Here is a 144179-nt window from a genome sequence, read left to right as displayed (position 1 = left end):
TGTGAAGATCAGCAGATCTTCAGGTTTCTGCAAATCACTACAGCTTGAAACAATCGCTGTCTCCAAATGATTCTCTTCTCTCTGTTCATCTCCAGGTGACAAGTCTTAGCTCCTGCACCTCTGTAATTTTCACTCTCTCCATTACTACTGTCATTGCCTCAATAACTCTTTCTCCAGAGTAATTCTATGCCATACTAAAATAGCAAATAATGTAGCCTCCTAACAAATCTTCCCACAACACCTGCAATCTATTTTACACATCACACTCATACTAATTCTTATGTAGAACAATTCCAATGAAGATATTTTTGGTCTCTAATAAAAAATGGCAACCAAATAAATGGCCTGAGGATGAATTTTGTATAGTCTTGGTATTTTTACCATGCCACTCTGCCAGCTTTTTATGCTGTGCCTCAGTTATGTATGCATGGATTTTAATTGCCTGAGTAGTCTCCAAGCAACACAAGGTGAGGATATATTTCTAATTGGCCTTTCTAGCCACCACATTTGTTGAACACTGAGTGCTTTATTTTTGTCCTAATCCAGGTTAATTCACATGCTTTCCAGCCACAGTTCATTTGCTTCAAATTTTTATTATATTTAAATATTTGACGTCGGGGATAACTTGAGGTATAACGATGGAAAAATCAAGAATTTCCCTTCTTTTCACATTTGTGACATGGCACAAATTTCAGGTACTAGGATTTAGTTAAGTAACTTCAATCTACCAACAACACTGTTTAAATTTCAGTTACCACCGTGTATTACCTGTGTATAATTTCGTAAGGTACAAACCTCACTGCTTGCTCCCAGTCCACAAATCGCTATGTAAATAGCAGAAGCACATCATGATCAGGGACCAATCATGTCACTCCTTTCAACGTCTGCCAGTGATTGGTCACTGCACATATATCACTCAGCTCACCCACAGATAGCCTCCCAGTGACAAACTCATGTGACATTTTACAAAAATGGATAATCAGAAGAAAGAATTGACTAACAAAGATCAAAGTGCAGCAAATAAATGAAAAGTGATGAGGCTGGAAGTGAAATCTATAAATAGAGTTATAAAAAAAATAGCTGAATGTGGAAATGTTTACATGGCTACTGTTGGATAGACTCTAGATCTGCAGCCAGGAGAACTTAGTGAAGGTGAATTCACTGATATATATGAAGAGCTTGGTTGTGACAAACAGAATGACATCTGGCCGGGTGCGGTGGCTCATGCCTTTAATCCCAGCACTTTGGGAGGCCGAGGCGGGCAGATCACGAGGTCAGGAGATGGAGACCATCCTGGCTAACACGGTGAAACCTTGTCTCTACTAAAAATATAAAAAATTAGCTGGGCGTGGTGGTGGGTGCCTGTAGTCCCTGCTACTCGGGAGGCTAAGGCAGGAGAATCGCTTGAACCCAGGAGGCCGTGCTTGAACCCAGGAGGCAGGAGCCGAGATCGCGCCACTGCACTCCAGCCTGAGCTATGGTGAGACTCATCTAAAAAAAAGAAAAAAGAAAAAAGGAATGACGTACTAGAGGAAGTGAGGCCAACAAAATTCTTCACATTAAAGGAATTCTGAGATTTCACAATATTGAAAGCACTTACAAAAAATGTCAAGCATATATCCAAAGTTAGAAGCATAATTCTCTAGGAAAGATAGTAGCTCTCTATCCTGTTTTACAAAAATAAAGCAAGCAATGTTCAAACAACCTTTGATAAGTTTTTCAGAAAGAAATGAAACATTTTATCTTGATGTTTCTAATGGTTTAAATCACAACGTATCAGGTAAATACCAGTTTTACAGGGTTTTTCATGTTTTATATATTTAAAACTGACACTAAGAGGGTTTTTAATGTTTTGACAAAAATTTCTTATAGATCACAGAATAATTGTATTTTTTCCCATTGATTACAAAGATCCTTTTGCAGCTTCAGTTTGTATGATTATTTTCACAGTCCCACACTACTATGCAAAGTGAGAACTGCCTGTGTGTATACATATACATATATCCACACACATATACATACACATATATATGTAAATGTGTATGTGTGTGGTGGTGATATATGTGTGCATTTGGTATTATTACTCTTGGGAAATAAAAATAAGAAATCTTTTAAACTGAAATTTAGATATATAGTTTTAGCAGTCATTCTTAAAATAGCTAAGCCCACAGGAATTTTACAAATTATGAATTACTAAAAAAAGAACTGTCATAAAACCATTATTTTTTAGCATAAAGATTATATTACACAAACTTAATTGGAGCTACCCAGAGATTATCTTTTTAGTCAAAAGATAAAGAGTTTGAAAGTTTGCTTTTCAAGAGACTTTTAAAGTGATTATGCAGCCGAGTACTGAGCTCATACAGTCTAGTGTAGTTCAACCTCCCTGGCAAGTACACACAGCATGGCAATACAGCAGAGAATACTCTCTGGTGTCTCCCACCAAAAAGAATACTAACTGGTTTCTACAGACAATGTAATTCAGCTACTCATTGGAAGCCTTAAACACAATCATTAGCTTCCTAGAAATAGGCTCCTTAGCACATTTCACCTGCTGTAATTTTTCGTCCTTTTTGTCCTTTTTTGTTTTGTTTTGTTTTGTTTTTGTTTTTTTGGTTTTTATTTTATTTATTTATTTTTTTTAAGATGGAGTCTTGCTCTGTTGCCCAGGCTGGAGTGCAGTGGCACGATCTCGGCTCGCTGCAAGCTCTGCCTCCCGAGTTCATGCCATTCTTCTGCCTCAGCCTCCCGAAAAGCTGGGACTACAGGCACCAGCCACCACGCCAGGCCAATTTTTTTTTTTTTTTTTTTTTTTGTATTTTTAGTAGAGACGGGGTTTCACTGTGTCAGCCAGGATGGTCTCGATCTCCTGACCTCGTAATCCGCCTGCCTGTTTCTTATAGATATAAACAAACCAAATTCAATAATAGAGTGCGTATTGCAATCCACTGTGCAAATAAACATACATTTTTCCTTAATATTGAGTCTTCGCAGAACAATAAGTTGCCAACATTTATTTCAAGGTTAAGGTTTCCAACAGTTATTCACCTATGCGTGTATATGCCATTTTAACAAACCAAAACAAAACAAACAAAAAATCTTTTATGTTACTAGACATTTTGCCCACATAAACAGTGAATGTTCTTTAATAAATAGATTGGGGAATGGAATTTTCAAATTATTTCAATACTCTTAGTGACACAGTTACTATACATGTACCTTCAAAGATTAGCAAATTTCACAGAAATGGGAACCAATAACATTGCTTTCAGTATAATTCTTAATGAAGTCAAAGGTATTTTAAGTGATTCTTCATGAAGAATGGTAATTGTACACCTAAGGAAATACAATACTAGTTAATGAGGATATCTGGCTGGAATGAAAAGATTGCCAGATTTCAGTACGTACTGTTTATGAAAAATGTTATTTAATTTTCAGCAACTGCTATTTGAGAAGATTTATGTGGTTTAGGAGATTTTGTCCAACAGCTATTAAAAAAGGCAAAAATTGCCCAACTGTTTTAGGCTTACACTGAGACTGCTTGGGGTTCTAGTGTGCTCTGAGGAGTTTTAAATTGTCCTCCCTAATATAAACCTTTAAAAATTACATATGTACCACCCAACCCATCACCTACCTATTCACGCATAATCTATTATGCCTATCAATTCTTGCATCAATGCCTGACTTCAAGAAGACCCATAAGTAGCTCCTAACTTTGTAAACTGCATTTCAATCATTTCTAAATAATTTGTCTCTTAAGCATGTAAGGGATAGGCCCTTGTTTTTATATTCCAAAACTTGCTAAAAGAACCATCTGCTCTTTCCAAACTCTTACAAGCACCAGTAAAATTCTATTTGATACCTAACTTAAAAATAGGTGATTTATTAAACTTAGGATTTGGCTTCTGGAACTTATCTCCATGTACTTTAAATGAATAACTCTACCAGACCTAGGAAATGTGAATTTGTTGTGAAGTAGTCAAGAAGTTGACATAAAAGAACTGGAGCCAGTAATTCTGTGTCCATTGCTTAAAAGCTGGGTGATGTTTGTAAAGTTACATAAAGTCTATGCTTCTTGGTTTCTTTATCTGTAAAATGGGCATAATAATTTATACTTCATTTTGCTGTCAAGAGGATTAAATTAGATGACACATCTTTATGCTTACAGACACATAATAAACACTAAAATATTGTCAAATGAACACTAAAATATTATAATAGGGCAACCATGTAATTATGATCAAATTCTGTCCAGAAGTTTGCTTAGGACAGATGCTAAACTATAGAGGATATAGGGCTTAAAATAAAATTTTCCCAGGAAAACCATGATGTGTGATGACCCGAGTTATTATTATATTGTTGTTTTAATTATTTTTACCTAGGCAACTGCAACTAATCTTTCTGTCGACTCACCCCATCTTACATCTTTATCACAACCTATCTAAGATGATAGCATTAGCAAGTGAAGTGGGGTAGCTAAAACGTATCCAAAGACTCCATGGATCCCTGAGAATGCAAGTGATTGCTGGAGGGGGTCAGTTCAAGCAGTACTATAGACATGATGATGGCTGTAACTCAATTCATAGTGACCACCACAAAAGTGGGTGACCCACTTTCTAGACCTGAGCTCTTTATTAGAAACCTTTTTATCTTTTTCAAAGGCTTCATTACCATTTGTTTTATTTACACAAATCTAGGGTTATGAAAGTTCAGTTATAACTCAAATCATTATGTGAATTCCAACTAATAATTATGTGCTTTCAGCCAAACTCTATGGTTCTTGTGAAAGCAATTCGTCGGGTGAAATAATTATTATCCGTGAAGCTCATTTTGCTCTTCAGATTAAACATTTTCTCATATTTTATAGCTACAAACTCTAGAAATACGATGGCATTTTTCTTCCTGGAGCTAGAAAAATGTAATAAGATATCAAGCATGCTTATGCAACAATGGTGCTGGCAGCTGGATTATGTCAAAATTCCTTCATTTATTACTTCAGATTTACCACAATTATGGACATTTTTTAAAACTAGCTTGCAGAATTTGAACGTATTTTACTTCTATAACCAGAGCACACTCCAAACAGATGGATTGAGACAATAAGACTATTCACTTGTGAATGACAGTTGGGGCAATTTGGGGGCAGTATGGGAAGTATTAGGGCTGCTGGAAATTTCCTCCTTATATATTAAGCTTTGGAGCTGAAGAACATTAAAATCTTTTTTTATTTTTCTGACTAGTGATGGTAATCTTTTTCACTACTCTAGTAGGCTAATGTCAGGTTAGGACAAAGAAGCCTAGTCATCAGCTAGTATTCACTTAACCTCTCTGGAGTTCAGTGTCCTCTCCAAAATAGAAGTCGTAGTAAATGCTCTTTGAGGTCTGCACTGTATCTGTGATTCTGTGCTTCTAGGGACTTCATGCCAATTTTGAAGAAACCAGTCATACTTCTGAAATAATAAATTTTGCAATTGTATGCTGCTATGTGAGCTGCCATCAGAGAAAACTGAAGGAAGGGACATGAGGTTACTTAGAGTCAAAACCAAAAACCTCTGTAATCATGTAGCAGCCCCTTCATGTTGTACATGTTCTGAAAAATGTTTGTGATAGGAATTCTGGGCATCTTTATTTAAGATCAAGCTCAATAGTGTCCACACTGTTGACATTTGTAACATTTGTCCTGAGTTACTCTTAGCACTAATCAGTTCATGTGCTGCATAGGTTCATGTGTGCATGGAAATTCTTCAAATCTCAGATCCTTAGCATTCCTTAGAGACACTCCATACCTATGTCTGTTTCTCAGGTTTATCCATTACACAGTTATGTGAGGAAATGGACTTGTCATATAGACAGTCTCATTCACTGCATTAAGTCCAGTCTAGCTTTAATGGAAGAGTTGATGAAGTTGGTTTCAATCAATAAGGTGGTCTTAGCTGGGTGTTATATTGGAAGATTAGGCAGAAAAGAGGCTTCTCTTTCCTTTGCAGATTTTAATGTATCTTTTTCTTTAAGCCTCTGATCTCTGAGACTGAGCCTTCATTTTACTGTTACATGTTTTTCTTTTCTTTCTCATGTAAATGCCATCATCCTGATCTTTCTTTCAGGATCACTAGTAATATGGCATTTATCTGGAACATATTTTCGAATTGTATTTTAATGGCATAATAATACAATTTCCTATCACTGTAGATAAGCTTTTGCCAAATGTTACCTTCAGATTACTGAAGAATTTATACATACAATCATATCAATTAGTAGAGTCATAACCTCATCCCCAGACACCTATCAAAGGTGAAGAAAAACAGGACCAAGTCGTACTAACATCCAGGTCCAAGGGAATCTAGAAGTTACTTAGTGTCTGCTAAGACTGCAGAGCTTCATTACATATCCAACTAGGAACACTTCAAACTGAAAGAAATTTTAATATGATTGTAGCTATAGAACAAACATTTTATAACTCCAAGAATAATATGCTTTTTTGGTGAGCTGACATATCCTGGCCTGCTTTTCTGCATGAGAAAGCTCCAGTTTCAGTACATTAAATTTACGATGCCACTGGGCCTGCCTAAGGAATTTAGGAAAAAGACACATGATGCCCTAAGCTGAAATCTCATCTTAAAAACCAAGCCCATTTTGTGTAAAACTCAGCTATGTCCTTTGGTTTAAAACAACAACAACAGCAATAACTACTCAGCATTGACCCCTTTTTCAGATCAGGGAGCTGAGATCCATTTCACAATTTGCTGAGAATATATCATTTTATCCCTTGTGACTTGGGCTTCAAATTTTATAACCAATTAGAGGTTTCATTAAGTGTCATGTCCCATGAATTTGATTCCATGTCCATTTCTTACTTTTTTGCCAACTACAGCAACCTTTAAATATTTCCCTACCATAAAATTATGCCTTGTATAATAACTCCCAAAGAAATCCAAATTTAAATTTGGTCAGTTATTTTCACCTTTTTTTTTAATACAAATAATATTCTTACCTTACTAAAAATGATGAATTTAATTTGAGACACACGTACCAATATGAGACTCCAAGACAGGAAAATATTTCCTGATGTTTCTCCAGCAAATGCTGCCAGACTTCCTGGGCTCCCTTGTCATGCACTGTGGAATGTATCTTGTTTCTCACTGTGCAGCCTCAGAAGCCCTAGGGTATACATTTTTATATACTGGAAAAGTTTAAAACACAGAAAGTGTTGCTAAAGTAGAAGGCACTAGGCCTGGAAGAAAGAATGGTAATTTGGGGAAAAAAAGGAAATAAACAGTCTTCCTTTTGGGGAGTATCTGGAAGGATTAGGAAAGAAATACCAATACCATAGAAAAAGGTATATGCATCAATGCGTGACGTGGCAGATTAAAGAGAACTCTGAGTATTTCTTTCAGGTATTTTGTCAAAAGTCTGAATTGTGAATTGGAAGTCTTTTCTGGAAAACAAAAACAAAAATAAAAACCTTACTCTTAAGCTTTGAAACCAAATAATTTTACTGTTGTTTGTTGCTAGGTAAGGGCTTGGCACCATGCTTGACACAATAGTAAGTGCTCTTAAAAACACTTGTGGAATATATGAATGAATACAGTCAGTAGAAAAAATGTAGTTAGAAACTGTCAAAATAAGTATTATCAAGATTTCATTTATTCCTTTTTTTTTTAAGATGGTATCAGCTTTTTCCATTCATTGTAAAGTTCACATCAACATTTCACCTAATGATCTTCATAATAATGACCATTGTCTGAAACATTATTGAAACATTTTTTGGGGGGGATTTGAAAATAATTTTTTAATTCCATAATTTCTTTTGTATGTATTAGCTAAAATTATTTTGTATGGTATTTTTTTCTATTGTTCTATTATTTTTTTCCCATTCCTTCAGCAGTATCACTATGACTTAGCAATATGTCTTCATGTCTGGTAGAGACACGTTCTCCTTTGCTCTCTTTATAGAAATGATTGTATCAATTTAAGAATGTTATTCTTCCACACTTAAGAATTAGTTTCACAAGTTCCTCCAAAGGTTTGGCTAGATATTTCTTTGTTATTACATTTAATGCACAGATTAATTTGTAGGGAAATTTGTAGTGTTACATTATAATGCTAAGTTGTCTCATCCATTAACTTATCACTTGATTTTCTTCAGGTCTTCTTTAATTAACTTCTAACAGAATTTTAAATTTTGGCCCTAAAGGCTATGTGCATTCTCAGTGAGACTAATTTCTAGATAATTTATAGATTTTTGTTTTATGTAAATGGTATTGAATTTTCTACTATGTTTTATTTATTGATTAAAGATTGTGTAAAGTAGTGATTCTCAGTCTACTTGAAAATAAGTTATTCGGGCAGCTTTTAAAAGATAAGGATGCTTCGATCATCTTCCTGATCAATTCAATCAGAATTGAGTCTACATTAGTAAGTGGTTATTATATGTCTTTGATATATTATACCTTTTAATTATTTGTATTATTCTTATGGTCCCTTATGATGTTTTTTACTTTAAAGTCTACTTTATTTAACATTAAGATTGTCACATTAACTTTTAAAATTGCTGCTTCTGATATATGTTTTTATTCTTTGACTTTTATACTTTCTGTTTCCTGATGTTTTAAATATTTTTCTTGCAAATGGTGTACTGTGGCTTTTTAAACAAATCTGAAAACTTCTATCTTTTGATTCTTTCATTTATATTAAATTTATTCTTACCCATTTGTTAACTGTATTTTTATGTTGGCCATCTTATTTTGTATTTTCTTTTGTGCGTGTGTGTGTGTGTGTGTGTTTGTGTGTGTCTGTGTAACTCTGAGCATTCTGAGTCCCATGGCCAGATAGCAAATCCCAGCTGAAGTTTATGAAGTTTGTGACATCTTTCTGAGGCCACCCTGATGGTAGCTCTTGAATTGGTCCTCGTCAGAGCAATTCTACACAATTCTAGAAAGCATTCTACACGAGCAGAATGCTCTTCAACTTAGTGCACTACTAATTTGGAAACAGTTTGCTATTTCCTTTCTATCTGTGGTCTTATTCCCTTTTTTATCTTTCTTAGATAGCTTTCCTGTTTTTCTATAAATGCCTTAGGACCAATGATTCTCTAATCTCACTGTATGTTGTTATTATTGAGAGAATATTTTAAAAATGTCAATGCCGGTGTGCCACTTTAAGGCATTCTAATTTAATTGGTGTTCTAGGAATTGGTATTTTTTAAAAAGTCCCCCCACCCCTGGGAATTGTTATGTGTAGCCAGAGTTGAGAACCACTGTATTACAAATGTCAGCTTCCCTGGTTCACAATGCTTACCTAACATGAGGAACAAAAGCCTGGGCCTGGGCTCTGCTCTTCCTGGGAAGTTTTGGGAGCTTCCTACACATGGAGAGCTATTTGTGGGCTATGAAGAGCCTCAGTTCTGGACCTACCTGACAAGCTCCAGGCAACTTTTGCAAATGTAGTGGAGAGGGTGCTGCCCTGCTCAGACACCCAACTAGAAACTTTTGGGTTAACTTCCACCAAGGCAACACAGAGAAAGGGGGTTATAATAAGGCAGAAGGAAAACTTTGTATTGGGCTCATACCCTATATGGTCTCTCCCTGGCTCTCTCTCACACTAGGCTTCTGTTTTTGCCCTACCCAAGGATTTAGTCTCCTTCTTCCATGGGTCTCTCAAGATTTCTTTTTAAGTGCCAGTGTGGCTTGAGGTTCTGTCAAACTCTCCTGTGTGCTCTCTTCAATGCTGAATGCTTGGTTTGGGACTGTCATTTTCCCTCACTTCTTTCTTCCGTCCTACACTGCCTTCGTCCATCTGCTACTGTTTATAGGCTTATATGTCTTTCAGGCTAGTCTGTAATCTGCTTGAGGGCCAGAGTCTCCATCTCTGTAATTATCCTTTTCTCTCTGTCTAAAAAGAGGCTTTCCTCAGTGTTTAAAATTACCTTTTTTCCCTCCTGCTATTTTCAAATATTGAGGTTCTCTAACTTAAACAGCATTGATTTTACAAGTTTCAATTTAAAGAATTAAGTAAATATTGAACAATAGCATATATATTAATTTAAAATATAATAGTTTTTTTAGTCATTTAATAGGAAGTGTGGCTATAATTAGGAAGTGTGTCTGTAATTTTGTATGGCTTCTCGGTACTTTCAATGAGCTTGTAAATATCAACTTCTTCTTAGCTTGTCATGTTTATTACTATTGACACAACTCAATATAATATGTTTATTTAAAAGTCATATTTTTATAAAGAATATAGACCTCCAAGTTCGTTTCCTGGCTTATTACTTTATACTGCTGTTATAATACCTCAAGTGTTTTATTACACTCCACAATCTAGAAAGAGAAAAACAAACCCAAGCTTTGGAGGGAATAAACCAAGTGCAGGGCATAAGCAGGAGCTTCATGAAAAAGGATTTGATGCCTTCAATTAGTCACAGAGGATGAAGAAAGAAGGATATAGTGCATGGTTAAAACAAACAAACAAACAAAAATCCTATCTTGCAATAGGTTTTAGAGCAGGCCTGGAGTCAATTACATGCCTAAAGACACCAAGGTTGTCCTTGTGGAAAAATCAGCCTGAGATAAGAGTTTATCTCTGCTAGGAGAAAAAAAGAAAGTTCTAGTTGAATCTATGAGCAATTTGGTGAACAAGGAAACCAAAGAATGGTGGGGAAGAGATTGAGAAAGAGAGATTGAGAGAGAGAGGCATTGAGAAAGACAGGGAGAGAAATCAGAAGCACTTTCTGTAACTATATGATCTTGTTGGGAGAATTTTATGTTTTTCCGTTTGAAGAAATGTCACAATTTAAATAGAATTTGATCAATTTCTAAAGCTTCACTTTCCTTTGATTATGCCCACCACATTTATCCAATGTGGTTGGTTCAATAATTTTTTCTTTATATTTGTCATTTTTATACTAAAAAATCAGAGAATAGCTATAAATAAAAATAATTTTGTTTTGTAACATCAGGATGAGATATTAATTTATCTTTGGAAAGAATAAAAAGGCAAATTTCACATACCTATAATAGCATATGCATCATTATGTTTTATTAGTTTGAAGCATTAAATATCTTTTTTTTTTTTTTTTTTTGAGATGGAGTCTCGCTCTGTCGCCCAGGCTGGAGTGCAGTGGTGTGATCTCGGTTCACTGCAACCTCTGCCTCTCAGATTCACGCCATTCTTCTGCCTCAGCCTCCCAAGTAGCTGGGACTACAGGTGCCCGCCACCATGCCTTGCTAATTTTTTGTATTTTTAGTAGAGATGGGGTTTCACCGTGTTAGTCAGGATGGTCTCGATCTCCTGACCTTGTGATCTGCCTGCCTTAGCCTCCCAAAGTGCTGGGATTACAGGCATGGCCACCGCACCAGCCAGCATTAAATATCTTTTTAAATTCAAAGGAAACAAGTTTAAAAAGAATAAATTAATTCTAAGCAAATTTTTTATTTGTTGAATTTCTGATAGCTAATGGGACATTTAGATTTAAAGTTTATTCTTGTTCTAAAATTTGAAATAATTTAGGCTTTATACATGATTTTAAGACATTCAGAAATAGAAAAACAGTGTGTATTTAATTGATTGGTGAACTGAGCCAAAAGATTATAGGCAAAGACTGTACAAGTCAATTTTAAAAGAAATGCAGAAATATTAATCACCACAGCCTATGTCCTGCTTCTAATTAACAAATGAAAATTCCTGAAAAAAATCGACAGACTCATATTAATATAGAATGCTCTGGAATAGTAATTGTTGTATAGCTTATTTTGAAAAAGAAAATATTGTCTTTTCATTCATGTATAATTTGAACATTTTAAACAAAGTAGAATACTGTCCATTGCAGCTGTTTTCCCCAGACTAAGGTGTCTATTGTTTTACAAACTAGATCTATCAGGAGCTATGTACCTGGCTGAAAAGAACCAGATAGTCAATGAATGCCTCATCTCTTAACCAGCAAGTCAGTTTATGGATGATTCAGTAGTCCCTCAATTCCTTGGATTGAAAACCTGGGCATTTTTTTCTCAGTTGATATATGTGTCTGCTTTCAGAATCAGAATTTGCCTAAAGCTCTTAAGCAGAAAGATAAGTACAGATACTTTATCAGTCAGACAAGCATGTTGGAAACTTTCAGACCATTGGTTCTATGATGATTAGCAACTTTCTTAAGTTTTCTGTTTTAGATTAGTCTTCTAAAAAATAACGAGAGAGAATTTGTATAAATTACATGACAGCATTCATTTATCTTTAAAATTCTACTGTATGACTAAAGGATCTCATTCCAGAAAAAAACAGTCACGGGAATTATTCATGTTGATCAGAAATTGGCCAGAGATATATTGCTCTCAAATTGGGACGCTTCATGAATAGACTCAGCACTAAAATTGAGATTAAACTAGAAGGTATGTGCTTCCCCTTTTTTGGTTAAAATCAGCAGTAAAATCAAAAGTTGTCTGAAAAGAAGTGTTCCAAAATCCAAAGACATCTATGACTTGTAGTTGTTACACTTGGTGAATAAAAACAAATGACAGTTTTATTATAAACCTTAAGCTAAATCCAAAACTTGATGAATACAACCACTGCTGTGTTTTGTTGACATTATTACCATATGTTAATTACTGAAGAATAACTCCATAGGTTGCAATAATTGATTGCTTTCTTCATTTATATGAATGCCATTGTTCCAGATGTTTTCAGGATTCACAGCAAGAGTATCCTGGACTTAAAAAGCTGCCAGCACAGGCATGATACGTGCTCTGTGAGCTCAAACTTCACAGTTGGGCTGTAGCATGCTTACTAACTTATACCCAATGATTTAGACTCATAAAATGCAACAAAACTTTTATTTAGATTTGAATGAAAGTTTAGCTTACCTTTTGGTATAAAGATTTCAAAAATAAACTATTTTCATTCCTTTTTTGACTTACCATATTTTTCAGTTTTTAGTAGAATCAAACTAAAACAATCTGCATAAATAGCAGGTTAACCCAAAATAAAGCAATTATCCAGGGCCATAAATCTCATAACAAGAATTTTGCAAGCAAAGTTTTGTCTTACTGATATATGAAGATCTTAGGCTGTGTATTTGGGTAGGGCTGGCATTCATCAAACATTAGAAAAAAATAAAAGAATAATTAAAACACTGCAAATTCGCATCGCAAAAATGATAGAAACTATGAGGCGTTTCTAATCTTTAAAATAATTTCTCGGCTGGGCGCAGTGGCTCATGCCTGTAATCCCAGGACTTTGGGAGGCTGAGGCGTGTGGATCACGAGGTCGGGAGATCGAGACCATCCTGGTTAACACGGTGAAACCCTGTCTCTACTAAAAATACAAAAAATTAGCCGGGTGTGGTGGTGGGTGCCTGTAGTCCCAGCTATTCGGGAGGCTGAGGCAGGAGAATGACATGAACCCAGGAGGCTGAGCTTGCAGTGAGCCGAGATCATGCCACTGCACTCCAGCCTGGGCGACAGAGCAAGACTCCATCTCAAAAAAAAAAAAAAAATTATCTCTTTTTTGGGGGTACGTTATGAAAACAGTTAATTAATTAAACATCTCTTTTCTCATCACATTCGTCCAAGCACAGCTCCATTCTTTTCCCAGAAAATTTATTTCACTGTGTGTCTTTATGTTATCTTTCAATGCTATTTTGACATAAATCCCATAATATTGTTCAAGTTATACCTTAAGAATTTTCTAGGGTCCTCTGATGCAAGAAAACAATATTTAATATGGAGAATTTTTTTACTGTATTAAAGATCAATAACCTACCTACAGAGAACATCAAAATACCTTCAAACTTTTAAGATGGAAAGTGGTGTATTCATATATACATTACAAAAATAAACAAAGCAAAAGTATGTCTCATAAAAAATAAAAAGGGGCAATCTCAGAAAAACTATAAATACATGTCATCAAAAAGAAGTGAATATAGTAATTGACTACTGTGAAATATAACTATATTTCTATATATAGTATAAAACTCTAAACACCTAAGTATTGTATATGTATTTTATAAATTTTTATATTTTATTTTTATGAAGGAATCTATACAAATGAATTACAAGCAGTGAGTCCCTTATCCTTTTCCTACTCTAGACCTATTCCACACAAATAAGCACTTTCATCTTTTTAGGTCTTTCTTTTGGAAAATATCTGTCTAGTTCTCCACCCACCATTTTAGTCACTGACTGTCTTTTACCACAACAGATGAGAAGTTATTTCCTTTTTGCTAGACCTCCAGCTCCCCTCCTCTCATATGTGGGCTATATCTTTTTCTTACGTTTTAGTTTATTTTTGAAAATGTTGTTTTGTATCTGTAGGTAATACATTAACTTCATATTTTATGTTTCTTCAAGTACAGATGGTCTCTTTCATGCTCCACACTATGAAATATGAGCACCACCTCCTCTTGACCATTCTTTTCATAATTGTGGACAAATATTTTTTATTAAAGACCCAGGAGTGACTATGATTTCATCCCTTCTTCTGCCATATTCTTGTCCCTCAAAGTTTCTCATTATTCCTTTAAATATACTATTTATAATAAATACATCCTCTTTTTTTTTTTAAATCAACCTATTCATTTAATCAAGTATTTTATTTTTTCTGAGACCTTCATCTAAGGCTCTATATCCTACTTTGACCCAAATCAGTAATTCTATACACTACATTTTCTTTCCTGTTTCCTGGATTCTATGTCATTTCCATTCTTTTACCTTCCTTTCCTTTGTCCTTTTTTGCTTTGTAAACTCTGTTTTGCTGCAAGGCATTGAGACGGTTTGAAGAGGGGCCAGAGATTCTGCATTTCTGGGTGATGCAGATCTTATTTTGCAGAGAAACACTTTGAGTATCAATTTCCTAGACCAGTGCTGTCTGGTAGAAATAGAATGCAAGCCAAATATATCATTTTTGAAGTTGCTGGTAGCTACATTTTAAAAAGTAAAAAGAAACAGGTGAAATTAATTTTAATAATACATTTTATCTAACCCAATATATCCAAACCAATAGCATTTCAACATGTAATCAATATTTTTAAATGATTCAAAAAATATTTTAATTTTTTTTTTGTACTAAATCTTCAAAATCTGGCACACAGTTGCACTTCACAGCGTGTCTCAGTTTGGCCTCACCACATTTCAAATGCTCAATAGCCACATGTGGCAAGGCACCACTGTACTGTAGTGGACAGTACAAGCCTAAAGAATCTCTTACATGTGTGCACTAGGATCTATAGATGAGAATATTCACAGTAATATTCTTCAAAATAGCAAAACAATGGAAAAACCTAAATACCTATTGATGAGAGACTAAATGAACAAATTATGATAGGTAAACTATGCAGAAATGAAACTGCAACTTCCCATAACAGAGATACACTTAGAAACATAGAGTAAAAAAATAAGTTGCATATAACTATGTTTATTGTGATGCCATTTTTTAAAATTCAAAGACATTCAGAAGCTAAACAATATATTATTTGCAATATATACATACGTGATAAAACTTAAAAGCATTAAAGTAAGGGAGTGATAAAACTAAAGCTTCTGACTGTGGTTCCCTGGCTGGGTTGGGAGAGAGAGTAAGGACTGTGGAAGACAGAGGACTGGGATGGGAGGAGCACACAGATAGCCTCAAGTTCTTGGTAGTATATTAGCTCCTGGTTGGGTGGTGTAGTTGGGATGTTGCGTTTCATATAAATACATTTCAAACCCTTAACTTACTGCTTTAGCCGAGGTTCCCCAGGAAAATAGAGCCTGAGATAAGGGCTGGCATGCACGTAGTTTGCCTTGAGAAATGATTTCAGAAAAGAGGATTGGGGTTTTGGAGAGAGAAAAACAGGGAAAGGGGAAGGCCAATAGTTATTGAAGACAGCTGGTGCTCAAATCTGCCAGGACCTCCTGTGGAATCAAATAGAATATGCTTCGGAATTTTAGCTGATGGGGACGAGAGATGCATTCATCATTAGTTTTTGTCTCCCTTGGTCAAGGCTGCCCCATGGGTTATTCACTCTTCCCACTTCCAGGCTGGGCAGGAATGAATGCCAGGTCGCTTCCCACATCCCTCCCAGGTAGTAACTTCAGAGAAGCCCGAGTCCCAAGGTGAGAAGCTAAGTCAAGATGGTTGTGGAAGGAATAACTGGAGGAAAATGAAACTCAGCGACTATGAGACTGGAGACCAGAGCTGTTTAATATGCTTACCTGCATGCTACATATGTTCTTGTGTGTGCATCAAACCCATTTAAATAGTTAACCTATTTTAATATTATTATTAAAAAATAAGAGGAAACAGTTGCATATACCTTCCTTTCTTCCCAGATAGAATATTAATACATAACAGATAGTGTAGTGTCTGTAACACGGCCTCAAGAACTTCCATTATCTGGCCCTTGTGACTTTTCAGACCTCATTTTCTAACATTCTTCATTCTTTGTAGGAACCTAGAAATTGTCTACTGATGTTCTCAGAATTCCCCCAATCCTGGAACTTACTTTAGGGCTGTCACTCTTCCTCTTCCCAGGGCACTCTTCCCAGTGGCTCACCCCGCTCCACTGTGGTCTGCGTTCATCTGTCAGTTTAGCTGAGCAGTCTTTCCTTACCACCCTACCCACGCATGAACACTGCCACCCTGCCCGCTCATTCTCTAGACTCTTGTGCTGCTTCTCCTTCCATGGTATTTATCAGTACCTGGCATTATATTATTTAAGGTTTTTTTGCTATCTCTGCCACTGGAGTAAAATCTCCACGAGGGCAGGAATACCTTTTATTTTGTTCCTTGACCCCAAGGGCCTAAAATAAAACCTAACATCTACTGTGTGCTCAATGAATATTTTTTAATGCCCTCTTCTTCCTCATTATTAAAAAATAAACCATACCCCAAGCTAGCTGTCTGTATTAATTTCAAATTCATACAGATTGAGAGATCAGTTGTTTAATTTTATAAAATTTTTAATTTTCTATCTAAATCACATTTGATAGGATCGATCAAAGGCTCGCAAAATATCACTTGCACTCTTTCAAGAACTCAAATCCAGAACAAGTGTTTGCAATATATGGCCTCTTTGTAAATAGCTGTGACTTTTATAGAACCTAAGTTGACCTTTAAGTTTTAATGAAACCTGAAATTGGATAAATTCACATGGCTTCAAGCCTGAGTGCTTTGCATGGTAACTGCAAGTATCACATAAAGTGGTCACCAGCACTCGCAGGCAACACCTGACTTCCCTGGGAAGGACATTTAGGTGTGAAGAGTTACAGCTGAGTGGTTATGGGATTACTGAGGTGACATCGTCTATGTCTTTGTGAATTAAAGCTGTGTGAAGGAGAAATATGTTTTATCATTTAAAAAATTAAATATCAGACTAATATTTTTATATATTACTTCATTTAGCCCTAGGTTGTCGTGATATTTTAGTTTCCATTCAGCAGTTTGGGTACTGCTTAGAGTTGGTTTCCCCCTAACAAACAGTACATTTAAAACCAATGTAAATGTTTTCCATATAGATCAATGCTTTATATAAGCATATTTCCAGTATATAATCCACATGGTCTTGCTCACAGGGCATATTGGAATTAGACCTGCTCAGTGGCGATGGCCAACATAAATAACAATGATGATATTTACACCAGAAAATTGCAACTCTAGGGAGTGGAAGAGTAAAGGAACTTTAGCGTTGGTACCCAGGGCACCTACCCAGGTCTCCTTAGGGCTGAGTTAATGTCTATGGAGTTTTATTTTTGACCTGGGCTACAAATCATGGGTCTCTAAGAAGAAAGGACATGTACATGCAAGGTTGGCGAAGCTCTGCCTCAAAGGCAGCAATTACATTCATTCATGAATAGGGCCCTACATATTAGAACCTAGTAAAAATCTGTTGATTGAACTAATTAAATACACAGTAGCAATGATCAGTTCAATACTAAAAGAAAATCAAGAGCATAAATTTAGGTTTTACAGCATTAAAAAACTTGTTCGAGGCCGGGCGGGGTGGTTCACGCCTGTAATCCCAGCATTTTGGGAGGCCAAGGCAGGTGGATCACTTGAGGTTGGGAGTTCAAGATCAGCCTGGCCAACATGATGAAACACTGTCTCTACTAAAAATACAGAAATTAGCCAGGCGTGGTAGCTTGTGCCTGTAATCCCAGCTACTCGGGAGGCTGAGGTAAGAGAATTGCTTGAACCCAGGAGGCGGAGGTTTCAGTGAGCAGAGATCATGCCGCTGCACTCCAGCCTGGGTGACAGAGAGAGACTGCGTTTCAAAAACAAAACAAACAAACAAAAATTATTTTAAAATATATTTTCTTTAAAAAAGAATACTAAAGTTTGTAAGGGTTTTTTATTCACACTCTTAGACAAACGCCATTACCACTTAGCCTCAAACTAAAGGATGAGAACAAAAACAAAGTAAAACGAAATATCAAAACATTTTTATTGGTACAAAACAAACTCCTTTCTCATTTGAGGTACTACATATATGCGTGCATGTGTGTGCACTTTTGTGTGTATATACAATAAAATAATCTCTTAGTAAATTTAGAAAAATAATATAAAAACATAGCCTGAATCCTGAAAAGTAATTAAAAGTAATTTGATGTTAAAAATTTCCTTACAATTGTTTTGCCACCATATTATTTTCCAATGAATTGTTTTGCTTTTGTAATTTTATTTCAAATCTGAGAATTCAATGAATCCATACACGTAACTTACGCCAAAGGGTGCCTATTTAAAATAATAGTTTCTTTCTTAACAGGATTTGCCAATAATTGGCATGTCTGTATCTGTACAGATAAAAGAGAAAAAAATACTATAGTCTTTCTAAGTTAAGGCAATATTTAATCAAAGAGTATAGGATAGAACTGAAGAGTACTAGTAAAATTTTAGATTTTAAGTCTTTTTAGCTTGTGTGGCAGTATAGAGTTGAGTTCTGTAGATACACAACTCTCATTTCCTTTGCTATTTCATGCCAAGTATTTTGGCTGCACCATCCTCAAATATCAATTTAGAAAAACATGTCTGTCAGCAGCTCATTATCTCATCAATTTAAGCTACTATATCATAAATTTGTTATAAACTGCAGATGGCCTCAAAGATTGTGTTGACTGTATAGAAAATATGTTGCATGCTTTCTAAATGTATAGCAAAATAAGAAGCTTTTCCTAAGTCAAGACTGTATTTCAATGAAAGCCAGGAAAATATTTGGATTATAATTCAAATGCTCTCACCGGTCTTCTAGGAAACAGTATGTTTTTCAATAAAAAAGTAGTTCAAGAAAAGATCTCCATAAAATCACAAAATGCTTTTAGGATACCATGAAACTCTGAGAGCTATCTCCCAACTACATGACCCAAAATAAAGTCAACATACATAGACAAGAGTAATGTGAAACCCTTATTTCCATGGTAACGGCAATGTTTTAAGAAATACTTTATTGGCTCATTTACCTAGTGCAGAAAAGAAATTTCAGGCAACAAGAGGGAAATACTCACTTGAATAGGTATCAAAAAGGTTCCAATGTAATTATACAATAGGCCACGGTAACAAGTAGTGCAGCATCTATTAATGAATCACATTTTATCAGCTTTCAGAATATTTACTATGATGCATTACATGTCTTCGCACAATTAAATTTTTAAAATTATATTTTATTGCCTTTAAATACTTGTTTGATAGACGATATAATCTTCAGCATTGTGCATGATAATAAATGGTACAATAAATCATATGAATAGTATGGAGAATTATATTTAAATATTAAGACTTTTAGTGAAATTCTTAAGAAGGTTAATTTTGAAAATGTTAGCAAAGACAATTCTACATTGAGTTCTAAATGTTTCATGTGATTGAAAAGATGAGAAAATGGCCTTGTACATAATAAAATACATTGAAGCTTACAACAAACGAGTCCTACGGAATCAAAAGTGAATTTATGGTTTAGACAAGAGGCCTCAGGACTAGAAGAAACCAATCCGTTGGCTTCTATTCTCACTGGCCGCAATATTTTGAACAAGTCTTTAAACATCTCCAATCTTCAGATTCCTGGTCTGTGAACTGAGGATCTGTGACAAAATTGTATCTTAAAGACCTCTTAGCAATAACATTCTATGATTCTCCTCTGAAGAGAGGCAGAGCATTGCTTATTTTTCTCCTATTGAACCCAAATTTCTGGTTCCTACTCAAATTCAACATTCTTAGAAGAATTATTATGTGTATTGATTTATTATGTTCTTATAATTTCTTAGACAATTTTACATTTAAAAACTTAGCAAATATTAGTTCCTTTTGCTTGGGGTGTGTATGTACGTATATGTGTGTTTGCACCAGAAATGTAGCTTGCATAACTGCAACCATTGTGTACCTCGTAGATTCTATCCTCTGCTTTTTACTTTTAACATTATTTCATAAGCCTACTTCCAGGTATGAGGATGAAAATAGATTGCATACTTGAAAATAGCTTGAAACCCTAATATGTATTTCAGAGTTTAGGTCCTTTTCTCCATTTGGATATGAGTGCTTCAAATTCTCAGCTGTGATTTATCATATCACTTCTATATCTAGCAGGGAGCTGCCTGCTGACACTGAGTAAAAATGAATAACTAATTAAACTAAACTTTCTTTACCTCTTTTATCAGATGTTGAACAAAGTGCTTTGTATATGTCATTTCATTTATTAATCAAAACTAACTTTTCAAAAAAATACTATCATCATCTAATTTCTCAAATGAGAAAAATGGGGCTCAGAGAACTTAAGCTGACTTTCCCAGTTTACCCAGCTTGTAAGAGGTGGCACTGGTTTTGTCATCCAAACAGTAAACTTAGCAACTTCACTATACTTCAGTCCACTTTAAGAAACATCTATATATTAAGTGACATTCTATCTTATTGAAATTTCATATTTTTTTTTGCTATTGCCTTGTGGATGGACAGCATTAGGCATAATCCTGAAACTAAACATACAATAACCCTTTGTGTGTGCATGTATTAATTATTTCTCACACTTGAATACTTCAAAATAATGAATAAATACAATGTGTTATAGATATAGATGGAATATTATTCAGCCTTAAAAACTAATAAGGACATTATGACACATACTACAACATTCAGGAAACTTGAGGGCATTGTCCTAAGTGAAATAAACCAGTCACAAAAGAACGAATACTGTATTATTCCACCTAAATGAGATACACAGAGTATTCAAATTTATAGAAACAAAAGGTAGAATGGTAGCTGTCAGGGACTGGAGGGAGGAAGGAATGAGAAGTTAGTGTTTAATAGGCACAGAGTTTCATTTGGAGAAGATAAAAGCCTCATTTGGAGAAGATGATACCCTGACAATATGAGCGATGCCACTAAACTGCACACTTAAAAATCATAAATTTTATGTTATGTGTTTTTACCATAATAAAAAAGAACCCCAAACTAAGAAAAAAAGTCTAAATGTTATTGACTGCTGCTTAATATTTCCAGATCTTTTCTTTTGTTGTTATTGTTTTTAAGGCACCTGGAACAGGTTTTCAAAACTTACCCAGCTGTTTCAAAATAACACGTATTGATGTGTTGCAGACCTGAGGAAGTACAACTTATGAATACCTGTTCTTATAAACTGGCCAGATTGACCTTGAAGCATGATGAACCTAGTGACATGTGCAATAGTGTTATGGGGGTATGGTGGGTGGCATAAGGCAGGACAGAAGTGAGTTTTGGGGCATCGATCTTTCCGTAGGGCTGGTCTCAGTCAGCAATCATAAACCATGCAGTATCCACAGAGACTCAGTGAATTAAGTTTAGCTTTACAGCAGGATCAATGTGCAAAGAGAACCAACCTAGTGGGTAGGGTTTGACCTTAGTTGGAAAATAATAACTAACTAAAGTCAGACAGAGCAGCACCTTATGTTCTATTCAGACATATCCAGCAAGTGGCAGCAAGAATTAGGAGCCAATTTCCAGGGGAGGAGTAGGAATTGATGAGCTCTAAAGTCCTCAAACTTGTCAGGAAATCAAAGTGTACTTACACCTCTCTTGGGTGCTGGATTGCAAGAAACAATTATTTGATGAGTATTGCAAGGCTATTTGGTACCCAGGGCAGATAATTAACAAAACGAACTCCAAACAGGAAGACTACTTCCAAATTTGTTAAACTAGTAATATGCACCTATCACCTTTTAAGTTGGGCCACGGTTTTCTCAATGGCTTTGAAGATATTATTTTCTTAAGCTAAGAGTAGGGAGAAAATCTGTCTTCCAATTAAGCAAATTATTTTCTTTCTAGGCCTTTTTACTACAAGTTAACTAGGACAGTTAACTTGTAGTGAATATTCAGCAGAAAAGGCAACATTGAGTAGTTGGAAGAGCTTGGCTATAAGGCAACATACACAGATTTTCTGACAGTAACTACAGCATACATGCTTTGGATGAATTAATCCTTAAAATACTCTGCAGTTCTACATTTCTATGATTATGACAAAAATTTGTGATTTGGAGTTGCAAATAGAAAAGAGTTAACTGACTTCTTATTACGCTGTTAAGTGCAGTAATTTTTTTCCAAGTATATTCAATTGAAATGAAAATATTACATATAAACCAGAAGAGATAAAAATTAGGTACAATACATTTAAATCATGTTTAAGAAGAAACTAAATATTCATACTTTAAAAAATAATTTGAATATAATATATTAAAAGAGCTTGATTTTTAAATTTCTGCCTTTAGATATCAAGCACAGAAATGAATTATATTATTTTTCAGGTAAAATGAAAACCTTGGGTAAAACGTTAATGTGGCTTCACATTGTTAATTCCCTTTAATAGAAAACATCAAGGGCATGATATGTGCTGGACACTGTGCTAAGTGTTAATAATCTGAAGATAACACAAGGTACCATATTTTCCCTCTAAGAGGTGATATGCTAGGGGAGAAAAGGGTACTTCCATGGGAACACCTAAGAAGACACTGACCCCAGCCTGTGGGAAGTGACCCATGAGAATGGAGCCCTTTGTCTGATAGAAAAGGTGGGGAAAGCCGGTCCAGACAGGGGGAACAACATTTAAAAAACTACAGAGGCTTGAAAACATACTCCTCCCTTACGGAAATACAAATATTCATGAAACGTAAGATTTAAAGTAGGTAATAGTGGAAAATGAGCCAGAATAGGTAAGTAGGAGGTAAAGAAGCTTTGTTTACAGAGAACTTGGACTTTTATTTTATTGAAAATACTAAAAGGAATATAATGATAATAATATGAAATAGTTTTGCATCGCCTTTGGTGTGGCCATGAAAAGAACGTAGATGTTGAGACAATTCCTGACCAGCTATCTGGGGATTTACTGGAAAATTCCTTCACTTTCATGAACATCAGTTTTGTCTCCTTTTACTGATTTATTTTTTATCTGTTTGACTAGATGATCTTTAGGAATGCTTCCCATCCAAAAAATTTATGAATTCAGTCCTGTCAGGGCTTTACATAAAGTCAAAATCTCATACATTTATGACTTTAAAATTTTGCTTGAGGCCGACATGGAAAAGAATTTGTCTTTCTGATGTCAATGGCTATGAAAGATAATTGCATCAGAAAAAAAGTGGAGTGGTAGGAAAAATACAAGTTCTATCTCTTTTTCATATTTTATAATTGGCACAGTAATTATAAATATATATGTGATACAAGTGATGTTTCAGTACATATGATGTATAATAATCAGATCAAGGAAATTAGCAGATCCATCACCTGAAACATTTATCATTTCTTTAGACTGAGAATATTCAATATCTTCCATCTAGTTATTTGAAACTGTATAAGACATTATTTCTAATTATAGTCATCCTACAGTAATACCGAATATCTTGTGGTTCAGAATCAATGTGACACCTTTTGTCATTTTATAGACCTAGTTACTGTTTACATTGTCATTTAACTTGAGACAAGATTTTAAAGCACTTCCGGAAAGTTAAGGTTTACTAACATAGTAACAATATGAAAACCTACTGATCAAACAATACAGAACTCAACAGATGTTCAAAAGTTTTTGATACACCTAATGCTAGATGACGAGTTAGTGGGTGCAGCGCAGCGCACCAGCGTGGCACATGTATACATATGTAACTAACCTGCATATTGTGCACATGTACCCTAAAACTTAAAGTATAATAATAAAAAAAAACTAGTACTTAACACTTAATCAAATTCATAGTTGATGGTAAATATCAACAATCCAAACAAAGACTAACAAAAATTAAGTTAGGAGTTGTGCTTTTGAGAGAGGACTGCATGCCATTTAACCACTTAAATCAGTCGATAAAATTAAAACTAGCTTACAACTTTCCTTATTGTATTTTAAATTTGTAGTATTCAATATAAGCTTTCTAACCTTATTTTCTAATATAGTTGTCATCCTTTAAGAAGTCACAATTTAAAATGTTTAACGGATAATTTTTTTTCTAAATTACTAGAAGTTTAACTTCTATGAAACCTAGGGAAAAAGGGGTCCTTCTATCGGGACTATGAAATTTGTCAGTTTTGGAGTTAAAATAAAATTTTCAACATTCATGCATATATATTTCACAAATTTGAAATGGAAAAGTACATGCAAATTTTACTTTCCATCTAAATATTAGATTAAATACTATTTGGCTGGCATTTGGTCAGCATTTATAATATTGTTGATATTGGCTAATATCCCTTTTAGGTATTTTGTTGCTAATGTCAACAATTGTTAAATGAACATTGATTGTTGAATTGTTTTGCCTTAGATCTCAGACATTACAAGATTGAAACAATGACTCAAAATTGTTTTTTGAAGCATAAAATGGGAGAGAAAATAGTAATAGATGTTACAAATGATGACGTTGTCGTAATTATAAAGAGGGTAAGAAAAGATTCCCTTACTCAGCTTTTATTTATTGAGTTACCCTTTAAGAATCAGCTTTTTCAGTAACCTTACCTGAATCTATGTTCTAGGCTGAGAGCCTCTCATCTGTGCTATGTTAACATTCTGCACAAACATCAGTTGTTGCACTTATTTTCTCTGTGTGTGTGTGTGTATAACATGTTTACTGAGTTTCTTTTTTTTTTGAGACGGAGTCTCGCTCTGTTGCCCAGGCTGGAGTGCAGTGGGGAGATCTTGGCTCACTGCAAGCTCCGCCTCCCGAGTTCACGCCGTTCTCCTGCCTCAGCCTCTCGAGTAGCTGGGACTACAGGCGCTCACCACCAAGCCCGGCTAATTGTTTGTATTTTTGGTAGAGACGGGGTTTCACTGTGTTAGCCAGAATGGTTTCGATCTCCTGACCTCGTGATCTGCCCATCTCAGCCTCCCACAGTGCTGAGATTACAGGCGTGAGCCACGGCACCCGGCTGTCTACTGAGTTTCTTTAAGCAGGGATTATGCCCACTTATGTTAGCTGCCTAAGCACTGTCTAGAACAGTGGTCAGTTAAACTAAATTGTAGGAGGAATAAGATGTAAACTGGATCTTAGGATATCATAAAATGCATAATGCATTGCCTTCATAAAATTGTGGAAGTTGAAACCTGTGTCACAGAGAGGCAATGTCAAACAGGAAATTAGTATTTGGGGCATTCACAATAGACCACTATCTGGTATCCAAATTTTCAAGTACTCAAATTCCATTTTATTAGTGAACACCACATTAGTGAGTTTTCAGAAAATGTGTTTCTACTAACTAAGCTCTCATAAGGCTTATCAGAAATCCAAATGTATCACTTCACTCATCTTCAATGAAGGATATATATTTCTAATAACTAGCAATCAATCAGATGTGGTGTTTCTCTCCCTCAGACATCATGACATTCAATTTACATACCAGTGCAACTAGTCACCAAGAAATGCTATTACAAATTCCTCCTCATCCTTCAGGACCTTCAGGACCCTTTGGCTCTTAAATTCCTCTCCTTTAAGGTGTCTTCCCTGGTACCTAGTTAGAGTTACATCCCCTGGTTACATGCTTCTATAACACTCTCTATACTTCTCCTACTGAACTTATAACAACAATGACAAGCAGGTAATATTTTTCCCTAATGGGTAAAGCCTATGACTGCCTTGCCCACTTCCATAGCCCAAATCCTATGTCAGTCACATAAGTGAATAGAGAATTTATCGACCTGGAAACATTTGACTTTTTGCATTCTATTTTACTACTCTTTCAACTCAGTGTCATATCTAAACAGCCAATGGCCACCTGATAATAATATTTTGTTGTTATTTTAATCAACACATATTAAATGCCTTCTACATGTGGCATAATTCTGGGACCAGGAAAGTTTCTCTCTTCATGAAACTTACATTTCTGGAAAATGGACAGAGAAAACAAACGGAAAATGGACAGAGAAAACAAACAGAAAATATCAGATAGTAGTATGCTGTGAAGAGATTTAAAACAGGGTAATAATGTACTAGACAATTCCTAGCTGCTCAGTGAAGGCCTCTCTCAGGGTGGCATAAATAGTGGCTCACGCCTGTAATCCCAGCACTTTGGGAGGCCGAGGCGGGCAGATCATGAGACCAGGAGATCGAGACCATCCTGGCTAACACGATGAAACTCCGTCTCCACTAAAATACAAAAAATTAGCCAGGCGTGGGGGCAGGCGCCTGTAATCCCAGCTAATCGGGAGGCTGATGCAGAAGAATGGCGTGAGCCCAGGCGGTGGAGGTTGCAGTTAGCAGAGATTGCGCCACTGCACTCCAGCCTGGGTGACAGAGCGAAACTCTGTCTCAAAAAAAAAAAAAAAAAAAAAAAAAAAAGGAGACGTGAGTGATATGGAATAACCACCTCTGCAAGGATCCAAGGGAAAGTTTTCTAGGTCAAGGAATAGTCGGTTCAAAAGCCCTGAAATGGGATTCAACTTGTACAATATTTAAAGAACAATCACAATATAAAAAGTCAGTGACACTGGGAGGAAATTGACAAGAAGAAAGTAGTGCAAGATGACACTAGAGTATTAGGTAGAGACTAAATGCTAGAGGGTTGGGTTGTGCGGGCCAAAGCAAAATTATGGGTTTAATTTTAATTGAGATAGAAATACCTGAAGGGTTTTAGATAGGGAGGAAACAAGATCTGATTTATGTCTTAAATCAAATTCCTCTTCTCTTTGGAGAATAGAATATAGAAGATCAAGAATGGAAAGAAAAATCAGGAGATTATTGCAGGAGTCTAGATTGAAGATGTTAGGATTAAGCTAGTGAGAGGGAAAAAGGAGAAGTGGAAGACATATTCAAGGTGTGGTTTTTAAGTAGAAGTAGATTAGGTGTAGTACTGAAGAGACCAAGAATAATCATGGGGAACACTTGAATTTTTAGTGTCCAAGAAATGCTATTACAGATTCCTACTCATCCTTCAGGACCTTCGGGACCCTTTGGCTCTTAAATTCCTCTTCTCTAAGATGTCTTCCCTGATACCTTGTTAGAGTTACATCTCCTCGTTACATGCTTCTATAACACCCTCTATATTTCTCCTATTGAACTTATAACAACAATGATGGTTTACCAAAATGGAGAAGACTTGAGGAGGAGCAGGTTGGGGGTAAAATGCAAGAGTTACCCTTATGGAGTTTGAAAAGTATATATATATACGTACATATCAAGAAAGATTTTGTATACAAAAGTAAGAACTTTCTCAGAAAAAGCAGAGCTGGAGATGTAGATTTGGGAGTTATTAACATGTGGATGCTATTAAAGACATAAGCCTGAATTTAGGTCATTTAGGGGCTACAGATGGAGAAGAATGGGTTATACAGGACCTAGACCTTACCAGCATCTAAATTAGTCCAGCCACTGTAAAAGCAGTCCAGAGATTTCTCAAAGAACTTCAAATAGAGCTATAGCTTGACCCAGTAATCCCTTTACTGGGTATATACCCAAAATAAAATAAATCATTCTACCAAAAGACACATGCACTCACATGTTCATCATTGTATTATTCAAAATAGCAAACACATGGAATCAACCTAGATGCCCATTAACAGTGGGTTGGATAAAGAAAATGTGGTATATTTATATCACGGAATACTATGCAGCCATAAAAAAGAAACATGTCATTTTCAGCAACATGGATGGAGCTGGAGGCCATAATCCTAAGCAAACTAATGCAGGAACTGAAAAACAAATACCACATGTTCTCATTAATAACTGGGAGCTACACATTGAGGACATATGGACACAAAGAAGAGAAAAACTGACACCAGGGCCTACTTATGTAGGTACTATCAGGTACTATGCTATGACCTGGGCAATGAAATAATCTGTATATCAAACTCCAGTGACATAAAACTTACCTATATAACAAATCTCCACATGTACCCCTGAATGTAAAATAAAAGTTTTAAAAAGCATATTATAAATTATATATATTCTATTTAAACATTAAGAAAATAGTAAATAAATAAATATGTAAAATTTCAAAATTAAAGTCAAACTACAAAATAATATATTAATTGATTTTAATTATTTCAATGATCACATATTCTAAACTTTTCAAAGGATATCACAGTCTTTCTTTTCGTTATTGTTTGAAAACCAAATACTGCATGTTCTCATTTATAACTGGTTGCTAAATGTTAAGCACACATGGACATAAGTGTAAGAATAGACACTGTGGACTACTAGAGGGTAGGGGGAAACTGGGTTAAAAAGCTACTTACCATGTACTAAGCTCACCAATTGGGTGATGGGATACATATTCCAAACTTCAGCATCATGCAATATTCCCATGTAACAAACCTGCACATGTACCCGCTATATCTAAAATAAAAGTTGAAAAAAAAAAAAAAAAGACAGACCTGAGCCATTCTAAAAATTAGAGGCACACCAGGGAAAAAATGAGCCAGCAAAGGAGGCTGAATGATCTACTAGAGAGGTAAAGAAAAACAAACAAATCCCAGGAGAATGTATCACAGAAAGGAAGAAAGGGTTTCAAGGAGGAAACCTGACCTCTGAATTATTTGCTGATGCCATACGCCCTCTTTTCAAAATTCATTCTTCCTTGGCTTCCATGATTCTGTTTTGCCTTGGCTCTCCTGTACACTCCCTGGTCATTTAAGCATCTCCCTTATTAGTGAGTCTACTTTTTCCTGTGTTTTGAATGTTAATGCAATCTGAGATTTTGCCTTGAGACATTTTTCTTCTCACTTCTTATTGTTATTCTGAGAAATTTCATCTTCTTTCATGACTTAAAGTATTGCTTTATGTGAATGATCTCTAGATATCATTCTAGCCCAGAGTCAGAGGATATTAAATAATACATTAGTGAGGTCAGGAAATTGAATTCTAGGCCTGTCTCTATTGGCTACTTGCTGTGTGTTTTAGGGAAAGTAACATAAGCCTTCTAGGCCTCAGTGCGTTTTATACACTTCCATGAGGAGGTGATGAGATAAACAATTGCCTTCAGCTTTCCAGCTCCATTCAGGTCTTTTGAAAGGCAAAATAGGAGAAAAGAAATATATGTCAGTGTAATAATGTAATTGTTTTTTTCTCTTTCCATGTATTCTCCCTCTTGCAATCTATTTCAGTGTATGACTATCTCTTTTCTACTTACTTGACATATTTCCTGATTAACATACTTTTTTGGAAAAAATCTGTATTTTCATGAGACATACAACTAAGGTGTACTTGATGAGTTTAATGACATAAGAAGATTTGGTGATGAAACTCTGCTAAACCATTTTGTACTTGGACAGGAACTATTGACATAGTACAATTCACTGGAAATGTAAAAAATCCTTGTTGATGGACTGAAATTAAATTGTATGTAACAAAAATAATTTATAATTTTTAAAAACTGCTCATCACCTAAAGAAAATGGGACTATGAGAAATGAGAGGCAAAAACACCATTTTGAATGAAGACAGAGATAATCATGTAAAGGAAAATAATCTAATAATAACTTTTCTGTCTTTAGTGATGTAAATTTTCTAGTCAGGAAAGTTACATTTGTTTCTTTTTACTAAGGGAAAGGCCTAATATGTTATCCCAGAAGAAAGTTTTCTTTTCAAAATGACACAGTATAAGTCCTATATGTTAAGGGTTCTGTTACAAATATTGAAAGGACTTTCAGATTTCAAAAACTACAGGCATGCATCTTATTACTATAAGTCAAAGCTAAAGTGCAAGACCAACAATCAAGAGTGGACATAGCATGACAATATCTAATTATTTCCACCTCCGATCCGTGTTTCTCAAATTAACTTACTCTTAATGTCCACTAGGGAAACTTAGGTCCATTATATGACCTTTATACAAATCCCTTTCATTGTTCCTGTAATAATCAAACTGGTACTGCAATCATGTCAAACAGTAGCTTCAGGGAGTCTTATTTTTTTCTATTAGTTATACATAGGAATTCTTTGCAACACGTGGGCCAGGCTATCCTTTGATTTTCTAAGGCCTAGGCTGAATCATGAAAGCAAGAAAGTAATTATTCCATGTGTGCCAAACTAAAGACACTTATAACCCCTTTGCCATAATATTTCCCAAGAGTTAATGTAAATGCATTAATCATTCTGCCAGGAGCTGAATTTATACTCTAGTTTGCATAAATGCATCATGACCAGAAAGGCATTTTATGTTTCAAGACGTCACCATTATGATGTTTTAAACAGGTCTCCTTCCCTCTTTGGAAGAAGAATTTAAAACATTTATATAATCTAATCTAGTTTCCTAAAATTTGCAATAATTTGTTTGGCCAAGTTAAACATAAAGAATTACAACTGCTTTTGTAGATTTTAACTATTTTTCTAAAATATAAACTAGAAAGTCACTCCCTCAGACAACGCTCATAGATTCCCATAACTAACAGTATTTATTATAGCAAAGTTAAATAATACTATTGTATTATTACTGTAAAGTTACCAATATAATTATAATGCCTGTTATTGATTCATTTATTTTATTGCATATACATTTAATGAGTGCAATTATAAAGCTTGAGAGAGAAGCATATAGTTTGTGACTAAACACAGGGTTAAAAGTTTAATTAAGTTTGTCCCTATGACAAATTCAGAACATGTGCAATTCTCATATATCTATTTATATCGTGTTATGTTTTAAAAATGCCACATGGTTAATGTTACTCCTTGTAGAGATTCTGATAATTTAAGAAACATTAAGTAAACAAATCATCAGTAGCAGATATAATTCATACATATAATTACTATCTCCCTGTCACATGTGTGTCAGCATTTTTGAACTAAGGCATAACTTAGATCTGATCATATGCTTGCTCATTTATTCTCTGGCACAAATAAGTCATCATATATAAAACTCTCTGATCTTACCCTTAGGGAAATATACATTAGTGTTTATACATAAGAAATTGGGCACCTGGGTTGATAGGAGAGAGATGGTTCACTGGGCTATGAATGGTACCTGCCTGCACCTCTTTTCAGCAGTCAAGGCAAGGTGGGTGAGAGGAGGAAGAAAATCCCTGGGGTGCAGCTACAGCAGTCATGCACCTGGAATTGTTGTGTATGGAAAGGTCAGTTGACCTGGGGTGATGAGTGGGGTATGTCCCATGTGGCTGTGTTGGGTCCAAAATACTCCGTATATTCAAAGCAGAGAGGCAAGGGCAGGACCTGCAACTGGAGTCATTCATGTACCTGGGCCTTTGATATAGCCTGAATGAGCAATGTATCCAATCAACCTATCACTGAGTCCAGTAAAGCCAGTCCTCCTCAGCCATCTGGGATGTCAGTCAGACCTCTGACTGGAGTGTGTGCTACAGAAGAACCTAGCACTGCTGCTTTCCTATACTTGGCTTCTCTGGGGACCTTACAAACCATAGCCTGGTTCCATGTTGATGTGGGCCCCAGTGAAATCTGTGCCACCCCTTATTCTGCCTACCCCCAACCTCTCGCTCCCATGCAGCTCTGTAAGAGTTTTGCTCATAACAATGGTTCCTTTAACTGCTGCTGCCCTGGGCTTTATGCTCTGAAGGTCAGTGAGAGACAGCCTAGCTGGCTTATTACTTTACAGAGTCAGCTCCAAAGTTAGTCTGTGAACGAGTCCCTGTTATGCCATTAATTGGTTAGGGAATTTTGAAGTAAGCCACATAACATTTTTAAGACTCAGTTGCCTTATCTTCAAAATAGAAAAATTAATAGTAATGCCTCATAAGATTTTAAATAATTAAATGAAACCACAAACAATGTCTAACTCTGTGGCTGGCACTGAATAAACAATGGAGAAATGACACTTGTCTTCTTTTTCCTTTATCTCTCAACATAGAACACTGTTTTCCCAACATTCAGCTGAGTGTAGTTTTTAAGTAGTTTCTAAGTGATTGCACATTCATACCTAGACTGAGAACATGAAAACCACTCCAAGATGAGCTTGGGAAAAAAATGAAAACCACTTCTTAGAAAAGCCATCTATCCTTCCCCATCTCTTTCTCAACCTTACCTTCATCATTTCCTGTACTCCTTCCACGCTGAGACCTCTGTCCTTCCTCAGTTGGCTCTTCCACATCACCCTTCTTGCTTTCACCTCTTCTCTACTTTGTAAATTCCTTCTTTTAATGCAACACAAATGTCTTCTCTGTAAAATCATCACTGATGTTTGAGAAAGAGTTGAAGTCTCTCATTTGTGCTCCAAGAATACTTTGTACACATTTTTCAGTACCCCCTCATATAAACATTATTTGATTCTTCTTTTGTGAATTTAAGGAAACATCACATTAATGGCTGCTTTTGATGTTTTAATTCTCAGAAATATAAACGTCTTCCTTTGAACAAGGAAAAACCAACATTAATACCATCAGAAACTTAAAACATATTGTAAAAGTTGAATATATTTCCATCTCACTTTGGAGCAACACAAATTATTTTCTGGACTTGTGCCAATTTTCATGATTGCAAGATAAGTACTTAACATCCAGTCTCACAGTTCCTTTAGTTCAGCTAACTTCTCTGCTTGTCTGTCTGTTTGGGCAGTATGACCTACAAGCCTTAAGTTGATGATGACAAGGTTTATGATGACAATAAACAACATTAAATACAATCATTTGACCTTTGAAATATGTAATTAGGCTAACGAAAACATTCTTCTTTAATTCTGGCTTGGTTCTTCTCAGGGCCTTCTGGTATCCAAGTAGCTGATTCATTCCTTAAATGCTACCTATAAATCCTTTGAGGATCTGGTATTGAACTTGGGTAAAAGTTGAATGCATCTATAAAGTAAATATTGAGCAATATAGTAGGCTCTTTCAGCATATTGTGAAATAGGTTGAACAAAATAATTACTTTAAAGGGCAATGCTCTTTCTTATGGTTTCCTTACCTGTACTTAATCTGATAGCATTTCTAAGTGACTTGCTTTCATCAAACCTTCACAAGGCATTCAACCCTTCACCAAAAAAAAAAATCGTTCAAAGCCATATATCATAGGTTTTTATGATACATAATTAATGCATAATTATAAATTATAACATCAAGAAAAGAGGCAACACCAAGTTGGGGAACAAACACAACTAACTCTTATTAGGCACCATTGCTAAAATCTAGCGGATGTAGGGAAATGAAGGTTAGTTACAACATTTAGTGCCCTGTGGATATCACTCAGCTACGATTTGTACAGGCAATAGAGAGCTTTCTTTAGAACTGAAAATCTATCCATCATACGTGCCTAGGTTAAAGACATGTTTTTGGGGTAAAATCATATATTCATATAATTTATTCATATAATTCATTTATTCATTAAGTTATGAATAAAAGGATATATGATTCATTTATTCATATAATTTCATTTATTCTTTTATTCATATAATTCTTATAAAACTCTATGAACAATTTATATACACTGAGTTTAGATGTGCCACAAGAATTAGTCAAAATCTTTCTGTTAGATGAGTAAGTCCAAATTAGAATGGAAAATGGCAGCTGTCATATTGGATCTGACACAAAAGGAAGAGAGATGGTAGAGTGGAGTGGATCTAGGAGGAGACTAGATTCTAGTCCTGGTGTTACCAGGACAGATAATGTGATGGCTCTGAGCCTCTTGTGCAAAGTGGGGATCACACTTGTCCTAACACATGATTCAATGAGGTGATGAATGTGGCAACCTTATAAAAGCTGAAAGGTGCAATTAAAGATATATGATTCATTATATCTTACATATTATATTTAATCCATAAGAAAACTGGCTTTTAAAATGGAAAACACCATTAGATAGTTTTCAAATGTGTTAGTTATCAAAGCGTTGTTGCAAATAAAATCTTATATGAAGTCCCAATATCCACTGTAGATAACAGCAAAGAGATAACACCAAATCGATCTGCCCAAGGAATGTCTAATGTTTTATTTCAAGAGGCTTCCTCTCATCTGTCAGGCAGCCCTTAAGGCATCTTCACTCACTTTGAAGGTGCCACAAGACACAGTTTAACACCAGAGATCCAGGCAAGCATTTGCAGTTTGCAGATAAGGAGACTAAGGACCAGAAAGGCCTAACAACTGATCAAGAGAGACTTGGGGATATAGAAAGTCTTTGCTTTCACTGTCAGCAGTTCCCCCTTTTTGGCACTTTGCTCACATACTGCCTTCTAATAAACAGCTCTGCTTAACATGTTACTGCATTTGCTGGTTCACTGAAAGGTACAGCATCATCAGCACTGCATGGAAGGCCAGCCATGTTGAGGTATAGGTTATTGATTCTCCACACAACTCTTAACCATCTGCCGTGTGCCAAGACTAAAATATGCTGCTCAATTATGTTTGTTTTAAATAAGCCAGGTTTGTTTATATAAAATGTCAAGATGATAAAATTTCTAGTATCTCTTGAAAATTTTTGGGTAGTAGAGACAAAGGACACAATTTCTATTTTCACAGATAGCAATATGTAATTCCATATACTAAAGCAATCTCAATCATTGTCACACTATCACACACACACAGACATGAACACCCAAGGCAAAGAAAGAAAATTGCTCAAATGCATAAGGTAAAATCTTTCTCAAAATATTATACCATATTTTGGTATATCAGTCCTAGCCAGTTAACAAGTGGGACTCTCAAACTAGAAAAGGTTACCATATGCGCAGCAAAAGACATTTGTATGTTTTTATTTTTCATGTTAGTGGATTTCAATGTGAAAATGATCACTTATGACCAAATAAGTTAAAGTGCCTAAATTCTTAAAATAATAAGAGCCAAATTAGAAACAAGTATTTTAAAATTATGTGTAAAACTGTTCAACTTTATGAAAATAATATAGTAGGTTAATTTTTGAATGTGGCAAACATTTATTTGAGTAAAATAAGAGGAACCCTAAGGAATTAGAATGTAAATATGCCCAGAAATAATACTTTAGTAAAAAAGGGAATAGTTTTGATCCAGTGAGAGAAACTAGAATTAAATTTATGTTGTAAAAATATAAACAAAGGATAGAATCCAATGTGGTTAACTAGTATGTAACTGTAGAAAAATAAATTAGCAGAGGAACTTTAAAGCACAAACCATGTGACAAAGGGAACAATTTTAAGATATAAAAACAAGCAAAAACTAAATGGAAAAGGATAATTAAGAAACAAATAACAATAAACATTATTAAAGTCAATTAAAATTTTGCCACTGATGAAAAATGAGTTTGACAATATGTAGGGGGCAACAGTTATATCTTTGGCAAACTCTGTTACAGAATATATTTGTCCATTGTAATTGGAGTTTTTTACTGATGAAAAACTCCATGTTTAATATATCCTTTTATTCATAACTTGATGAATGATAGCTTCCTCCCTAAAACTTGATCTGTTCAGAAGCCTTTTTCCAAGTTTTCAGGCAGCCCTACCAAATGTGTCATTAAGTAATAATGTTTTTTACAATTTCAAGTATGTTTGTCCTGGAATTTCTCAAATTGACTAATTCTTACCTCTCTTTATTTCTCCTCACTTTCTCCAGCATTTGCTTTTTTATATTTGAGATGGTGAACCTCTACTGGAATATGTGTCCCCTCATGTTTTTCTTTCTTTTTTCTTCTGAATCAAAATAGAAAAGCAGACCTAACTTGGCACAGTTGAACATGTCACACAGTAGAGTGTAATTGAATGACTTCTTTCACGCAGTAATATGTTCTAGATATCAGCTGTGATTTAGATATACAGTCATGCATCACTTAACAATGGGGATACATTCGGGAAATGCATCATTAGGCGATTTTGTCCTTGTGTGAATATTATAGAGTGTATTTACATAAACCTAGATAATGTAGCCTACTACACACAGAGGCTGTATGGTATAGCCTATTGTTCCTAAGCTATGAACCTGTACAGCATGTTATTGTACTGAATACTGCAGGCAACAGAAGCACAATGCTAAGTATTTGTGTATGTAAACATAGAAAAGGTATAGTAAAAATATTGTATAATCTTATAGGACCACTTTGACATATGTGGTCTGTAACTGACTGAAATATTTTGCAGTGCATGACTGTATTTAAGGCTCATCTGGAGCTAATAAGGTATTAATTTCTCATCCTAATGGACAAAGTTAATGGTGCACTAATTTGAGATCAATTAGAATGTATGATGTAATACTCTTCTGTAAAAATGTTTTCCTAAAATATGTTTTGTGAGTTTAGGATAAATTAGAAATTCCTTTATTAATTAATTCTTAATTATCTAATAGTTATTGAAAACCCACTTCTTAATTATAGTGCTGTGGATGATAAAGATGAGTCAGAGGTTTTATCAAGGGAGACAAATACATGTTCTCACAACTCTATTACAAAATGAACAAATTTAAATTTTATAAAACAGACACAGTTAAAGAGCTATGAAAAGATCTTTGCTCCCTATTCATGAATTTTTCTCTCACTCGTGCTATCCTCATTTGGCTGGGGCCTGTGTCTCTCAAGTCACTGATGGATTCTCTTCCAATGTCCCTTAGACAATAAAAAATGTACTGGATTGGCAATCTTCCAGCTTTTTTGTCCCGAGGGCATTAGTAGCACGGAGAGGAGAGTTAAAAACTTGACTCTGACTGATTTTCAGTAAATGACCTCTGTTCTCTGAGAACACGGAAATGCATAACCCTAAACGGCTAATTGGTCTCATTCCCTTATGTTATTCATGGGAGGAAATGTTCTGCTCTTTTGTCATAAAACAAAGGTCATAACTCAAATGCTTTCTAACCACTATATTTCCAGGATGTGAAGGTTCATACTGTTAATTGAATACAAAGTAGATATGACTTAGATTCTTATTCTTCACATATTGACTTTTGTTTTGTTTTGTTTTGTCTTACAATTAGAACACCACACAGAGCAAAGGTTTTAGCAGTAGAAATACCCTGGGTATCATTCTTTATGGCCAAGACTAGGGTGAGATGAGTGAGGAACATGTCTTGGACACAAAATTTAAGGAGGCGCTGCGAAACTCAGTAATCAAGATAAAAATATACAGTGTAATATTTGTAAAAATAAAAATTAACTTAGAAAATCCATAATGAATTAAAACATCATAATTTTAAATAAAGGTACATCAGTGTCAATGAATTTTTCTTTTGCCTTAAGCTATGGCTCAGTGTGACCCTGGCATCCTCTCTGAAGCTTCAATGTCAATGGCCAATGTTGAATTGGTCATTCATTTAAGGTTCATTTGTTCAATGAATGACATACTAAGGGATAGGCCTGTAGTAGTACAGCTAATTAAGCAAATTTTGTCAATTTCATTCCAAACTTAGTGTGCCTTGAACTGATAGAGTTGATAAATCATTTTAATGATATGGAGAATTCACCATAATTACTCATGTCTTTCTCAGCTTTGTAGTTCTCCTTTTGTTGTTTTTCTCCTCTTGTGGTTTTGTTTCATACAAATTATATCTGACTTTTTTAGGTACTAATTTCATTACATTTTGTAATAGTTTGTTATTGCTTTCCTGATAAAATTTAGTAGGTTTATTTCTTCTGGAGAACTTTGTAAAATCACTAAGAAGACATGGAACATGATCAAAAATTTAAAGCTCTGATGATAAGCCTAAACTTAAATATCCTCTAGGATAATTTACTATCATTGCTAAAATTTAGCATTGTTTACCACAATAGACAATGATTAACCTTAATTTGTCTGTCGGTTTCTTTGCTTTCCAAAGTGAATGATTGTAGCTTTATGGTGAGACAGAAATACTCCCAGTATAATATATTTGATGGCATTTATAATCCCAAACATTCCAGTTCCTTCACTCTTTCAAAATTCTGAATGAATTCATGTCATCTAGCTCCAAAACCAGTATCAAATATCATAGCACTTCAGGTGAAAAGTAAGAACCTTACCTACTCTCCTGGGGTAAAATCCCCATTCCTCTCTCCTGATTTTAATGCTATTGTTGTTATACATTTTACCTGTATACATGCTACAAATACAAAATATATTACTACTAATTTTGTAATAGAAACATAATTTTGTTTTAGAGTAATCAAAAATAATAAAAAATTCCTATTATAATTACCTTTATTTTAGCCATTTCCAGAGATCTTCACTTCTTTGTGTATACTGTAAGTCCTCACTTCACATCATCAATAGATTCTTGGAAACTGCAACTTTAAGTAAAATGACATAAAACAAAACCAGCTTTTTTCTTATCAACATAATAAAGAAATAGCATTGAACTAAATGACATTATTCTAGGACCTACTGTCCATCATTTCACATAAAGTCTTGGTTTCCACGTACTTATCCAAGATGCTAAATGAGAACTTATTATACTTAATTTTTCTGTGTGGTATCATTGCTTCTGTCTAAAAACTTTTGTTTAAAAATTTGTAGAGGGTTTTACAGTTAATAATTCTTAATTTTTGTTTGTCTAGAGAAGGCTTTATTTCTCCTTCATTTTGAAAAATATTTTCGCTGCTCATAGAATCCTGAGTTCACAGGTTGTTTTGTTTTGTTTGCTTTCAGCACTTTAAGAATGCCACTCCTTTGACTTCTTGGTTTGAGTAGTTTCTGACAAAGGATCTGCTGTAATTTCTATCTTTAATGTAGCACCACAGCTAGAGACCACTGGTCTCCCAAGAAGATTCTTCTAGTATTAAGTCTTGGCACTCAGTATGCCTACATGGATTGAATCTATTCAAACATAAAAAGAAAAAAAAGCAATAAATGTGGGGCTTATAAAATTTTTCTAAAAAATAAGAAAATACATAAAGCATACAAAATTAGATGAGGAGATAGGATATTTTGATAGCATACCCCAGAACAGATAAGAACATTTTTGGTAACACCTTCTTTGAACTTTGTAGAAAATTAAGGGAAACACAGACAATGTAAGAGAGAGAATTGAATGGCATCCTTGCTCTTAAATGCTATAGGTCTTTCAAAGTCAAGAAAGGAAATACGAGTATAGCAAATTTGATATCAGAAAAGGCTTTCAAATGCCTTCATCTTCATCTTCCACTACTTTAAATTAGGATACATTGGTGGTCCAGAAACAAATCCACCCATATACAGTCAATTGATTTTTTATAAAAGTGCAAAGAACACACAATGGGGAAAGGACAGTCTCTAGTCTCTTCAATAAGTGATGTTAAGAAAATTGGATGTCTACATGCAGAAGAATGAAATTGGATACTTATCTCACACCATATATAAAAATCAATTCAAAATGAATTAAATACTTAAACATAAGATCTGAAAATGTAAGACTACTAGAAGAAAACATAGGGGAAAAGGCTCCATGGTCTTGGTCTAGGCAATGATTTTCTGGACATGATCCCAAAGCACAGGCAACAAAAGCAAAAATAGACAAATAGGATTGCATCAAACTACAAAGCTTCTACATAGCAAAGGAAGTAATCAACAAAGCAGAGAGTCAACCTATAAAATAGGAGAAAATATTCACAAACCTTACATCTGATAAGGGGTTGTATTAGTCCATTTTCATGCTGCTGATAAAGACATACTTGTGATTGGGAAGAAAAAGACATTTAATGGACTCGCAGTTCCACAATCATGGCAGAAGGCAAGGAGGAACAAGTCATATATTACACGGATGGTGGCAGGCAAAGAGGGAGAGCTTGTGCAGGGAAGCTCCTGCTTTTAAAAACCATCAGATCTCATGAGACTTATTCACTATCACAACAACAGCACAGGAAATACCTGCCCCCATGATTCAATCACCTCCCACTGGGTCCCTCCCACAACACATGGGAATTCAAGATGATATTTGGGTGGGGACACATATCATTCCACCCCTGACCCCTCTCAAATCTTATGGCCTCACATTTCAAAAGCACTCATGCCTCATTTCAGCATTAACTCAAAAGTCCACAGTCCAAAGGCTCATCCAAGATAAGGCAAGTACTTTCTGCCTGTAAGCCTGTAAAATCAAAAGCAAGTTAGTTGCTTCCTAGATACAATGTGGGCACAGGCATTGGGTAAATACAACCATTCCAAATGGGAGAAATTGATTGGCCAAAACAAAGGGGCTACAGGCCCCATGCAAGTCCAAAATCCAGTGGGGCAGTCAAACATTAAAGCTCCAAAATGGTCTCCTTTGACACCATGTCTCACATCCAGGTCACATTGATGCAAAAGGTGGGCTCCCACAGTCTTGGGCAGCTCTACCCCTGTAGCTTTGCAGGGTATAACCCCCCTCCCAGCTGCTTTCATGGGCTGGCAATGAATGTCTGCAGCTTTTCCAGGCACATGATGCAAGCTGTCAGTGGATCTAACATTCTGGGGTCTGGAGGAGAGTGGCCATTTCCTCACAGCTGCACTAGGCAGTGCCCCAGTAGGAACTCTGTGTGGGGGTTACACTACACATTTGCCTTCTGCAGTGCCCTGGCAGAAGTTCTCCATGAAGGCCCCACCCCTGCAGCAAAATTCTGCCTGGGCATCCAGGTGTTTCCATTCATTTTCTGAAATCTAGGCGAAGATTTCCAAACCTAAATTCTTGACTTCTGTGCACCTGCAGGCTCAATGCCATGTGGAAACTGCCAAGGCTTGGGGCCTTCACCCTCTGAGGCAACAGCCAGAGCCGTACCTTGGCCCCTTTTAGTCACAGCTGGAGCAGCTGGGACAGAGAGCACCAAGTCCCTAGACTACACACAGTAGAGGGACCCTAGCCCTGGCCCATGAAACTATTTTTTCTTACTAAACCTCTGGGCCTGTGATGGGACCAGCTTCTGCAAAGGTCTCTGACATGCCCTGGAGACATTTTCCCCATTGTCTTTGGGATTAACATTCAGCTCCTTGTTACTTATGTACATATCTGCAGCCAGCTTGAATTTCTCCTCAGAAAATGGGATTTTCTTTCCTATTGCATTGTCATGCTGCAAATTTTCCAAACTTTTATGCTTTGCTTCACTTTTAAAACTGAATGCCTTTAACAGCACTCAAGTCACCTCTTGAATGCTTTGCTGCTTAGAAATTTCTTCGACCAGATACCCTAAATCATCTCTCTCAAGTTCAAACTTTCACAAGTCTTTGTGGCAGGGGCAAAATGCCTCCAGTCTCTGCTGAAACATAACAAGAGTCACCTTTGCTCCAGCTCCCAAGATCCTCATTTCCAGCTGAGACCACCTCAGCCTGGACCTTATTGTTCATATCACTATCAGTATTTTTGTCAAAGCCATTCAACAAGTCTCTAGGAAGTTCCAAATTTTCCCCACATTTTTCTATCTTTTTCTGAGCCCTCCAAACTGTTCAACCTATGCCTGTTACCCAGTTCCAAAGTTGCTTCCACATTTTCGGGTATCTTTTCAGCAATGCCCCACTCTACTGGTACCAATTTACTGTATTAATCCATTTTCATGCTGCTGATAAAGACATACCCAAGACCAGGAAGAAAAAGAGGTTTAATGGACTCACAGTTCCACCTGGCTGGGGAAACCTCACAATAATTGCAGAAGGCAAGGAGGAGCAAGTCACGTCTTACATGGATGCCAGCAAGTAAAGAGAGTGTGCTTGTGAAGGGAAACTCCCATTTTTAAAACCATCAGATCTTGTGATACTTATTCACTCTCATGAGAACAGCACAGGAAAGGCCCGCCCCCATGATTCAATCACCTCCCACCGGGTCCCTCCCACAATGGGTATTCAAGATGAGATTTGGGTGGGGACACAGCAAAACCATATGAGGGGTTAATATCCAAAATATATAAGGATCTCCATTCAATAGCAAAAACAACAACAACAACAACAAATAACCATATTGAACTGGGAAAATGACTTGAATGGAGATTTCACAAGGAAACCATACAAATGGACAACAGGTATATAAAAAAATATCACTAATCATGAGGATAATGCAAGTTATACCACAATAGGTATCACTTCACATCTGTTGGGATGGCTATTATCAAAAAGAGAAGAGATAACAAGTGTTGGTGAGAATGTGGAGAAGAGGGGGCTCTTGTACGTTTGTGGTAATACAAATTAGTATAGCCATTATAGAAAATAATATGGAGATTCATTAAACAATTAAAAATAGAAGTACCATATATGATCTAGCAATACTACTTCTGGATATATATCCAAAGGAAATGAAATCAGTATGTTGAAGAGATATCTGCACTCCCATGTTCATTGCAGCATTATTTACAATAGTTTAATAAAGAATCAACTTAAGTATACATCAACAGATGAACGAAAAAATGAAATGTGGTATATATGAACATTGGATTAATATTCAGCTTTAAAAAGAAGGAAGTCCTGTTCATTCATAACAACATGGATGAACCTGAATGACATTATGTTAAGTGAGGTAAGCCAGGCACAGAAAGACAAATACAGGATGATTTCCCTTATTTGTGGAACCTAAAAAATTGAACTCATAGAAGCAGAGAGTAGAATGGTGTCTACTAGGCACTGGATGTTCCAGAACGACTGAGGAGATGTTGGTCAAAGGGTACAACATTTTAGTTAGACAGAGGAATAATCTTAAAGACTTATTGTACAGCATAGTGACTACAGTTAAGAACAATGTATTATATGCTTCAAAATTACTAAAAGAGTAGATTTTAAGTGTTCCTACTAAAACAAAATGATAAGAATATGAGGTAATGCATTTATTAATTAGCTCCATTTAGCTATTTCACAATGTATAGCTATTTCAAAACATCGTGTTGTATACCATAAATACATAGTATTTGTCAATTTAAAAAATAAAGGAAAAAAAGAAAAAATAAAGAAAATAAAAAAGAAAATAAATGATGGAGAAATTTATCAGTACTTCTTTTATATAACTTCCATAATACACCAGTGCTCTCTCAGGAAATGGAGTTGTACACTGATTTCTGTCACTTTTCATACGAAGTTCTCACTATCTGGCAGAAATTCCTTTACATATATAAACTATTTGGCATGGTTTCTTAATTTTTAGACCAATGAATTTTTTGCCCTACCTTCTAACTTCTAATTTCTCCTCAACCATTTCAATCAGATGCTGGAAGGGATCTTTGTGGGCCCTTTTGCTACTACACTTCCTAGAAATATGTGTAACTGATAAAAAAAAAATTAAAAACCAAAAAAAAAAAAAAAAACTAATGCCAGGAAGAAAATAACAGAAAGATTGTGATCTCCTTTGAAAAGCTTAGAATCTGTGGTCATTGAAATAATTAAAATTAATATCTCTTTTTGTAGTTTGACTTTAATTTTGAAATTTTACATATTTATTTATTATTTTGTTAATGTTGAAATAGAATATATTATATATAATTTATAATATACTTTTTGAAACTTTTATTTTACATTCAGGGGTACATGCGCAGGTTTGTTATGTAGGTAAGTTTTATGTCACTGGAGTTTGATGTATAGATTATTTCATTGCCCAGGTCATAGCATAGTACCTGATAGTATCTACATAAGTAGGTCCTGTTGTCAGTTGTTCTCTTCTTTGTGTCCATATGTCCTCAATGTGTAGCTCCCACTTATAAGTGAGAACATGTAGTATTTGGTTTTCAGTTCCTGCATTAGTTTGCTTAGGGTTATGGCCTCCAGATCCATCCATGTTGCTGAAAAGGACATGATCTTGTTCTTTTTAATGGCTGCATAGTATTCCATGGTGTATATGTACCACATTTTCTTTATTCAGTTTACCATTGATGGACATTTAGGATGATTCCATGACTTTCCTATTCTGAATAGTGCTGCAATGAATATATGAATGCATGTGTCTTTATTGTACAATGATGTAATTTCTTTGGGTACATTTCCAAAAATATGAGTGCTGGGTTGAGTGGTACTTCTTTTTTAAGTTATCTGAGGTCACCACACTACTTTCTACAATGGCTGAACTAATGTACATTTCTACCAGCAGTGTATAAGCGTTCCTTCTTCTCCACAAACTTGCCAGTATCTGTTGGTTTTTGACTTTTATATTATTTTATTATTTTATTTTTTGAGATGGAGTCTCGCTCTGTCACCCAGGCTGGACTGCAGCGGCACAATGTTGGCTCACTGCAAGCCCTGCCTCCCGGGTTTACGCCATTCTCCTGCCTCACCCTCCCAAGGAGCTGGGACTAGAAGCACCCGCCACCACACCCAGCTAATTTTTTGTATTTTTTAGTAGAGACAGGGTTTCACCGTGTTAGTCTGGATGGTCTTGATCTTCTGACCTCATGATCTGCCCGCCTCAGCCTCCCAAAGTGCTGGGATTACAGGCGGGAGCTGCCGTGCCCGGCCTAGACTTTTTAATAATAGCTATTCTGATTGGTGTGAGATGATTTCTCATTGCGGTTTTGATTTGCATTTCTTTAATGATTAGTGATGTTGAGGTTTTTCTTATATGCTTGTTGGCCACTTGTATATCTTCTTTTGAAAAGTGCCTGCTCATGTCCTTTGCCCAGTTTTTAATGCGCTTTTTTGTTTTTTATTTGTTTAAGTTCCTTATAGATTCTGGATATCAGACCTTTGCAGGGTGTATAGTTTGCAAATATTTCCTCCCATTCTCTAGGTTGTCTGTCTACACTGTTGATAGTTTCTAGCTTTGCAGAAGCTCTTTAGTTAAATTAGTGTAATTAGGTTCCACTTGTCAATTTTTCTGCCTCAATGATCTATCTAATACTGTCAGTGGAATGTTTAAATCTCCAAATATTATTGTGTGGTTATTTAAGTCTCTTTATAGGTCTCTAAAGAACTTGCTTTATGAATCTGGGTGCTCCTGTGTTGGATGAATATTTCTTTAGGAAAGTTATGTCTTGTTAACTTAAACCCTTTATGTTTATTTAATGTCCTTTTTTTAACCATTGTTGGTTTAAAGTCTGTTTTGTGTGAAATTAGAATAGCAGCTTATGCTTTTTACTGTTTTCCATTCACTTGGCAGATTTTAATCCATCCCCTTACTTTGAGCCTACGGGTCTCTTGAAGAGAGCATAATGTTGGGTCCTGCTTCTTTATTCAGTAGCCATTCTGTGCCTTTTAATTGGGGCATTTAGCCCATTCAATTTCAGGTGAATATTGATATGTGCAGGTTTCAGGAACACTTCACGAATTTGTATGTCATACTTTCACACGGGCCATGGTAATCTTCTCTGTACCATTCCAATTTTAGTACATGTGCTGCCAAAGTGAGCACTACATATTTACTAAGACGGCATTTTAATTATTGGAATTAGAAACCATAGATTAGTGAGAAGAAGAAAAAAGTGGCAGCAATCTCAATTCTCAGAGATAATAATTATTGTCCCATTAGTGTAGTGCCTTCAAACTTTTTAAACTGATTTTTAATGTCACACCTCCCTCCACAAAGTAACAACACATCATGAATATTTTTCCCAGATTCATTAGGGTTTTTAAACTTTATTTATTATTATTATTATTATTATTATTATTATTATTATTATTATTATTATTTTGAGACGGAGTCTCGCTCTGTCACCCAGCCTGGAGTGCAGTGGTGCGGTCTCGGCTCACTGCAAGCTCCGCCTCCCAGGTTCACGCCGTTCTCCTGCCTCAGCCTCCGAGTAGCTGAGACTACTCGGAGTAGTGGTGGCGCCCGCCACCATGCCCGGCTAATTTTTTGTATTTTTAGTGAGACGGGGTTTCACCATGTTAGCCAGGATGGTCTCAGTCTCCTGACCTCGTGATCCGCCCACCTGGGCCTCCCAAAGTGCTGGGATTACAGGCTTGAGCCACCGTACCTGGCCCCTTTTTGAACTTTTAAGTTCAGGGGTACATGTGCAGGATGTGCAGGTTTGTCACATAGGTAAACATGTGTTATGGGAGTTGTTGTCAGTAGGTTTTTTTTCCTGATCCTCTCCCACCTTTCACCCCCCACCTTCTAATAGGCCCCAGTGTGCACTGTTCCCTTCTATGTGTTCATGTGTTCTCATAATTTAGGTCCCACTTATAAGTGAGAACATGCGGTATTGGGTTTACTGTTCCTGTGTTAGCTTGCTAAGGATAACAGCCTGCAGCTCCATCCATGTTCCCACAAAAGGCATAACCTCCTTCTTTTTTTATGGATGCATAGTATTCCATGGTGTATATATACCACATTTTCTTTATCCAGTCTATTACTGATGTGCATTTAGGCTGATTCCATGTCTTTGCTATTGTGAATAGTGCTGCAAAGAACATATGCATGCACATGTCTATATAATAGAATGATTTATATTCCTTTGGGTATATCCCAGTAATGCGATTGCTGGGTCAAATAGTATTTCTGTCTGTAGGTCTTTGGGGAATTGCCACACTGCCTTCCACAATGGTTGAACTAATATACCCTCCCACCAACAGTGTAAAAGCATTTCTTTTTCTATATAACCTGTCAGCAACTGTTACTTTTTGACTTCTTACTGGTGTGAGATGGTATCTCATTGTGGTTTTGATTTGCATTTATCTAATGAATAGCCATGTTGAGCTTTTTTTCATATGATTGTTGGCCACATGTATGTCTTCTTTTGGAAACTGTCTGTTCCTGTACTTTCCCCACTTTTTAATGGAGTGGTTTCTTTTTTCTTGTAAATTTTCTTAAATTTCTTATAGACATTTGATATTAGATCTGTGTCAGATGCATAGTGTAAAATCTTTCCCTTTCTGTAGGTCGGCTGTTTACTCTGTTGATAGTTTCTTTTGCTATGCAGAAGTTCTTTAGTTTAATTAGATCCCACTTGTTAAATTTTGCTTTTGTTGCAATTGTTTTTTTGTCTTAGACAAGAAATTTTTGCCCTTGCCTATATCCTGAATGGCATTGCCTAGGTTTTCCTTTAGATTTTTTATAGTTTGGGGTTTTACATTAAGTGATTAATTCATCTTGAGTTGATTTTTTTGTGTGTGGTGTAAACAAGGGGTCCAGTTTCAATTTTCTGCATATGGCTAGACAGTTCTCCCAGCAAGATTTATTGAATAGGGAATCCTTTCCCCATTGCTTGTTTTTGTCAGGATTGTTGAACCTCAGATAGTTAAAAGTGTGTGGTCTTATTTCTAGGTTCTCTTTTCTGTTACAATGATATATTTGTCTATTCTTCCACAAGTAGCATGCTGTTTTGGTTACTGTAGCCCTATAGTGTAGTTTGAAGTCAGGTGGCATGATGTATCCAGCCTTGTTCTTTCTGCTTAGGATTGCCTTGATGATTTGGGCTTTTTTCTTTTTTTGGTTCTATATGAATTTTAAAAGTTTTTTTCCAGTTCTATGAAGAATGTCAATGGTAGTTTAGTGCAACTATCATTGAATCTATAAATTGCTTTGGACAGTATGGCCATTTTCACGATATTGATTCTTCCTATCTATGAGCACAGAATGCTTTTCCATTTGTTTGTGTCATCTCTGATATTTTTAAGCAGTGGTTTGTATTTCTCCTTGTAGAGGTCCTTCACTTCCCTTGTGATATGGTTTGGCTCTGTGTCTTCATCCAAATCTTATCTCAAATTGTAATCCCCAGGAATTGAGGGAGGGACCTGGTGGGACGTGATTGGATCATGGGGCCAGTTTCCCCCATGCTGTTCTCATGATAGTGAGGTAGTTCTCACAAAATCTGATGGTGTAAAAGTGGCAGTTTCCCCTGAACACTCTCTCTCCCCTGCCAACATGTAAGATGTTCCTTGCTTCCCCTTCACATTCTGCCACTATTGTAAATGTCCTGAGGTCTCCTCAGCCATGCAGAATTGTGAGTCAATTAAACCTCTTTTGTTTATAAATTACTCACTCTCAGGCACTATCTTTATAGCAGTGTAAAAATGGACTAATACAGAGAATTGGTATCAACAGAGTGAGGTAGTCTGTAAAGATAACCTGAAAATGTGGAAGCGACTTTGGAACTGGGTAACAGGCACAGGTTGGAACAGTTTGGAGTGCTCAGAAGAAGACAGGAAGATGTGGGAAATTTTGGAATTTCTAGACTTGTTGAATGGTTTTTAACCAAAATGTTGATAGTGACATGGACAATGGAGCCCAGGCTGAGGTGGCCTCAGAAGGAGATGAGGAACTTACTGGGAACTGGAGTAAAGGTCACTTATGCTATGCTTTAGCAAAGAGACTGGTGGCATTTAGCCCCTGCTCTAGAGATCTGCGGAACTTTGAACTTGAGAGAGATAATTTAGGGTATCTGGCAGAATAAATGTCCAAGTAGCAAAGCATTCAAAATGTGACCTGGCTTATTTTGAAAGCCTTCGGTTATATGTGTTCATAAAGAAATGGTTTGAAATTGGAACTTATGTTTAAAAGGGAAGCAGAGCATAAGGTTAGGAAAATTTGCAGCCTGACCATAAGGTAGAAAAGAAAAACCCATTTACTGGGGAGAAATTAAAGATGGCTGCACAAATTTACATATGTAAGGAGGGGCCAAATGTTAATTGCCAAGACTATGGGGAAAATGTCTCCAGGGCACATCAGAGACCTCCATGGCAGCCCCTCCCACCATCACAGGCCTAGAGGTCTAGGAGGGAAAAATGACCTCATGGGCTGGGCCCAGCATTCTGTTGCTCTGTGTAGCTTCAGGACATGGCACCCTGTGTCCCAACCACTCCAGCTCCAGCCGTGGCTAAAAGGGGCCAAGACACAGCTCAGGCCATTGCTTCAGAGGGTGAAATACCCAAGCTTTGCCACCTTCCATGTGGTGTTGGGCCCACAGGTGCACAGAAGACAAGAGTTAAGCTTTGGAAGCCTCCTCCTAGGTTTCAGAGGTTGTTCAGACATACATGGAAGTCCAGGCAGAAGTCTGCTGCAGAAGCAGAGCCCTGATGGAGAACTTCTACTAGAGAAATGCAGAGGGGAAATGTGGGTTGGAGCCCCCATACAGAGTCGCCACTGGGGCACTCCCTAGTGAAGCTGTGAGAAGAGGGTCACCATCCTCCAGACCCCAGAATGGTAGATCCACCAACAGCTTGCAGCATGTGCTTGAAAAAGCTGCAGGCACTCCATGTCAGCCCATGAAAGCAGCTGCAGGGACTGTATCCTGCAAAACCACAGGGGTGGAGCTGCCCAAGGCCTTGGGAGCTCACCCCTTGTATCAGTGTGTCCTAGTTATGAGACATGGGGTCAAAGGTGATTATTTTGGAGCTTTAAGATCTAATGAGTGCCCTGCCAGGTTTCAGATTTGCATGGGACCTGTGGCCCCTTTGTTTTGGCCAATTTCTCCCATTTGGAATGAAAACATTTGCCTAATGCTGTATCCCCATCGTATCTTGGAAGTAACTAACTTGTTTTTGATTTTACAGTCTCATAGGCAGAAGAGATTTGTCTTCTCTCAGAAGATACTTCGGACTTGGACTTTTGAGTCAATGGTGGAATGAGTTAAGACTTTGGGGGACTGTTGGGAAGGCATCATTGGTTATTGGTTATGAAATGTGAAAAGGACATGAGATTTGGGAGGGGTCAGGAGTGGCATAAGTTTTGGCTCTGTGCCCTCACCCAAATCTCAACTCAAATTGTTAATCCCCAGATGTTGAGGGAAAGACCTGATGGGGGGTGATTGCATCATGGAGGCAGTTTCCCCTATGCTGTTCTCATGATAATGAGGGAGTTCCTTAAAGATCTGATGGTTTAAAAGTGGCAGTTTCCCCTGCATGCTCTCTCTCTCCTGCTGACATGTAAGATGTACTTTGCTTCCCCTTTGCCTTCCGCCATGATTATAAGTTGCTAGAGGCCTCCCCAGCCATGCAGAACTGTGAGTCAATTAAACCTCTTCGTTTATAGATTAACCAGTCTCAGGTAATATAACAGTGTGAAAATAAATTAATACACCTTTTTAGCTGTATTCCTAGGTATTTTATTCTTTTTGAGACAATTAAGAATGGGAGTTCATTCATGATTTGGCTCTTGGCTTGACTGATGTTTGTGAATAGGAATGCTAGCAATTTTTCACATTGATTTTATATCCTCAGACTTTGCTATAGTTGCTTATCAGCTGAAGAAGCTGTTTGACTAAGGTGATGGGGTTTTCTAGATGTAGGATCATGCCATCTGCAAACAGGGATAATTTGATTTCCTCTCTTCCTATTTGAATAACATTTACTTATTTTTCTTGCCTAACTGCCCTAGCTAGAACGTCCATACTATGTTGAGTAGGAATGGTGAGAGAGGGCATCCTTGTCTTGTGCCAGTGTAAAGGATACCATTACATTATTTCACATTTGCTATTGTGATGTAAGATATTTTCTAATTATTTACATCAGCTATATCTTGTTTTCTTGATTCTATATTAAGCTCTCTGAAATAAGATTTATTATAATTTTTTTCATTCCCACATCAATGATACAGTGCTTTGCAGAAGCTATTTGTCAAATCTAATTGTTTGAACTGAAAGACAAACAGCACATTTTTAGCCTCTTATTTAAACCAAATAGGTCCTAATCACATGGATTAGTTTTATCTGGCTGGAAATTCAAAATGATATTTTAGGATGCTTGAGTATCCACTAATACAGTTAACTCTATTGTTTATGAGTATTAGATCTCCATGAGCTCATACTAAACAAATTACACAGAAGTTTCATGTTTAATGAAACTTAAGTACATGACACACGTACTTAAGAGCTATATTCCCAGATGACCCTTTGTAAAAGTAATACCTATCTATAAACTCAAAAACAATATATTAAATCGATTGTCTTTCATAGCCTTATCAATACTGGAGATAAAAATCTTCTATATCTGTTACATAAGAGTAACAATGGAATCTCATTAATTCTTTTAATTTGTGTTTTTCTGATCATATATGAAAATGGGTATTTTCTAATTAAGAAGTACTCATGCAATTCTTGTGCTATTTTTTGAGGTATTTATTTCTTTATTGATTTATTTTTTATTATGAAGGGTAAATCTTTGTATTTAAACACATAAGTGTGTTTTCTGCTTTCTCACTTCTTGCTTTGGTGCCATGCTATGGAAGTCTTTCCATATGTTACAATTTAAAAAATCATCACCTGAATTTTCTTAGCATATTTTGATCTTCAGTATATATTTAATATCTTTAATAAATAAATAATAAAGAATATTTTATGGAATGAATTTATAATGTATAATGTTGGGATATAACTATCTTTATCGAAGACTAGCTACTGTCAAATGGTAGCTTGTTTTACTGAACACTGATCTTTTCCTCAATTATCTGAAATATGATCTTCATTATATGCTAAATTCAGACTCAGTATTCTGTTCTACCGTTCTATATCTACTCCTGCAATAGCATGTGTCTTTAATAAATGTAATTGTGTTATACACTTCCAAGTGAAATTTTTTTATATAATTGCAGATTCACATGCAGTTGTAAGAAATGATAAAGGTCTCATGAAGCCTTTACTCAGTTTTCCCTAGCAATAATATCTTGCAAAACTATAGTCCATTATCACAACTAAGATGTTAAACTTAATACAATCCACAAATCTTATTCGGATTTCCTCAATTTTACTTGCACTCATTGTCAGTGTGTTTATTTAGTTCTATGCAATTTTATCATATGTATGAGTTTGTGTATCCCTTAGCATTGTAGAAACACACAATAGTCTCACCACAAGGATCCCTTATGTTGCCCTTTTATACATATACTCACCTTCCACTCCCCTCCCTTCACTAACCTTTGTCAATCCCTAATTTGGGCTGCATTTCTAAAATGCTGGTGAGGATGCAGATAAACTGGATCACTTATGCATTGCCAGTGGAAATGTAAAAAGGTATAGCCATTCTGTAAGATATGCAGTTATCATATGACCTAGCAATTGTGTTATTGAAGTGAAATCTCATTTTAACTCAGAGAAATGAAAACTTGTAGTCACACAAAAACCTATACACATATGTTCATAGCAGCTTTACTCATGGTAAACAAAAAATAAGCAGAAATTACTGATACATGCAACAACCTGGACAAATCTCCAGGAAAATATGCTGAGTGGAAAAAAAATTCCAAAAGATTACATATATATGACTCCATTTGTGTAAGTAATGTTTTGAAATTATAAAATGTTAGAAATGTAACACAGATATTAATAATATTTGTTGCTGCATGACCCTCAAGTTTTTCTAGAACTTTTCTGCCTATAATCATAACTTTTCATTTCAGATTAAATTATAAAATCTCTTTATCATATTTCCCAAATATTGAATTGTGGTAGGATTGAATTACTACATCAAATTCTGGAACTTGACCTTATGATATGAAAGACTGTTGTGTGAGACTTGAATAGTACCTTGAACTCTTCAAGTGTTCCTTTATATTGCTCAGTAGGATTCATGCATTCATTGATGGTAGTTTTGTATAGTTCTTGCTAAGTAGATTCTCAGTCACTTTATATAGATTTCCTTTTACTAACTCCCTTGATATGTTTTATATATATGGGGACCATTGATTTTTGAACATTTATTTCATAAAACTTTACACTATTCATTACACATCAAATATGCTAGGTTTTTTCTCTTATGTTCATGATTACTGAGCCCCAGGGTTTACATATGAGTTGCATGCACACTTTTGGAAAATTAGATTTTTCTGCCTATATTATTAAATAGTCCTTAAAACATTATTTACATGACAGATTTTTAAATATTTAATAAAATCCCTTATTTAAATGTTTAATTCACATATACAGATGCTAAATTGATGTACAAAACTTTGATTGCTATTAGAGTTGAACTTCATTTTTAGTTTCTTAGAGAAGACATGGAAAATCACATCAAAGCTCTTTGGGAGATTGGAACATGGATTGTAGATTCAGACACATCTGACTAAGTATCTCACTTCTGCCACTGACCAATTATGAGACTTTGGTCAAAATATTTAACTTTCACTGAGTCTTAGCATTTTCATTCATGAAGATAAAAGCATCTATCTTTTCAGTGTTGTCATATATATTAAATGCATACAAAATATTTGGCACAGTGCCTGATATAGAGTTAGAGATCAAGAAACAGGTTATACAGTCCTATTTGTTAATTCTCTCTCTCTCTCTCTCTCTATCTCTCCCTTTCCCTCTCTCCTTCTCTCTCTATATATATATGTGTGTGGGTGTATAAATGTATGTTTATAAGTGTGTGCACATATATGTAACATATATATCATATCATATATGAAGATTTATCATAATGAACTAGACGCTGTTTTAACAGGTCTCTTCAAAGTCTATAATATATAGTCAAAGGATATAACATATTAATGCTTTTTTTGTTTTAGGAAGGTTTTTAGTCTACACACAGGTCCACCAGTCAGCATCATGGAGGTTGTGTCCAGTCCAACTCCTGGCACACCATTCACACAAACTACAATGGAACACTGCCCTTTGTATCTCTGCAGTGTGCAATCAGCAGGGTCAGGATTAGGCTGATAAGGGTGATGCAATTAAATATTAACTAATACTTATTTAATATTACATACATTAAAATATTAAATATTTCCGTGTAATTAAATATTTCAGTGTAAATGTCAATTACAAACTGTTTTTGCCTCAAGCTCTGGTATGACTGCATAGCATTGTTATTGATCCTGTGTTTACATACATTTTTAATATTTTCTTGATAACTTTTTTGCATTTTTTTACTTTAAAAAATCTTTTTAAAATATTAGGCTAAAATATTATTTATTTCAATTACTGAGATTTTTGGTGACCCCTTAAATTTTACTCCCAAGGCAAGTGCCAGACTCATCTCACCCTAGTCTCACCCCTGACAATCAGCACAACTTTGCTTGGTGAATCTAAATATGAAGCTATAAAATAATGATAATATTGATAATCCAAAACTTGCTCTTCTCTCAGGCCTTTCTCTCTCAATAAATGGCACCATGATGCACTCAGGGCAGAAACCTCAAGAGGTATATTTAACTGATCTTTCTTCCTCTACATCGTGCATGTAATCCACACATAATGTGGATATGTATAATTCACATGTAAACTAATCTAGCAAATTCTGCAACATATATTCTACATCCACTTTTTATCACTTACCTAATACCACTTTAATCCAAGCCTAAACTAACTTTAATCCAAGCCTAATCTTTCTTGTTTAACTCAAGAAGACTGAGATAAAATTTTATAAAATTTAGCTCAAACCATGTCATTTCTTTCATGCTTTGAAGTGACATGATTTGTGACTTGCTATACATTTAGGGCTTATTTTTTACAAATTGGCTTTTACAGTCTAGATTCCAGGTAAATACAAAAGCATCTATATTCTAATCATCCTAGTCCTAGAGTAGCTTCCCGTTCCAACAGAATAAAATTCAAATTACTATTTATGTCCTAGATCATCACAAAACCTGACTCCAGCCCAACTTCCCTTATCATTCCTTACTAGTCTCAGCCACCCTCACTCCAATCTAGCCACGGCACCCTTTTATTTGTACCAAATCTTTGAAATTCAGTATATATTTCACACCTGAGGGATATCTTAATCCATACTATTTACATTTTGGGCTTAATAGCCACATAATGAGCAACAGAAGACCAAGGGGTGAAAAATTAAGCTTTTATGACAATTACTTACAGATTTCCAGCAGAAACTCTAAGGTAAAATATTGTTTACCTGAAGAATTACTTATTTGCTTTAGAAGCAAAGCGTTAGAGACAAAAAATTAGAGAGAAATGCAACTTGAAGTATAAACTAGCATTTTGTGTTCTAATCTACATCTATAATAGCTATTAAGAGATTGCCCACCCATTAATTTGCTAAATTTATAAAGTATTTGTATTAGTCCCTTCTCACACTGCTATAAAGAGCTACCTGAGGCTGGGTAATTATGAAGAAAAGAGGTTTCATGGACTCACAGTTCCACAGGCTTAACAGGAAGCATGACTGGGGGGCCTCAGGAAACTTCCAATCAAGGCAGAAGGTGAAGGGGAAGCAAGCACTTTTTTCACATTGCAGCAAGAGAGGGAGATAGTGAAGGGGGAAGTGTCACACATTTTTAAGCCATCAGATCTCATGAGAACTCACTCACTGTCATGAGAACAGCAAGGGGAAAATCTGCCCCCATGATCCAATTACCTTCCACCAGGTCCCTCTGACCAGTGGGGATTACAATTGGACTTGAGATTTCAGTGGGGACACAGAGCCAAACGATATCATATCATTTATGATATTCCAGGCACTTTAGAGATTAAGCACACACTCAAAATAGCCCTATGAGGTAGATATTTACTGAATTTTCCCATTTTAGAAATGAGCTTTAACAGAAGCTTAGAGTTTAAGTAGCTCATAATGGTTATGCAGCTTGTGAGAATTGTTCTTTGGCAGTGAGGCTCTGCCCACTATACACACTGCCTTCCTTCTGAAGCCATCCCTTTCCATTTTCTAACAGTTTTTACTGTTAGATACTTACTTCTTATGCTGAAGTTGATCTTGTAGTTTCTACAGTTGGTATTGGCTCTGCTTCTATCACATTCAGAGTATGGCTAATTCCTCTCTCACATTACTGACTTTCAAGGATGTGAACACAACTATCATGTCTTTCTTAATTAATTCTCCTATATTCTAGATCATCCATTCACAAAACAACGTAGTTTTAAATAATCTCACCACCCTGGCCACCTTGTTCTGTACATGTTTCAATTTGGAATATTTTTTATAAAGATCAGTACCCATAATTGACTATCATCCTCTATATGTGGTTTGGCCAACTAAGAGTAATTTTCATGCTATTCCATCTGCCAAAAATACTTATTCCCTGAACTCATCTCTTTCTATTTGAATCTTTTACTGGTCCTTTAAAGACCTGGTTTAACTGGCAATGAAATCAGTTCTGTCCCTATAGCCTGAAATCTCCTTTAACTTCTCTAACGTCTGAGCACGGCACCTCTCTTTTGGTGTGATCATGCTCTGCTTTGTATTGTGCTTGCCATTTGCATGCTTTATCTCTCCTAGTAATGTTACTGTATTTGAGGGAGAAAATCAACTCTTCATCTTTCTATTTTCCATAGCAAATAAAATACTTCACTTTCTTTTTTTTTTAACTGCCACTTATTTATTTTTAAATACAATTTAACATATGTGTCAATTTGCTTCTTTTTAAAATAATTTACATGTGCAGAATGTGCAGGTTTGTTACATAGGTATACACGTGCCATTGTGGGTTGCTGCACCCATCAACCTATCACCTACACTAGGTATTTCTCCAAATGCTATCCCTCCACTAGCACCCCACCCCCAAGCAGGTCCTGGTGTGTGATGCTCCCCTCCCTGTGGCCATGTGTTCTCATTGTTCAACTCCCACTTTTGAGTGAGAACATGCGGTGTTTCGTTTTCTGTGTCTGTGTTAGTTTGCTGAGAATGATGTGGAAAGCATTTCATCCATGTCCCTGCAAAGGACATGAACTTATCCTTTTTTATGGCTGCATAGTATTCCATGCTGTGCCACATTTTCTTTATCCAGTCTATCATTGATGGGTATTTGGATTTGTTCCAAGTCTTTGCTATTGTGAACAGTGCTGCAATAAACATATGTGTGCATGCGTCTTCATAGTAGAATGATTTATAATTCTTTGGTTATATACCCAGTAATGGGATTGCTGTGTCAAATGGTATTTCTGGTTCTAGATTCTTGAGGAATCGCCACACTCTTTCACAATGGTTGAACAAATTTACACTCCCACAAACAGTGTAAAAGCATTCCTATTTCTCTGCATCCTCACCAGCACCTGTTGTTTCCAGACTTTTTAATGATTGTCATTCTAACTGGTGGGAGATGGTAACTCATTGTGGTTTTGATTTGCATTTCTCTAATGACCAGTGATGATGAGCTTTTTTTCATGTTTGCTGGCCACATAAATGTCTTCTTTTGAGAAGTGTCTCTTCATACGCTTCACCCACTTTTTGATGGCACTGTTTTTTTTATTCTTGTAAATTTGCTTAAGTTCCTTGTAGATTCTGGATATTAGCCCTTTGTCAGATGGATATACTGCAAAAATTTTCTACCATTGTGTAGGTTGCCTGTTCACTCTGATGCTAGTTTCTTTTGCTGAGCAGAAGCTCTTTAGTTTAATTGGATCCCATTTGTCAATTTTAGCTTTTGTTGCCATTGCTTTTGGTGTTTTAGTCATGAAGTCTGCCCATGCCTATGTCCTGAATGGTATTGCCTAGGTTTTCTTCTAGGGTTTTTATGGTTTTAGGTCTTACATTTAAGTCTTTAATCCATCTTGAGTTAATTTTTGTATTAGGTGTAAGAAGGGGTCCAGTTTCAGTTTTCTGCATATGGCTAGCCAGTTTTCCCAACACCATGTATTAAATAGGGAATCCTTTCCCCATTGCTTGTTTTTGTCAGGTTTGCCAAAGATCAGATGGTTGTAGATGTGTGGCATTATTTCTGAGGCCTCTGTTCTGTTCCATTGGTCTATATATCTGTTTTGGTGCCAGTACCATGCTGTTTTGGTTACTGTCACCTTATAGTATAGTTTGAGTCAGGTAGCACGATGCCTCCAGCTTTGTTCTTTTTGCTTAGTATTGTCTTGGCTATACAGTCTTTTTTTGGTTCCATATGAAATTTAAAGTAGTTTTTTCTAATTCTGTGAAGAAAGTCACTGATAGCTTGATGGGGATAGCATTGAATCTATGAATTACTTTCATAATATTGATTCTTCCTATCCATGAGCGTGGAATTATTTTCCATTTGTTTGTGTCCTCTCTTATTTCTTTGAGCAGTGGTTTGTAGTTCTTGAAGAGGTCCTTCACATCCCTTGTAAGTTGGATTCCTAGGTATTTTATTCTCTTTGTAGCAATTGTGAATGACAGTTCACTCATGATTTATCTCTCTGTTTGTCTATTATTGGTGTATAGGAATGCTTGTGATTTTTGCACACTGATTTTGTATCCTGAGACTTTGCTGAAGTTGCTTATCAGCTTAAGGAGATTTTGGGCTGAGATAATGGGGTTTTCTAAATACACAATCATGTCATCTGCAAACAGAAACAATTTTACTTCCTCACTTCCTATTTGAATACTCTTTCTTTCTTTCTCTTGCCTGATTGCCCTGGCCAGAACTTCCAAAACTATGTTGAATAGGAGTGGTGACAGAGGGCATCCTTGTCTTGTGCTGGTTTTCAAAGGGAATGCTTCCAGCTTTTGCCCATTCAGTATGATATTGGCTGAGGGTTTGTCATAAATAGCTCTTATTATTTTGAGATACATTTCATTGATACCTAGTTTATTGAGAGTTTTTAGCATGAAGTGGTGTTGAATTTTATCAAAGGCCTTTTCTGCATCTACTGAGATAATAATGTGGTTTTTGTTATTGGTTCTGTTTATGTGATGGATTATGTTCATTGATTTGCATATATTGCACCAGCCTTGCATCCCAGGGATGAAACGGACTTGATTATGCTGGATAAGCTTTTTGGTGTGCTGCTGGATTTGGTTTGCCAGTATTTTATTGAGGATTTTCGCATCAATGTTCATCAGGGATATTGGCCTTATGAGAATTCTTATAAGATAATCCATTCTCAGTACATATGGTAGCTCAGATAATTGATTCTTTAGCACTCTTCCAAGTATCTGACACATGATAGAACCTTATGAAATATTTATTCACTTACAGAATAAAGCTAATAATTTTATATTCAGCATATTTAAGTGATACACATTTAATATTTGAAAAGTCCTGTTCCTCATAACAAACACTACATGTTTTATTAAAACATATTATCAGCCATTTGGATTCTTCCCCATGATATCTAATAACTGTGGAAACATCTGAGTCACTTAAATATTTCCCTTACAATAAAATATTTTTAATTATATAAACACCACCTCAAGATTTCTGTAACTACATATAAAACAAAATCTAATACATTTATAAAGACATTTGCAAAATCCCTGGAGTTAAGGGATACTTTATGCCCAAAGAACTAAAGAAAATATGCATATAGACACTTACTGTAACATGAGTAGCATTCAGTTATTATCACTTACAGTTACAGCCGGAAGATGAAAAAGAAGCACTTTATCATTTTGGATTTAGACCTCTGCTGTCAAAGCAAATGACAGAGTCAGAATCTGACTGTGCTGGTAAGTTTGTTGTAGTTTATCTTTAAACAAAATTGGACACTTTCTCAACATTGACAGTTTACTACTGGGAGAAAGAAAAACATGAAATTTAAAAGTTTAAATCGCTATCTTTTTTTTGTTATATTTTTACATTAAAAGATTGACAACACAAAAGCCAAACCTGGCATCACTCTCTCGCATCCATGTGTTTTTATGTGTTTTCTATGGTTATGTTCAAACAGTGGTACATAGTTTGGAAGACATTATGATCATTCCTCAGCATAGTACTTTGCAGTAATATATAATTAACTACATATTTTTGAGATCCCTAATGTTCACTTGCTTTGCCAAAAGCCACGGTAAAGCTAGAATTAAACCCATTTAGGAGAGTCTTGAAAGGGAGGGGTGTACAGCAAATAACTCCTAAGAAATCCAGCTCTAGAGTTTAGCTCTTGCTTTGAAGCACAGGTCACCTAAACTCAGTGAAATCGAAGTCCTGTGGTAGTGACCTGAGAGTTCTGTGCTCTGGGCCTTGTGAGGAGCATTAGCACATTTTGAGACTGCACACTCTGAAGTGTGAACAGTCCCAGAAATGGGAGCCAGGAAATTTGCATATAGAGTGAAGATTCCATTGTCTGAGTGGAAGCCACTCTTGCTTTGCTTCAACCCCTGTAACAATCAGTCAAGCCAACTGTTTACATGCTCTCCGTTATGTTAGTGTTGGCTAGGGAATGGTTGTTGCAAAGAGATTTTCTTTCAGCTAATGCTCTGGGGAACCGTGGGAGTTCACCAAGTTGACAGTTAAACAAGCCAGCCTTCTCTTTCCAAGAAACAAGAGAGTGACTCATGGGCTGTTGAGGTATATATGACACTGAGCCAGGATATGTAGCCTGGACCCCAACTCATCAAGTACAGTTCCCAAGTGAGGGAGAAGGCAAAGCAGAACAGATAAGACTGGAAAAGAGAAAAAAAAGAGTCAAAATTATAGAGTGTGAGTGTACAATGTTTTATATATTCCTTTGCAGATAAATAGGGCCTCACTGATTGTTTCAAATAGGTCTCCTTTCTAGACTCATCATTTTCTTATTAGGATCTACTTCTTAACCTATTGGGAGTGGGAGGAACTATACCTTTAAAAGCTAAAAGGCTACAGGTTTAGAAAATGGCATATGATTACCACTACCTACAAGACTGTCTTCAGTACATAGCACTGCTGTTATAAAATCAAAATTATGAGCCCAGGTTAATGCAACTGATTATAACATGAATTCAGACACATCAGGATAAATCTCATTCTTCAAAATATAACAGTTAAATACAGGAAAGGTATTCAAGCAGCAACCATGCAAATCTCCTCTGGAATTTATGTGATTTTTTTTTTCAGGTGAGCTTCTCTGGTTTTTTTTTTTTAATAAGTGTTTATTATATTTTAAGTTCTAGGGTACATGTGCACAACGTGCAGGTTTGTTACACATGTATGCGTGTGCCATGTTGGTGTGCTGCACCCATTAACTCATCATTTACATTAGGTATATCTCCTAATGCTATCCCTCCCCCCTGCCCCCACCCCACAACAGGCCCCGGTGTGTGATGTTCCCCATCCTGTGTCCCAGTGTTCTCATTGTTCAATTCCCACTTATGAGTGAGAACATGCGGTTTTTGGTTTTTTTGTCCTTGCGATAGTTTGCTGAGAATGATGGTTTCCAGCTTCATCCATGTCCCTACAAAGGACATGAAGTCATCCTTTTTAATGGCTGCATAGTATTCCATGGTGTATGTGTGCCACATTTTCTTAATCCAGTCTATCATTGTTGGACTTTTGGGTTGGTTCCAAGTCTTTGCTATTGTGAATAGTGCCTCAATAAACATACGTGTGCATGTGTCTTTCTAGCAGCATGATTTACAATCCTCTGGGTATATACCCAGTAACGGGATGGCTGGGCCAAATGGTATTTCTAGTTCTAGATCCCTGAGGAATCACCACACTGTCTTCCACAATGGTTGAACTACTTTACAGTCCCACCAACAGTGTAAAAGTGTTCCTATTTCTCCACATCCTCTCCAGCACCTGTTGTTTCCTGACTTTTTAATGATCACCATTCTAACTGGTGTGAGATGGTATCTCATCGTGGTTTTGATTTGCATTTCTCTGATGGCCAGTGATGATGAGCATTTTTTTCATGTGTCTGTTGGCTGCATAAATGTCTTCTTTTGAGAAGTGTCTGTTCATATCCTTCGCCCACTTTGTGATGGGGTTGTTTGTTTTTTTCTTGTAAATTTGTTTGAGTTCTTTGTAGATTCTGGATATTAGCCCTTTGTCAGATGAGTAGATTACAAAAATTTTCTCCCATTCTGTAGGTTCCCTGTTCACTCTGATGGTAAAGGTTTGAGTTTGACATGGTCTGCCAGGAATAAGGCCCAATTACATAGCATATATCAATCTCAGTAGTTTCAGGGATAATTGATGGTAATAATGAGTTAGACAGTATCATATCAGCTCTGAACTTATCAAGGTGTTTTCTTTGTTCAGACTTGAAGATTTGTCTTCTATTCATATGATCCAACAAAATATAGTAGCTAATGCAGAGCTTAAGAGTTTAACAATTCAAAAAACTTGAATCTAAATATAAGAATGCACTTTGCACCATATACTGCAAATTTAACCTCCAAAATTGATATCGAGGCTTGAACTAGTAAATATATTGGACATCAAATGTAGAGAACAAATTGTTTGGACAGGCAGGCAAAAAACATCAAGCATCTATGTGTTGAGAAAATTCAGGCTGTCCACAGACTTTGCAAGAGTGACATTTATTGCAAGAGAACCTACAAGACCCTCAAAGGAAATTGCCTTAGTCCCTTTAGGATCCTAAAAGAGAGTGCCATACTCGTTGGTTTATAAACAATAGGAATTTATGTCCCAAAGTTCTAGAGGTTGCCAAGTCTAAGATCAACATGCGATCAGATTCATTTTTTGGTGAGGCCTCTCCTCTTGGTTCATAGACAGTACCTTCTTGCTGTGTTTTCATATAGCAGAAGGAACAGGGGAGCTTTCTGGGGCCGTTTTTTAGAAGGGCACTAATCCCATTCATGAGGGTTTTACCCTTGTGACCTAACTACCTCCTGAAGACCCTACATCCTAATACCATCACATCAGGGATAGGTTTCAACATATGAAGTTTGAGGAGGCACCAACATTCTGTTAATGGTAGAAGTAGATGTGAGATTTATATCTAATCAAGTTGTCATGCTAGTATAAATACTGCATGCAGAGAATTTTGCATATGTAATATCCACGGAAATATTATTCCCATGAATCCTACGGAAGAAACTTCAATAGAATGAACTTCAGCCAACCAAAGGGTAACTGGAAACACTAGGGGAGAAGAATTAGTCTCAGATTTGGTATCAGAAAAAAACAAACAAACAAACAAACACCTAACATTTTTCTTTATACTAGATAGTCACTTAACAAAAAAAGAGATTTAGAAATGTTAAAAAAATTAAATTAAAAAGGGATGAGTAAAGGTATGCCAACAAATGCAAATATACAAACAAAAAAATATAGGAGTTGCAATCTTAATATCAGTCCAACGGGTACTTCATAACGATAAAGAGAACCATTCACATTGAAAATAGACAGTTATATATATTTATGCACCAAATATGATAGTAGTAGCATCTATAAAACAGAAATTATAGACGATGCAAGGAGAAATAGAAAGTAGTATAATAAAAACATTAGTTTACTACTCTCATTTTATTACAGTGTGAATAAACCATAAAGATGTTAAAGACATTTAACATTTAATGAAGTAATTTTCTATCTGTCCATCCATCTATCACATATCATAGATCTATCTTCCCATTTGCCTATCTGCCTATCTATCTATATATTTCATAAATTCTACAGAGAAAATGGAAAACTGTCTCTTTGGTAAAAATGGAAAATACAGCCTGCTTTTAAAACATTCACAAAAATTGCCTATATATTAGGCCATAAAAATAATCAATCAATCAATTCAAACTTCAAAAAGTATACAAATACATATACATTCAATTAAAGTATAACATATGTTTAAATATGTATATTTATATATTCATATATATGTATATATGTGTGTACATACACAATTTTTACAAGGCACCAAATGAACTGCAGCCTCCTTCTCACCTTGATAGCTCTCTGCCCTTCTTCTTCGATCTCCCCAGTTCTCCTCTCCTCTCTATTCCTGAATACATAAACCACGTTCCACCACAGGGCTTAAGTCGTATTATTTTCTTGGGATGCCCCACCCCAGATAAGCATGTGACTTGCTTCCACCTTTTGTTAAGCTTTTTATGTGTCAGTTCAGTGAGGTCTTTCTTGTTCATATCTAAAATTTCAAAATTTCAAATTATGTCTTGACACTTTTTACCTCCATTTGTCACTTTTCAGCACTTCCTTTTATCTAATATATTTACATACTAACATACTAGTATTATAAATCTTAATTATTTTCTATCTCCCCCACCATGACATAAAGTCAAGGATTTCTGTCTGCTTTGTTCACTTTTGTATCTCTGGTTCCTAAGACAGTGACTGGAACTTAATAAATGCTCAATGAGTATTTGTCAAATGAGTTTCTGAAAGAACAACCACTTAGAAGAAATGATAAAGATCAAATTTAAGATATTACCAAAAAACCCCAAATATCTAGGAATAAACCAAATAAGAAATGCCAAGATCAACATTTAAAAAAAAAGCACAAATAAAACTTTAAGTTATTACTAAGTAACACAATGGTAGCTTGGAATACGTGATTTTTGGTAGGCAGAATTATAAATTATAATTAAGGACCATTATAAATATGTCAGCTCTTCCTAGGCAAAGTAATACACTGAATGCAATACCAACAAAAATACTAATAGTTCTTTCGTTGGTGGTGCTTTCTAACAATATGATTCTGAAATTAATATAGGAAAAAAACAACAAGAGTAAACCTAGAAATAACACAAAAGAGTAATGAGTACTGATAGCTTTGTCAGATATTAAAATATAAAAACATTATTGAAAGAGTGACATTCTATACAAACTTTTTGCCATTTAATTATGCTTATATAAATTGTTAATATTTTTGCTTTTTTCTTTATCATTTTTGTACTTGTATTTGAGAATTTTTTTCCAAATTTACTATCTTTCTTCTAACATTTTTCTTTCTTGGACAATTCGTATTCACATGAAATTTATTTCAGCATTATATGCAAAAAGAATAGTTATTACTTTTTTCTCCAGAAATCTTAGCAATTTCCATGCAAGCATTTATCAGTTCACATGTTGACTATGTGCTGCTTTTGCAAATATAAATTTCATTTATGTATGTAATCACACACACGTATATATTCATATCTATATCAATGTCTATATGCTCTCTCCCACTGCTTTTCTCTCTGTAGGAGTCAGCTAAGGAAGGTTTCAAAGTTTGTTTTCTTTTTTTTTCCTCCTCACCTCCTTTTTATGCTGTCTATTCAAAAGTTGTATTTGGTGATTATTTACACATATCTAACTAATGTTTGAAGACAAATGAGTATGGTGGGGGAAGGTATGACAAATTATCTGGTGCCAAGTAAACGGTAGTTTGTAGCCTAAACATGCATTTATAGATATTGTTCTGGGAAATTTGCCAAAGGGAGCATTTTGCTTAGTAAGTTTCAAGAGTGATTTTTTTTTTAATGTCAACAAGCAAAACAAAAGGAGGTTCCTAAAAAACAAAGGGCAGAAAAGTGGAATCTTTACTTGACTGTTTCAGGTAAAAAGAAAGGAGAAAATTATCTCTTTAGTAGAATATATTCATATTTTAAATAAATCTTCAGCTTTTCATACTTTGGGACTACTAAACAAAAAAGACATATTTTTGCTTTATTTATTTATTTATTTATTTATTTGCCCCCATTAAGCAGTTGCCTGTAAGAGGCAAACAGTTTCAGGATAAATTAACAAAATAATATTCTTTCACCTATGAAATCACTTGACTTTTCTCTTGAAATAATTCATTAATATATCAATGAATGAGTTTTATATTACTTTATAATAAATGACCTCAAGCTGTCACGGCTTAAAACAACAACTATTGCATTTGCTCATGATTTTCTGATGAGAAATTTGGGCTGAGCTCAACTGAGTGGTTCTTCTACTGGTCTCATCCAGGTTCATTTCTGTAGCAAACTGGCACTGGATGGTGCAAGATGTCCACCTCATATGTCTGGTAGGGGGTCGTACTTGTCAGCTGGGCTACACTAACTTCAACAGATGAATCTAAACTTCTTCACATTATGGTTTCAGTGTTTTCAGAGGCAAAGAGTGGAAGTTGCAAGGTCTCTTGAGGCTTAGAAATCGCAAAGTAATTTCTGCCACATTCTATTGGTCAAAGCAAGTCACAATGCCAATCTGGACTTAAAGCAAGGAGCAGACTCTACTTCTTAATAGGAAGAGCAGCTAAGTTACATGGCAAAGATTGTGAGTATAGAAATAGGAGGAACTGGCCGGGCGTGGTGGCTCATGCCTATAATCCCAGCACTTTGGGAGGCCAAGGCAGGCAGATCACGAGGTCAGGAGATCGAGACCATCCTGGCTAACATGGTGAAACCCCATCTCTACTAAAAATACAAAAAAAATTAGCCGGGCGTGGTGGCGGGCGCCTGTGGTCCCAGCTACTGGGGAGGCTGAGGCAGGAGAATGGCGTGAACCCGGGAGGTGGAGCTTGCAGTGAGCAGAGATCGCGCCACTGCACTCCAGCCTGGGCGACAGAGTGAAACTCCGTCTCACAAACAAAACAAAACAAAACAAAAGAAATAAGAGGAATTATCACGGATCCCTGCAAATAATTTACCATAGTTATTATTATGAGAGAAAGTTAAAATCTATGAAGTTTTAATAATAAATCATTCTGTGATTGAGGTAACAAGTATATTTATTATATAATTTAATCAATTAAATAAACTTCAGAATAAACAATTTGATGATTTTTCCCAGAATTTAGAATGTCAACTAAATCCCTTTCACTTTCCACGTGTGTATGTGTATGAGCATGATGTGTGTGTGTGTGTATGTGTGTGTGTGTGTGTGTGTGTGTGTGTGTGTGTGTGTTTGGGTGTGTGTGTTTGAGATTTGGCCTAAAACCTGCCATGGAATAAAACACCATAAAGTTTTTTTGTCAGTTTAAAAACTAACTTAGAACTTACATGTGGGAGGTGGTAGGGAAGGTAATTTGCCTTCGTGAGGTTAACATCAAGTGTTTTTATTTATTTCCTGACAGTAATTAGAAGATGGGATGAATAGTTTTTATAAGGTATTTGTGTTTCTAGCTGATACCATTTCACTTCAACATAGAATTATGTAGAAATGAGGTGTGCTTCTCTTTTACAATTAGGTTATGCATTGACTCAATGCCACCTGAGTGGAGAACAACTTCTTAAAAGTAGTTAAAATGTTAGATAGTGATACCTAAGTGCTTAGTCCATTCTGACCGATTAAAATTATTTAATATATATAAATAATGGCAGAATTGTATTTTATAGTAATGAAGAACACAAAGTAAGCCTGGCTCTAGGAAAGGGAAATGGCTCACTACACAGGACCTGAGACTTTGCTTGGGCTTAATATACATTAACTGTCTTGTTAAAAAAATAAATAAATATTAAGCTAGCATGATATCTTCTCTTTCCCCACACAGACTTTATACACAGTTGACCCTTGAACAGCACAACAGGACTGCAGTTGTGCACTTCTATGTAGATTCTGTTCAACAAAGCACCGATGGAAAATACAGCATTTACAAGATGAGAAACCCGAGTACACAGAGGATCAATCTTTGGTATAACACGAGTTCCACAAGGCTAACTGTGGCATTTGGGTATGTAAGGATTTTGTTATACGCAAGGGACCTGACGCCAATCCTGTACATATACCAAGGGATGACTGTATAATCTATTGTTTATTACCTAATCCCTTCACTTTTGATACTCAGCGAGGTTAAGAATGTCTTGTCCAAAACCACTTAGTTGATAATAAAGAGGCTAAAAACCCAAATCCCTTACCCAACTACTAGAGCAGTACTTTTTCCTCTTTCTCAACCATTCAGAGCTCACATTGAATGATTTCATATTATCCTGACTACTTGACAGTTCAGTTCTTCCTCTTCTAGGCATTTGACCAATTCCACCCAATCCTGTTCCATTTTTGTTTGATGTGGGTGGAACAGGTGTAGGGGTATCAATGGCAGTTTACAGAACTCTCTCCCTTGAGAACATTTTAATGATATTATAAAAATTAATTTACTTTAAAGTATGAGCACAGTTAGCCCCATGACATTAAACTTTTTTATTAAAATAAAGTGTTTTATTCAAGTCAATTAATTTTTGTAGCATCATTCAAATTTTATCAAGAAGTTAATTCTTTAAATAGTCATCAGTACAACATATGGTGTAGTAAACATTGGTTTATTAAAATAAAATCTTTCATTCAATCCAAATGGCCAATTTCATTATGTTTATCATTAATTATTTGTGTTTCAGCATTTGAGAAGTTGAAGAATTATGTATGTAAATAAGTTTTATGTAGAAAATAATTTTATGGAAAATAATTTTCACTTCAGGCACATTAAGTCAATAACTCAGTTACAAGTTTGCCTATTGTATTTCACACAATCATATATTTTATTTAACAGTCATTATAGAAAAGGTATTTTTCAGAGGGTGTATTCATATTAGGGTGAAATGTATCTAGTTGTCATTTTATAGCAAGATTAGCAATTTCAACAATATTGAATCTAACGTACACATTAGTTGTATATCATTCTCAATGATTTGAATGTGCTATGGTTCTATATACATGCATTTCTACTTGAACTTTCTCCAGTAAACATAGATTATTAATTCAACAAATATAAATTGCAATCAATGGAATGAAGCTTTGAAAATGGCAAATTGCCAGATGAGAGTTTTTGACAGAACCATGTAAGTTTTAAGAGATAAAAAATCATTTATAAAAATAATACATAATATTCACCCTCCCTGGATAACATAGCTTTGCTTTTTTTAAGTAAATGTAAGAAAAAAATTATTAAAATATTTTAAGCAAAAGTAAGGATATAAGTAAAAGAAGACTGGGTCAAAAAGAAGAAGTTGTGGGTAGAAGAGAAAAATGAAAAAAATATATACTTTACCAAAAAGTTCAGAATTATCACTGAGCATATTTATGCCTAAGTATTACATATAATCTATGATTAGAATCAGGAAACAATGTTATGTCAGACTTCCTGTATTCACAAAAATATACCAATTGGAAGAGTGACCATGAAGACATTCTTTTCTAATGATAGCTAAAACTACGGCTGAAATTGACAAATAATCTTTAAAGACAGAAGCTTTTTTATTAAATGTTTCATCTCAACATTGGTAATGTTATTTTCCACTGAAAGAATGTTCATTTGTTCAGTGCCGCTACAAAATATCATGAAAATTAAAGCTATGATGTAATATTTTGAGTTTTTTAGCACCCCTAAATTCAGTTTGGAGAGTACATGTGTATCCAAAAATGCTGTTCCCATTTTTAAATTTGTGTTTTTCTAACATTCCTATAGTTGTTTTGGTAGTGACATTGATTGGAATTATCTCCAAACTGTTTTTTGTTGTTATTTCTAGCAATAATAAAGATATGATTTGTAGAAGCACCATTGTCCCTTGCCTCATCACTGTTACCAGATTATTCCCTCTTTTCTAAGGAATTGAGACTTTCTCCAGCCTTTTCAGTCATTATTCTAACAAGACTTCAATGTTCAGTAGTGTTCTTCATCCCAGTGGCTTACATGGGGATCTTCTTAGACAGAAACTCCCAGAGAAATATCAAGGATATGGACAGTGCTACCACGTAGAGAGATCTCCTCCAAACTCCAATACTGAGTTTCAGATGGGGCTCCTCACTATCACTGTGTAACTTGATGAGCCAGAGGTCAATGTTCTTAACCTCTTCGACCTGCTTCTGCTCATGTTTCAGTACTTACAGGAACTTCTTAAGTTTCTATTCAACAAATGTTAGCTACTCATTGTCTTTATGTTGTTGTTGTTATTATTATTATGAACCAGGCAATCTGTTAGCTACTGGGGATATAACAATAAGCAAAAGGACATAGTTTTTGCCTTCATAGAAAGAAAGAGTATAAGTTATCCAGAATGTGTCATAAATAAGATAAAATTTCCACAGTTTCAGTCAGCTTTCAGCTGCACACATTCAAATTGATGCATGTAATGTCATCATAAAAGAATACTTTTGCACAGATCTCTGTTGGTCCCTTAGAATTCAGACCATAACTACCTGACTCCTCCCCCTTCCTACTAGATAACATTCATTGAGTATTATGTGCTAAGCACTACTTCATCTATTTTATGTTAGCTTTTAAAAATCATCACTGTAGTCCTGTGAAGCAAGTGGTATTAACTTTATTTACAGATGAGAAAACTGAGGCGCAGGATATTTTAATGACTTGCCCAAGACCACAAAGCAGGCTTCAGACCATAGCCCATATACACATGGGAGACAGGAAAGTAATCAGAAGGCTCATTACCATGGAAGATATAGGTGGTATAGTCAGTAGAATTGATGCAGAATACATCATGGAACAAGATTATAATTACTGTATTGTGTCTCAAAGCTAAAATTAGGAAATAATGGAAATCTTCAAAAATGGGAATAAAGTAGGATCTAAATGAACAATGAAACACTATATAGTACTGAAAATTACTGAGAATGTTTAATGGCACAGAAAGAAATCATATGACATGTTGAGAGAAGATAAAAAGAGATTACAGGACAGCAAGTAGAGTTTTGTATAAAATTGCATGTATGTGTGTGGTTGCAAAGAGAAATACCTCAAAATACACTCACCAAGAATAGTTACTTGGGAATGTTGAGATATCCTCTAAGCTTCACACTTCTGTTGGTACCTTTGTATGACATGTGAGCTTATTTCTACTGTAATAGTATCAATTTTACAAAAAATAAAGCTATATATTAAATAACAAAAGTCATAATAAAAAGTGGATTCTGAGTGCAGATATCTAGGTCCTGGTCTCAGCTTTGCATCTAGCTATTGGTACGATCTTGAGCAAATCACTAGAATTCTCTCTATCTCAGTTTTATCAAGTTTTAAAAATAAGCTTTGCAATTTTTTTTTCTTCTAGATACTATGACTCATTTATTCAGAAGTCGCTTGGTTACCTATGTGTTTGGCGTGGGGCTGGACTACCAGCTTGGACTAACTTAGAAAACTGGGAAAAGAACCAACTTGCCTCAAAAACAATTTCTCCTCTTTCTCTTTATCCTTTTTCCTCTATTTAGACTGCTACATTAATAATGAACCTAAGCTACAGATAAACAGAATTCAATCACTGTGGCCAAAAGACAGGAACTTAGCTGTGGTCAGTCTCCCACATCTGATGTCCTCGTGGTAGAGTTCAGGGTTAGAGACTAAGCTGAAAGGAAGGATGGGACTAGGAAGAATTGCATAATCAGACCTGCCATATCCACACACAAATGGCCAAGTCCAGCCAGAAATCTTCACAGCTGTTTGAATAATAAAGTGGATAAATGAGAAGAGGCTTCAGTAAGTTAGATCAAGCAAGTTCTCAGTACCCAGAGCTATACTGGGAAAAGCCGTTAGATAATGATAACCAAATGTATTTTCCTTGACTGTTCTATAGGATTCAGGAGTGTTACTAAATTGTGCCTCCAAATCTTAAAAATAAAAGCCTCAAAATCTATGTCATCATGTATTAATTTATTTAATCATCACTTACTGAACACCTACCTATTGGTTGTCAAGGACTATATACTAGGATGCAAAAATGAATAAACTGTGGCCCTCAGAGTGAGTAATACATTAAGGAAAACATATATATATATATATATATATATATATATATATATATATATATATATATATATACACACACACACACACATATATATACACACATATATACACACATATATATATATATACACATATATATATATATATATGCAGATATTGTAATGTAATGTGGCAAGTGCAGTGATGGTGGACAAGAAAGCCACAGGAGCCCACAAGAGAGAAGGTCTCTAGATCTCAAACCCCTAGCAAGAACAGAAAATAAATTCCTTTGTCCTACCAAAAATTAAGCCACCATCCTCCAAAGTATTAGGAAGATGTGAAGATTCCAATAGGATAGATGTTTTCCCCATGAATTTCTGTTTACTAGAAAGGGTTTTATAAACTATAATTATTAATAGATGTTACCCAATTGAGAAATGTCTAACTAACCCCAGACAACTCCCAAAATCATGGGTAAAGACCCATAGTTGAAGGCTTAAAACATTTCCAATTCCCCACAAACATACATGCACAGTAGGACCTGCAAGAAAAACTTCCTTTGGCCACTGTAGTTTAGTTTTATTTGTTTCCTAGGACTGTAGGAATCTGTATATTTGTTTCCTAGGACTACCATAACAAATTACCACAAACTGGGTAACATAAAACAACAGAAATTTATTCTTTTTACAGTTCTGGAAGCCAGATGTCCAACAGTAAGGTGTCAGCAGGCCATATTCCCTCCAGAGGGCATATGGGAGATTCTGATCCTTGTCCCTTCCAGCTTCTGGTGGTGTCAAGTGTTCCTTGACTTGGGGTTCCAATTTCTGCCCCTGTGGTCACATTGCCTCCTCCTCCTCTGTGTATGTCTCTCTTCTGTGTGTCTCTTATAAGGACACTGGCCATTGGATTTAGGACCCATCAGACTATCCAGAGAAATTTCCTCAGTTTAAGATCCTTAATTTGCTTAATTTGGTTACATCTGCAAAGACCCATTTTTCTTTCTTTTTTCTTTTTTTCTTTTTCTTTCTTTCTTTCTTTTTTTTTTTTTTTCCTGAGACAGAGTCTCACTGTTGCCACCTGGGCTGGAGTGCAAAGGCGTGATCTCGGCTCACTGCAACCTCTGCCTCCCAGGTTCCAGCAATTCTCCCGCTTCAGCCTCCTGAGTAGGTGAGATTGCAGGCACCTACCATCATGCCCAGCTAATTTTTGTATTTTTAGTAGAGATGGGGTTCCACCATGTTGGCCAGGCTGGTCTTGAACTCCTGACCTCAGGTGATCCACCTGCCTTGGCCTCCCAAAGTGCTGGGATTACAGGCACCCGGCCCAAGGACCCATTTTCTAAATAAGGTAACATTTACAAGTTCCAGGGATTAGGACTTCATATCTGTAGGTGACCGTTATTCAGTTTCCTACACTGCCTGGCTCAACTCACATTCAAGCTTGAAATTGTTCTTTGGTTAATTCTTTAGCATCAATAACAGATTTTGTATAGAATTTTAGAATCTTTCAGTGAAAACAGAAGGTCCTCTTTGGAAAAGTCAGGAGGGACTAGTCCCGTCTGGTATCACCTGATTGAAATTCCAAAAATTGGAGAACCAAGAAAGAATTCTGAAGGAATGGAGACTTGATCATCCCAGTAACAATTTTAGAGACACATACATTTTGAGAAGGCTTCCAGGATTTCATGGGTGGCTTTTACGAGTGGAAAGCAATTTGTTCCTGGTAGAGATGGGACATCAAATGAATTTTTCACTGTAGGCAGTGAATAATATATTTATCAGGCCATCTCTTTAATTTCTAAGTGAGTGGTTTGATAGACATCCTAACTCTCAGGTCATATCCTTCCATACACTATGTCCAGGGACAGTGGGGAGTTAAGTTGAAAAACATTTTTGTAGAAACCAAAGAGTTCAACTGATACCTTTAGTACACCTTCTTAGCACTCTTAAAAAACCTTATATGTTACTATCATTCACTGTTTACATTTAACATCTTTATTATCCACTGATAAACTTCAACCAAGTGTATGACAACCTACATCCAAACATATCATTTTAAAAATACAATGGCTAAGAAATGTTATACATTGTTTCTCATTGCATTCTCTGGAAACTTCATTATGATTTGGCAACATCTCATAATACTAGGTCACTGCCTATGTTCAGTCACCTCTAGTGTTTATAAATTAGTTCAAGTATTTCCAGAAGCAAGAATATTAAATCACATCCAGGAGTTATTTTTACATGGCATCAACAATTAAAGTCACAGCTGAATCTAGTTTAACTACTGTTTAAGTCACCCAGTGGGCAGCGCCAATAGATTGTAAAGTCCTTTATATTTTTAGCCACATTCTTTGCATGAATAGCTGTCTACATTTGCTAAGATAAAACTACTATACTTCATTTAACTTTTCTAAAATAGATAATGCTTTGATCTACTAGAAACCCAGTGGCATATGATTTATTACATTTTTGTAATATATACTATGTATCTCCAAAGTAATTTTGAAGTGACTTATAGTACTAAACATGTTTAAGAAATATAATCATTATTTAACAAGAAAAGTTAAAACAAATAGGAACATAGATACAGGGGGACCTAGGATAAGACTATTTTGAAGGGAAGGCATCCATTTAGTTCTAAGCTTCTTGACAAAAGGATACATCTCAGTTTGTAATTAATAGAATGCAGTAGCTACTGCCTATTGCCAGCTTTCCTTCTCTTAGAAGACTCTATCCTTTGACCACATATGACCTAGTTTTGACTCTTCACAGTTTTCTATCCTTCTAATAACAACAATTAGGTCAAGAAATGGAAATGTTAAGGGAATCAGCATTTATCTTTGCGACAGTTACATTGACTCTGGGCAATGCCAGCACTTCTTGCCCACTGAGTTGTTAAATTTGGGCTGCAAAGAGCATAATCAACAGACACCTGGGGAAGTCAGTTTGCTTTAAGAGGATGAGGTGTGAACAGGAAAAGACAGGCCAAGATTGTTTGTTTGTTTGTTTTTTAATCTGAGAGAAAAAGAAACTAACAGCAAGAGAGGGAGAGAGGCAGAGCACTGGATAAGAGGTTATCCTACTTCAGCCCTTTGAAGCCCAGTCCTTGCATCTAAGCTATGGACTCTGTGAGCTGCCTCAGTGTCTTCAGCTTACTTAAACCAGTAAGTCATTTTTTGGTGCTAAAGTTAGCTCGAATTTGACATCTGTTACACTTGCAAACGAACAAAAAGCCCCATCTGATATTATTATATTGTTCTCATTTCTAATAGGGAATTTGTTCAACTTGATCTGAGGAGATGTTTTTCTTCCCCTAGGATAGAATTCTGGGAGACATTGAAATACTATTCAAGAGGATCCTTATTAGGAAAAAACAAAAGTTGGGGAAACACTGGATAAGTTGTCCCATTGAAGTTGCATATCTATAAAATGGTTTAAATAAAAGAATATTTGGTGAAAATATCTTTTTCTATTTATTGCAAAACTACAGCTGGACTTCTCCAGTGTATCCTCGAAGTTTTTTTTTAATTTTGTTTCATCAATAAGAATCATCAAAGTGAAGATGCATCAACTAAAAAGAAAACTGTGTTGCTCCATAAAGCAGTTTAAAACAGTAATGGATTCCAGAAAATTAATAAACTTAATTTTAAATTTAAATTAAGACATTAATAAAAAAGTGAGATTTTATTCCTTTTGGGGCCCTAGGTGTGTGAGAAGCATTGCTGATATTCTGTCATAAAGATTTAGCAGTCACGTCTCCATCCTTTCCTTTAAGCTCCTATCCCACCTTACTATAGAATTGATTGCAAGGGATGCCTTCACATAGAATTGCTTGTTTTTCCTTGAAAATGATGTCTGAATCCACTCAAGCTTTTCCACAGATATTTAGTTTATGTTCTAAGGTTTTCTGATATAAACTATGAGAAGTTTTGTGCCTAAAATAACTAGTCTAATCCCCTGAGGAATGTCAGATTCTGATTAGGGCTAGATTCTCATAGACACACTAGGGAAACAGCTCAAAAATATCCTTCAAAGAATATTTAATACTTTGCTCAATGCCATCATGATTTATATTAAGATCCCACAGCAGCCTGAAGACCCACCTCAGCTATGTTAGCAAATATTATCATTTGAATAGGGTTTAGGAAATTTCTAAACTTTTCTCGTGTGCTCAGAAGATAAGTTTATCTTAGGTAATTATGTTGGTTGTGTATGTGTGTTTCCACTACAGAATAGCAAGGTCTATTTTTAAAGTATGGCTTATGGACTGAATCTTATGAACTTATAGAGATGTAATTAGTCAAGTGTATCAATGTTGACTGGTGTTCTTATGAATTCTCCCTAACATTTTAGATTTATAAATTTAGAGTGGAATGTTTTTAAGTAAATATATTATTCTAGGAAGTTCCAAATTATCACAAGAATCACCTTTTTATCGCATGTATGCAAAAATAAATCTTAGCCTTTGCACTGTTTACTGAAACATATCTAGCATACATATTGACACTGACACATTAGTATTGCAATTATACTAACTTTATTAGTAACAACATTTCTACTCCCTTAGGACTATGGACTCCTCATTGGAATGTTAAAAGAATATAAGATGTTTTTCTGATCATTCCCTTAAATGCTTGTTTAAAGGAAAAATTATAGCTTAACTACCATAAATTTTTTCTAAGCAAAGACAAAATTATTTCCTGAATAATTAGATGTGTTGGTAGATGTAGTTCTTTTTTTAAAAATAGTCCATGTCACAGTCATTGGTCACTAGTTTTTTATTAGTTAAATTATCTTACTTTTCAAAAACAGAAAATATCATGTACTTAGACTTGTTATAGATCTATGTATCGTTTCATCTCATAGAACACTGAAAAGGCTTCTTTGTGGTTTATGTTTGACCAAACAAAGTTTTGTGTTTTTTCCATTAGTTAATAGTCGTGTTACTAACATTTTCTAATTATAGACTCAAAATAAATGGACACCACATCAACATTTAAATCATGGCATCTATTTAGGTTGGGTGCACAACAAACTTCTATATCATAAGCATATTCAGCTTTTTTACAGATAACATTGAACAATGCTATTAATATCTGTATGTAGATTTTTTCATTTAGGTAAAATATTTTAGTTACATAAGTTTTCTTTTTAATTGATGTGTATTTGATTATATGCCATTTTGTAGTTATGCTTACATGCCTTGATATAATATTGTTGAGGTTCATTTATCATAAAGTTAATACGAACTGGTTTTTATTTAACAAAGCTCCTATCCAAGGCACAAATGAGCTCTTAGTTTTAAGTTGCCTAATCAAAAACACAACAGTTTTTAAAAGCCTCTTTCTAAACAATGAAATCCATATAGTATCACAGAAGGCCTAGGGAAAATGCATTCATGAACAATTTCTTACTTCAGTGTACCATCATTATAATGTCGCACCCCATTGCTTTGGCTGATAACATGCTTCAAGACACATTTACAACTTAATTAAATGATTTTTTACCTTGTAATCTCTGAACCATTTCTGATAAAAATTTAACTTCTTGACTAAAATGTGATATACACATTTCTGACCTCTCTCTGTTCTCTCTCTGTCTGCCTCTCTGTGTGTGTGTGTGTGTGTAACTCTTAATATCTGTAGATTAGCATTATGAAGAAAGAACCTAGGAGTGAGGTAAGCATAAAGTTTAGTATTAAGGAATTGAAATAAAGGCAGGAAAACTAAGAATTTGAATAAATTACATGCAATTAGAATTTGTATAAATTATATGCAATAACATAGTAGGAACAATGGGATGTGAGTACAGAGATAAGAGAGGAAATCCATTAGGCAATTCCAAAACAAGAAAATTAGGAAAGACAATAGTGTCAGCCTCTTGCAGATTAATTAAAGAATGGGAATTGAGCCAATGTTCAAAAGGAAAGAACAGTCCTATAATCTTCTTTTGAAAGCAATGGCAATGAACCATTTATCCTGTTGGTTTTACCTTGGCCCAGTGCCCAGACTGGACAATTAATAAAATATTCTTGCCATGGTACTGGCAACTTTATCTTGCTGCTGTTAACAGAATGTCATTAACAACTATATGCACAGATCTAATCTATATTCTAAGTTTAAATGAAGTGAAAACAATCAATAGCGCAATGGTAATTGTAAAGAAATCATCCTAGAACAGAGACCAATCTCTGCCCCTTCTTGGGACATACATGTTGAGGAGAAGCACAAATCAACATCATTATTTTCATTACAAGGATCATGTTTACAAGGAAATATCCAGATGATATCTCAGTATCTGAATCAGCAGGACAGATTACTTGTAGGACTCCAAACGATTGAATGTTTGGGGGTCTACATTCACCACACTGGTTGTCATTAATATACAGTCAAAATGGACCAGATAAACATTTTTCTTTTACCAGTAATAGCAAGATATTATAGAGCATTCCGTCCTATTCCAATAAGCTATTCCTAAATTAGAACCAGAATTTAATATTCTCCCTATTTCTCTAAGTATTTTAAAGATTAAGTGAGCAAAAATACGGTAGAATTTTTAAAATTACAAAGGGATTTTCCAATATACCAAGTATGGCATCTCTATGGTTTCATTATAATTTACTTTTAATCCTTAATTTATTTTTGCTAATAGTAACATTATTATCTTAAATATGTATTTTTAAATAAAATTCATATAATTGAATGATTCAACATATTATTTGATGCAACAAATTTGGGTTTCTTTGCTGTTCCTTTTTAGAAAAAAACTATTATAGTCACTTATTTCTGAAAATTCTTATACTGTACAATGTTAGCTGTAACTGGGGCCATTTAATCTTTTTCAAAATCAGGGTCCTATCCAAGAACAATAAATCACTCTCATTATTTCAGTCTTACTATATAAATACTAGAGAAATGTTGACAATTCAACCACTGTCTTTCGTAACCCTTTGAGTCACTACAAATAAATAAATACATTGCATGCAGTCTAAACAATATGATTGTAAATTTATGATAAGGGTACATTTTCTTTCTATCATCCTAAATTTTAGAGTTTTTACGTAACATCAATGGTTCACCAAAACTGAAGGTTTGATGAGTGTGTTGAATTTCAGTGAAAATCAAATTTCTTTTCCATATTGCTTTATATTAGATAATAAAGACTTTAAAAGGTTGACTTGGCAAATAATATTATTTGTTACTTTTTATTCTAATGAACAATGGAGATACACTCCCCTGTAATCTAAATGATTTTTGTAATGGTGGAAAAGATGTTTTGTTTGATTTTTAAACTAACCATTTATATGAATAACCATACCAAATATGAAAATGAGAATACAAAATTCTGACGATTTTAGTTTTGCTACAATAATAGATTAGACTACTCATCTGGAGATTTGATTATGTCCATAGGGCTAGAAACACGCACATACATGCATTTACAGAAAACAGAAGACAGAGGCTGTAATTAGCTATTGAAGTGTGACCTCATTATTTAATGCTTTAACAAGGCATGTATCTACTCAGATAGCTGGAATAATAATGATGGTAGAGCCCTCCAAAGCAATGCACCTCATTTATATATCCATGTGGCAGTATCGTTTCAAGGAATACATTTTGAAATAACAGTTACTTAAAAATCTGTAGTTTACAGCAAGGGTTGAAGAGAAGCTACAACTTTTCCAAACCCAGCCTCTCTCCCTACGTATTGGGCCATTCTCACATTGCTAGAAATACCCGAGACTGGGTAATTTTTTTTTTTTTTTCCGAGACAGAGTTTTGCTCTGTCACCCAGGCTGGAGTGCAGTGGCACGATATCAGTGCACTGCAACCTCCACCTCCCGGGTTCAACCAATTCTCCTGCCTAAGCCTCCGGAGTAGCTGAGATTACAGGGGCCCACCACCGCGCCCGGATAATGTTTGTATTTTTAGTAGAGATAGGGTTTCACCATGTTGGCCAGGCTGGTCTCAAATGCCTGACTTTGTGATCCACCCACCTCGGCCTCCCAAAGTGCTGGGATTACGGGTGTGAGCCACGGCACCCAGCGGAGGCTGTGTAATTTATAACGAAAAGAGGATAAATTAACTCACGGTGCTGCAGGCTGCACAAGAAGCATGGAGTTGGCATCTCCTTCTGGGGAAGCCTCTGGAAGCTTACAATCATGGTGGAAGGTGAAGCAGAAGCTTGTAAGTCACACAGCAAAAACAAGAGGGAGAGAGAGGGGAAGGTGTCACATACTTTTAAACAACGAGATTGCATGATAACTCATTATTGTAAGGACAGCATCAAGAGGATGGTGCTGAACCATTCATGAGAAATCCACCCCTATGATCTAATCACCTCCCACCAGGCCCCACTTCCAACATTGGGGGACTGCAATTCAACATGAGATTTGAGCAGGGACATGTATCCAAAACGATATCACCCTGCTTTACTATAGTTATTGTAAAATCATTTTCATGAAGAGGCCTAAAGATGCTTATCATAAAATTAATACTCTTAAAAGTACAATGATACTGAATCTTCAGAATAATTAAGATTTTGGGGGGCTCAACTACACTAGTTTTAACTATTAATTTATGCACCATTTATTTTAACCTGCAATTTTTATTTTTATAGTTGTTCGAAATAATGAAAACTGCTTCTGATGGTGTAAATGATAAATTCCTATACACTGTTTTACTAGAAGTAGTTCTTTTAGCAATTGTATGACAAAACAAAGGACATTTCTTCTATACACAAAAGCTATCTTTTAATCCACAGATTGTTGTTGGCTTCTGAGATACTAGGTACAAATATTTAGCTTAGCCTCATAAAATATCGCCACTGAAATTAGGTGGAGTTCTGATTGATTTAATGCTGAAGAATGTGGTTTATTATAGCACAGGCAACTGAAAAAGTATATGAAATAATTAAAATTGGAATCAGACACACCCATAATGCTCACTAGAAAACAATATAATTAAAACCACACGGATATATCATATGACCTTGACCTAAATGGAGTCAGTCTTGGACAATTCAGCAAGGCCTGTTTATCTTTGCCTTTTAATATTTTTGCTCATCCTTCTTCAGTACTGAGAAGAAAAGCAAATGGCTTATTTTTATTGGAAAGCACCCAAACATCTGTACATGGGTTTCTACTCTACTAACCATCCAACTAGAGCTTGGGTCACTTCCTAAAGTATGTGCAACTCTGTATGCCTGTATGCAGACTCAACAAGGTGGGGCAAAATCTCATTTAATTTAGACAGCATGGTTATGTAACTTAATTAAAAAACTCTTTCAAATATTACATATTCAAGTTTAAACTCTTCTATTTGCCTGTAATTCCTAACGTTTAATGATTGTTTACTTTTAATCTAAACTATTTGTTATGTACTTGCTAATAAAAAAGATAATTCAATTGCTGTTAGTATTTTCCTACCTTCTCTTTCCATCCCATTTTGTCCTCTACCACAAGAGGCCCGATGCACATCCACGCAGACACCACAGCCTGCATGTTCAAGGTCTTTTCACGTCCCTTTAAACGGCGGCCCTGTAGCCATCCCTCAGGCCTAGAGTTGCATATACTCTAGTGTGTAATCTGCCATCGGAAAATGGATCTAGGGAGGAAGACTGCAAAGACTCTGGAACTGAGCTTGGGGCACTTATGCCAGAGTTCCAGGTTCCTGAACTATGGTTTAGAAATGGCAGCAGGCAGTTACAGCCTCTGAGTAAGTTCCCTTGATCTATAAGATGTCTTACCCTCATAAGAAGGGGAAGACCAGAAGAGGATAAGAATAGACTCCTTTAAAGTATGGACGCCCAAGGCAGGGCCACTATTACCTGGGAATATAGAGATACAGGAAATGAGAGTCACAGTCAAAGAGAGAGTGAGCTGTGCCACCCCTTTGGAGAGCTCTAGTGGAGGCAGCTCTGAGTGAGAGGTAGACTGAGCCAGACTTTTTGCACTTAAGCAGGGAGCTAGAGAGAGCAGGATTAAACTCCTATATATTATAGATTGGACTTCTTGCACTTCTTATATTCTTTGTATTTAAGCCCTTAGGTATTGGTTTTTCTTAGTGTTATGCAATATATTTTGTATTTTTCAGCCTATCTTAGCTGTGCTGTAGAGAGCTATCAATACTTGAATCAGTACATTTAAAGGGGTCAGCATCTCCGGGTGCAAGTGAAATGTGACAGAAATAATCAAAGAGAGAGGATATTAGGGGGAAGTGAAATTGAAGAGAGCAAGGTCCAGATCATTCAAACTTTGTACAAAGATAACCCTGAAAGTCCTGAGTTTAATTAAGAGATAATTTCACTTCTCTCACTTAACTTGTAATTTGATTTTTATATCACTAAATTAATCTGCATAAATTTATGATACAGACAATTTCCTAGCTCAAAAGGGATATATGTCTCCCTATTACCCACTATATCCTGTCTAATGCTTCTTTCACTCATTTAATATTTATTCATCATCTACTGTATATCAAGGACTGTGCTAGGCAATGGAAATACAAAAACAAACAAAATAAACTTGGTCCTGACCACACTCAGGATGCAGTAGAGATGCTAATAGGTAAAGATGATAAGTACTGTGTAATCATAAAGAAAAAGAATAGAGTGTTAGGGAGAAAGTAGGAGACAGAGAAAGTAGGAAATGGGAGAAAGCAGGAGAAATAAGTATTGGGGAGAAAGTAGGGGAAGGAGGAAGGTATTTGCCAACTTCAAATAGGGGAGACTACATTTAAGCAAATACATAAGAAAGAGAAGGAATCGACATTCACAAAGGAGGAAGAAGAGTGTTCTAGGAAAAAGAACAGCATATGCAAAGTCCTTGAGGTGGGGTTATTTGTCTTTTGCAGAAGTGAAAGGACAGTGATCCTAGAGTGTAACAAAGAAGAGGGAGAATGATGTTGGTATTGGCCAGGGACCAAATTAGGCAGGATTTTTTGGCAATATTCAGGAGTTTGATTTTCTTTCTCACAACAAAGGATTGTCATTGAAGAATTTTCCACAAGGCACTGGCATAAACTGTTTTATATTTTATGAAACTCTCATTTGCTGTGTTGTGAAGAGTGAATTAGAATGGATCATGAGTTGATCCTAAAGTACTATGGAAGGCTGGAATAGGCCAGTGAGAAACCATATGGTTTGGTTTTATTTCACAATAGAAATTAGGGGAATTAGGCAAGTTTGAGATATATTCTGGAGGCAGAATCTGACCAGTTATGTGAAATTTCTCCACTAAGCTGCAGTTTCATAGATACAAATTTGGAAGAAAATAAATCATTGGGATTTTTCTGGGGAGATCACAAAAGCAATAAAAATATTTACTGACAATGATTAGAATATGAACTACAGAATTCAAACTGGAAAAGAACAGATGGAAAGAGAGGAGAGGATTAATGGATGAAAGGAAAATTATGGGGTCAATAAGTGTGAAATGTGAAATTTGTGGAAAAAGAGTAATAGTGTTGATATGAATCTGTCAGATTGTTTGTTTGTTTGTTTGTCTGTTGCATGCCAAGAAGCCAACTGCATATCCCTTAAATGTTAAAGGGAAAACTATAACCAAATCTTGGATAATACATAGCAAAACCTCATGGAAATTCTAGAAGAGGCTCATGAGATGACTCAGTGAAACCACCACTCATTTCTGTTTATCTTTGCTCATTTGTTTTTCATCAATGTCCAAGAGATAGGCTTTTTTTCTGACTTCAAAGTGTATTAATATATCTCTAATTATCATTCACCCACATTCAGAGGACAGGGTAGATAAAACATATTGGAAAATTAGAGAAGTAACCATGTATCAATAAACCATACAGCTTGAGTAAGAGAGCTAGAGGCCCAAGAGGTTGTAGTTGGAGAGTGGAATGTTAGAAAACTGTGAATTCAGAAACAGCGCAATTTCAGATGACAAGAAGGTGTGATATGGGGTGGGAACGGAGTACTGCAAGAGAAGTTCTTGTCAGGGAATCAAAGCTATTCATTATCTATTGAGCAAAGTAAGAAACAAAGGATTTTTCCTGCCTGGGGTGTGGGAAGAGCTAAAGAGCAAGAATCAAAATGAAGACTGCCAATCAGAAGACCAAACTGGAGGTCATGGAAAGAACAGACAGGGAATTTTGTGGGTTAAAGATGGTAAATTTTTAATCTTAAAGGAGCACTGTATTTTATGGAGCAATGGAGACAAATAAGGAGCAATGGGGACACACAGCACAGGTCTCAGCCCCGCACTGGCCCCAGTGGCCTATCGTTCCCTTTATCCCTCCAGGTTTCTGCATTATCCCTTGCAATTCTCCTATATCTTCTGATACCTTTGTATTTAATCCTTTCGCAAATGAACTCTTGTTGGAATTTGGGTGTATCATTAATTTCCTTTTAGGACCCTAAATGATCCAACAGTTACTCTAAAACATCTTGTTCCCATTTTTCTCTTTCATATATGTTGGTAAATAACAATTGTATTAGTCTGTTTTCACACTGTTGATAAAGACATACTCAAAACCTGGCAATTTACAAAAGAAAGAGGTTTAATGGACTTACAGGTCTACATGGCTGGGGAGGCCTCATGATCATGGTGGAAGGTGAAAGGCACATCTCACATGGCAGCAGACAAGAGAGCTTGTGCAGGAAACCTCCTCTTTTTAAAACCATCAGATCTCATGAGACTTATTCACTACCATGAGAACAGCACAGGAAAGACCTGCTCCCATGATTCAATTATCTCCCACCAGGTCTCTCCCACCACACATGGGAATTCAAGATGAGATTTAGGTGGGGACACAGCCAAACTATATCAATAATGATTAAATGTTGGGTAATTATAAATAACCCAAAACTGTGTATATATCATCTAATACTAGATATGCAGTAGATTGTGCTACCTCCATATTAAGGGCAAGGAAACTAAGGCTCAGGAATGTTAAGTTGTGTAGTCAGTAAGTTGCAGAACCAGTCTGAGTCCAACACCTGTACTCTTAAATAAAATTGCTATACCAATTCTGACAAGGGGAACACCAAGAAGAGAGGGCCTCATCTCTGCCCATAAGGAGAGAAGCATATTTTTGGTTAAAAAATTAATTAATGTATGTGTGTATGCAGGGACGTATGAATGTATGAATATGTATACAGACACATACACCATACACATATAAAACTTACAAGTAATAAGTGATGATTTTCTTGGGTAGATGTAAACAGCACAAGTGTTTAAAAAAAGTGTATGTATTCTAACGAAGAAGGAAGACAAAAGAAGAAAATGGTATACATTCTAAACAATGAATGTTATTTGTTTTTTATCTACAAACAATGTGCCTTGTATTCTTTGGAAATGAAAACTACTAGAGTTTTTGAAACTTTTAGTTATAAAGGATGTGCGTGTGTGTGTCTGTGTGTCTCTGCAGTGTGTGTATGAGTGTACGTGCGTGTATTCTTCAAACAACAAACTCGTTGGTTGGTATAGAAAAAATCCACTTGAAAACTTGCCTGAATTTTATCAAAATAGGTCATGGCTTTGTGAAGTTTGCTTGATGCAAGCAGCATTTATTTTAGAAGTAGGAAGGTTAAGCCATTCTTTGCATATAGATAGTCACACAGGAAAATAGCTCAGTAAATTCAAAGCATGAAGAGCAAAGTTGTTATGATTACATTCTATTTCCATTTCATCTGACCTTACGGTGTGTGCTCATTATTTTCTGCTGCTTATCCAACCCATTCCCTAGTCCCCCTGAGTCTGAGGTCAATGCAATGGCATTTCCCCTCGAGAGCATTATTACCTCACACCCTATAATTGGCTAGTGGAATTAAAGAGATTGTGGTTATGGGAACAGAAAATTCCCCCTTTGACAAAAATGCAGAATTGTCATCGTTTGATTTACTTTTAGCCATTCAAACATTATTCAGTATTACAAGTTAAAAAAACATTATTTTATTATTTTTTCTAAACAAAATTTGAGATGTTTGCTATAAAAGTGGGCTGGCTAAAAACGATTAGAAAATACATTAACAACTTGGAGAAATTCCAGATACTATCAATCCAGACACTTTTGTTGTAGAACAATCCTTCGACATCATTTATAATTCATGGGAGAGTTGTTTTCACATAAGGGAAGTTATCTTCCAAGGTCATACAGAAGAGAGCATACAATATCTGACACAACAGAAACTGACAGAAGGAGTGTTCTTGGGGTTTTAAATTTGTCATTTTATCTGTAAAAACACAAATATGTTTTTTATAAAATAGCCCATTTATGATATGGCATTTCTGTTGTCAATACTTTACAGAAGGTGAGAACAGTAGTTGGTGTATTTCAGGGAAATTTTTGAATCTTTTCTGACGATACCAGAACTAGAAAACTAAGTTGAAAATCCTACCATCCCCAAAGTGCATCTCTTAGGAGCAGAAGCTGAGGTGCATAAGTTTTTCCTTGGTAATCTTGTAAACAATAACTCTTAACCACTGGTGGCAAGGGGATGTGTCCATTCAGTACCATCAAAGACAGTTGAAATCAAAGAAACTGAAAATGGACGTCAGTTGGGTAGAGGCTACCCACTAATGAAATCTAATACAGACATTGATAAAAATAGCTTTCATATTCATTGAAATTGGATAGTTCATATAGGCTTTTTTCAATTATATTTTAGATTGTTAAATAATTAGGTACTGTTACTTCTGATTACTTGGCAGAATGCAAATAGAAATCTTACATACATGCCATGCCCTAGAGAGAAAGAGCAGGTAGAAAGGAGAGGAAGATGCAGAGGGACAGGGAGAGGGAGGGAAAGGGAGGAAGAGAGAGAGAGAGAGAGAGAGAGAGAGAGAGAGAGAGAGAGAGAGATTAGGAGATGGCAATGCGCAGTGCAGCTAACATTCTTGTAGAATATTGAATATTTAGCATCCTTCACACTTTCTGAACACCAAACAAGATTTCTGGGGTCAAGATTATTCCAAGTACAGACTTCCCTTTGTTTCATTCTAAGGCTTAAAAAATGGCCTTTTTTTCTTAGGACAGCAGCATTCCTGAAGGCTACAAACACAAGAGAAGGGAAAATGTTCATGAATCAAATCAACCAAGTTGTGTTTGTGTGTATTCTATGAACTGTAGACAATGTGGAAGAAACAAGAAGTGTATAAGGGACTATTTTGAAAACTGAAAGAACTGAGCTTTCAGATGCCAAGAACACCAAAACATACAAGGCAACTAGGGATCAGCCGGAGCACAAAGTCCAGTGAAATCTAAAACCTCACTCTTCGGGGAGGCTGAAGACTTGATCCAAATTGTACCTCACTTTTCACTAACATGCTGGGCTCCTCTACCTTGGGTAACTTTAAACCATATGGACCTCAGCTGATTAATCTATTAATGAGGAATATGTTCTAGATTAGGGATTAGCATGCATGCTGGAGTCTTCCCTGTTCCTCCACCCACACCACCAATAGGCTTGGATGGTCACACCTTTTCTTGTTGAATCTAAAAATGCTGCATGTACTCTGTTTCATGTGTATGACAGAAATATAAACAGGAAGATGGGAAAAGAAGGTCTTAAATTATAAACTTTTATGGTAAACAAACTGGTTTGGATTAATCTTATCCTAAATCAACTGGTTTCTTAATATCTACTATGCATGAAAATAACCCTGGAAGATTTTCTTTTAAATAGCAGTGTTCAATTCAAGCCTTATCTTCAAAACTCCAAATTCAGTTGTTTTGGGGACAGAACCTGAGTATCCCCTTTTTGAAAAGCACCTCTCATGAATCTTATGTCCTGAAAGGGTTAATAACCATTAATTTGAAGGGGGAGTGGACCTAAAGGGATCAAAACAGTCACACTGGACAATACTTCCCAGGTAAGCATAACAAACAGAAGAGAGAGAGGGAAATACCAGGAGAGCTTGCTGTGGTATGTCTCTGTGTAGGAGGAAGGGATTTTGTTGGGCTTTAAAGGTTTAAGCAGGATCTAAATAAATATTGAAAAGGGGGGAGAGAAAATTTCAGATTGAGGAAGCAGAATAGATAAAAACCACAAAAATGAAAAGCAATGTCATGAGCAGAAAGATGTTAAGGCTGCTCATGTTGTGAGCTATGAGAAATTAGATCTGCTAAGTGTAGGGAAGATATTGAAATTGACCAGCTTTTATCCTTTGAAGGTTCTTTGAATTGTTCCTATGCAACTGACGTAGGAGTGTTACAAAAGCATTCAACCTAAATTTTAAGTGACTGAATAAATAAGTTTTAAATACTTATAGAAAAAAAATCAGTCTTTTGATCTGACCAACAGAGAAGCCCTTACTCTAGTAGGAAATGCTGGTAACTAGAAATTCTGCTCTTCTTGTTTAGATCCTAGAAGGAAATATAAATTGCTTCTGAAAATGTTTTCCTATGAAACCAGTGTAAGAATTCCACAACCAGTGAAACATAATTTAACTTAGTGCTAATGTTAGAGAAAACCCATACCATAAGGGTTCTTTCTTTTTTTATAACAATGTTGAAACCACTGGGGCAGAAAATGAAATTATTTTATACATCATTATGTCACCATAAAGGCTAACAGAGAGCTTTATAGAATGTGAGTATTCAGTACATGTATGAAATTAACAAAATATAATCAGTTCAGGGTCCCTCTGTTTTCTTTTCCAATTACTGCTTTTTTGTTTTCTAGCATTTGAGTTCTCATAGCTGCATCTTTTTCCTAATTAAAGCCTTTTTGTTTGCTGTTTTCTCAGCCAACATAAATCATCCATCCAACAAGCTTCTCAGTTGAGGAAACATTTCTCATTTAGGATACATACAGTTTAGGATACATTTCTAAAGTTATTTGTAAGATAATATGAGCTCTTAAATAACTTGAGAAAAAAATCATTTAACATGATGTAAAGCATGATAGATATACCTAGACCATGAAAAAAGAGCTTTACACATAATTTCTTTGCTATTTAACTTTGGGTTTTCTAGGCTGCTAAAAATAACCCAGGCACACCTGTGTTATTAATTGATACTTTATACTGTAGAGTTTGGGTTATACTGTGTTTCCACTTAAGTGTTGATGGCTAGGCAGCTGCTTAAATTTATCTGGTACATTTGAATGATTTCAAGTTAGCAGCATTTTCCATGATTAGCACAGTAATAATAATAGTAACTCATGAAATGTAAAGCTCTTCATTTAGTTCTGTCAGTGATAGATCATTATTGTTAATCTTGGCCTTTCTGCTTCCAGTAACTGCCACACAAATAAGAGATTGCATTAGGTAATAATAATAATAATAATAATAATAATAATAATTCAACAGAATCAATGCTATGCATAAGCATAGAGAAGTTGTTTCTCAAACATTTGCTACTCTCCCTTTTATAGGCAAGCTGGAAATCATATTTTTTTTCCTACAGGCTGTAAACATTCATGAAATGTCTTAATGTCACTCAGTATCCTCCAATTTATATTTTTTAAAAAACATATGTTTATGAACCCAAAACTGAGAGTAATTCAGAAGTTTGGGGTTTGGATCAGAATAGGCCCAGACAGCTGGTGTCAGCTTGGAGGGTCTCCTAAAGAAGGCACATTCAAAGGAAAAAAGTTTGTTTTCATTGTGAATGGATTCCACTTAGATCAATAATTTCTCAGTATTAAACTAAGCCAAAATTTTCCACTTCTCATCCAAATTGCTGTTGGATTTTTTTTTAAACTCATCCATCATCTTCCTATCTCACATAATACATTTTCGTTTTATTATGTATTCCCTTCTAGCCTTTTAACCAGTAAGTTTTTTAGTCATATGCTATGTATATATGAGTATTCTGTAAACACAAATATATTTCTTTGTATATTTAGGAAATAATATTAGCATTATTTCAATATGGCAAAGAAAGAATGTCCAGTCCAACTAGCCATCTGTTAGACTAGATGTTTTTATGCTACATCCCTGTAGGGATTGTCTGAGTCAGGCATGAATACTCACAGTGATGAATAATTCACTACCGCTGGAAATCTTTGGATAACTAATTCGTATTTGAAAATTCTCTCTACAATGTAGTAGGATACTTTCTGCATATCGTTCTCTCTCCAGTCTTTAACAACATTAAGATAGAGTCTAATGTGTCTTCCACATGCTAGTGTACATGCTAGTCACACTTCTTGCAGTAATTCCTCATATGACATAGTTTCCAAATCTATCCCTTATCAAATAAATTTCTTCAAGACATTATCTTTCTAATTACAGAAAGATGCATCTATTCAGAGATGCAAGTATTAGAGTATGTAAGCAAAATATGTAAGGCAAAGTATTAGCTTGGATTTTTGTTTGGTTTTGTTTGTTTTTGGTCTTGTGTCCTTCTTGTTGACTGTATCAAAGTTTACCATTGAATAAAATGACAAGTTATGTAGTTTGGATGTTTATCCCAGCCCAAATTTCATATTGAAATGTAATCCTCAATGTTGGAGGTGGGGCCTGCTGGGAGATGTTTGGATCATCGGGGCGAATCCTTCATGAATGGCTCGGGCCATCCCCTTAGTGATAAGTGACCTCTCACTCTCAGTTCATGGGATATCTGGTCCTTGAAAAGTGTGTGGCACCTTCCCTCCTGCCCCCACTCGCTCTCTCTCTGTTTTGCTCATGCTTTTGCCATGTAACATGCCTGCTCCCCCTTTGCCTTCTGGCATGGTTGTAAACTTCTCAAGGCCTTCCACAAGCCAAGTAGATGTTGGCACCATGCTTCCTGTAAAGCCTGCAGAGCCGTGAGCCAGGTAAACCTCTTTTCTCTATAAATTACTCAGTCTCAGTTATTTCTTTATAGCATTGCAAGAATGGCCTAATACAACAAGGTTGCTAGCCAGTTGAACAGATACTGTTAGTTGTTCACCATAACTCGTGTTCACTACAACCATGGTTTATTCTTACCAGTTGAATTTCTAATGTATTCAAGTATCTAGCATGAGAGAAGATATCTCTATCCTGAACTTAAGGTTAAATCAGAGTCCATGTTAATTATGATGATTTGTTTTCCTTGTCAGAATTGATTAAGGAGTAGCCATGTGACCCAGGTCTAGTCCATGAGATGTGTGAGAAGCCTGCTGTGAGGGAGTAGGGAGACAGGCTTCTGAAAAGTTTTTCTTACAAGTGAAAAGAGAACACATAAAGGAACAGATTCTGTGGGACACTATCTTATCTGCCTGTGATGGCTGGAAATATGACAGCCTTCTTGTAAGCATGAGGTGGATTGAGCAGATGACAGACAGACACACAGATGATGACAAATCAGTTCTTTTTCATTTGTTTTTAAGGTTATTGAGATACAATTTAAATAGAGTAAAACTACAGATACATAAATCTATGAGTTTTGACAAATGTGTATAGTCATATAGCAATATCACAATCAAGATATAGAATAGTTTTATCACCCCAACAAGTTCCCCATGCCTCTTCATAGTCAATCATCTCTCCCCAACCCTGACCATTGGTAACCACTGATATTTTTTCTGTCATAGTTTTGACTTTTTCAGATGTCATATAAATAGAGTTATATAGTATACAGCCTTTGAGTCGGGATTTTAAAATTTAGTATAATAAGTTTGAGGCTCACCCATGTTATTACCTAAAACAGTAGGATGTTCCTTTTAATTGCTGAGTAGTATTCCATTTTATGGACGTGTAATGTGAACATTGGTTCTTAATGGTATTCAGCCACAGAATTAACCAGATTGAAAGCCATCCTACTCTGGGACACATTGATAGGTGAGATTTTTTTTCTTTTAAACTATTTTGGTATTTTTTGTCCAACTCATTCTAGCTGATATATCAGATTGATCCATTCTACCACAAATAATGTCAAGGATTGAGTTCAAATGTAAGATAGCATGTTGATTCCTGCTGAGCATTTCACCTAAATGCTGAGTCATTCCAAGTAAGTTTGTCTAAAATTACTATCTATAGCCTGTTCACTTAAATTCTATTTTAATAGATTGGGCACACAGTGGCTGTCAAAATTTGTTTTGGCCCTGATTTTGTCATTTAATATGTATGCTATTCTATTGAGTTTATCCTGCTATAGTTTGGGTGAGCCTACCATCTTTTATTTTATTTATTTATTTATTTATTTATTTGTTTGTTTGTTTTTTTGTGAGAGGGAGTCTCGCTCTGTCATCCAGGCTGGAGTGCAGTGGCGTGATCTTGGCTCACTGAACATCCCAGGTTCAAGTGATTCTCCTGCCTCAGCCTCCCGAGTAGCTGGAATTATGCCACACCCAGCTAATTTATGTATTTTAGTAGCAAGGTTTCACCATGTTGGCCAGGCTGGTCTTGAACTCCTGACCTCAAGTGAGCCACCCGCCTCAGCCTCCCAAAGTGCTGGGATTACAGGCGTGAGTCACCGTGCCCGGCCGACCATCTATCAGCTAATACAACATATCTCTATAACAAAAATTACTTACATTGAAATCCAAGCATATTGTCTTTCATTATATTTTTTCTTTCTTTTTAGGCAATGCATTTACCCTTCTCAATAGAGATGAGCATATTATTCCAATTGTTTTTAGATTTTCCCCAAACCTATTTTTCTCTTTGGAATGCTTGTTCTTAATAATGTATAGAGCTAATCTAAATTAATTATTCTCCATACTAATGTTCAATTATTTGGGCAAAATTTAAGATGTTTACACTCTGCTAAATATTTTACTTATATTCTCTCAGTTAGTCTTTACAATTATTATCTCAACTGTACAGATGAGGAAACTAAGGCTTAAATCTCACATCACCCAAGGTAACATGCCTTAAATAAAATTATCTACATTCAAATTTACAAAATGTCAAACAAATAAATTATTTACAACAATGTGTTTTCCTTTTCAAATATGACTTTTGTAGCTATAAGGAGAAGGTTTAATTTTATTTCATTAATTTCTCAATATTTTAAAAAATAAATATATCAGTCTTCTACATTAAAACCCAATGGCTGCATTCAGTATAAATGTATTTATATGATTTTGTGTCTATTTCATATTTTGCAAATTGTTCTAGCTAAAAGCAGAGTAGTATCAATACAAATGATTATCTATACATATGGTGGCCCCCTAGCATCTAACAACATTCTTCAATAAGCCTCTACATCTTGTCACTCATGTCCTGAAATACAGGTCTATGTCTCAATAGATATAATAGTTGTATGCAGCTGCTCTGCCATTTGTTTTTCCTCATAGATGGAATATTGAAGCCCCAAATCATATACTAAAAGGACACTGACAAAACAGAGAACCTTCTGCAGGCACTTTACAAAATTTCATTTATGACATGATACAACACCATGAGGTTATTTTCTAAATCATCTGTTTAAGCAAGGGCATCAGTACCCTTTCATAGCAAGACATAAAGCAGGTTGCCCTGGAGAGTTCACTGGTATCCCTGCCCAGTGGCCATTTTCCCACTAATTTGCTTTTACAGTCAGTCAGGGTATTCAGTCCTGTCTCCATTAATCATCTCCAGGGGAATGAGCCAACAAAGGTTATGATGCTCTGTTTTAGGATGTCAGTTTTATTTGTCTTGAATAAAAAAAATCTCCTAGACAATTAGCCATGGCAATTCCAAAGCTGACAATTGGAGGCCTTTCTTCAATTTAGGAAAGAACCCTGGGAAATGACAAGAAAGACCACAAAGTAAGGGAATTTCCCTATTCTAGTTATGCTGAGACTAATGTGAAATGTGTACAGGAATATCTCATAGACATTGTGGGTTCAGTTCCAGACAACCACAATGAATCAAATATTGCAATAAAAAAAGCTACACAAATTTTTCGGTTTCCAGTGCATATAAAAGTTACACTATAGTGGCCGGGCACAGTAGCTCATGCCTGTAATCCCAGCACTTTGGGAGGCCGAGGCGGGCGGATCACGAGGTCAGGAGATTGAGACCAACCTGGCTAACACGGTGAAACCCCGTCTCTACTAAAAATACAAAAAATTAGCCGGGCATGGTGGCGGACACCTGTAGTACCAGCTACTGGGGAGACTGAGGCAGGAGAACGGCGTGAACCCAGGAGGCGGAGCTTGCAGTGAGTGGAGATCCCACCACTGCACTCCAGCCTGGGTGAGACAGCAAGACTCTGTCTCAAAAAAAAAAGAAAAAAAGTTACACTTTAGTATAGTGTGCGATAACATTATAGCCAAAAATGTACATACTCTAATTAAAAACATTTTATTAAAAAATGCTAATGATCAGCTGAGCCTGCAAAGAGTCCTTATCTTTTTGTTTGTTTGTTTTTTGGCTGCTGAAGGTTGAGGTTGCTGTGGCACTTTCTTAGGATAACAATAAAGATTACTGAATGCAATAGCATGCAATGCATTTTGATAACATTTTACCCACAGCAGAATTTTTTTTCAAAACTAGAGTCAATCCTCTCAAACCCTGCCACTGCTTTATCAGCCACACTTACGTAAATTCTAAGCCATTTATTGTCATTTCAACAATGTTCACAGCATCTTCATCAGGAGTAGATTTCATCTCAAGAAAACTACTTTGTTTCCTTATTTATAAAAAAAATCTCCTCATCCGTTTGCGTTTGATCATGACATTGCAGCAATTCAGTCACATCTTCGGGCTCCACATCTACTTCCAGTTCTCTTGCTATTTTTACCACATCCACATTTACTTCCTCCACTAAAGTCTTGAACCCTTCAACACCATTCATGAGGGCTAGAATTAACTTATTTCAAACTCCTGTTAATGTTGATATTGTGACCTCCTCCCATGAATCACAAATGTTTTTAATGGCATCTTTCCAGAAGGTTTTCAAGTTCAATTTACTTTGACCAGATCCATTAGAGGAATTAATATCTATGGCAGCTACAGCCTTATAAAATTACTTCTTAATCCATGGGCTGCAGAATGGAGGTGTTATTAGGCACGAAAACAACATTAATCTTCTCATACATCTTCATCAGAGCTCTTGGGGCACTAGCTGTCTTGGCAGTGAGCAGCAATATTTTGAAAGGAATCTTTTTTTCTGAGCAGTAGGTCTCAACAGTGGGCTTAAAATATTAAGTAAAACACGCTGTAAGCAGATGTACTGTCATCCAGGCATCATTGTTCCATTTATAGCACACAGGCAGAGTACATTTAGAGTAATTCTTTAGGGCCCTAGGATTTTCAGAATGGTAAATGAGCATTGGCTTCAACTTAAAGTCATGAGCTGCCTTAGCACCTCATAAAAGAGTAAGTCTGTCCTTTGAAACTTTGAAGCCAGGCAGTGACTTCTCCTTTGTAGCTCTGAAAGTTCTAGATGGCATCTTCTTCCAATAGAAAGCTTTTTCATCTACATTGAAAATCTGTTGTGTATTGTAGCCACCTTCATCAAACATCTTAGCTAGGTCTTTCTGGACAATTTGCTGCAGTGTCTACGTCAGCACTTGCTGCTTCACCTTACACGTTGATGTTACGCAGACAGTTTTATTCCTTAAATCTTAGGACTTATGGACCAACCTCTGTCAGTTTCCAACTTTTCTTCTGCAGCTTCCTCACTTTTCTCAACTTTCATAGAATTGAAGATATTTAGATTCTTGCTCTGGACTAGGCTTTAGTTTAAAGGAATGTTGTAGCTGGTTTGATCTTCTATCCCGACCACTAAAATTTTCTCCATATCAACAATAATGCTGTTTTGCTTACTTATTCATGTGTTCACAGGAGTAGCACTTTAATTTCTCTTAAAAACTCTTCCTTTACATTCACAACTTAGCTAACTGGTTGGGGCAAGAGGCCTAGATTTCAGCCTATCTTGAGTTTCAACATGCCTTTCACAGTAAGCTTAATCATTTCTAGCTTTTGACTTAAAGTGAGAGATGTGTGATTCTTCCTCTCACTTGAACACTTAGAGGCCACTGTAGGGATTTTAATTGGTCTAATTTTTGTTGTTGTTTGTTTGTTTTTGAGACGGAGTCTCACTCTGTTGCCAGGCTGGAGTGAAGTAGCGCAATCTCTGCTCACTGCAAACTCCACCTCCCGGGTTCAAGCTATTCTCCTGCTTCAGCTTCCTGAGTAACTGAGACTATAGGTACATGCCACCATGCCCAACTAATTTTTTTGTATTTTTAGTAGAGACAGGGTTTCACCATGTTGGCCAGAATGGTCTCAATCTCCTGACCTCATGATCCACATGCCTCAGCCTCCCAAAGTGCTGGGATTACAGGTGTGAGCCACGGGTCCCAGCCTCCTTAATTGGTCTGATTTTAATATTGTTAAAGTTAGAGAATAGGGAGGCCCAAGAAGAGGGAGAGAGACAGGGAAGTGGTCTGTCACTGAAGCAGACAGAATATGAACAACATTTATTGATTAAATCTGCTGTCTTATACGGGCACAGTTCATGGCACCCTGAAACAATTACAATAGTATTATCAAAGGTCATTGATCACTGATCACCGTAACAGATACAATAATAATAATAAATTGAAAATCGTGTAAATTATCAAAGTGTGACACAAAGACAGGAAGTAAACACATGCTGTTGGAAAAATAGTGTCAATAGACTTGCTCAGTCATAGTTACCATAAAACTTGTGTCTGCAAAAATTCAGTATCTGCTAAGTGCAATAAAACAAGTTGCCCATAAAGAAGTATGCAAACAGGATTCTTACTTCATGAGACAATTGCTTCACCTCCAAGCATGAATGTCTTCACAGTAATAATGACGGATGCCTCTGCTGTAGCTTTCTGAAGCAGATCTATTATAAACAAAGTGATTTGAACCCATTAGCAGTAAAGATGATCAGCCTATTTTTTAAATAGTAGATAGTTTGATTTTCCTCAATTAACTTGAACAGATACGGCACTAAGGAGAAAATGTATGCATAGTGCACAGAAAACTATTTTGGGAGAACTGGGAAATGCATTCTTTGGGGAACGCACTCTGTTTCAAACCCAGTCTCTGACACTTACATCCAAGTAATCTCGGCCAATTCCAGAGTTTCTCTGTGCCAAAGGTCCCTTATCTTATCTTATAGAACACAACGTTACCTACCCACCACATAGCGTTACGGAGAAGATTAAATAACATATTTCATGTAAAGTGCAGAGAACTGTATATAGCACATTATAGATGTTCAATTAACAGTAGCTATCATTATTACTGTGGCAGTTGCTGTTGTATATGTGAATTACAGTTCTACTTTTAGACATCATTTGGAGCTATCTGTACCTTGTAGGTATCAGAATCATCAAATCATTCGGATTCCACAAATACTACACCATCTAAATCAAAAGTAAAAAATCCTATGTTTTTGAAACATATTTTTTCAAGGAAAAGACTTAAAAATAATAAACTTTTTCAGATATTTAAATATAAGATACATAAATATTCTGTTATTCAGCATGAAAATGTGCTTTCTACGTCGTGGTTTCAGTTGTTTTCAAAATATATTTGTTCTCATCTAGAAGGCACTGATAGAGAAACAAACAAACAAACAAAAAAAGGTAAAATAAGAATCACCCTTTCTGCATTTCCATCTGAGGTACCGGGTTCATCTCACTAGGAAGTGCCAGACAGTGGGCGCAGGCCAGTGGGTGCCCGCACCATGCGCGAGCCAAAGCAGGGCAAGGCATTGCCTCACCTGGGAAGTGCAAGGGGTCAGGGAGTTCCCTTTCCGAGTCAAAGAAAGGGGTGACAGACGCACCTGGAAAATCGGGTCACTCCCACCCAAATATTGCGCTTTTCAGACCGGCTTAAAAAACGGCGCACCACGAGACTATATCCCACACCTGGCTCGGAGGGTCCTACGCCCACGGAATCTCGCTGATTGCTAGCACAGCAGTCTGAGATCAAACTGCAAGGCAGCAGCGAGGCTGGGGGAGGGGCACCCGCCATTGCCCAGGCTAGCTTAGGTAAACAAAGCAGCCTGGAAGCTCAAACTGGGTGGAGCCCACCACAGCTCAAGGAGGCCTGCCTGCCTCTGTAGGCTCCACCTCTGGGGGCAGGGCACAGACAAACAAAAAGACAGCAGTAACCTCTGCAGACTTAAATGTCCCTGTCTGACAGCTTTGAAGGGAGCAGTGGTTCTCCCAGCACGCAGCTGGAGATCTGAGAACGGGCAGACTGCCTCCTCAAGTGGGTCCCTGACCCCTGACCCCCGAGCAGCCTAACTGGGAGGCACCCCCCAGCAGGGGCACACTGACACCTCACATGGCAGGGTATTCCAACAGACCTGCAGCTGAGGGTCCTGTCTGTTAGAAGGAAAACTAACAAACAGAAAGGACATCCACACCAAAAACCCATCTGTACATCACCATCATCAAAGACCAAAAGTAGATAAAACCACAAAGATGGGGAAAAAACAGAACAGAAAAACTGGAAGCTCTAAAAATCAGAGCGCCTCTCCTCCTCCAAAGGAACGCAGCTCCTCACCAGCAACGGAACAAAGCTGGATGGAGAATGACTTTGACGAGCTGAGACAAGAAGGCTTCAGACGATCAAATTACTCTGAGCTACGGGAGGACATTCAAACCAAAGGCAAAGAAGTTGAAAACTTTGAAAAAAACTTAGAAGAATGTATAACTAGAATAACCAATACAGAGAAGTGCTTAAAGGAGCTGATGGAGCTGAGAACCAAGGCTCGAGAACTACGTGAAGAATGCAGAAGCCTCAGGAGCCGATGCAATCAACTGGAAGAAAGGGTGTCAGCAATGGAAGATGAAATGAATGAAATGAAGCGAGAAGGGAAGTTTAGAGAAAAAAGAATAAAAAGAAATGAGCAAAGCCTCCAAGAAATATGGGACTATGTGAAAAGACCAAATCTATGTCTGATTGGTGTACCTGAAAGTGATGGGGAGAATGGAACCAAGTTGGAAAACACTCTGCAGGATATTATCCAGGAGAACTTCCCCAATCTAGCAAGGCAGCCCAATGTTCAGATTCAGGACATACAGAGAACGCCACAAAGATACTCCTCGAGATGAGCAACTCCAAGACACATAATTGTCAGATTCACCAAAGTTGAAATGAAGGAAAAAATGTTAAGGGCAGCCAGAGAGAAAGGTCGGGTTACCCTCAAAGGGAAGCCCGTCAGACTAACAGCGGATCTCTCGGCAGAAACCCTACAAGCCAGAAGAGAGTGGGGGCCAATATTCAACATTCTTAAAGAAAAGAATTTTCAACACAGAATTTCATATCCAGCCAAGCTAAGCTTCATAAGTGAAGGAGAAATAAAATACTTTACAGACAAGCAAATGCTGAGAGATTTTGTCACCACCAGGCCTGCCCTAAAAGAGCTCCTGAAGGAAGCACTAAACATGGAAAGGAACAACCGGTACCAGCCGCTGCAAAATCGTGCCAAAATGTAAAGACCATCGAGACTAGGAAGAAACTGCATCAACTAACGAGCAAAATCACCAGCTAACATCATAATGACAGGATCAAATTCACACATAACAATATTAACTTTAAATGTCAATGGACTAAATTCTCCAATTAAAAGACACAGACTGGCAAATTGGATAAACAGTCAAGACCCATCAGTGTGCTGTATTCAGGAAACCCATCTCACGTGCAGAGACACACATAGGCTCAAAATAAAAGGATGGAGGAAGATCTACCAAGCAAATGGAAAACAAAAAAAGGCAGGGGTTGCAATCCTAGTCTCTGATAAAACAGACTTTAAACCAACAAAGATCAAAAGAGACAAAGAAGGCCATTACATAATGGTAAAGGGATCAATTCAACAAGAAGAGCTAACTATCCTAAATATATATGCACCCAATACAGGAGCACCCAGATTCATAAAGCAAGTCCTGAGTGACCTACAAAGAGACTTAGACTCCCACACAATAATAATGGGAGACTTTAACACCCCACTGTCAACATTAGACAGATCAACGAGACAGAAAGTCAACAAGGATACCCAGGAATTGAACTCAGCTCTGCACCAAGCAGACCTAATAGACATCTACAGAACTCTCCACCCCAAATCAACAGAATATACATTTTTTTCAGCACCACACCACACCTATTCCAAAATTGACCACATACTTGGAACTAAAGCTCTCCTCAGCAAATGTAAAAGAACAGAAATTATAACAAACTACCTCTCAGACCACAGTGCAATCAAACTAGAACTCAGGATTAAGAATCTCACTCAAAGCCGCTCAACTACATGGAAACTGAACAACCTGCTCCTGAATGACTACTGGGTACATAACGAAATGAAGGCAGAAATAAAGATGTTCTTTGAAACCAACGAGAACAAAGACACAACATACCAGAATCTCTGGGACACATTCAAAGCAGTGTGTAGAGGGAAATTTATAGCACTAAATGCCCACAAGAGAAAGCAGGAAAGATCCAAAATTGACACCCTAACATCACAATTAAAAGAACTAGAAAAGCAAGAGCAAACACATTCAAAAGCTAGCAGAAGGCAAGAAATAACTAAAATCAGAGCAGAACTGAAGGAAATAGAGACACAAAAAACCCTTCAAAAAATCAATGAATCCAGGAGCTGGTTTTTTGAAAGGATCAACAAAATTGATAGACCGCTAGCAAGACTAATAAAGAAAAAAAGAGAGAAGAATCAAATAGACACAATAAAAAATGATAAAGGGGATATCACCACCGATCCCACAGAAATACAAACTACCATCAGAGAATACTACAAACACCTCTACGCAAATAAACTAGAAAATCTAGAAGAAATGGATAAATTCCTCGACACATACACTCTCCCAAGACTAAACCAGGAAGAAGTTGAATCTCTTAATAGACCAATAACAGGAGCTGAAATTGTGGCAATAATCAATAGCTTACCAACCAAAAAGAGTCCAGGACCAGATGGATTCACAGCCGAATTCTACCAGAGGTACAAGGAGGAACTGGTACCATTCCTTCTAAAACTATTCCAATCAATAGAAAAAGAGGGAATCCTCCCTAACTCATTTTATGAGGCCAGCATCATTCTGATACCAAAGCCAGGCAGAGACACAACAAAAAAAGATAATTTTAGAACAATATCCTTGATGAACATTGATGCAAAAATCCTCAATAAAATACTGGCAAACCGAATCCAGCAGCACATCAAAAAGCTTATCCACCATGATCAAGTGGGCTTCATCCCTGGGATGCAAGGCTGGTTCAATATACACAAATCAATAAATGTAATCCAGCATATAAACAGAGCCAAAGACAAAAACCACATGATTATCTCAATAGATGCAGAAAAAGCCTTTGACGAAATTCAACAACGCTTCATGCTAAAAACTCTCAAGAAATTAGGTATTGATGGGACGTATTTCAAAATAATAAGAGCTATCTGTGACAAACCCACAGCCAATATCATACTGAATGGGCAAAAACTGGAAGCATTCCCTTTGAAAACTGGCACAAGACAGGGATGCCCTCTCTCACCACTCCTGTTCAACATAGTGTTGGAAGTTCTGGCCAGGGCAATTAGGCAAGAGAAGGAAATAAAGGGTATTCAATTAGGAAAAGAGGAAGTTGAATTGTCCCTGTTTGCAGACGACATGATTGTATATCTAGAAAACCCCATTGTCTCAGCCCAAAATCTCCTTAAGCTGATAAGCAACTTCAGCAAAGTCTCAGGATACAAAATCAATGTACAAAAATCACAAGCATTCTTATACACCAACAACAGACAAACAGAGAGCCAAATCATGAGTGAACTCCCATTCACAATTGCTTCAAAGAGAATAAAATACCTAGGAATCCAACTTACAAGGGATGTGAAGGACCTCTTCAAGGAGAACTACAAACCACTGCTCAAGGAAATAAAAGAGGATACAAACAAATGGAAGAACATTCCATGCTCATGGGTAGGAAGAATCAATATCGTGAAAATGGCCATACTGCCCAAGGTAATTTACAGATTCAATGCCATCCCCATCAAGCTACCAATGACTTTCTTCACAGAATTGGAAAAAACTACTTTAAAGTTCATATGGAACCAAAAAAGAGCCCGCATTGCCAAGTCAATCCTAAGCCAAAAGAACAAAGCTGGAGGCATCACACTACCTGACTTCAAACTATACTACAAGGCTACAGTAACCAAAACAGCATGGTACTGGTACCAAAACAGAGATATAGATCAATGGAACAGAACAGAGCCCTCAGATATAACGCCGCATACCTACAACTGTCTGATCTTTGACAAACCTGAGAAAAACAAGCAATGGGGAAAGGATTCCCTATTTAATAAATGGTGCTGGGAAAACTGACTAGCCATACGTAGAAAGCTGAAACTGGATCCCTTCCTTACACCTTATACAAAAATCAATTCAAGATGGATTAAAGATTTAAACGTTAGACCTAAAACCATAAAAACCCTAGAAGAAAACCTAGGCATTACCAGTCAGGACATAGGCATGGGCAAGACTTCATGTCCAAAACACCAAAAGCAATGGCAACAAAAGCCAAAATTGACAAATGGGATCTAATTAAACTAAAGAGCTTCTGCACAGCAAAAGAAACTACCATCAGAGTGAACAGGCAACCTACAAAATGGGAGAAAATTTTTGCAACCTACTCATCTGACAAAGGGCTAATATCCAGAATCTACAATGAACTCAAACAAATTTACAAGAAAAAAACAAACAACCCCATCAAAAAGTGGGCGAAGGACATGAACAGACACTTCTCAAAAGAAGACATTTATTCAGCCAAAAAACACATGAAAAAATGCTCATCATCACTGGCCATCAGAGAAATGCAAATCAAAACCACTATGAGATACCATCTCACACCAGTTAGAATGGCAATCATTAAAAAGTCAGGAAACAACAGGTGCTGGAGAGGATGTGGAGAAATAGGAACACTTTTACACTGTTGGTGGGAGTGTAAACTAGTTCAACCATTGTGGAAGTCAGTGTGGCGATTCCTCAGGGATCTAGAACTAGAAATACCATTTGACCCAGCCATCCCATTACTGGGTATATACCCAAAGGACTATAAATCATGCTGCTATAAAGACACACGCACATGTATGTTTATTGCGGCATTATTCACAATAGCAAAGACTTGGAACCAACCCAAATGTCCAACAATGATAGACTGGATTAAGAAAATGTGGCACATATACACCATGGAATACTATGCAGCCATAAAAAATGATGAGTTCATGTCCTTTGTAGGGACATGGATGAAATTGGAAATCATCATTCTCAGTAAACTATCACAAGGACAAAAAACCAAACACCGCATATTCTCACTCATAGGTGGGAATTGAACAATGAGATCACATGGACACAGGAAGGGGAATATCACACTCTGGGGACTGTGGTTGGGTCGGGGGAGGGGGGAGGGATAGCATTGGGAGATAAACCTAATGCTAGATGACGAGTTAGTGGGTGCAGCACACCAGCATGGCACATGTATACATATGTAACTAACCTGCACAATGTGCACATGTACCCTAAAACTTAAAGTATAATAAAAAAAAAAAAAGAATCACCCTTAATAAGTATATTTTACTGAATCACCAGAGAAATATTCTTCCTGTCACATGGCTTTTCCACACTTTTCCGTTTGAACTATTTCTTACATCTCTTTGCCTTTGAACTAAAAAAAAGCATAATCAAATATTTATAAATAATAGCAATGATATGCTAGGTAATATGTGTGGAGTGCACATAAACGCCCAACACTACTGTTTCATGTGTATTATCTTGTAAGGTCTTCACAATGAATGTATGAGGTCTTATTATTATTGTCATTTTTTAGATGGAGAAACTAAGGCACAGAGAATTTTGAAAACTTGTTCCAATGTATCTAGTAAGAAAAAGGGCTGACACTGAATCCCTGTGGAGTATGCTGTTAACCAACTGCACTTCACTTCCTCTAAAGCCAGCTGTCCAGAGCATGGCCATAGTGCCACACTCCCACTGATTATAACTGTCCACTTGGCTTGACTGGCCGTCTAACAATAATCTTCCGGTTATTTTTTACAGAATTCCATTTTTACCCATTCTAGTTTTTTTCTAAATATATTTTATATCAAAAACAAACTCTCATAAGCACAAAAAATGAAGGTTACTCGAGTCTGATTTCCTTCACACCCACAGGTGTGGTGAATGAACCTTCCATGTGCAGACGGTGAGTCAAAAGAAACATCTGTATATCGCTAATGTCTAGATTTGCTAAATTGGACTATAAACTAATTGAATCAACTACTAAACACATCTCCACTACTGAAACACCTACCTCATTCAGTTTTGTCACAGTTTGGTGGAGATAAGTGATTACCATTATGATGCCTTCACTACACTTCTGGAATTTCCATTTATATCTGAAAAACATTTCTTTGTGTTTCTTTTTAATTCTCCTTGGAGATGAATAGTCACATGTCAAAGGAAAGGGATTAAGTTTTGCATAAAGCCAAAATTCATTTAAACAAAAGGATAGAAAAAGGAATACTTTAGCACTATGGCCAAAGAAAGAGAGACAAAATAAGATAGAAAGGGAAAAGAAAGAGAGAAAGATAGCAAATGGAAAAAGAGAAAAAGAAAAAAATGTCTTCTCTGTATGGTTATAATAGATCCAGAATGTGATTCTGAAAAAAGAGTCACCAAGAACATTTTGAGTGGTATTAAATTGCATTCACTGTAATATGTGCGTAACCTCCACAGATGATAATGTCTAGAAAGTAAAAAGCAATTTGCTAAAGCTCTGAGAAAAAATACTCTCAATTTTATCTTATTTTACCTTTTTTTTTTTTTTTTTACAGGCACTAAGTAAAAACTCCTATGTCTTTGAATCTCCATAGAAGATCGTGAAATAGTGAAGAAAAGGAGTTTGTTGGAATGTGGACTTGTATTCAAACCTGTTTGTGTGCCCCCCTCTTGATTTCTTAAGCAGCCAAATGCCTCATTTCTGCATACTGTTATTCTTCCTTGGGCCTGCTGCTCTGGAATTTTTGACTCTAATCCAACTGCAACTGTGGAAAGAGAGTAGTTTTAATAATAGTGGAAACTTACTGTTATTATTCAAACTTTACATCATCCTGAAGCAAAAATATTTGTTTGTAAGATACAGCCTTTTGTAAGCCCACATTATCTAACACTCTATTCTTAGGTTCAATTAGCAAAAGCACTTGCTTTCTTTTCAGGGTTTTTCTCACCTTTCTCAGCTAGATCACTTCCTAAACTGTATTCTTCACCATCCTTCCCTCCTCCTAGCCAAATAATTTTAGTCTCAGGAAAGAACTCTTTGGGTTGTATTGTTTTATGGCAGGATCAGTTTTGCTAATTCTTCCTGAGCATTCTCAAAGTGTGGCTTTTTTCCAAAGCTGAAATGCAAAATAATGTGATTTCCGTGGTTTCCTGCATGATCCAATTTAAGGCATTTGGAGTGCTTATATTTTATAGCATTAAATGGTATTTCTTAAATTTTTAATTGAAATAATCCCTAAAAATTATTTGCATGGTCAGTAATAGATGTGGTCAATTAATGAGTACCATTATAAACATGTGGTTACGTAACCTCTAAACCCAAAGATTTATCACAAATAAATAAAGTAGAATCCAAATCCTATGAGAACAAATTACATGCCTCTAGTTTCCCTTTGGAAACAGCTGTACTGAATCAGGTGGATGATGAAGGCCAACTACACTTGGCTTTGAGAGTTGGCTTTAATTAGCATCCATGACTCTCACTAAAATTTATGAGGATAAACTTTCTTTGGACATAATGGTCCCTGCTGTTTTGTTATCTCATGCAATGCTCGTTGGCTTCCGTATTCAAAGTGCTGTAATATGCCCAGGGCCTGTGTAGAGAACATTGGTAGCATCTTCTTGCTAAGGCTTTTCAGGGTTGTAGGATATTTTCTCAGATATATTTAATAGCAAATTTCCACAGAATTTATGAATCATTAAATTAGATGTTTTCTTGCTAGGCAGAAGTAATGTGGGGAATCATTCTGAGTAAAATCCAACATTAAAAAATTTATTATGTGTATTTTCACAAACATTTATACCAGATGGCAGTTACTAAAGGCGATGTAGTTTTATTTATCATAAGTACTAGATAGGCTAAAGTTTTTCAGGTAGTCACCACTATCTGAAATTTGAGATAAACTTAAGCTCTGTGAGGTTCACTTTTATCCTGAAAAGAGGAAAGTCTTTGCAGACGGCTTCAAGACATGCACCTGGGATCCATGAACCGCAATAGTCGTATACTTTCCATTAATTGGCTCTACCTAGAAATTACCCGATGGTGCTCAAAAGATTGGCTGGGATTACTTAATAATCTATAGATGGAGGTGAGACCAAGTTTGATAGGAACCAGTGAAACTTGCTCAGATTATTCAAGAATGTTATAGAATGTGAAATTCCATTCAAACCTACTTTTCAATAGAATAACAGGCTCCATTGAGTAACACTGGCTTGTCAAATAATTTAATGTTTAGTTATTATTAAATTATTTTTTAAGAAAGTTAGAAATTTTCTGATTTGAAATGAAGTAACAATCAGAAGAACTTAAATCATACCAAATGGGCCACCATTTAATTAACTGATTCCATTTTCTTGTTTAACATTCTCATTAATTTACTTATGCCACTTTTGGAGGCCACTTTTAATTTCTATTGAACATGAATAAATGGATAAATGGGTATTTAACAAAGGCTATACGTAATTAGTAGCCTTTACCAATAAATTGCAAACAAGCACCTAACTGGACTTCTTTTCCCATCTCAAAGGAAAAAACCTAAATCACTTTACTCTGAGAAATAAAACTTCATCTGTGAATGTTTGGTTGGGATCTCAATATTTTGCCATTTATAAATAAGATCAGAGAAGCCAGGAGTATATCTTATTTTGATTATTTTCAAGTACAGCTGTTAATTTTGATAAATTTCTATTACAAATAACCATTGAAAATTTTGAAAATACGATTAAATGAAAAATATCCGTAATCGCCAAGGCATAACTACTCTTCATATTTTGGTATATAGCCACTCAGACGTTTTGCTGTATGCGTAACTGTATATAGAAGTATATATGCATTAATGTATAAATTATAGATCTATAAAATCAACAAAGCAATAAGGTAATTAAATGTATAATACAAAATATGGCATAATAAAACATTTTGAAATGAAAACAATTATAATTCTATACTACTACAATTGTTCCCACTTTTAATCTTACCTTCTGGTCTGTATTCATATTGCTACTTAATTATAATTATAAAATTCGTACTTCAACAACTACTTTGATAAGAAAATTGTAACTGCATTTCTGTTGTTTTAAGGGAATTATTTTTTACAAACATTCATTCCCAATTCATACAGGAAGTGAAAAACCACGGCATTTACCTCAGAGGCTTTTTGGGTGACAACTCAGTAGACTTATGAAAAGCAATAACATAAAAAATTCCAAATATCTGATTTCCATGTGGGAAGCAGCTGTTCTTTTTCATGCAATTGAAAGAAAATAAGAAAATCTGTGTGCTCTCTACTCTACCTGGCTTTCTCTGGCTCTGACCATTGAAATCTCATTCCAACTCAGAGGCATCTTTGAGGGTTGGTGATAATAAAGATGCACTTATTAATATTTATTTTGTGACAAGCACTGTGCTATGCAGTTTACAGGTATAACCTAATTTAATTCTCAGAACAGCATTTTAAAGACTAAGAAACTAAGGCTTAGAGAGGTCACATATCTGGTCCACAATCACACAAATAATAAAGGGTAGAGCCAGGATTTTTTTCTCCTTGATGCCAGAGCTTGATCACCAGCACTGTGTTATCCTGCATTCCTCTGGGTAGGTACATTCCACTGCTGATTGGGAGATTAGTAATTGGATGTCTTCTGCTGGAACCTCCATATCCTATCAATTGTCCTCCTATAGCTTGGGGTAAATACTTGTGGCTTTCAGAAAGTGGCCTAGCCTTGGGAAATCTACTCCTGGGAAAGCTCTTGACACACCTTTTTCCCCTAGTGATTCATTATTTTTTTTTTTATTATTATACTTTAAGTTCTAGGGTACATGTGCACAGCATGCAGGTTTGTTACATATGTATACATGTGCCATGTTGGTGTGCTGCACCCATTAACTCGTCATTTACATTAGATATATCTCCTAATGCTATCCCTCCCCCAGCACCCCCACCCCACAACAGGCCCCGGTGTGTGATGTTCCCCATCCTGTGTCCAGGTGTTCTCATTGTTCAATTCCCACCTATGAGTGAGAACATGCGGTATTTGGTTTTCTGTCCTTACGATAGTTTGCTGAGAATGATGCGTTTCCAGCTTCATCCTTGTCCCTACAAAGGGCATGAATTCATCCTTTTTTATGGCTGCATAGTATTCCATGGTGTATATGTGCCACATTTTCTTAATCCAGTCTATCATTGATGGACATTTGGGTTGGTTCCAAGTCTTTGCTATTGTGAATAGTGCCACAATAAACATACATGTGCGTGTGTCTTTATAGCAGCATGATTTATAATCCTTTAGGTATATACACAGTAATGGGATGGCTGGGTCAAATGGTATTTCTAGTTCTAGATCCTTGAGGAATTGCCACACTGTCTCCCACAATGGTTGAACTAGTTTACAGTCCCACCAGCAGTGTAAAAGTGTTCCTATTTCTCCACATCCTCTCCAGCACCTGTTGTTTCCTGACTTTTTAATGATCACCATTCTAACTGGTGTGAGATGGTATCTCATTGTGGTTTTGATTTGCACTTCTCTGATGGCTGATGACGATGAGCATTTTTTCATGTGTCTGTTGGCTGCATAAATGTCTTCTTTTGAGAAGTGTCTGTTCATATACTTCACCCACTTTTTGATGGGGTTGATTTTTTCTTGTAAATTTGTTTAAGTTCTTTGTAGATTCTGGATATTAGCCCTTTGTCAGATGGGTAGATTGCAAAAATTTTCTCCCATTCTGTAGGTTGCCTGTTCACTCTAATGGTAGTTTCTTTTGCTGTGCAGAAGCTCTTTAGTTTAATTAGATCCCATTTGTCAATTTTGGCTTTTGTTGCCATTGCTTTTGGTGTTTTAGACATGAAGTCCTTGCCCATGCCTACATCCTGAATGGTATTGCCTAGGTTTTCTTCTAGGGTTTTTATGGTTTTAGGTCTAACATTTAAGTCTTTAATCCATCTTGAATTAATTTTTGTGTCTTGGCTAAGTACCTTGAACTAATTCCCCATGCAGACTCAGTCATTATCTACTTCTACCTTATTTCTTCCCCCTAGATCTGTTTATGTCTTCCCTCAAATCAACCTGCATATACTTATCTCATCTTCAATTTCTTAGCCATTTGAGACATTTGAGGGGTCCTCAGAAATTTCCAAAGCGAGTCAGTTCCCCAAAAGCAGTCCATATAGTTTTCTAGTTGCTGAGGTCAACATTTTTGGAGTCGATTGCAACACAGTGAACACTTGAAAAAATGAATGGATTTCACCTCACACTTTTTGAAGTATAATCATTTTAGGATGCTACTCATTACTTCGGAAATAGAGTGCTCAATAATGCAAGCCATTTTTAAAATGATACTTAAAATTTAGCTGATATATTTTAATAATCCATGTTATATATTAACACTTGACCCCAGAACTGAATTCATCTCAAAATTATGAAATAATTATGGAAGTTAAATAATCAAATAGGCAATAAGACAAATAAAACAACTTATATATACATAAACACACACATATACATACATTTCACTTGTTTTGGTCTAGGTCAATTTCTGACTGTCAACATTCCATACCTTGGCTATGTAACATCTTATACAGAATGTTCAGAAGCAAAATAATGCAATTTTTGGCTTCCTATTTCCTTTTAGTTGTCCTGATTTCTGAGGTTTCTTCCCTGCCTGAGCTAGGCTATCGATAGTTTTTTAACCTATGATTACAAGGTCAAAAATCAATTTCCCCAAAGTGGCCGAAAATCGATTTGTTATTGTTTTAGATACCATATATAAGTGAACTCATGAAGCTTTAAAAATGTCAAATTCATATAAACAAAGTAGAATGATGGTTACCAGGGGCTGGAGAAAGGGAGATATGGGAAGATGCTGATCAAAAGGTATAAAGTTTTTGTTATTCAGGATAAATAAGTTCTGGAGATCTAATGTACAACAATGTGGCTATAGTTAACAATAATGTATCATATTGCATATGTGAAATTTGCTAAGAGGGTAGATCTTCAGTGCTCCTACCAGGTAAAAAAGTAACTATGTGAGATCATGAATGTGTTAATTAGCTTGACTGTAGTGAATATTTAACAATGTATGTATACATACATTGTATACATATATCAAATCATCAATTTGTACAACTTGAATATATGCAATTTTTAATTGTCATTCATACTTCAGTAAACTTGAAAAAAACATTTACTTGTTGTTTCTGGTAGCATTTTTTATTTTCTTCTAAGAATAATGCAAAAAAGTACCATGAAGAACAATAAGAGGTAAATAAAATCTCAAACCAAAGAATTATGTATATATTCATAAATTGAAACCTTATCAGAATTAAACATCCATTGACCATGTTGGTCTCTAATACTAATGTGAATCCCATCCAATCACATTTAGAAGATGTATCTAAGATCAAGTGGATCTTTTTAAAAATTTCACATAAAAGATGACTTAAATCAAATACTGATTAATACACAAAGAAAGGAAGAGACATGGGCAAATTTAAGGGCAAAAAAGAAATTTAGGGGGGTGGTGGTGGTTTATTATGACCAGAGATAAACCCATCTATTTACAGCTTTCAGGGAAAGAAAATATTTTTTTTCTGACCACAGCTGAAGAGAGATCCTGACAGAGCTTTCCTGCTCCCCATCTCCCATGTCATCAGCGTATTCTGGGAGAGGAATCTAAGGTGGTTTTCCAGCTAAGTAGTTACAGCTGTTTCCACAGTTTCAGTCAGATGGAGTTTCTGTGCATATTGACTTTGGCTGAAATCTTTCCCTGGAGCCCAGCAGCATAAGAGCATTTGCTCTGAGGCCTGGGACTCTGGACAAACATTCCAGAGTTTCTGAGTTCTTAACATTAACATTTGATGAATTCTTCTCTTAATTTCTTCTGGAGAAAAGTGAAAGATACTGGATGACCCCCTTTGCCCTGTGACAACCATAATATTTCCCCCACACAGAATTCTTATCCTTCTTTATATGTAGCGAAAAACCTGAAAAAATAATAATGTGCACAAACCACGCCAATTCATGAAACTATGCATTCTTTTAAATACGTTTCAACACATCTTGACAGTTTTCTGAAATACCAGACTCCTTTGAAGTTTTTTTTTTAAATGAAAGAGAAAAATAGGCTTTAAAACAAACCCTGAAACAATTGTGTCAAGGGCTCTGAGAAAATCTGAAATGTAGCTACAGAGTTAATTAAGGAGGTCAGCTGTCATAATCATACTGAGGTAGAATAGCACTTTTTAATGTTATTTTGTGAACCTTTCAAATATAGTAAATCTAATGCCTACTTTCAGTTACTTTCTATTGTGGGTCCTCATATTAATCATGAGAGGCAAAATTAAAGATTGATTCTTCAACATATGAGAAATTGAACAAAAAAAATTATAAAGACATCTTTAGGAAAAGGTTAATGTTTGTTAACTGGCTGGCATCAAATAGGTCCAAACACATAATGGATGAAACTTGCCTTCATTTGGTATAGTAATAGAGGCATATAGGTTTTGGTTTCTATTGCAGGATTTCAGTCATAAATAAGAGAGAACATTCTGACAAAGGTTATGGAATGATAACTTGGATAACAAACAGAACCTTAGAATCATTTGCCTAGCAAGTTCTAAAAGTGTGCTTTTAAAAATTATTTTAAAGAGTCAGCCAGGATAGTCAAGGTAGGTATTAAAATCATAATAAATAGCATTTCCAAGTTTCATCAAGTTCACTACTATAATTAGGTAAGGGTATATTAAAACATAAGATGGCTACCTGCATGGTAAATTTATTTTATATGCACACACATGCACAGATTGACAAATTTTATATATCAGTACAGTACCTTATATGCTTTTATGTCTGAATTCTTTAGAAAAGAAACTTTGTTAGGTCATAGCCTTTGTTTTTTATACTGATTTGTTAAAGCACATAGCAAATAACAGAATCTGTAACTATTTTATTTGCAACATTATTCTAAGGGTAAACAAATAAACTACACATTGTTAATATGACTGCTGTTGTTTATACCCCATCTATTTAAGGATAACTAACAGCTTATAAAGTTAACCAATCTTAACTTGGACAGCATAATGTGATGTCTAAAAGTGTGGTCTCAGGAGATAGGTTACCTGGGTTCAAGTCGCACCTCCTCCCTTTACTAGCTGCTTGACACTAGGCCAATTATTTATCCTCTATACCTCAGTTTCCTCATTTGTAAAGTGAGAATAAAAATTAGATCTAATTCCTAAACTTATAAGTATTCAATAAGTATTGTACTCATAAGTATTAAATTTGTATTTAATTTAAGATGCTTATATATAAAGCACCAGGTATATAATTCACTCTCAATAAAATAATAATAATTGTTGTCTTTCTATCACCATGCAACTCACCCCCTAATTAAGAAATCTCTTTTTTAACATCAATGTCTGTGATCAACTAATGTAATATTAAGTATTAAAAGTGACTTAACACTTTCTGGAAGACCCCAGGGCAGTGTTGGATAGCCTTAATGGTTAAAAGTATTATTTTTTGATTTAGGCAACATCTATTAGATTGGCGCAAAAGTAATTGCAGTTTTGCCATTAACAGCAACTACTTTTGCACCAATTTAATACTTTCCGAAATTTTCTAGCTATCCAGATCAATTCAGATCATTTCTACTTTCCTCACTGAAATGATCAAATACTTAAAGTCTTCTTTAATTCCATCTCAACCCCCATTCATACCTACTTTCATCCAGACCAAACACTTTGTGCACTCAGGTATTTCTCTTATTATATGATTTTTAACAGTCTCTCCCCATTTTAGTATCAAGGTTTGAAAACTCTTAATTTTTTCATCCCTGAGCCTAGCAGGTATATTTCTTTTCTCTGACTTCAACAGTTACTTACGTTGACACTGTTAACCTTTTGGCTATATTACTTGGGGTCAAATAAAACTCAGTGTTACCTTTCTTATAATTTCATTTTTATAAATCAGCCTCCCATAATTTTTTTCATTGTATTGATTTTGTTTAAGTGCATCGTCTCTAAGACTTCTGTTTTTAAAAGTGACAGAGTAGCTTGTATCAAACCAACTCACTGACCAAGAAAACCTGTAAAAGCTGGATAGAAAACAACAAAAATGACAACACAACATCCATGGTTGTTGCAAACATTAGCCATCAAAAAAGACAGCCCAACTTGAGAGGTCAGTAACACTAGGAGAAGAAAAATGTATTGAGGTGGGTGGGCACATTTTTCATCGCTTCTTTCTCTCCAGAACAGTAACAACCTGGAGCTTTAAGCAGTCCCACACGGTTATGGAAACAAAAATTCCAATTAAGAGCTATCAAAGCAGGCAAATCCTGGAGAACAAAGGAGCCACAGAGAAGTGAGTCTCGTATTTGGTATGCCTTTTCTTCCCAATTTCTTCACCCAATTTTTTAGGCTATGAAATGGGCCTAAACCAAAGCTTTAAAGAATTGAGAAGGGAATAAACCAAATGAAAAATGACTACTGAGAGGCCCAAAAGCCAAGCAGAGATTTTGGCATTTTACGGGACTGGGGAGGGAAAAAAAAAAGTGTCGTTTGACTTGGCCAAAGAAGAGGAGCCTTCCTTTGTAAATACCTTAGACCTTCAGTTAAGACCCCTAAAAGTCTATGATAGGGTGGGAGCAGACTGGAAATAAATCAATCTACATAGACCTTACAACACAGTGAACAATTATCTCACTTCTTAAACTGATTCAAGATAATCTCTAACATCAGAGCCTGTATAATTTTTTAAACAAAATATCTGTAATGCACTTGAATGGACATCTAGGATGAAATATATATAGATTGAAATAAGGAAAACCCAGAGAAAAATAGGCAACAGACAGGCTGTAGGCAAGAATGACATTAGAGTTAGATATATGGATTTTTAAATAACTAATAAGTAAAAAAAAAGATGTATAATTTAACCCCAAATTGAATATATACATATATATAAATCAAATGAAAATTTTAAAACTGAAAAAAAAATCTGTATCTGAAACTATAAAATCAATAGATAGACTAACAGCATGCTAGACACAGAAAAAGAAAGGATTAGTAAACTGGAAGATAGGTTACTAGGAAACATCGAGACCAACGGATGAAGACAAGAAAGAATGAAAAATAAATGTAAGCCAAAAACATGTGAAATACAGTTAGAGTGAAAAGATAAATACAAATACATTAATAGAAGCAAAAGAAGAGAATGCAGAAAATATAGGAAAGGAATATTTGAAGATAATCTGCATAAGAATTTTCTCAAATTTCAAGCTGCAGATTCAAGAAACTCTGTGACCCTCAAGCATTAACTGCCATGTCTAAGCACATCATGTTCACACTGATAAAAACCAAAGGTAAAGAGAAATTTCTTAAAATCAGCTCCATTCCCCAAATGAATTCCATATCACCATAAACGGACCAATAACAATATTGACAGTTGACTTTTCAAAAGAAGTGACAGAGCTAGAAAACAAGAGAATGATATTTTTCCAGTATTAAAAGAAAATTACAGCCAACCAATAATTTTGTACCCATTGAAAAACATCAAACGTGAAGATAAGTGAAAGAATTCATCAGCAGAAGACACATGCTGAAGGAAACACTAAAAGGAGACTTCAGATTAAAGGAAATAATCTCTACTGAGACCACAGAAAAACAGAGAATTATAAAAATTCATGGGAAATGTAAATACGTGGGGAAAACTCAATGAGTATTTATGCTGCACAACAATAATAATATCTTTTGAGGTTTAAAATGTACATATAACTCAAATGCATGATACAAGCACAAAAGGCTGGAGAAGGTAAAAGGGACTAAAGTGTTTTGAGTTTTTTTTAATTGTCTTGGAAAGGTAAAAATAACAATTTGTTGTTGACTCTAGTGCCTGGGAAAAGTGAGTCTAGGCACTTCTCTCAGTCTTTTCTCTTGAGGTCGGTTGGTGTGTCGGGAGGTCACAGTTTTATCCATGGCATTGTTGGGAATAGAGAGGTTATTGTCTAAGAGTTCTTCGCCTTGATAGGTTGCCCATTTTCTGGTCCTTAGCTAGAGAAAGCAGCCATTTGTTGGGGCTTTTTGGTTTATTTCCCCTGATGTTTCTGGGTTGCCAGCTTCTTCAGCTCCATGTCTGGGATATATGTGGCAAAAAAAAAAGAGAAAGAAGCCCAGAAACCTCATCATCATATGTCATTCCTTGGGTCCTAGAGTCCCTAGCCACCTAGCCAGTCTGACTTTTCTCCATCTGTTAAAGCCTCTCTCTCTCTCTATATATATATATGAATCCTTCTTATATATATGATAAGCCTTCTTATATATATTTTATGTGTGTGTATATATAGAGAGAGAGATAGAGAGACGGTTACACACTCACACACACACATGCACACACAATGTCCCAAGTTTTTAGTCATATTTAGTTGGAGGAATGGGGAAAAGCATATCTACTCGATTTTTTTGGAAGCAAGATTTCCTCTTAGTATAGCTTTCATTCTTAAAGAATATTTTTGCTGTAATAGAATTCAGGGTTGGCAGTTGTTCCCTTCAGCACTTCAAACATTTTCCATAGTGTTCTGGATTTATAATTTTTTAATGAAAATGTAGCCATCATTTTAATATTTTTCACTGTATGTAACGGTTATTTTTTCTCTGGCTGCTTTTAAAATTTGATTTTTACCAATGGCTTTTAACAGTTTTACTTTGACATGCTGAGGTGTAGCTTTATTTTATTTATCCTGCTTGGAATTTTCTGAGCTTCTTGAGTCTCTAGATTTAATAATTTACAATTTTGAAAATTGTTGACTATTTTACTCTAAAATATCTTTGTATTATTCTCCCTCTTTTCTCTTTCTTAGATTTCAATAAGACATATGTTAGACCATGTATAATTATCTCACATGTCCCTGAAACTGTTAGCTTCCATTGCTTTATCTCATTTACATAAATAATTTCTACAGTATATCTTCATGGTTATTAATTTTTCCTCTTTTGCTAGGAAGCTCATCCAGTGAATATTTTATTTTATACATTGTATTTGCAGTTCTAAAATTTTTATATGTTGAATTTTTATTTTGATGTTTCCTACATTTTCATTCATTATAGACATATTTGACTTTATGCCCTTATGTATATTTATAATAGCTGTTTATAAATCCTTGTTTGCTAATTTCAATGTGTCATTTCAAGATTGGTCTTTTATACTTATCTTTTTTCATGAGAATTCGTCACATTTTTTTCTGATTCTTCATATGTTTAGAAATTGTGAATGCTATGTTGTGGAGCCTATGGATTGTTTTATTCCTTGAAAGAGTAATGCTTTTTTTCTTAAAGCAGGCAATTAACTTGATTGAACTCAAACTTCAAATTCTGTCTCCCGGTGGTAGTTCAAATTTAAATTCAATTATTTTACTCCCTTATCTAGGTTGTTTGTGTCTTAATTGCATGTGTGTTTCAGAGTTAAGTCAAATATTTGGGGCAGATTTTTACACACAGTTAGGATCTTTTCCTATCTCTGATTCACCTTTACAGAGTTTTCCCCTTGATTTCAATTGGTTACAATTGCCCTTAATTTTGACCTGTGATTCTGTGAGCCAGAGAAACTGCAGATGTCTCTGTCGAATTTTAACTGCCACTCATGGAGCTAACTTTATTCTGATCTGAATGTAAAAATCATAAAAATGAGTAATTCATCTATGCCATAAATTCTTTCAAGTGTTCACTCTGCTCCAAGATACCTCTAATTCTATGCACTGTTCCACTTATTCTATAGTTGTTTCCTTCGATTTAGTACTGAGTTTATGCTAATTATCTGCAGGATGGTAGGATTCAATAGAATCTTACTTTATCATGACAGATGTAGAACTTCATTAATTAAATTAGAGTGAATATATATCAATACTGATTGTTTTGTTAAGAAAATCTTACTGTATGTTACCGACCTACAGACACATAGACCAATGGAACAGAATAGAGAGCCCAGAAATAAACCCAAGTATCTATGGTCACTTCAACAAGGCCATTAAGAAAACACAATGGCTCATGCCAGTCATCCCAGTGCTTTGGGAGGCCTAGGTGGGAGGATCTCCTGGGACTAGGAGTTCCAGACCCGCTTGGAAAACATAGTGTAACCGCCATCTCTACAAAAATTTTGAAAAATTCACCTGGCATGGTGGTGCGCACCTGTAGTCCTGGCTACTCGGGAGGCTGAAGGGAGGATCTCTTGAGTTCAGGAGTTCAAGGCTTCAGTGAGTTGTGATCACATCATTGCCTTCCAGCCTGTGCCACTGGGTGACAGAGTGAGAACCTGTCATGAAAGGAATAGAAAGGGAAGGGAAAGGGGAAGGGGAAGGGGAAGGGGAAGGGAAAAACTCAATGGAGAAAAGATGGTCTATTTGATAAATGGTATTGGAAAAACTAGATATCCACATGTAAAAGAATAAAAGTGGACCCTTATCTTACACCACACACAAAAATGAACTCTTAATAAAGACATAAACATAAAACCTGAAGCTGTAAAATTCCTAGAGGAAAGCCTAGGGAAAAGCTCCTTGATATTTTCCTTGGCAATGATATTTTTTATATGACCCCAAAAGCACAGGCAACAAAAACAAAACAAGTGTAACTACATCAAAGTAAAAAATCTACAAAATGAAACGGCAGCCAGTGGAGTGGGATGAAATATTTACAAACCATCTATCAACCAATGGAGTGGTACATAAGAAATTCACCTGACTCAATAGCAAAAAAAAAACAAGTTTTAAAAATGGGCAAATGGCCTGAATAGACATTTCTTCAATGAGGATATACAAATGGCCAACAAATATAGGAAAATGTGCTCAACATGACTAATCATCAGGAAGACGCAAATCAAAACCACGACGAGATAACAACCTCACACCTGTTAGGATAGCTATTATCAAAGAGATAAGAGATAACAAGAGTTGGCAAGGATGTGGAAAAAAAGGAATCCTAGTTACACTCTTGATAGGAATGTAAATTAGTACAGCCATTGTGTAAAACTGTATGGAGCATCCTAAAGAAATTAAAAATAGATCTACCATATGATCCAGCAATCACTCTTCCTGGTATATATCCAAGTGAAATGAAGTCACCACTTCATGAAGATACGAACTCCCATATTCATTGCAGCATTATTCATTACAGCCAAGAAGTTGTGACATATGTATGCAAACACATACATACACATACAATAGAGTATTATCCAGCCTTAAATGAAGAAGGAGATTCTGCTGTTTATAACATAGCTGCACCTAGGGAGCATTATACTAAGTAAAATAACTCAAAGGAAGAAAATCACTGCATGATCTCACTTATGTGTCAAATCTAAGTTTTTTTAATGAATATATAAAAATAGAGTATAAAGGTGGTTACCAGTGTTGGGGGCTGGGGAAATGGAGAGATATACATCAAAGGGTACAAAGACACAGTTGTCTCAAATGAATAAGTCTAGAGATCTAACGTAGAGCATCAGGACTATAGTTAATAATATTGTATCACATACCATAAATTTGTTAATGGGGGTAGATTTTAGTTACTCATACCACAGAAAAAAGAAGAAAAAGCAACTGTGAGATAACGGATATGTAAATTTATTTGACGGTAGTAATCATGTTGTATGCCTTAAATATATACAATAAAAACAAAAACACAGAGACCATCTTACTGTGATATCTAATAAATAAAATAAATACATATTTGCTTGTTTTTTTCTCCTAATCTCAATCTGCCGGATCTTTCTTTCCTCTTCTCTTTTTCTCAAGGTGATATCTGAAGAGGTCCCAGGGATAATGTTTTGAAAAGTACTATATAAAATTATTTCTAAGTTATCTCTAAATTATCTCAATTAAATTTTATATAGAAGAGATATTATTGAACCAAAGTATATTTTAATAATAAAATAACTTTTAATGTTTATTAATAACATTTTGTTTATTAAAAAATTAATTGAGATACTTCAGAGATAACTTAGAAATAATTTTACGTAGTACTTTTCAAAACATTATCCCTGGGACCTCTTCAGATAACATCTTGAGAAAAAGAGAAGAGAAAAAAAAACTGGCAGATTGAGATTAGGAGAAAACGACCAAATATTTATTTATTTTATTCAATAAATGTAAGTATTTAACAATAAAAATACATAAATTTCACAAACTTGAAGAAAATATTTGCAAACAAAAATAACTAATGATATAAAATAGTTCACAAGGTCTTCCAAATCAATAAGGAAAAAAAAAAGGAAAACAGGATATTAAGAGACAATTCAGAGATACGAAAACTAAAAGGATAATAACAACTGCATGGCTAAAAAATTCTTAAATTTGTTAGTAAACAAATAAAAATTAAAACAAGTTGTCACTCTATCAAATTGAGCAAAACATAAAAAGCTTGATAATACTAAGTGTTGGTGAAAATGTGTAGCAACACACAGGAATTTTCATGTGTTACTGGTGAAGAAAAAATTGTCATGACCTCATCGAAGAAATTTGGTAAAAATTAGTGATGAGAAGATAAGCCTAAGCTATGAACAAGAATATCACTTCTATGTATATACCCTAGAGAAATCCTCAACCACAAGGATATCTTAACAGGAATTTTATAGCAGCCATAGTTTTTAAAAACAAAACTTTGGAAAGAATAAAAATATTTATTAACAGGATGTTATGGGCTGAATTTTGTACCCCCAAAATTCATGTCAAACTCCTGACTCCCAGTATTTCAGAATGTGACTATGTTTGGAGACAGTCTTTAAAGAAGTATTTAAGTAAAAAGTAGGTAATTACAGTGGGCCTAATTCAGTATGACTAGAGTTCTTACAAGAGGGAGAAATTTGAACACAGAGGTGTACCAAGGGAAGACCATGTGAAGACACAGTGAGATGATGGCTACAATGAACTGAATATTTGTGTTTCCCCAAAATTCATTTGTTGAAATCCTAACCCCCAATATGATGGTGTTATGAGGTAGGGCCTTTGAGAGCTGATTAGGTCACCAAGGTGAGGCCCTCGTTAATGGAATTAATGTCCTTACAAAAGGAAGCTAGAGAGGTCCCTCCTATTTCCACCACGTAAGAATATGAGAAGACGTCTGTCTGTAGCCTGGAAAATCACCCTCACAAGAACTCAAACATGTTAGCACCCTGATATTGGACTTCTAGCCCCCAGAACAGTGAGAAATAAATATCTGTTGTTTATAAACCAACAAGCCTGTGGTACTTTGTTATAGCAGCCTGAACTAAGACAAATGTCATCTACACGCCAAGAAAAGATGCCTCAGAAGAAACCTGCTGGCACCTTAACATCAGACTTCCAGCTTCTAGAACTGTAAAAAATAAATGTTCATTGTTTAAGTCATACAGTCTATGTCACTTTGTTATGGTAGCCTTAGCAAGCTAATACTGAGGGTTAACAATGCATCTTCGTGTATTCATTTATTACTATAAAACAATTAAAATTAATAAATTAGAGCTAAAGCTGTCTTAAATGCATATATAATTTTGAGGGAAATAAGCTGGAAAATGACACATATATAAAATGATTTATAAAAGTATTAAACACACAAAACTCTATAGTTTCTATATACGTATGTATGCAGTTTAAAAATAAAAACATTTATGAGAAGATGGAGGAAAGAAATGAAATTGTGGTGGTAAATATTGAGAGACTCTACTGTACGTGGGAGAGAGAGGAAACAAGTCAGCTGAAGCCAACATGCAAAATATAACATCTCCTTAACCTAGATAGTGAGCACATGGGTGTTTTATAAATTAAATTCTATACATGTAAGTTTAAATATATAACGGTATAAAAAGTAGAGGTGGAACATCATTATCATATATTGACTCATTTTATATAATCCCATTGTTAATTACTCTCAAGACTTACGGCAGCAATTTTCATTTAAAATTATTTCTTGAGGTATCTTTTACAATAGGATTTACATGACTAGAAGTGAATTGTGTTTCTACATTACTTATAATGTCATAGAACAAAGATAGCTATAAGCACCCATCAAATGGCTGCTACTATTTCTAAGATGGTACAATTTTAGAGATGACTTAAATTCCAAGTAAGGAATAATAAATTTAAATGACAGAAAATGTATACCAAAAATTCTACTTTTTAAATCTCAATTTTCTAAGCAGTGTTGGTTTGCATGTGATTTGCATTACACAGGTTAAGCATTCCTAATCCAAAAATAAAAATCTGAAATGGAAATTTTTCCACACCTGACCTTAGGTAGCGGGTCACAGTCAAAACATAGTCACACAACATACAGTTTATTCAGTGTCCCCAAAAGCAAAAAGACCCTCCCAGCCACCTTCAGCTGCAATATATTTCTTCTGTTCAAGTCCGAATCTCCCCATGCAATCATGCCTACAAAAAATAATAAAATTGCATGTGTGGAGGCTGGATGTACCAATGATTAACTCCCCAGGATGCCCTTCAAGGGGCTAAGACTTACGTGTTTTAGTGTGTTTTGTTTTGTTTTTATAGACAGGATCTCACTTTGTTGCCCAGGTTGAAGTGCAGTGGCCTGATCATAGCTCACTGCAACCTCAAATATTTGGGCTCAAGCAATCCTCCAGCCTCAGTAGCTGGGACTACAGGTATGCACCACCACACTCAACTAATTTTTAAAATTTTTTTTTTAGAGATGAGTACTCACTATGTTTCTCAGCCCGCTCTTGAACTGACCTCAAGAGATCCTTCCACTTCAGCCTCCTGATTAGCTGAGATTACAGTTAGCCACTGTGCCTGACTAACTCATCATTTTTTTTGTTTATTCTCTGTTCTCTGATGTAAAGATATGTTTCAAATGTCAGGAAGCCCTATAATAGTGATTTTAAAAAATAAAATAAAAGAGGCAGCATACATAGCAAAGAAAGTCAGACCGCTGGGGAAAATGAACAATGGTGTAAGTGTAAAACATCTTAGAGCAGATGACGGTGTTGGGATGACCTCCATATATGACCTAAAGAAATAGAAGGATAAACCATTGAGGTTCTATGGTAAAAGCAGTGAACAGAGGTAAGGAAAAATAGAAAAACACTGCATAAAGCTAAAAATGAAGGTCTTAATCATGTATTGAAAGTGTGGAACTGCTGGTGTTGCAGTAAACACATGCTACTTGATGGTATGCTGATCATGAAACAAACAAAGATATATCACAATGAACTTTAAATGGAAGGGAACTGTGAATATTCAACGGGCTGACTGTAGAAATTTAAGAAAAGACACAGCATTAAATTTTTAAAGATTCACAGTGACAATACATCTACTGACATGAAGTAGTGGAGAAATTCATTGAAGACTTTGCCAAGATCATTGCTGATGAAAATCTGATGCCAGAACAAGATTATAATGCTGATAAGACATCATTGTTTTGGTGTTATTGTCCATGAAAGACGGACTACAGCCGATGTGTCAGCCCCCACAGGAATTAAGAATGCCAGGGAATAACTGTGTTGAGATGTGCTAATGCTGCAGGCACACATAATTATAAACTTACTGTGATAGGCTAAATCTTGCATTACAGCTATTTTCAAGGAGTGACTTTCTTACCAGTTCATTGTTACACTAACAAAAAGGTATGGATTACCAGGGACATCTTTTCTGATCGGTTTCACAAATATTTTGTATCAGTGGTTTGCACTCATTGCAGCAAAGCTGGACTGGATGATGACTGCAAGATATTGTTATTGCTTGACAACTGTTCCACTCATACTACAGCTGAAATTCTCATTAAAAATAATGTTAATGCATGTAATTTTCCCCAAATGTGACTTTATTAATTCAACCATATGAAAAAAGTATCCTTAGATCCATGAAGAGTAAACACATAAACACTTCCTTGAATAGCATGCTAGCAGCAGTGAACAGAGGTGTGGGTGTCAAAGGTTTTCAAAAGAAGTGTAGCATGAAGGATGCTATATATGCTATTGCCAGTTCTTGGAACACAGTCACTAAAGATACAGTTGTGCATGCCTGGCATAACATCTGGCCTGCGACTATGTTCAGTGATGGTTAGGAACAAAGCAATGACTTTGAAAGATTTTGTATGTCAAATGAGAAAAAAATTATGTTTGACCCCATTATATATGCAAAATATACCTTCAGAATCCATCAAGAATCCTGCAAGAAGCGGATATCAAAGAAGTTTTAAATACTAATGATGAGACAGTTGTTCATTCATTGATGGTGAAATTGCCTAGATGGTTCTGAAGCAAGGTGATCATGAAAAAGTGACAATGAAGGTGGCCTTTTTAAAACTGCAGAAAAAGTGCCTATTGACAATACGGTTAAAATGTGTGATGGGCTTCCTGAAGGGCTAAAGCAGCATGCATTCATAAATGAATAAGGAATCATGTCAGCTTATCAAATCAAAGAGAGACTTCTAAGACAATAAGTCATTGTTAATGAGGCAGATGATCCTGAAGGAAACATTTTAAAAATCCATCCAGCAGAATGCCTCCTCATCCCCAGAAAACTCACTTTCTGATCCCTCAGCCCCTCAACTGCTTCTAATGTTTTCTCTCAAAAAAAAAACAAACAAAAAAAACTTTGTATGGTAACCTTTTAATCAAAACAGCATAGTAGATGGAGGCTGAAAGCCTGCTGTTGTTGGTTGTTACTGCTGTTTAACAGCTGATACAGGTATTCTGGTGATGCTACTGGATTGCTTAGTTACCCTGAAAACATTTTTTCATTGTGTTAATAACATCACATTTTTTATTGTTAAGTACTTATATGTGAATAAGGATGAGAAAATGATTATCAGTGGCATACAAATTCAGTGTCAGGAAAGATGTGATGCCAAACAACCACAGATTGTCAACATGGGTGGCTGAGATGGTGACACCAGTACCCTCTGATGGTTCAAGGTACACATACTTTGTTTCATGCACTAAATTATTAAAAATACTATAGAAAATTACCTTTGGGCTACGTGTATAAGGTGTATATGAAGCATAAATGAATGTTGTGTTTAGACTTGGGTTCCATCCCCAAGATAGCTTATATATAGGCAAATATTCCAAAATCTGAAAAAATTCAAAATCCAAAACATTTCTGGCATTTGGGATGTGACATCCTCAACCTGGATTAATATTTTTCCTCTTACTTCTTAAGTAATCGCTACTTTCTTTTAGCTGCTTTAAATATTTCATTTACAAAAGGTGGTAAAACCATTGTTAATTTTCTTACATTGCTGTCATCCTACCAAGCAGCTTGGTGAAAAAACTCAATGACTAATGTGGAAGAAAAAAAGAGAAAATTTTTCTTCCATAACTAGATACAGATTAGACACAGATTAGAAATACTATTATTAGTAATTATAATATAATCAACTTGATAAATTGAGTGTTTTTAAAAAGTTACAATTAAAAATAAAACAAAAATTTCTCCAAGTCATTCTTAGCATTAGAGATGTGTATTTTAAGATGTATTTTCTGATGGGTTCAGCACAGATCATGTAACATTTAAAAGACTCACAGGGTAACTTCTGTATTGCACAGCTATAGGGCCATGAGAGAATATTTTTATTCCCTAGGCAAAGTCAGTCTATTAGAAACTTTTAAACCTGATGTTTAGGATGAATCACATGCTGGAATTGGAAAGAACTCTTAAAGATAATTTAATTTAACCACCTTACTATAGTGATGAGGAAACTGAGGCTCCCCAGAGTCAAGGGTCTTGATCAAAGTAGTAGAGGAAGTTGGGGGCAGAGCCAGGAGTTAAACTCATCTATAATCTATACTTTGACCTTTAAAAAAATAAAAAGCCTACTTCATTTAATAGATGCTGACATTAAATGCTCAGTTCTTTTTTACTTTAAAAGTCCTTCTGGGAATGCTTAGTGCGATTTCTGTGAAACTTACTTCTGGGTTCTGAATGCAAGCTAAGTGTAATTCTAACCAGCTGACTTTGTGTATGAAATCACTGGCACTTTCCAGTGTAGGTTCCTTTGAAGGTGAGCAGATTTTCTGCCAACTGCCAAATTGGCTGGGCAAGCATGGGCACTGAAAACTACCCCACGGATTTTGGAAACCTGTCCAAATCTGTGTCCCTTCCTTCCTAAGCGTCACTAGCACATCTGAAGTTTGAAGAATGCAGTTAAGGATGGTGAAGGGCAAACATCCCTTCTAAGGTGATCACTATTTCCACCTTCTTGTTCTCATTCCTTTCTTTCTCCACTCTTAAATAATATTAAGAGCTGCCAGTTTACTGCTTTGATGATAAAAACGAGTCACACAAATAGATTTCTAAAACAGTCTAAAAACATTTTCTGAATGCCTACCATATTCAGGCAGTATGCTAAATATATCCAAAAGCATACAAATATACCATGAATCCAGGAGAATCTAGACAGCCCAGGTCTTCCTCCAGATTATTTTGACTCAGAATCCATTGTTGGTGGCATTGACAGTCAGTACCTTTTCTCATTCCCAATAATCTGTCATACTTAAAGATGGTAATCCAGTGTACATAAATGTATTTGCAAATTTATGTAAATACACCCAGATCATATTGACAAATGGAGATCCCTGCCTATCCTTTACATAGAGTCTTTCTTGGAATCTAACGGATACCCCCGACGAATCTACTGCCACCATTAGCATCACTACTACACCTGCAGGCCTTCAAAGATGCACCTCAGCTCCACGCAGAGTAAAAGAGGCTGGCTCACAGGAAAGAGAAATCAATGGAGGAGGCAGGAGAGTGAGGAAGGGAAAACACCTACCATTTCTATATGATAAGCAGAGGAAGCAAGGAGGTAAATTTTTTAAATGACTTATTTTTTTATCAGAAACAAAAAATAATTTCTTACTTTTTTTTTTGATACAGGGTCTCACTGTGGTGCAGGAGGGAGTGCAGTGGTGTGATCATAGCTCACTGCAGCCTTGACCTCCTGGCCCCAAGCGATCCTCCTACCTCAGCCTCCTGAGTAGCTGGGAGCACAAGTGAGCCCGACCATGCCTGACTAAATTTTTTTTTTTTTTTTTTGGTAGAGAAGAGGTCTCACTATGTTGCCCAACCTGGTCTCAAACTCCTAGGCTCAAGTGATCCTCCTGCCTCCACCCCTCAAAGTGCTAGGATTACAGGCATGAGCCACCCTGCTGAGCCCCAAATTTTTCACTTTTCTTGAGAGCATCAGTTAAGCAACTTATAAAGTTTTACCTATCTGTATTAAAAGATATAATATCAGTACAAGCAATTATGTCTGTTGTGTCTCTATTTTAAACAAAATGGGCTATGAGAGTTACTCATACAGAGCAAGGAGAGGATTTCTACCTAAAATTAATTAAATCATAAAAAGAAAGAGCTTAGAACTAACTACTACCATTTGTATACTCAGCAAATATTTTAGGCCTATTGGCGAAGCTATTTGTAAAATAGAATTTGATGAAACATGAATTATATCTATCTTAAATTTAGAATCTAAAATATTACTAAGAATGATTAAGCTGTCTAATGTATATTCTGTTTAATAAAAATTAAATAGAAAAAAATACATATATTAGAAAACCATTTTATTTCCATATGGACCTGAGACTTAATTAACAGAACATCAAAATAGTACTGAGAAATACTTTACCAAGTGCTCTGATCTCAAGTCGATATAGTAATTACCTTTAAAAAATTAAGTACAGTATCAGAACAAGAGGGATTTTAAAGAGGTAAAAATATCTAAGAACTATTATAAGTTTAGAAATTGAATTGAGAATAATACTTGAGATACAATATGGTGGTTCCTCTATGCAAAATTAAGCAATGTTTGTTACTCATAAAAGGTTATTTCCTGTTTGTCTGCTTGTTTTTTTTCTCCAAAGCCTATAGAATAGGATCTGGCTTTATAATGGATTTAATAGAGAAACAACACATAGTTCCAGGCCTTGAGACTTCCAAAGTTGGGTGTTGGTTTGCTCATTCTAATTATTTTAGTACTGCAGTAGGTCAAAATGGAAGTATGTTGAGTAGGCTCTGGGGAGTTAGAGTGGAGCGGGCAGAGGACAATCTTCTTGCTGAAGGACATAGCACTTAAAATCAATATATGCCTTAGAAGGGCTAAATCTAGGCATTCACCTGTGACAATGATCTCTCTTAATCAGATAAAAAGATACCTTCCTTCCAGAAAAATCAGAACCTAAAGTTATTAATCACACTGAGGTGCAGAGGCGGTAATGAGAAAGGAGTGATGGCAGTGCCATATGTAGTTACTTTGCCACTGGCTAGCTGTGTGACCATGGAAAAGTTCCTGTCCTTGTCTAAGTCACAGTCTCCTGTCTGTAATATGATGATTATAAGAGCACTAATTTTGGAATAGTCATGAGGATCAAAGGACAAGGCGAAGAAAACATGTAGCACAGTGCTAGGAGAAGCAGCAGACTCTTTATAAAGGGTAATTATAATATTTTATGAGTCCCAAGTCAAGGTAGAGGTTACAGAGAATAGAATTACTCTGCTCTAGAAAATAGGAAGAATTTGGCTTTCTATTCCCGAAAAAGAAGAGGCAAAGAAATGCCAAATGAGAAAAAGTGTGTGTGTGTGTGTTTGTGTGTGTGTATGTGTGAGAGCGAGCGAGCGAGAGAGAAGCTGCTCAATACAAAAAATAAAAACATTGACAAATTTAAAAATAGACAAATGCAAATAATGACATGTGCTCTGAGGAAAATATAAAATGCTAGAAAGAGCTGGAGGGTGGAGACTATCATGGATAGCCAGGGAAGTTGTGAAAAATCCTCATGGCAAGATGAAACTAATAATTTAAAGATATGGGGGAAGAGCGGTTCAAGCAAAGGGAAGAGAGCTTGTATAAAATGTGCTCAGCATTTCAAAGCAAAAAGAAATCTGTAATCCTGGAAACCAGAGAATGAAGACTGGTAATAGCTGAGACCAGAGTCAGATCACAGTAAGGCTTTAGATTTTATTTTGTTAAGATACAGAGAAAAATCATTGAACCTTTTAGTAGAGCTTGATGTAATCTACATTATAAAGCAAATATTTTAGCAGCTCTTGGCATGTAGTCTTAAAAGCAACAGTAGAACAGGTCCATTTTAATGGTTTCAGGAATCCATGAAACAGCTCACGGTTGTTTGGTATAGGATTGAGATGTAGAAATGATGAAAGATTGTCAGTTCAGATTCAGAATAGATGTTAAATGTGGGGCTGACAGGATACGAAGAAGAGGAAAAGTGAGAAGTCAACCATGACTGCCAGATTTTTTATCTAAGAAACAGAATAAATAAGAGTTGGGGAGTATTTAGAAATAAACAGGTTGAGGAAGAATGGATTAATGTAGGCAAACTGGTAAATAATTGTTTTTAGACATATTACATTTGAGAGGCTAATTCATCATCTAAGCAGAGATGTTGACTGGTAAACTGGATTAAGAAGACTGGAGCTCAGGGGAGAGGTTCAATTTGAAAATACAAATTTGGGAGTTTTCAACCTATATTCAATTTAATGCCATGGGAACTGATCTGATTCCTCAGGAAGAGAGTAAGTGAATGGTATACTAAGAGTTGGTCTGAGGTGCCAGCATATTCAGATCTCTGGAAGAGGAGAAGGGGTCAGCAGAATAGACTTGAGAATGTGTGGGGTTCTGGAACCCAAAGACAGAAGCCAAGTTTAAAGTCAAGCTGGGAAGAATGAGGGAGGGTCTCTCTGTGTCAAGTGATGTTAAAAGAGGAAGTTGTGATGAGGACAGAAATTGAATGTTGGTTTTTCCAAGATGGAGTTGATGATCATTATATGAATGAATTCAGTGGTGCAAGGACTATGACAGCCTGTGTGGAGTGGATTAAGGGGAAAGTGGGTGGTGAAGATGTGTAGACAGGGATTTTAATAGCCTTGTTTATTTAAACAAAAATGTATGCAGTTCCTCCAAACATAAAATGAATAAAAATAAGTTGCTTTTAGTGGCAATATGTGGGTGGTGGCAGAGAAAAAGCCTCTCTCTTTTTTCATCACACTTGCAGTCATCCTGAGACACCTTCATGCAATAGTTTGTCTCCAGGAATATACTTTGGAAATTGCCAGTCTCTAAGACACTTTCCAAATCTTTATGGAAGAACAGTGATTCCATGGTTCTGTAATAATGCATGTTCTTTTAATGATGCTGAGGCTTAATGGCAACACACCAGACACTGTCCCTATCCTTGGATTTTTCACAAGTTTAGTGAAATCAGATTAAGAAATAATAATGTGGCTTTTGTTTCATGGTGAATAAGGCTGGAAATAGCAACCAAAGCATTTAAATGACTGAAGAAAACTAACTCAATCAAGAAACTTTTCCCCAAAATGATATAAATATTTGATATGGATTTTTGACCATAGGTTCTCAGGCACATTCAGATCTCTATAGACAAGTCAGATGACTCTGGACAGTCAGGCAAACAACTCTATAGATACAGTGTGTATCTGTCTCCACCCAAATCTCATGTTGAAATGTAATCCCCAGTGATGGAGGTGGGGCCTGGTGGTAAGTGTTTGGCTCATGGGGGCAGATCCCTCACATTGGCTTGGGCCATCCCCTTGGTGATAAGTGAGCTCTTGCTCTGAATTCGCTTATTTAAATAAGATCTGGTTATTTAAAAGTGTGTGGGCTGGGCGTGGTGGCTCACGCCTGTAATCCCAGCATTTTGGGAGGCCAGGGAGGGTGGATCATAAGGTCAGGAGTTCAAGACCAGCCTGGCCAAGATGGTGAAACTTGGTCTCTACTAAAAACACAAAAAATTAGCTGGGCATGGTGGCGGGTGCCTGTGATCCCAGTGACTCAGAAAGCTGAGGCAGAGAATTGCTTGAATCCAGGAGGTGGAGGTTGCAGTGGGCCGAGATCGCACCACTGCACTCCAGCCTGGGCAACAGAACAAGACTCCGTCTCAAAAAAAAAAAAAAAAAAAGTGTGTGGCACCTCCCCCACAACTCTCTCTCTCTTGCTCCTGTTCTCACCATGCAATGTGCCTGCTCCCCCTCTGCCTTCCACCACAATTGGATGTTTCCTGAGGCTTCCCCAGGAGCAAATGCCACTGTGCTTCCTGTGCAGCCTGCAGAACCGTAAGCCAATTAAACCTCTTTTCTTATAAATTACCCAGTCCCAGGAACTTCCTTATAGGAGTGCAAGAATAGCCTAACACTATTAGAATTAAAGATAATCAAGAAGAGCCTATCTTTAATTATTTTCAGTATCAGAACCCATTCTGGACAAAGCTGCTTTTTAATGGCTCCTTTTGAACTATTCCCAGATGTGCTCCTTACACCATGGCTAACATAATGATACCTATTAAATAGCAAAAATATTCTTCTATACATGGGTTTAACTCATCCAAAAAAACTGCGAATCCTTTAGTAATTTCTCCTGTATATTTTTTCCATATCTAGTTTTAAATGACTAAGACCCACTGCAATTAGTCTCACCTTTCATTCAATCTTGACATACAGGAAGGTAAGAGTATATTTATTGAAGTGAGATGATGTGGCAGTGCACCACACAATTCAGGGTCTGCAATGACAGATATCCTGGGCTTTAAGAACCTCACATAATTCTTTCATAGTGTTAGACAGTGGTTGATGGCACTATGCAACGGGTTCCCAAACAAGGCTAATGATCATAAGAGATAATTATAGAGGGTAGTTGTGGAACTTCTTTTTCTTTCACTTCTTTTCATTTTCCCAGCACTGGTTGTCTGACGTAAAGATTTCTTCTTTTCTAAATTATAGGTATAGATAGACCTATAATTTAGAAAAGGGGGCCTAAAATTAAATCTTTTGTTATCATCGTAACTGTTAAAAATATGTTTATCTGCCTCTTTGTCTGTCTCTGAAAGACAGAGACAGAGACGGAGACAGAAAGCAAATATGTGCATCTAAAGAAGAAAAATGAAAAGTTTGGGCTAATTGGACTGATAATATTCCTTTAAGGGAAAGCAGTGGCCTATGTTTTGGAAAACTCTTTGACTTGTTATTTGCCTGTGAAAGATTAGGGCCTCCTGACCTCAGTCTAGAGGGATACCATTTTGTAAACATAATTAGTTAAATGGCAAAACAGAAAAAAGTAGCAGTACTTTTGGCATTGTTCCTGTCAATTAGAGAAGCTGAATAGACTAGGAAGAGAAAATAGCACAGTCTATTTGACTCTAGAATCAAGGGGTTCCTTGTTAGAACTATATTTAAATATAATTGGCTTCCTTTGGAATTCTGTGTATTATTCGTTCAAAACTTTATTCTGAGAAAACATTCATGAGCTTCATCAGGCCATCAAAGACACTTAAAAATTTTTTTAGACATACTACTCTAAGGAAAGATGTTTCTAAATGGCAGTGCTGAAAACTGGAGCAGTAGAGAAACCCAACAGGAAAGAGATTGCACAGTAAATTTCTAGGCATCACAGAGCAGTTATATTTGAAATAGTTTATTTTCTGAGCTCTAATTACCTTCCATCACTACCAAATCTCTGATTAAAAAGCTTAAAAATTATGAAAATCCCAATATTGATGCTCTTCAGTGGAGAGAAAGAAAGGGTGGTGGTTCTTTTTATTATTATATTTTCAGTTCTAGGGTACATGTGCACAACATGCAGCTTTGATACATAGGTATACATGTGTCATGTTGGTTTGCTGCACCCATCAACTCGTCATTTACATGAGGTATTTCTCCTAATGTTATCCCTCCCCCAGCCCCCCGCCCCCAGACCGGCCCCCGTGTGTGATGATCCCCGCCCTGTGTCCATGTGTTCTCATTGTTCAACTCCCACTTATGAGTGAGAACATGGGGTGTTTGGTTTTCTGTCCTTGTGATAGTTTGTTTAGAATGGTGGTGGTTCTAAGGCAACTGGCAGCAAACACGGAGAAGCCTGAGGGATCCCACAGAGACGTTGGGGAAGAGGGCAGCGCTGAATGATTTAGGCACAATCGTGTGGCAAATATCTTTATCCAAAATGTGCTAGAGGAAGAGCACCCGCAGGAATGGTAAGGAGGAAAGAAACTACATCTTGCTGTTGTGGGGCAACATGATTGCAAGAGAAAGACAACTCCAAAAAGACAGAGAACTTGGGGATGACCAGGAAAGAGAGAGTTTACCAACCAAACTTCCTGTTACCTACTTATGTAAAAGAGACCATATAACATATTGTAACTTGCTTTCTCATATTGGAGGACTTCTCATTTTTAATAAATATGTTTCTATATCATCCTCAATCCTAATGACTGTTGCCTCAATATGTGAATATACTCTAATTTTCCTTATCCTATAACTTATTTTTACGCATGTAGGCTGCTTCCTTTCTTTTAATGTTTATAAATGATAAGTGTCCAATGCCTCGTGTATTTGTTGAATAAATACACTGAATGCTACAATTAAGATTCTTTAAATTAAATTTTGGACATTTGTTCAATTATCTTATAATAAGTTATTAGAGGTGAAATGTTTAGTCAAACAGTTTGTATACTTCTTAATTGCAGCAATTACAAGTGAAAACCCCTTTATCAATTTGTTCTAAGTTTCCATTTGCATATGGCAATTGAGGCGAGTAGACTACTTTAATTAGGAGATAATGAAACATTCATAACAGCTCAGTAAATCTGCCTGTTGGAGTTTTGCTTAAAAATTTCATCTGGGCTATGTGTTTAAAGTAAAATATCAGCTGTCATTCTTATTTTATACAGTTATGAATATGGGCATGAAGTAGATTCATTTTTGTTCATATTTTTGTATGTGGAATATAGGCATAATAACTCCTACATTGAACAGATTAAAAGCTAAATTCATCTGCATAGAAGTGTTAATAGATCTTGCTTCAATGTGGACAAGCTATTCTGGACCTACTGACCAACTGCCATGTTAAGGGGTCCTTTCACTGAAACTTTGAGTTTGTCCTACTTTTTCTTATATCCCATATTTTGCCTGGATTATGTCCTTAGTAACAGCTTCAGGAACAATGAATATCAAGTAAAGTTCCTGAGTGCCTGTGTATCTGAAAACATTTTTATCTGGCCCTTTAACTTAATCGTCATTTAGCCTGATACATAACTGAGAGTTCAAAATAACTTTCTCTTAATACTTTAAGATGTTGCTTTATTATCTTCTACTGTTAAGACACTGTTAATGAGAAGTCCAGTTCCACTCTGATAGCTCTTCCTGTGCAGATAATCTATTTTTTCCCAGCTAGAAACTTTAAAAATATTCTCCTTATATTTAGTGAATTTCATGAAAATCCATCCAGCTAGGAATCTATCCTCATTAATCCTATTGATACTTAGCAGCACGAATCTGAAGATTTTCTTAAGTTTTGCTAACTATTCACCCATTCCTTTTTGGTTGGATGTTTTATTCCCTTTATTTATTTTATTCTGAATTTCCTATTTGTTGAATATTCTGCCTCTTAGGTTGATCCTTGATGTCTCTTGTTTTGTTTTTTTTTTTTAATTATTTCCCCTCTTTTAAACTATTTGTCTGAGCTGGCTCCTCAGTTTTATTTTCCTGCCCTTTGAATGTTTCATACCAACTGCCACAATTTCTATTCTAAAAACTCTTGGACTGATGGATTTACACAGAGCTTCATTTATAGTTGTATGACTAAAATATCTTCTCACTTATTTCTATGACTATTAATTAGATTTTTTTTTAAAATTCTGAATTATGTCTCTAATAGACAACCACTGAACATCACTTGAACTCTATGTGTGTGGCTCAACTACAGCAAGTCAGCAAGCTGCCTTTCTTCCTGAGAGAATGAATGAAGAGGGCTTTTGGGTTGGAGCACTAGTATCAGTAACATCAACAATTGAAATCCACCCACTCTAAAGAGCAGCTTTCCAATTGGATGTACCTAAGATGACACGGTTGTTAAATCAAAGCCATAATTATATCACAGTGATCCCGATTCTAAGACTGGTGCTCTTGCCCTTATACTTTTGGCTGAGTGACTTAACAGACATGATCATGGCCAATTAAATTTTTTATCATAAAATTTTAAGTATTTCACATAAGGCATCGGCCCTTTATAGGTTACCATAGTATGATATGTAATATAACTTATATAAAATTATATCATTTTTGAGGGTATGAGTCATTTACGATAATACATTTATACACATTTATAGAAGTTTTCATGTGTGCAAATAGTTTATTTAAGACATCTTAGTTTGAGTAAGCTCTACTGTGCCAAGAAGGCTGAGTTTTCCTTGAAATGTCAATGCTTTAAAGTCTAAGGAAAATATTCCACAGCTCCATGGCAGCTGTTTTCAGGGAAAATTATAGTTAGTAGTTTATGGTTGCCGTAGCATCCCCGTTAATACCATAGCAATGAGGTTTAAATTCTGTCAGAAACAAAAAGTCACTGTATTTGTATGGGCATTTCTACTTTGAAAGTTAAGGCTGAGTCAGAGTTTTCAGCTAGCAAGACTCAGATTTCCTACCTTTCAAAAGTACTCTCCAGTGGGGTGAGGGGTGTATCACCTGACCTGCCCACAGGGGCACCTAAGATAAATGTGCCAGGCAACAGGGGAGTCGGGGGGATACCTGTCATATGGAATCCTTGGCAAGTTTCACGCAGGGCCTTCCTGAGTAGCCAAAGGGCTTTAGGGAGAAATCTGAAAAAATGAATTTCTAGTGTAAGTATCACAAAAAAGAACTAAATTAATACACATTATCTTTGCAGCAGTTGACTTTCTCAGTACAGGCAATTACAGAGAAGGCTTACCCCATACTTTAGCCACACTGCTGTTTCTTCATGAGGACATCTGAGCTTCCCCTAAGAACAACCAAATGTCCACTTCCTCAGAGAAAGAAGTTCATAGTGCCACTGGGAAATTTAGCCTCTAAAGATTTATCAAACATATTCTGTGGAGGCTGTCAATTCTTGCCATCAGTTAGCAAAGCAGAAAAGCCAACAGCAATAGGGATTTAGAGTGCCATAGAATTCTAACTTGTCTTGAGGTCACTAAAGTTTTAGCCTCACTTCTTTTTAGTTAGCTGTTAGTTTCTTTGGTAGATTGTATTTTGAAGGAGTAGAGAATACATTTTAATAAACACAGGGTAGTAGACTGGATGATACATTTATGTGGAATGCCTCAGTGGAGTAAGAAATATAAAATTAAGAGCTAGAATGCAGACATCTTTAGAAGAAAAGTGGATAAGAGAATAAAGGACAGGAAACATATTTTAAATGACTCAACAACTTAAGCACAGTCTGAAAAACATTCAATAAGTATATGGTTGTTCAGGGAGGATATTAAAAGATCGAAAGTGTTGATCTGTGATTGGGCAATATCAGCATAACTATATTGACCACCCTGGAGGTAGAAATGTTTTCTGATTGGCCATTGTGAATATGCTTTAACATGTGTGTGGATGACAGATGTGTTTAGATGAGTCTCATCAAGAGGGCAATGTTTTCACTAATGCACTGGATTTGTTCCAGCAACAATGGAGGCACACCCATGAATAAAAAGACAGAGGCTTGGGTAGTGATGTAACTTCAAAATAAAAGGAAAGGTTGGGTGATATCAGTTTCTGAAACTTCCAATTAGAAGGAATAAGTGCATCCTTCTGTGCTTTCTATAATGCCATGTGTTGTGATGTGCTGTTGCTCAGTTAAGTTCGATAATACTTTTCCAAGAGTGATGCAGTGACTAGCTTCAGGAGAATTTTAATTCAAATGCAATGGCCAATATTGTACAGTGTCTCAAGAGATCAAATTCCATTTGGCAGTCTGGCAGATGGATAAAAACATGTTGGTCTACTTTAAGACAAAGTCACATTTTACTAAGTGGCAAAGACTGTAAATATTAATAGCTTAATAATAATAACTAATAATATTTAGAAAGGCAATTTTAAATTGATTCACCAAAAGATATTTAGGGCTGAAGAACTTAATTCTGCATTTGTATACATACTTAACTCCATGATTTATGTATTGATAATCAAAAAATGTATTTAGCCAGGTCAGTTAGACAGCCAATATAATTTAAATTTTGCAGCCTTAGATCACTCTTAAAGTATATGTTTATTATTTTATTATTAAAATAATCCCTAATCCTATTTCTATGTTATCAATAAGGACATTCTATAGCAGAATTCTAAGCAAATTCTGATGGCAGAGATTTCTTTCTTTCTTCTTTTTTTTTTTTTGAGATGGAGCTTATACCTTACACAGAAAAACAGGAAACAAGTTCAAATTTAAGAAATAATATAATAATTTTTAAAAGTTCTGAGAACAACCTCTGCCTCTTGTTTAGCCTAAAGTATGTCAATTGGCAAGTGCTTTTTGGATTACCAATACAAGTGAAAAAATGCTATTCAGCAAGATGCCGCCTGTCAGTCACACCCTGGTCCTTGGCCACCCCTGTGCAGCCAGCTACAGGACCTTTATGGATCACTAGGGGCCTTCACTACACTTCTGGAGAAGCTTAAGTCCTCTCCATGGAAACACAGGAGCTGACTCAACCCCCTCGCTGTGCATTTTTTTCATCCTCCACCCTACTCCCCCAACTATTTTTTTGTTTCGCTTGTTCCATACTGAGTAATCTTTTTCTGTCTTTTGGTTACACTCTTTAAGTCCTGTTCAGAGAGTTAAGTGCAAATGCTAGGCTCCTAAAAAGCCTATTTTCTGAAGTGAGTAAAAATTATGGGCAAAAATGAACAATATGAAATAACCTTTTCAGTGGGAACCTTGAAAGACATGTTGATATTTTAAAGAGCAAAGTTTGCCTTATCAAGCCCTGAATGCCTAAAGGGAAAAAAAAAAATAAGAAAGAAACAAGCTCTATGTCCTTTCCAAACTTTCACCTTACCTTGACAAATAGACTCTTGCTGTTACCCTTTGTATGAGTTTTCTACGGCTGCCATAGCAAAATGCTACAGACTGGATGGTTTAAACAACAGAAGAATTTTCTCACAATTTTGGAGGCTGAGAGTCTGAGTTCAAGGGGTTGGCAGGTTTTGTTTCTTCTGAGGCCTCTCTCCTTGGCTCCCAGGTGGTCGCCTTTTTGCTGCGTCCTCACATGGTCATCCTCTTTGTCGACTGTGTCCTAATCTCCTCTTTTTATAAGGGCACAGTGGTATTGAGTTAGAACCCACCCTAAAACCACATTTTAACTTAAGTACCTCTTTTAAGGTTCTATTTCCAAATGCAGTTGATGGCAACAGCTGCTGCCATTACCCCGGCTGCAGCAGAGAGGAGGGCTGGGGCTGCACACTCTGTGGAGTCAGTGGGAGCCCCACTCCTTCTGATTTGGGGCAGAAACTTCCCGGGTGCCACTGCAGCCGCCCAAACCTCAAACCTCGGCAGCAGATCCAGGCCCCCTGCTTCACGTAACAGGCAGGAGCCCCACCCTCCTGCAATACGTAGCGGGGCTACATCAGCCAAAACTGCAGCTGTGGATCCGAGCCTTCCTGTGCTCTTGGAAGGGGCTGGGAACAGGCAGGATCTGCCCTCCCTGGTGCAGTTGCAGCCACCCAACCCGCTGCTGCTGACCTGGCCCTCTCGCTCCACGAGCAGGCAAGGGCCAGGAACAAGCAGGAGCCCCGCCCCTTCCGAGTTGATGGGGCTGGAGCTCCCTGGGTGCAGCTGCAGCGGCCAGACCCACGCATCTCTGCTGCCTGCCCCCTGGCGGCTGGGAAGGCCCGCATGTCTCTTCAGGCTCCGGGGTATCTGATCCCGCTGCCCGGTCTCTCTCCTCTCCTGGCACCCGCTGGGATCTCAAAGCTGGGTTGGGGCCCAGCCCTTGGGCCATGAATGGCTGCAGGAGGCAGAAAGATTCCTGTGCCGAAGGGGGTTGGTCCCTGGTAAGGCCCCTCCTTCAGGAGTTGCCCCCTGCGGGTCTCCTCTGAGCTGTTAGAACACTCAATAAAGCTTCTCTTCATCTTGCTCCCCTTCCGCTTGTTTCCATACCTCATTCTTCCTGGATGCAGGACAAGAACTCGGGCAAAGGCACCACCTGCCACAGACGTTTCCACCTGCCACAGAGATATTCCACCCTAAATATCCTGTAACACAGTCACATTCTAAAGTACTGGGGGCCAATACTTCAACATATGAATTTGGTGTGTGAGGAGGGGCACAATCCAGCTAATAATACCCTTCAACAATATCTTAATGTTTATTATCTTTGATGATAATTTTTTATAATTGTGTCACGGTACATAATTGTTGCTATTGTACTGTTTAAAATAAAGCATTGCAAATTTTAAGACAAAATACCTTTTGTTTTGTTAGTGGACATTTTGTTACAGAAACATTAGCGATGTCTTTTTGTGTCTACATTATAATTTAGTTCAGATCCTTGATCAGTGTCCCTTTAAAAACATAGTATAAGTCTAAACTTTAAATCTTAAGATGTTACCTGTATTAAGTATCTAATATTTTCAAACTGACTGACGTCTTTATTCTGTAGAATACCTTCCAAGATTTTTGTTGTTTATTTTTTATGTGATATACGTAGTTACAATATTAAAGGATATAAAATTTCATAAGAAAGCATAAAAGGGAAAGAAAGGACATGGTAGTTTCTAAAGTGGGAGCAAGAGGAGGAAAAATGAAGAATATAGCCAGAAATGACAAAGAAGTCACTGTCAGATGGAGTACTAAATTGTCTACAGCTTGTGGGAGGCAGTGGAATGGCAGGTATCAAGGTCAGGTGTCCACAATCGTGTATGACACACGGGCCGTTGCTAACTTTAAATAGATTAATGATTGTGACCTTTCAACATGAGACAGTGAGCTTAATTTTTTTAAATCGACGGCAGGTTACATATTCATTTCATCTAAGGTGGTTTTCTGTGTGGCCATTTTTAAAAACTGTAGTTCCATATTATTTTGCTCATGTCCATAGTACAGATATCTAAAAATTAAAAACATATCCAATCTTAACACTAAGTGTGTTTTTCTTTCTTTTCTAAGCAAAAATTAAGAAGATAATAGTACTTTGATGGTGAATGTTGCCCAGGGCTTAGCCAGAAAAAAACAAGTCTTGTGGCACTAGTTGGAGTTACAGCTAGAAGAATGGACTATGCGGGAGGTGAAAGATATTTCCAGGGGACTGTTTATTAGCCTTGCCCTGATGAACATCTTTTTTGCATGGTATTCTAATGTTGCTAGTGTCTAAAAGGTATGTGATCTTTATCTACATTGCTTTGGATTTTCAACATGTGTTATTTTTCTTGGTAAGAATGCTAGAGTTAAAACAAAGGAACAAAACATGCTAAAGCACAAAAATTTGTTCACAAAGGCATCTATACCTCAATACAGAAGTCTATCCATTCTATCCATACATGCATCCATGAAGTTCATTTATGTGTATGTGAGTGGGTATTTTGTCTTAGCAATAGTATTTGCAATAAAAGACACATAAAGTCACAGAATTGCATGTCTTTCTCTTCATGTAATTTTACAAATTTACTTTTAAAATGGTCCCTGTGTTTTCTGTAAGCTAAGGTGATCTTTGTGAGGTTGATGAATAGTCACCAAATGTATTCATTGGCATCTGTTCCCAGAGTGTGTAAGTGCTTGTATAAGACATTTGTATAAGACATTTAATTTTACCCACAAAACAATATGTTACTTTAAAATTAATTGTGCAGGTGTCTTGATTACAAATAGCTCAACTATAGCTTTCATTTCCAATTTTATCTACATATTATCCCACCAAAGGAAATTACCTCTTGAGGTTTCAGAGGGATATCCATTTATTGCTAAGTTTTCTCTAGAGTTGTCTAATTCCATAGTGCCACCAATAGGTTTCTCATGGTACATTTACTGTACTGGTGGCGTTTACATTTGAAATTGGAAACGAGGGTGAATTTCTGATTCTTTTCTACAGTGATCAAATCTATAGTGATTTAAATTTAAATCTTGTTGCTCTAAGCAATACTGAACAAAGAAAAACAAAACAAAATTTACAATTGCTTATTTATACTCCATTTTGCTGAAAGCACTATGAGTGATACAGAGCTATGTAACACAGGACCTCTGAACCCAAGGAAATTCCTCTTAGGCCTGTTGTTCTCGGGAATGTTCTTCCTGGAGACTGTTCAAGAATGCTTTTTTTTTTTTTGAGATTCCAAGCTCTTAGGAGGGAGCTGGTTGGTGACTACACTTACTGAAGGGAGTACTATTCTCAACTCTCTTCAGTGTTCTCATTTTGGCCCATAAAGCAGGGAAGTGCATCATTTAGAAAAGGAAAGTGAGCATCCATGGCTTGTCTTAACTCTCTCCCAGAAAAAGAAGAGAAGTAACTTACCTGACTCATGGGACTAGGAGAAGGAAATGAGCCTGCTCTGCTCTACCCTGAGAGCTCTCTTTTTTCCTGACAGCAAAGTGGTTCTCTGCCCCAGGCAAGCCTTCACAAGACCATCTGAAAGCCATCTCACTCTATCCAGCTACCAGGGTCTGCTGTGTGAGGCAGGTATTTTCTGAGCGTGTGTGTGCTCTGCAGACACCAATCCTTCCTCAAGTGGGTTAGCCCTCAATCTAGATGAGACATAGAGGATAAGGTGGGTCACAGGGCCATAAAAGGCAGATTGTATTTCCACATCTAAGCCAGATTCTCCAAGCCAGCCTTGTCAAGAATAAAGCCAATAAATCTGATTACTACCTCTAATTTTAAAATTTTGTTTGAAATTTAGAGAGTAGAGATAGATAATACGTGTGAATCCTCAAACACTCATGCAACTAAACATCCAGCAATGGAAACTTAGAGTTCTCTACATAATCTACAACTTTTGACAAAGATACATGAACCTGGTAGTTTTTTGTTAATAATAAATTTACACTGGCTTCTCAATGAATAAATATGTCAGAAGACCATGAATTGGTATTCTGAAAGTACTGAAAAAATAAAATCACTAAGCAAGAACTCTGTCCTGTGAGAACATTCTTCCAAAACAAAGCTGTAGTTAAGGCATTTTAAAACAAAAATATGTAAGTTCAGAAAAACTTTATCTCTGGCACATTTTCACTAAAAGATATACCTCAGTCTAAAAAATAATAATAATGTCAGAGGCAAACGTGGAGATAGCGGAAAGAATAAAGAACAAGTAAAATGGTAAATATATGGGTAGACATAAATAAATATTGACTACACAAGTTTTGCTCTTGTTGCCCAGCCTGGAGTGCAATGGCATGATCTCGGCTCACTGCAACCTCTGCCTCCACGTTCAAGCAATTCTCTTGCCTCAGCCTCCCGAGTAGCTGGGATTACAGGTGCCCATCACCATGCCCGGCTAATTTTTGTATTTTTAGTAAAGATGGGGTTTCACCATATTGGCCAGGCTGGTCTTAAACTCCCGACCTCAGGTGATCTGCCCTCCTCAGCCTCCCAAAGTGCTGGGATTACAGGTGTGAGCCACTGCACCCGGCTGGGTCTATTGTTAATATTATATTTCTTATTGGCTATTACGGTAAAAGACAAGTTTTATTTCAGTTAATTCACTCAAATTAATTTCATGTGAATTCAAATAAATTTCAAAGGAGTACATACTACAGTACTAGGGTGAACAACAGAAACCTCAGTAAAACTATTATTTGTTTCTGTATCTATCCTAATAAAATTATTCATCAAAATTATAGTTCAAAGACCTGTCCTGAGAAAAAATTGTTTTAAGTATCTGCTTTCTAGAGTACCCTAACTACTCATAATCAATATTCCCCAAAATTGAAAAAATGCTAATTATATATATTATTATGCTATCATTAATTCATAAGAAGTCTATATGGTTTACAAAATGTATGTGGGGGAGAAAAGGTATAAATCTTTTTTCTATGCCATCTTTGTTCCTTGAAGTAGATGATGAAGTTATATGTTGTTATTCTTTATTTTTGTATAAGCTCCCCCTTCTTCATGCAAGTTTTCTGAGATGAAAATAACTCTAATAGGTCACTATAATCTGTTTCTACTCACTACACTCCTAACACCAAATGTATGGGGTTTTCATCCCACACCAACTAATTCTCCAACTTTCCTGACACCAGCTGGGTATTCAACTAATTCTTACACCCATTACCCAGAATTAGTGCAGACCCCTCCAGTTAAGGGTTCAGTCCTACAATGCTGCCTCTACTTAAATGCCAACTGCAAGTCCTGGGCATCCCATATTTCTGACCAACCAGCAATAAATCAGCTGTGACCTCTTCCTTGGGTTTGATAATTTGTTGTAATGGTTCACAGAACTCAGGAAAACACTTTACCTTACTATTACTAGTTTATAATAAAGGATATTATAAAGAATACAAATGAAAGGCCCAATGAAAATGTATATAGAATGAGGTCCAGAATGGTCCCAATCACAGTAGCTTCTGTCCCCATGGAATTGGGGTTCACAGCCCGCCATCCCTGGCACAAGGATTTTGTTCATCAACCCGGAAGCTCCCTGGACCCAGTACTTTAGGAGTTTTTTATGTGGGTTTCATCATGTAGGCATGGTTGATTGTAAACTCAGTTTTCAGCCTCTCTCCCCTCCCCAGGAGTTAAAGGAGTGGGGCTAAAAGTTACACCTCCCATTCTGAAGCTATCTAGAGGCCTGCCAAGAGTCTCCTCTTGTGAACAAAAGATGCCCCTCCCACTTGGGAAATTCCAAGGGTTTTAGGAGCTCTGTGCCAGAAAGCAGGGACAAAGACCAACCATACATTAACATCACTCATGATATCAAAATGTCACAGTCACCTCTTAGGTTATCACTACTCTCTTTGCCCACAGAAATTTTGAGTAAAAGTATCCTATGCCTCACTCTGTTGACAGATAAAAAATGAGGATGGAAGTGATTATTCCTTGCTGGTATCATTCATATTCTAGATGACGACTGGAGGCCACCAAATAGGCCTTATTTAGTTCAATAGCTGTGTTTCTTCCAGTGGCTGATACACCACAAGTTACTACCGTTTATCCTTTAACTCCTCTAAAGTGTGCTGCTCGGGGCCAGCTCAGTGGGCACCTCTGACCACTGCCATATCTGATGAGGCTTCTAGAGGGGGCAGTTATACATGAACAATTAATCACTGTATTCCTTGCCATCTTTTTCTATGCTGTGTGTCTCCCTCATTTTGTACAAAGTTGGCATTAATGAATGTGCTATTGAACATTCATTGGTTGAATAAATGAATAATGAGTGGAAAAATGAATGAAAATTGAGTTCCAGTAATAGAAGTTCAAACTCCAATTAGCCTGCCACGGACTAGTTTGACATTGGGCAAGAAAGTAAGTGTCTCGTGTGTAAAGTGGGAATAATAATAAAGATGTAAGTAGAAAGAGTATGTTATTTACCACTGAAAATGAGACACTTTTGATTGTGAAAAGGGAGCTAAATATAGAAACTATAAAAATGTTTTAAATGTTTATAAATTGACACACAAAAGGATTTCATTATATTGTGGGTCCCTATAAAGTGGTACTATTTAGAAATCATTTTAAAAATGAAATTATTTCTAGAAAAATTGTTTAAAAATTATAAATATTCATGTACACTATATCAAAATTTAAAAACTTTTTATATTTATTATTTAAACATAAACATTAAGCAAAATAACTATTCTTGATACACTCACATATTTTATCCAATATCATTCCACTTAAGTTTTTTTGAAAAATATACTTTTATTTGATATGATTATGTTTAAATTTTGGATAAAATTGTTAATGCCTTTCATTCATTTTTTTCTATAGTTCATATAAATTGTAATTGTAAAAATTTTTCTTCATAGATGTTGACATGCCTGACATGCTTGGGACAAATTCTGTTAAATGAAGAATAGTCTCAAGACTACATGTTTTGCATTAAAATGTGTATTTATTTTAGAACAACTATTTTGACAAATACTGATTTTAGGTGTGCATTCAGGGTAACTTTCTTATTGATTGATTGATTGACTGATTTCACTTTAACTTCTGGGATACATATGCTGAACGTGCAGGTTTGTTACGTTGGTATACATGTGCCACGGTGGTTTGCTGCACCTATCAATCCATCATCCAGGTTTTAAGCCCCGCATGCATTAGGTATTTGTCCTAATGCTCTCCCTCCCCTTTTCCCCCATCTCCCAACAGGCCCCAGTGTGTGATGTTCCTTTCCCTGTGTCCATCTGTTCTCATTGTTCAACTCCCACTTATGAGTGAGAACATGTGGTATTTGGTTTTCTGTTGCTGTGTTAGTTTGCTGAGGATGATGGTTTCCAGCTTCATCCATGCCCCTGCAAAGGACATGAACTCATTTTTTATGGCGACATAGTATTCCATGGTGTATATATGTCACAATTTCTTTATCCAGTCTATCATTGACGGGCATTTGGGTTGGTCCCAAGTCTTTGCTATTGTAAATAGTGCTGCAGTAAACATACGTGTGCATGTGTCTTTATAGTAAAATGATTTATAATCCCTTGGGTATATAGCCAGTAATGGGATGGCTGGGTCAAATGGTATTTATGGTTCTAGATCCTTGAGGAGTCACTGTACTGTCTTCCACAATGGTTGAACTAATTTACACTCCCACCAACAGTGTAAAAGCATTCCTATTTCTCTACATCCTCACTAGCATCTGTTGTTTCCAGACTTTTTAATGATTGCCATTCTAACTGGTGTGAGATTGTATCTCATTGTGGTTTTGATTTGCATTTCTCTAATGACTAGTGATGATGAGCTTTTTTTTCATATGTTTGCTAGCCACATAAATGTCTTCTTTTTTAATATATTTTTTTATTATACTTTAAGTTTTAGGGTACATGTGCACATTGTGCAGGTTAGTTACATATGTATACATGTGCCATGCTGGTGCGTTGCACCCACTAACTCATCATCTACCATTAGGTATATCTCCCAATGCTATCCCTCCCCCCTCCCCCCACCCCACAACA

General features: G+C 36.1%; 2 long non-coding RNA genes and 2 pseudogenes across 3 annotated transcripts, besides 4 other annotated features; all 4 read right to left on the bottom strand.

The window, feature by feature from the left end:
* Positions 5555–6033, bottom strand: FCF1P10 (FCF1 pseudogene 10; annotated as a pseudogene).
* Positions 11976–12176: a silencer, noted in NCBI's record as "peak6047 fragment used in MPRA reporter construct". NCBI's record gives its function as "represses an SCP1 promoter by STARR-seq MPRAs in K562 erythroleukemia cells {active_cell/tissue: K562}" and the evidence as "EXISTENCE:reporter gene assay evidence [ECO:0000049][PMID:32103011]".
* RNU6-1163P (RNA, U6 small nuclear 1163, pseudogene) lies at positions 45371–45477 on the bottom strand (annotated as a pseudogene).
* Positions 47746–47946: a silencer, noted in NCBI's record as "peak6046 fragment used in MPRA reporter construct". NCBI's record gives its function as "represses an SCP1 promoter by STARR-seq MPRAs in K562 erythroleukemia cells {active_cell/tissue: K562}" and the evidence as "EXISTENCE:reporter gene assay evidence [ECO:0000049][PMID:32103011]".
* On the bottom strand, positions 79251–104531 carry LOC107986635 (uncharacterized). Its single transcript, XR_001744307.1, has 3 exons — positions 103980–104531; positions 95799–95885; positions 79251–79376 (listed from the first exon to the last, which is right to left on the bottom strand). It is a non-coding gene; the product is annotated as an uncharacterized LOC107986635 (long non-coding RNA).
* Positions 96917–97494: an enhancer, noted in NCBI's record as "OCT4-NANOG-H3K27ac-H3K4me1 hESC enhancer chr6:113240678-113241255 (GRCh37/hg19 assembly coordinates)". NCBI's record gives its function as "activates a minimal SCP1, AML or CMV promoter by ChIP-STARR-seq in naive H9 embryonic stem cells {active_cell/tissue: H9 hESC(naive)}" and the evidence as "EXISTENCE:reporter gene assay evidence [ECO:0000049][PMID:30033119]".
* Positions 104532–109514: 4983 nt separating the features above from the next.
* LOC105377950 (uncharacterized) lies at positions 109515–136853 on the bottom strand. Of its 2 annotated transcripts, none has more exons than XR_942885.3 (4): positions 136132–136853; positions 133859–133929; positions 116502–116625; positions 109515–114453 (listed from the first exon to the last, which is right to left on the bottom strand). It is a non-coding gene; the product is annotated as an uncharacterized LOC105377950 (long non-coding RNA). The 2 variants fall into 2 exon arrangements; XR_001744305.2 differs by having other exon boundaries at positions 114149–114453; positions 116483–116625.
* Positions 136303–136831: an enhancer, noted in NCBI's record as "H3K4me1 hESC enhancer chr6:113201341-113201869 (GRCh37/hg19 assembly coordinates)". NCBI's record gives its function as "activates a minimal SCP1, AML or CMV promoter by ChIP-STARR-seq in naive H9 embryonic stem cells {active_cell/tissue: H9 hESC(naive)}" and the evidence as "EXISTENCE:reporter gene assay evidence [ECO:0000049][PMID:30033119]".

Source organism: Homo sapiens, chromosome 6, assembly GCF_000001405.40.
Source record: "Homo sapiens chromosome 6, GRCh38.p14 Primary Assembly".
NCBI lineage: Eukaryota > Metazoa > Chordata > Mammalia > Primates > Hominidae > Homo > Homo sapiens.
The sequence above is the reverse complement of the archived record's forward strand: the minus strand, read 5'-3'. Positions and strand labels throughout refer to the sequence as shown.